Source organism: Telopea speciosissima, chromosome 11 (genome assembly GCF_018873765.1).
Source record: "Telopea speciosissima isolate NSW1024214 ecotype Mountain lineage chromosome 11, Tspe_v1, whole genome shotgun sequence".
Classification (NCBI taxonomy): domain Eukaryota; kingdom Viridiplantae; phylum Streptophyta; class Magnoliopsida; order Proteales; family Proteaceae; genus Telopea; species Telopea speciosissima.
Genome location: NC_057926.1, coordinates 37,053,949 through 37,198,127, shown reverse-complemented (window position 1 = coordinate 37,198,127; position 144,179 = coordinate 37,053,949). Strand labels below are relative to the sequence as shown.

Sequence of the window (144,179 nt, the reverse complement as noted above, 5' to 3'; positions counted from 1 at the left end):
TGGAAATTAAATATTAATGGTAGTTTGATAGGGAACCCAGGCATCAGTGGAGCAAGGGCTTATTTCATGATTATCTTGGAGCTGCCCATCACTTTTTTTTTTTAATTAATTTGGATCAATGCACAAATTATGAAGCTGAGTTTTCATTTTGATGTATGGTCTGATAAGGCAAAGGAATTAAGTTTACAATTACTCTGGATCGAAAGTGATGTGACAACAGTAGTGTTGGCTATTTAATCCAAATCAATTCCATGGTTTATGAAGCAGTCAGTAGTGGTGGAGTCTTCAACATTATCTTTCAACCTTGGTTTGGGCGATAACGTACTCATTGTTACCGTGAGGTGAATCCCATTGGAGATTACTTTGCAAAGGAAACTGTGAAGTGTGGTTATTCAACTGAGTTGATAGACTTTCCCTCTCATATTAAAGATGAATTACCAAATGATGTTTTGAGTAGGCTAAAGTTTCATTTTTTTTTTTAGGTGATTTGGGTTTCCTGCTGATGACTTTGCCAAAGGTGGAATTTCATTTTTCACTCTTTATTCTTTGTATCCTTCTGGGTATGCCTAGACGTTAATTTGTACATCTTCTTTTTTATTCTTAATATAATTCTTGGATCTCTTAGCAAAATAAATTAAAGAAAAGACAAAGCGAAAAACAAACAAAAGCCACCTACGTACACTAGTGAAGGGACAAACCCCAATCAACCCAAAAAATATCCATCAAACATATGATACATCAAAATTCAAATTGGTGGGGGTGGGGGGGGGGGGGGGGGGGGGGTGGAACAGCTCACAAAAGAGAGGATACAACAAAACCTAGAGGAAGTATCTCTCTCTTTCTTACTAGGGACAAATGATTTGTTGTGTCTAGATTAGAGAGGATATGGATATACACATATTCCAATTTGACAATAAAAAAAGGGAAGTAGATCTTTGTCCGGGAGTGTGGCCTACGCCAGCACTCCCATTTGTCTATCTCTCTCCTCCTCAAAATAAGGGGGCAGGGGTGTCTTTTCATATGGAGAGGAGAGAGATAGACGCATGGGAGTGCTGGCATAGGCCACACTCCTGGGCAAAGAACCTCCTCCCATAAAACAAAGGGTTTTTTAGGTGATCATTCAATTAGCTCAGTAATTAAGATATGGCCGGACTGGGTCCATACCTCTTCCCCACGATAGCTAGCTTATGTATAAGGTGGTATTTGAAATCAGTGGTCCTTTACAACAATTATAAATTTTCTATCTAAGAGGTAGACCTTTTGTAATTGCTCACCACATGGCAGAATTAATAGAACAATGAAATGGTTTTTTTTTTTCAATATCTATATTTGTACATATGCATAGGGAGTGTGGCCTACGCCAGCACTCCCATTTGTCTATCTCTCTCCTTCTCAAAATAAGGGGGCAGAGGTGTCTTTTCATATGGAGAGGAGAGAGATAGACGCATGGGAGTGCTGGCATAGGCCACACTCCTGGGCAAAGAACTTCCTCCCATAAAAAAAAGGGTTTTTTAGGTGATCATTCAATTAGCTTAGTAATTAAGATATGGCCGGACTGGGTCCATACCTCTTCCCCACAATAGCTAGCTTATGTATAAGGTGGTATTTGAAATCGGTGGTCCTTTACAACAATTATAAATTTTCTATCTAAGAGGTAGACCTTTTGTAATTGCTCACCACATGGCAGAATTAATAGAACAATGAAATGGTTTTTTTTTTCAATATCTATATTTGAACATATGCATAGGCATAGGTGTTTGTGTATATGTCGGCAACTATTGGGTAGAGGGACTCACATGTATATAATTAAGGGGACAAAATGTCTCAAGGGTAACTGATGTGAGACTATTCTCTGAACAATATGTAGGCATAGGCATTCACCAGTTATAGTCATTAGAAATCCTTATTGATTCGAGGCTCTTCAGTTGGCGCAATTTCATGGGCCACTTCAGTCTTTTGCTACTTGTGAGAGCTTGTGGATATGGCTGGCAAGGCTAAGACAAGCCAATAATCTACAACTAAAGGAGGGAAGGGGAGAGAGGGGTGTCTTTTTGTCACAGTATGCAATCTAGGAGAATCGATCCCTTGACCTACTAGGGGGAATGCACTCAACTAGCATGCCTATTTGGATAATCTATGTTTTTTGGTTATATTTAAATTCTTCTTGTTGCTCTTTTTGGGGGGAGGGGGAAGAGAAGGTGCAAGTCACTAAGGGTTTTTTTTTTTTTTTTTTTTTGATGAGAAAGAAAGATTTGTAGTAGCTAAAAGACTATGAAGTACAAGAGTTTATACAACAAGGGGTATGGGGAGCAGAAGCATAAAAACATTTAAACCAGTTAACAAAAGGTAGATCAGGGTTTAGCTTAAAGGATATGTCAACAATTTTAGCAGATATCTTCAGAAAATAGTCTATCACTTCGAGAGGCCACGGAGAAAGGAATGGAGTTGGAAGAAGTCCTGGTAACAATTCATGTGAGCACCAAACTTCTTTTAGCTTCACACCTCTAAGGGCAGCAAAGTCAAGGGCGATGAGGATTCCAGTGAGCTCAGGCTCCAAAAAATGGTGATTTTTACTTCGACCAACAGTCAGAAAAAGAAGTTTTCCATCAACCAAAAAACCAAATACCCAGCTAGGGTTACCTAGGGCTTTTGAATCAAATCCTGTGAATAACAAAACAGGAAAATTTAAAGTAGGTAAATCAAGACGAGTCAAAGAAGCAGTGTTAGTAACTTCCAATAATTCCAAACGAGCTAGGGATAGTATATTAGAATTAAGAGGGGGTGGGGTAATCTTTAAATCCGTCAACCACTGGTTTATTCTACGAAGAATTTGCCCAGGGTTGGGAGTCACTGAATTAAACATAACATTGTTCCGAGCCTGTCAAATAACATAACAGGTAATAATAAAAACTGAAAAAAAAAAACCAAATTAAAGAAGGCTTGTCAAGCTGTCAGTCCAGCAAAGCAGAGATGCAGAAATGTCTGAGAGAAGGAAATGAAAAGAATTCAATCCTCAGACCCAAAGGACCAGCTACCTAGATGTGCTTAACCTAGTCACAAGAAAGGAAGATATGCCAGAGGGTCTCATTACAAGTGCCACAGAGAGCACAAGTGAGATCGACCTGAGTCCATTTCGAAATAAGATCCTTAATCGGAATTCCTACATGTAATACACGCCAGAAAAAAAGTTTAAACTTAGGAAGAATTTTAGTTTCCAACAAAATTTCCACCAAGCAATAGAAGAAAAATCACTGAAAGAATTGGTAGAAATATAGGAGGACGTCAGTTTGGTTTTAAAACGACCATTCCTAGCAAACGTGCACCACCAAGAGTCGGGGGACTCGGAGCACCGAACAAGCATTATTTTATGATCTTATATACTACTACAAACTGAAGTGATCAAGATTAATCAATATTCTTAGGTATCTAATATATGATCACAAGACAAAAACTTTACCAGCCAAACGCTCAAACACGGTTGAAGAATAATATAGATGAAAATTCCTGCTAGTCAAAATGGAATGTTAAACTTAATGTACCAACAACCCATTTGCGATATTTTTTTAAAATATAAAAGAACATTATTCAAAAAAAGATTTCTATTCCTTTTTCTCTTAAGTCAATAAGAAATGTGTTGGGAATTTATGCAGAAGACAAGGCAGAAGTAATAATCTTGTATCAGATGTTAGTAGCCCGATATAAAGACTTATAATAGGTACTTGGACACCCTCGATCTCCTTAACTGATAGCTTTTAAGGATGAGTTCCACGCCCTAACAAAATGTTAATATTTAAGTTGTTTTGCAACGAAATTTAGGGGAAGTGTTTCTTATGGGGGAACGTGGCAATCATTTCGTGGGCGGCACACTCCCCCACAAGAAACATTTCCCCAAAATTTTATTAACTACCTAGCTATCACGTCTGAAAATAGAATTTTACATTATAAAATTTGCCTTAATCTTGTTCTGTCCCATTTACCTGAGACAAAGATTAACCATCCAACAATTTTGGTTCTTTTTTAGTTTAAATTTAAAACCGCTATATAGTCAAAAGCATTGCATCTTGTCCATTACAATTAGGTAGACCTCAAATTGGAAAAATTATGAACTGATCAACGACCAACTTGTTGGTCTGGTCGGTTGACTGTTAAGAATTTTTGGGATTAGGTATTCTAAATGGGATTAGATTAATTACCCCATTGTCAATGAAGCTTATCAATTTATCTCCCTTATTCATATAACTATAAGTACAGTTTGGTCAATCAGCTGGAATTTCATTTTGTATGAGAGCTTGTTTAGGGTCAAAGAGTGAAGAGAATTTCTATTTTGAACTTTCCAAACGATCTGATGAGACCCATTAAACATAATTAAGGGTGTTAAACGGTTTGGTTCAAGTGTAAACTATTCGATTGATTTGATATAATTTTTTTAAGTAAAACCGAAACCGACTCACATGTTTTTTTTTTTTTTTTATTTTATGAAAGAAAAGTTTATTGAAAATTAATCTAAAAGGGATACATAGTGTGGAGGAGATTAAAATATTCCCCTGAGAAGGAGTTTATTCGTAAAAGGTTTGCTAGGTGGTGCGGTAGTGATGCGATAAATCTATCTATTTTAATAATACAAGTCGAATTAAGTTTCTGAAACAGAGAGTTGATATAAAAAATAAATCCAAAATTTTCCCATGGCCAAGGTTGCTGAAGATGGATAGTCCACCATGTTTTGTGAGTCTGTCCAAACTTCAATCGCTACTCCTTGTCTTCCTACACAAACCAACCCACATGTTGAAACCAAAATCATTTATAAAAAGTTTCAGTTTAAATATTTTATAAGTTTTTTTTCTAAATTCAAACGGCTACTTTCCATTACATGCTTTTTGATTTTTTATTAAAATTGATGAATGAATTGAATTCTTATCTGTTTTTTTTAAGTAATTATTTATTTGTATCATTACATATTTATTAATTATTTATTGTTACCATTAACATATAATTGTATGTATTATCTAGTACTAATATTAGTTTCGGGTTGAACAATTTACTAAACAATCTCAATTTTAAAACAAAAATCAAACTATTTATTAAATGATTTCACAATGTCGATATAAATGGTTAGGTTCAATTTCAATAAACAATTTCTGTTTGATTTTGACACCCTTAATTAAACCTACATTCACACTAATTGTTAATCCATCATTAATAGATATCAAAACCAACCGAATCTGTCCGGTTGAAATACCAAATTAACCCATAAACTTATTAGAAAAGTACAAGTTGGGTTGCATATTGACCCATAAATTATTTTTGTTCTTATTTCAATTAAAAAAATGGTGGCACTTCACATTGTTTGATTTCCCTTCAATTTTTTTATGTGATTGACCTGTGCTTGCTTAGAAGGGAAAAATTACATTTGGTCAATCCTTCTTGGTAAGCCATTCATGGGCTATGATCCGTAGGGCCCTTTAGAGAATCTCTACTGCTGAAGCCTTGACTTTGTCCAGACAAAACTCTATATCATATATACCAACCATTAAATATTTAACTATGACCTACTTAATTATTTTCCTCTTCTTAAAAGGGAAATTAATAATAGGAGAAAAGGGTTTTTTTTTAATAATTCTTAGAAGAGAGGTGACCTCAGCTCAGATCAATTAATGGAACAATAATAATGCAGGAGAATCTTTATATTCAACTAATTAAACTATTGGATTCTAGAGAAATAGGCAGATCTCATTAACTTTATACTAGTTAAATTTTCTTTCTAGATGAAACATTTAATATTCTAAATATGGGAATAACATTAAATGTCGTTTCTCTACAAAGAATGGATGCCCTAGGCTATGTTTGGTATTTATTCTTGGAATGCATTCTAGGTAAATTTTGCATTCTCAAGCGATAAAAATAACTATTTTTATCATCCTAATTTACAAGACTTAAATGCTTAATTTGAAATAAAACTAAGATTAAATAGACTAAAGCAAGCTGAGTTAAGTCTAACCAAAGTTTGGCAGCTAGAAATCAAGTTAATATTGACATAGGTAGTCAAAGACTCAAAGCTAGGCCTGTAAACGGATCAGATTCGGCTCGGATTCGGATATTTTTTGATCGAATACGAATACCTCTAAACGGATTCAGATGAATTCGGATGTGGATCGAATTCAGGTTTTCAGCCATCCGTTTACACCTCTGCCTTGTGTACCTTCCTCCCCCTAGTGGATACAATTCACTCTCAATCCATAGTTTTAGATCATGATTCTTTTTTCCTCATATTCTAGAACCTGTTGAATCTTCAAAAGACCCAAAGATCATTATTTACTTAATTTTTTATAATTAAGTATTCGGATTCGGATTTTTATCCGGATATCTCTAAACGAATATGGATGCCCCTAAACAGATACGGATATGGATTGAATTCGAATTTTCGATTACCCATTTACAGTCCTACTCAAAGCTGAGTTGATCTTGATAATTAAAACAGTGAGGTGGGCTTAGTGGAGGCAGAGCCCAACCCAAAGTTTGGTTTTTCCAAGTCAAACTGTCGGTAACCCCTCAACTTGAGGAAAAGTCAATTCTGAAATCTACCAAACAAGACCTATTCAATTCAATATAGACTTTGAGGGTTTCATGTGATTGCTTTAATGGATTGAAAATCATTTCTTTTATTTTTCCTAAAATATCTTCAATATTAAAATACATAGAGTTTTCCATCAGCCATGGTGAATGAGAATTGCGGGTTTCAAACCGCGTGGGGGAAGGTATCAAGAGGATATTTATGGACTTATATTAAAATCCTATAAGGGTTTGTGAAACCTAACATTGTGGTGTAAACTTTCATCGTGCATTGGAGGAAAACTTTGTCATATTAAATATGATAGTTTTAATGATCAAAATGCACTTTATGAACTTAAATTAAATGGAGACAATGAAAATTATTTTGACGTTAACCATATTGTATATCACGTCGGTCAATCCAAACCATTAGATGAAAAGAATTAATCGTCAAATTTAGGTCACCTACCTAAATCATATGGTGTACCATGCATGGAGATTTTTCCTCATTTTTCAACCATCAAATATCTTTTAAAAAAATATTTAGGTATTTTTGAGACTCAAACTTGGTTCTAATCAACAATTTTTCCAAGGAGTATTAGAATGCTAGCTTCGGAGCCTAAGCTTCTTGAGTCAAAAGCTTCTAATTATATAATTTTGTGCCTAGTTGCTAGATATTTTTTTTTATTTTTTTGGGTCCAAACCTAGTTGCTATATAAATAAATAGAGAGGGAGAGAGAGAAAAGTATAAAATAAAAAACAAGTTGCATTAAAGAAAATAAGAAAACAGTACATGGATCCACAATTAAAAACTACAAGTTGCAATAGAGAAAAGAAAATGGATAAGTTATGGTGGGGACATGTCCAAGTAATAATATGAAAATGGAGGTAGCTTGCTTGTTCCCTACTTCAATGGGAGGAAAAGGAGGATCTATCCACCTCATTCCAGGCTTCTCCAGCTATGCTTACACTTTTGCTCTTTCTTTTTGTGTTTCCCAACCTCTTTTCCATGTCTAAAGTTGCCGTATTTGTCTATTTCCATTCAATGAGAATATAAGAGAAGAGAGAGAATGAAAAAGAAGTAAACAAAGCTTTACATATGGGCCTACCATGATACTTCTTAAAAATCAAACTAGTTTACAGTACCACCAATTATTATCCACAAGCTTTCCTCTAAGCATCAACTCTTTTTGTCATTCTTTCAAACAATTTCTTCATCTTTTCCTCACAAAACCCTGAAGCCATAAATCTTAGGATAAAGTTTTTCTCCACTCAGACGACGATGGTTCATCCACACCATCTTAGGGTTCACAAACCCCTCTGAAGGTTTTAGTATATTCTAAAATACTCTCCTGATACCTATTCCTGCACTCTCTCGTCCCTCGATGAATGAGATTCCATTCACCATGAATGAAGGAAAACTCAGAATATACTGTGTTTCTTATAGAATGGTTGATGATGATGGTTTGATGCAAATCAACAGTTTGGAATATTCCCATTAAAGAGAAAGAAGAATATATAGTCAATTGGGTAATGCTTAAATTAAGTCACATGAACCTACAAGACTAATAGAGGTGATGGGTGGTCAAAGCATTTCCCGTTGTGAATTGGGTCAAGAGTAATACTAGCCATTAGAAAAAGGGTTTTGCTTTGGATATGGATAAGACTTCTTCTAAGGTAGAAAGATATGAGAAGAAATACTAGCTAGTGATCATCAACTTTACCTGCTCAAATTTTTAAGGACAATAATTATTTAGTATAATAATAAAGAAAATAATAATAATAATAATAATAATAATAATATTTGTAAATTTTAAATTTGTTTTAATGTAGATTTTATTTAGTAGAATAATAATGAAATATAACAATAAAAAAATTTAAACTAGACAAAGCCTTATCCTAAGTCCCAACCACTTGGGAACTAGGATTATATTGGCTTTTGATTGTCCAGTCAAAATAGTTTTTATTTCTATTTTTTTTTTTCCCATGATCAATAAGGTTGATTAGTTGTTTTATTTAAATACTGTAGAGTTCCATATATAGCTATCTTTTTTGGCAATCTATAATGATTCCAGCAAGGATACAGGTGGGCATACATCAAAGATCAATGGTAGAGTTAAATTTGGCTATTTAACTGAATTAAAGTTTACATCGAAATTGTAAAATTGTTTAATAAATAGTTCGATTTTGGTTTCAAAATTGAGATTGTTTAGTTAAATAATTTGCTTCTGTTTAAATCGATGGTAAATCGTTCAAAACGGTTAATATAAAAATAGTAAATTATGTCATTCAACTGTTTGAATTTGAATTTAAAATTTTGAATTCCAGCCGTGCTTGAGCTTTGAATAAAAAATTAATTAATCGTTTGAACATTGAATTACAACATTTTGAACTTCGAAAAAATAAAATAAAAGAGATATTATGATTAGAATAAACAATTACGTTAAGAATAAACAATTCCCACTTAAAATTAAAAAAAAATTCAAATCTTTTAAATAAAAGTAAAAACATAAACAACTATACCCTGATAATTATTATAATACAACATATATATAACAATAAACATTTCAATTCAACATTAAGTATACATCTATTTCTATAAAAAAAATTTAAAAAGGGAAAAATCTGTTTGAATAAAAAATTACAAGAAACCTAATAAAATTGTTTAAACCGAATCCATTAAATAAACGGCTCTGGTTTCACTTTTGAAATAATTTTAGTTTCGGTTTTTACCCCTAAGCGCATTGAACTGAACCGTTTAATCAAAATCGGACCATTTAACACCCTTAGGCATGCATGCCTAGCAAGGTCATGGACTAATTAATAGTTGTGTTTAGTATGTTTCAAAATACCCTCTCGATACCCATTCCCAACCCTTAGTGAATGGGAATCCCATTCACCGTGGGTGGAGGGAAACTCGGTCCTTTGATGTTTATCAGATACCAACAAACATATGAATGGCAATTCTCAGGTCGATGGATCTTCTCAGTTAATGGAAGATCTCTTATATGTAAAATACAACGAACCTATTTCTAATTGTTTTGTGATTGATAAAGCATGTACAAGCTTAGTTAGGTCATAGATAAAGAAATGGGTTCTACTCTTGATTTTCACCCACTAGCCAAATTAATAAACGGTGCTGGACCTTAGAACTAATGGGCCAGTTTTTACTGCCTTAGACGAAGCCCAGATGAGCCTAACTCACTTAAAGCCTATCTAATTGTATTTGCATATTTTTATTCTATTTAAAAGAGTCTTTATAGAAGACAGCTTCTTGCTTAGTTGATTGATGCCTTGCTTGAGGGAGGTCATGGTACAACTCTCTTATCTTCACCTTGTGTCAACCCCCTCTTCCCCCCCCCCCTCCTAGAACCATTGAATGGAAAGATGATTTCTTTGCATTAATTTGTCAAATTTCAGGCCCAAATTCAATTGGATAGGATAGCCCATCCATCATGTATTTAATTGTAACATTTTTCCAATTTCAATTTGTGGTCAAAAGAATCATCATCCAAGCATTAGTGTGTTTTTAGGGCAAAGCTGTATGGCCCTTGCATAAGCTTGGGAGCCAATGAGAGTGCACGTAGTGGCATTGACGAGGTGGGATTTTTTTTCATTTCAAGGGGTGGGGTGATCATGTCGAGCAGTCCTGTTTATGGGTTCAAGTTACGTGTGTAAGGATCTTTTTCCCTTATTTTAACTTGCTTTTATCAATTTTGATTTTGACACATGGCACGGTTCGTTTGAGGCCAAATTTGCCAAATGAACCAGGGAGGATGGGCCCTACCATGCAGTATAATTTTAGGCCCCAACCAATTTTAAGTAAGTGACCTAACACGAATTTTAGACCAAGTGACAAAGTGGTCACAGGTTCGAGTCTGGAAATAGCCTCTCTACAAAAGTAGAGGAAAGATTGTGTACATTATGACCCTCCCTAGACCCCGCAATGGCGGGAGCCTCGTGCACTAGGGATACCCTTTTGATCTAAACCCCACCCCCCCCAATTATAAATGGGCTACGGCTAGAAATTAACAAAACCAGGTTTGGCCGTTTGGAGTTTGGAATGTAATAAAATAACAAGAGATTTTAATTCCTCAGCTGAAAGATTACTACTACTGGACACTGGTGCTAGATCCACATAACATCTTCTCTCTCTCTCTCTCTCTCCAGCTGGGCTGGGCTGGGCTGGGCTGGGCTGAAGCCATCCTTTCATTCTTTAAATCACGGCCCAAGCCTTGAGAAAGCTCAAGACAGAGTTACAATTATATGCCAAGGCAGAGCCCAGCTTCTGAGCAATACAACAAATCAAGGTCCAACCATGTAAGTGTTGAGGCTTAGATATCTTTTTTTTCTGTAGTTTGTGTTGTGGGCTGCCTCAGAAGGGCCGTTAAATACCCATGGTAATGTTTTGGGTTTACATGGAATAATTTGGGAAATTGTATCTTTTTGTTTTCTCTATAAATTGGTTTCAATGGTAGGGTGGTTATTGCGCTCCCTTATTAGAGGGACTAGGGAACTGGCCAGGCAGGGAATTGGAGGAGATAATTTTCCCCAGGGTGGCCCAGCCCAAGTTACATCTGTACAGGTTATGGCCCTACTAAGTACCATCTATGAGTGTACCACTATACCCCAAGACAGATTCTTTCTATGGTTACGAGCAATATCTGAAAATATGTTGCAGTAGCCGATCATGAAGATGTGTTTGTACCGATGATGTAGGAACTCACAGCAATAATATAATTCTTCTTCTTGAATGAGGAACAGACGGAGTCGAGTTGTATTAGAATGATACCATCCTTAAGGTTTTTAAACGGTCCTAATTGTACAAACTGGGTGGATTATGCGTTTATACCTCCAAGATAAAACAACTCCCTAATTACATAAAGTGCACTCTGAAATGGATTACACCGAGAGACTGAAAGCTATACTCAATAATTCAACAGGGACTTGGACAACAAAAAAAAAGAACAGACTGCAACAAGCAAACGGTACACAGTAGCAAAATACTTGGATGGAAGCAAAAGCACTTTGAGGGAACCAGAACACCTCCAAATAGGCACTTGCAGAGAACAGAAACACTCTCTGGATCACTTTTAGAGAACAGGGTCAGTCACAGTATGTCTTCTTCATTATATTTGAAATTTCATAATGTTTACAGTATATGTAGTTGTGCCTTTACAGATATAGATACATCTATACGTATACATATATCTATACGGATGTGTCTCAACATATGGGTGTATATATGTTGTACTTGAAATTTAAAGTTTGAAATTCAAAATTTCGAATTTCAAGCCAAAATCGACATGTAAAAAAAATATAAATATACTTTGACTCACACACGTACCCGACCCCTACCTGGCTTAGAGTGTGCGGTGGTCATTTTGCGCCGCTCTTTCCATTATGCCTACTACTTTTTAGCCACATGGCTACCAGGTGCTGGCTGAGCATTTGATTGAATGGGGACTCCAATCAAGTTTCTATCTCATCTATATGACCCACCATATATGTTTTTCTCCCATAAGTTTTTAGCATTTTTTTTTTTAGGTGAGGGGGTTTGAAAACGAAATTATCCATTATGCCTACTACTGTTTAACCACGTGGCTGCCGGGTGAATTGGCTGGCTAAGCATTTGATTGAATGGGGACTGCAGTCATATTTCTATCTCATCTATATGGCTCACCATATATGTTTATCTCCCTTAAGTTTATGGCAGTTTTTTTTTTTTTTTGTGGGGGGAGAGATTGAAAATGAAATTATCCATTAAAGTTAGAAGGCAATCAAGTTGAAGTACATCCCAAAGAAAAGAGGGGGGCCATACCCACCAACTTATAAGGATAGGGGAGAAGAGAAGAAATAGCAAAAGAAGCAAAGAGATGGGCAGAGGAGTTTGCAGATCTCAAAACATGCATAACAATTGAAGATTGGGATTCCGAGAGTGAACTCCAAATGTAATGAACAAAAGGTAAAATTTCACGAGGATCAGATACTCGCTTGATGCATTCCACTAGTTCTACACATTCTGATCTCACCATCATGTTTTGGATACCTAACTCCAAAGCCAACTGAAGACCCATTCCCATGTCTGCACATTCAGCAAAAAGAGCAGTTGTTGGATTATCTTTTAAGGCAACACTAGCCAAAAAATTATCATCGATCATCCCGAATAAGAGCACTATGACCAGCAGTTGTACCATCTATAAAAGCATCATCAGAGTTCACATTTGCAAAACCTATGATAGGAGGAGCCCAAAAAGAAGTTCCCACAGAGGGATTAATTGTTGGTGGAAGAGGGGTTGTCAATGGAGATAGTTGTCAGGTCCTGCATTATCGTATTAGTCAAAGATAAAGTTTCATATGGATTACATGAAACACCTTAAAAACTTTTATATTTCTTGTGTGTCATATCTCCCATGAGAGAATTGCATCTCTTAGTCAAACCAGGGACCTCAAACCATGATTTAACTCACTCAACAAAAGAGATGTAAGTCTCAGAGGGGTGAAGACAGAATGAGGATCCAAACCAGGCTAACTTAGCATGGTTACAAGATAGAAGAGCATGAGTAACAAATTCAATAGATTTATTGCAACATGGGCAAGAAGGGTTTGGGAATAGATTTCTCTCAACTAATATGGATTTAACAACTAAAGCATCATGGCAGGCCCTCGAAATAAAGGACTTGATTTTTAGGGAATATCTAAATTCCAAATGGCTTTCCAAGTAGATGGGAAGGGGTTTGATCTGGATGATCGAGGAGGAGGGAAGATGAATTGGAAACACGATAAGTTGTTCTAATTGAAAAACAAAGATCCCTTCCTATTATATATCCAAACAACAATCATTAAAAATAGTGGAACTCAATGAAATTTTTGTCACCTCATCAGAAAAGTCTGATGGAAAGATTGAAGATAAGAGGTCGATTTTCCATTCCCTAGTGATTGGGTCAATAAGATCAACAACAAACTCTAAATTACAGTGGACAGGCTTAGGATGGGAAACTCTAGAATCTTGGGTGAAGGGTGTTAGTGTATATGGTGTTATATTGTCGGTGCTGACATGCTGTCAAGTTTGACTATTTGCGTCGTTTTTTATGATTATTATTTTGTACATGCACTCAATTCTCCTATATATATACTCTATCATATATGAATGAAATTAAGCAGAGTTTCACTAGTTAACATGGTATCAGAGCCATGGTCACTCTTTGTACAGAGTGTGTCCAATCCCTCTTTGCTACCCATCGCCATTGCCATCATCACCACTAACTCGATTTCCGTTACCTCGCATCAGATACATCACTCTCGCTCCTCTGTTTGCACAATCCCTTGTTCCTGATCTTGGTTGTAATCCACCGTTGCACTACCGATTACCCTGCTTACTATCATTGTTCTCCTGCACGTGGTCTCTGTTCTTCACCACAACCTGCCCATTGTCTAATTTGAATTTACAATATTCCAACCACCGTTGTTCTCCTGCACACGGTCTCTTCGACTTGCACCCTGTCGTGCCTTTGCGGCCTACCCTTCCAACCACCTTTGGTTTAAAAAAAAAAAGTCCATATTCTACAAGCTCTACAGCCTCATCTGCTACTCACTTGTCGTTGCCATCATCAGACCTAGAACCTACACTCTCTTCACCCTGTCGCTACCCCTACATGAATCTAATTCTTTGCAGGGTTTTATTTTCTACACCATCATTCCAGGAGCACCATCATCTAGCTTGCTGCAAAGTTGTTGTTGTTGTAGTAGTAACTCCATTATCGCAACTATGTACTTCTCTTACTTCTGCCTGCTCTTGCTTGTGCCCTACAATTCAAGCCTCCGTCTGTCACACTTGAATTTTGACTTCCATCTACACACCTTCCTATCCACCGCAATCCGTACTGACATTAATTGCAGCCCCAACTGCTCATCACTACAGCAACCCATTTTGTCAACAAGGTACAAACCTTGTCTTCTTGATTATTAAACCCATTTTATCAATAAAGCAGCCCCATTTTCCTTCTCTCTCTCAATCACTTTATTCTTTTGTCTTTTACACCATCCTAATTTTCACCATCAGTTATTGCTCCACCCAATTCTCCACTGACTTTCCTCTCTTTCTCATTTTCTTCTTTTGACATTCTCCCACAATTTCTCTTTCTCTTCCTCAGTTTCCTCTTTTGTCTTTCTTCCTTAATTGTACCATCCTACTATTTAAACCATCATTTTCTCCATCAAGCCTTCATTATTCATTCATCCCATCATCCACCAACCATTGGAAATATTGTTTTCCGTTTCTTTATGGCAACTTCATACACTACCTCTCGTCTACCTCAAACTCCAACTGGTCAGGTTGATTGGGACAATGTTCGTTGCAACTATTGTCACTTTCTGGGTCATTGGAAATATCATTGTCCCAACAAAAACCATCATGCACAAGTGCCATTTCATCAACAACGCCAGTTGCCAGCTCCACGACGTCCAATAGCACGTGTCATGCCTGCTCTCGGATCCCAACCTATTCCTTCATCTGGCAATTTCTTGGCAATCGATGTTTAAGAGCTTCTTAGCCTGGCCTTGTCCAACCTTGGAACCCGTTCTTCTGATAAAACTATGTCTTCTGCTTTAGGTACCGCTTCTTGGTTTATTGATTCTGATGCTTTAAATCACATGACAGTTAATCCTGCTATTTTCTTTGATTATGTTCCCATAACACAGACTCCTTTGATACATACTGCTGATGGCATGGTTTTGAATGTCAGTCATCTTGGCAACATCCATGCCACTGACCACATCTCTATTCCCGTTGTTTATCTTGTTCCTAAATTCTGTATGAATCTCCTCTCTGTTGGTTAATTATGTGATCTTGACTATCAAGTTCTTTTCTCTTCTTCTGGTTGTGTTGTGCAAGATCCGTCAACGAGAACCACAGTGGAAACATACCATAAAGTGGGGCATCGTTTTAAACTTCAAACATTGCATATTCCTCAAACTGTACATCAGGTTGCTGCCACCACCTCTCTATCCTCTTCCTTCTCTCTTTGGCATTATCGTTTGTGTCTTTTTTCACAATCTTGACTTCAATATATTAATTTTATTGGAAAGTTTGGGTCTGTCATTTCTGAAAAACTAAACTGTGTAGGATGTCAACTTGCTAAACATTCATCCTTGTCATTCACTCTTAGTACTACATCTTCTTCTGGCCCTTTGGATGTCACACCCCGGCCCGATTTATAAGAGCCAAGCGTGACTGGATGTGTCTCACATCCAAATAACCCACCAGGATCGTAAGTGCAGTACTCTATTCGCAATCATATCCACAAATACATAATTAAATGCAGTAAAAATAATTAAATACATAAGTAAGGCAGCAATAAAGGAAGACTAAACTGAACAGTGATATGTATATATATATATAGGAGAGCTGTGTTACATTGTTTCATCCAAAGGCAGTAGAGTAAAACAAACAGACTTATTTATATAAACTATACAAAAGTATATAACAAAAAGAAAAGAAGAAGCCTGCTCTAGTAGTCACTCAGGAGAACGCGCAGTCATCGTACGAGCACGAAGCATCGTGTACCACCTTCGAAGGAGCATCAACTCTAGGAGCCAAAGGAGAATCCTGCATAGAGGAGATTCCCACAGGAGCAGCAACAAGATCCTCAGAAAAATATAAGGATCCACGGGGGTGAGCTTCACTGAGCCCAGTAAAGAAATGCATGCAAACAAACACAATAATTAATGATGCATGTTCTAATTTAGCATGCTCCTAACATGGATGCTAAGTCTTATGAGGTATAAGTATTACTGTGATAGATGTTAATCTTGGTCCCGAAAACACATACATTGGTCACCCAAGCGAAACCATTCTACCACGGTGAGGACCCACCAGTTCGGCATGTCACCAGGCAGCCCAACCAGCTAGACCCCTAAAGACCAACCCTACTGTTTATTCTCACAGCGGAATACACACGCTAACATGGGACAGTGAATGGTACCCCGGCATACCCTTCAGCTGTACCACGGGTTGTCCAACACCTCTTCCCCTGTTGGTAAGGGACGTAGTACTGGGTGATGATATACAACCTAGCCCAGTGCAATCTATTCATGATAGCAAATGTATGGATAGCTGAATTATAAAAGTACAGTACTTCACCATCAATAAATTCACAGTAACAATAAATATCAATGCAATACAAAATGCCAATACAACCTACTTCACATAGAGTCTAACGCAAAGAAAATAAAGCTAATAAACTATATGATCAGTATAGTATTGATGATGCATGATATGACACACTTAACAAGTAGCAATTAAGATAACAAACATGCAGAAATTAACTCAAATTCCTTTACCTGAGATAGTAGACTAGTTAGGCAAACAAATTCCAAAGCACCAGGTAAATTAAACAAGGACAGGGTTTAGCAGTCCTAATTAGGCAAAAAACATCATGCATTAGATATAGGAAGAGTCCTAGGTTCAAGTACTAGCATTAGGGTTGTATAATTCCAGCAATCCAAACAACAACAGCAGAAAGACAGCAAGACAGTCCTAGAATAGTAGGAAATAGCTAGAATTAGGGTCTGGAACAGGTCTAGGTCAATACCCAACCATTGGAAGGCAAAATGGGCATAAAAAGGTTGAACCGGATTCAGGCCCAGGCTAAACCGGTCGACCAGTTCAGGGCCTGGTTTTGCATCCGATTCAAATTTTAGAATTTGGGGGTTTGTTCTTCATGCATGGATCTTCACATGCAAAGGGTCAATTTCATGATTTAGGCCCAATTTAAGGTGGGTCAACATAAAATTAATGTTAAATTTTAAAAATCACATTCAATTTGGTGATTTTTAATCAATTGATTTCAATTACCCATTTAGGGTTCAATAGACTATTTAATTGAGCAGGAATTTAAAGGACTGCATACAGCATTTAGGTTGCAGCAGCATCTAAACCAGAAATCTAATCTAATTTGGGGTTAGGGTGTGGAATTTGATCTCTTATATTCACTAAGGTTTAATGGCAGATTTTAACATAAATTTAATTAGAGGTGGAGAATGGAGAAGATGAAGTTGCAGTAGCAAGTTTTCCATGGCTTACCTGAATTCAGCAACAAGAAGAGATAATGGCAGCCTTGCCTTTATGCTCCAAGGTCTCTAATGGAGGTCTCTAAGCTTCCAACTCAAGTCTAAGATGAATCTCCAAGGTATGCTTCTCATTTTCCTTCTTCTTCGTCTCTTTTTCCTCTCTTGGTTTAGATAGAAATGAATGAATAGTATTTTTAAGTCCATTATATATTTAGTGGATTGACTAAGGACTGGTTGATCAATTCAAGTAAAATCAATTTTTAAAACTTATTTCTAAAATTGATTTTAACCAGAATTTGTACTTATTATTCTATTATAACCATAGAATGATGTCGTATGATATCAGGGGTAATCTGAATACTGGTAAATGTCAGAAACAGGATTTTCAACTGGGGATTTGAGTCCCACAAAGATAAATTGACTAAAATACCCCCATTAATCCTAATCGGTCAATACGATACGTTATAAAATACAATAAATCATACTTACAACGGGTTTAATTGATGGAAAGGTTCTACATACTGTCCAGCCAGCAGATCTGACACAGATAACTTAAGTGCGGGGTTCCATTGGGGTCCTCTGACTCCAGAAGAACAAGATGGAAAGATTCCCTGGAATCCTCCATAACCAAGGGCGAGAACCAGAACCTGAAATTACATAGGTTCCAAAAGTTCAAAATTATTATTATTATTTTTTTTACGGGTTTTACATTCCCCCAACCTTATAAGAATTTCATCTTCGAAATTGACGCACCTGGTAATCCGAACAGTTGAGGTTACTTCAACTGCATCATGACTTACACTCTTAAGTCGTCTCTTGTATTGGGTACCGTACGATCTATTGATCAATGGTTTTGTTGATCGGTTTCGGGTCAGACAGTATTTTAAACTAACCAAAGACACTACTCTCATTTCCTAAACTCTCCTATTCTTTTTTTAAACACACAAGAATATACAAGAGGAGGGGTCCTAGAGTATCTAAGGTAACTTGGGATCAATCCATTATTAGGTTCACTCAGCATATCAACAAAGTAAATATCTACATTTAAAATACAAAGAAAATGTTCTCATTCTCGTTATTATTATTGTTATCATTATTTTTGTTCTTATTATTCTTTAGTGTTTGTTTATGTTCTTCTTTTATTTAAATTCTACTCTGTTCATGATATTTTCATATAATTCAATCATTATATTTTTATCAATATTTTTAAGGTTTGGGTTGTAGTGTGAAGTATGTACAATTCTTGCTTATAGGGTTTTCCATTATGAAGACTTTCACTTCTGGTTTTGCAATACCTAACTCAACTATAGGATGAATTGAAATATTGATGGGATCCCTGGTGTTCATTCTCAAACGGAGGGGACATTCGGTGATCCATTACTCCACTCATACTTATTGTTGAGTAAGGTATTGACACATCCTTCAGTCCCAGCTTTTTTCTGTTCTCAATTATTTTTGGCTTTTATTGCATTATATTTTAAGTGAAGGAATTCAATAATTTTAAGAAGAGCTTATTATTCTAATGCCTATAAGGTGTTTGGCATGATGCCTACATTAGTATTCCTAGGTCTTATGAAATCCTCAAATTTTCCTATACCTTTCAATACTTGAATTTTTTTATTTTTTTTTATAAGTTTTCTTATATAAAATTTCTTCTTATCTAGAAAGTTCTCCTTCTAATACTTTGGGTTACTTAAAATTTGATTGGAATTTTAATGGATCCTAGGCCTTAGGTATGCCTAGCCTAATGATATCAATCGTTAATTATTCGCTTCTACACATCTCCTATAGCTTCTTGGGTTACTTATATAAGAGATTCAGTCACCTATTGTGCTGTACTTTCTTTGGTCTAATTTCAATATACTTTCCATGAAATTGGATTAATTCCGTATGGTTTGTATTAGAGATTTTACTGTGTTTTACTTAGCAGTCCCACTTGATCTTTATTAAAGTCTATATATGTTTTTATCTTTTCTAAACCGCTTTGTATTAGTTGTGAGACGATTTTCCATTTGTCTAGTTTTTCTTACCCCTCTTATTCTGTTTATTTAATCTAAGCAATGTAGCATTATTCTTTGTTTCTTTTACTCTCTAATTCTGTCAAGAATTCTCCTAGAAGACTTCTAACACATTCTGGGGTATTCAATCCTAAGATCTACCTTCTTAATCTACAAGTAAGTTATCCAATCTCAAATTTTCTCCTCAAAATTTTTAAATTTTTCATTTTTCTTGATCCTAGGTTGGGTTTCTTTTTTTCTTTTACCTTAGCCTTAGGGTAATGTAAATATTTTCTCTTTTCTTCTACATTTTTTTCAAATCTTTTTCTTTTTCTTTTGCTTATTTACCCTAGGCACTCAATATATAACTTATTATTAAGGTGTAAGGAAACATCACTACATACAATACATTCTTTATACTATTATTAGATAAGCAACTAAATCATACACTACATTCGTTATTAATAATTATAATAACATAAGAATACATATTTTAATGTCATAATGTATTTAGTTTCTTCCTCTATTCACACTTACTACATTAATATATACTTTTAAGATATATATACACATTTATATACAATATGCATGTTTAATCTTACTATATTTTATTTTTATTTTTATTTTATTTTAAGTAATATAATATTATTATTATTATATTTATTTATTATATTTTATTTATTTATTTATATATTTGCATATTATTATAAATATTATTTTAGTTGATATAAATTATATTTATTTAAGTATTTATTAAACAATTTTTGAAACTATTTTTAAGGCTTAAAACCCAATCGAATTTACAGCAGAAATCCAATCGGATTCACTGTCGAGTAGAACCGATTGACCGGTTCGCGCAGCAGTGACCCAATTTAATAAAAACGAAATTTTCCTATAACTTTTACTTCTACTTCTACTTCCTCTTCCTCTTCCTCTTCCTATTCTGTCTTCTACTTTCCTATTCTTTTCTCTAAGTTCTATGACTCTAAAGGGAAGCTACAAAGGGGCATTTCTAAGGCTTGGGAAGACTTCCAAATACAAGATCTTACACTCCTAACCTAATGTAAGTATCCTAACTTCATTTCTTCTCTTTCTTTTACTTCATCTTAGATCTAGGTTAAGTTTTTCCTTGCCATTTCTTAAGTCCTTCAACAAAACAGCAAGTTTTTGTTTATTTTCTTATATTCTTTTTTTTTTGTATTCATCTTATCACAATGTACTTGTCTATTACATGATTTTGTCTTTTTCTTTCTCTTTCATTGTTCCAAATCTGCCTATGTTGGCATTTTTTATGCCAATTTACCAATTTACTGTTAAATCCCTATCTTATTTGCTCTAAAACTAACCTTAGGTTTCTTTTTAGTCTAATGCTACCATCTTACACAAACTTCATCTAATATCATGATATAACTACTAAGATTTTGCCTAAAAGCTTGCATTATTATTGGCCTAAATGCCATATCACATACTGAATTTATTGTTTATATTTCAAATAGGCTTGATGTCCCTACTCTTTCCTAACAGGCTTTTGTTGCCAAAATTTGTAGCATTTAGGAAAAATGACTGCAGCTCAAGGCCGTGGAGGAAGGGAAAGAGGAAGAGAGAGATGTTGTCTTGGCAGACCTTGGTGCATTCCAGGTCCAGGAGAGGTTTAAAAGATTAGGGTGGCTGCCTATGCTACAGCCTGAGAGGCATTGCTACCCTAGGCTGGTCCGACTATTTCTAAGCAATCTCTCCTATAGGTATGAAGGAGAAGAGTTCTATATCAACTCCTATGTGAAGGGCATGCCTATCTCCTTCAACACAGCCCAGTTAGCTAACATTCTGGAGATATCAAATGAAGGAGAGTGGAGGTACTGCACTCCAAGTGCTGATGCTTCTGAGTTCTTAGCTGATGAAGAGCAGGAATGGTTGTATTCAGTCCTGACATATGGGAGGTTTTAAGACAGGATGAAGTCTGAGTTAGATCTGCTTCCTTCAGCCAGGGTGTTATCTAGGATCTGTGGACATAATGTGGTCCAAAAGGGTGGGCATCGCACTGAGTTATCCACCATGCAGATCCTGACCACCCACTGTGTCAACACAGGATTTCAGATTTGCCTTCCATATGCCATCATGCGTACCATTATACATTTACATGACAACCCGGGGCGTGGAAATCTGTTGCTTGGAAAGCTGTTCACCAAGGTATTCCTAGATTTGGGGTGAACCTATTGAATGAGGAGGCCTCGGGAGTGAAGTCTCTGAGCATTAACCGGATTACCCAAGTAAAGATGGGTATAGAGCTTCCACCTATTATTTTTGGAACTTGGTCATCCTGACTGCACCAACATGGGACAGACTACTGATGCTAAGGGTGCTACAGAGAGAGGACATGCAGAGGCACGCAAAGATCCACCTCCTCCTCCTCGACACCCTACATATGGTCATGTGGGTGTTTCTTCCCCATCTATTGCAGCTGTTCCTGTAGATGGTACTCCCTGGGGACAGCTCTTTAGCCGGTTTGAGGGCTTAGAGAGATTCATGAGATAGGGGTTTGATGGCATGAGGAGGGACTTCACTCAGATTAGCAGCCGTGTCCAAACAATGGAGACAGAGTTGGGTCAGTGGAGATCCTTCTTCTTCTTCTTCTGAGACCACCACCACCACCATAGCAGTGATGACTTATGCATCCTAGTCTAGCTTTTACTTTACTTCCTTCAATTGTTCTTTGTTGAACCTTGTACTTTCTTTTCCTTTCTTATCTTGTAAGGAATATGTTCTCCAGTCAGAAGAAAAAGTGTTAACTTATTCAGCCTTAGTTGCTGAAATTTTTTTGTAATTAACAACTTAATATATATGTTTTATTTCTTTTTTTTTTATATTATTTATACAAGTCTCACAATCAATTTTTTTTTTTTTTTTTTTTTTTACTTAGTGTCTTTTAATTAAAATTTTTATTTAACCCTAGATTGGACTCACCTTCAAATCAATGAGTCCAAGAGCTGTCGTATCATTAACTTGACTACGAATAAAAATAGAGCATGATCGCTCTGATACCACTTAAATGTCACACCCCGATCCGATTTATAAGGGCCAAGCGTGACTGGATGTGTCTCACATCCAAATAACCCATCAGGATCGCAAGTGTAGTACTCTATTCACAATCATATCCACAAATACAGAATTAAGTACAGCGAAAGCAATTAAATACATAAGTAAGGCAGCAATAAATGAAGATTAAACTGAACAGTGATATGTATATATAAATATAGGAGAGCTGTGTTACATTGTTTCATCCAACACCACCGTCGAAGGAGCATCAACTCCAGGAGCTAAAGGAGAATCTTGCGTAGAGGAGACTCCCACAGGAGCAGCAACAAGATCCTCAGAAAAATATAAGGATCCACGGGGGTGAGGTCCACTGAGCCCAATAAAGAAATGCATGCAAACAAACACGATAATTCATTATGCATGTTCTAATTTAGCATGCTCCTAACATGGATACTAAGTCTCATGAGGTATAAGTACTACTGTGATAGATGCTAACCTTGGTCCCGAAAACACATACATCGGTCACCCAAGCGAAACCATTCTACCACAGTAAGGACCCACCAGTTCGGCATGTCACCAGGCAGTCCAGCCAGCTAGACCCCCAAAGACCAACCCTACTGTTTATTCCCACAGCGGAGTACACACTCTAACATGGGACAGTGAATGGTACTCTGGCATACCCTTCGACTGTACCACGGGTTGTCCAACAGCTCTTCCCCTGTTGGTAAGGGACGTAGTACTGGGTGATGATATACAACCTAGCCCAGTGCAATCTATTCATGATGGCAAATGTATGGATAGATGAATTATAAAAGTACAGTACTTCACCATCAATAAATTCACAATAACAATAAATATCAATGCAATGCAAGATGCCCATGCAACATACTTCACATGGAGTCTAATGCAAAGAAAATAAAGCTAATAAACTACATGATTAGTATAGTATTGATGATGCATGATATGACATAGTTAACAAATAGCAATTAAGATAACAAACACGCAGAAATTAACTCAAATTTTCTTACCTGAGATAGTAGACTAGTTAGGTAGATAAAATTCCAAAGCACCAGGTAAATTAAACAAGGACAGGGTTTAGCAGTCCTAATTAGGCACAAAACATCATGCATTAGATATAGGAAGAGTCGTAGGTTCAAGTACTAGCATTAGGGTTGTATAATTCCAGCAACCCAGACAACAACAGCAGAAAGACAGCAAAACAGTCCTAGAACAATAGGAAATAGCAAGAATTAGGGTTTGAAACAGGTATAGGTCAGTACCCAACCATTGGAAGGCAAAATGGGCATAAAAAGGTTGAACCAGATTCAGGCCCAGGCTAAACCGGTCGACCGGTTTGGGGCCTGGTTCTGCATCGGAATCAAATTTCAGAATTTGGGGATTTGTTCTTCATGCATGGATCTTCACATGCAAATGGTCAATTTCATGATTTAGGCCCAATTTAAGGTGAGTCAACATAAAATTAGTGTTAAATTTTAAAAATCACATTCAATTTAGGGGTTTTTAATCAATTGGTTTCAATTACCCATTTAGGGTTCAATAGGCTATTTAATTGAGCAGGAATTTAAAGGACTGCATACAGTACTTAGGTTGTAGCAGCATCTAAACCAGAAATCTAGTCTAATTTGGGGTTAGGGTATGGAATTTGGTCTCTTATATTCACTAAGCTTTAATGACATATTTTTAACATAAATTTAATTAGAGGTGGAGAATGGAGAAGATGAAGTTGAAGTAGCAAGTTTTCCATGGCCTACCTAAATTCAGCAACAAGAAGAGATGATGGCAGCCTTGCCTTTATGCTCCAAGGTCTCTAATGGAGGTCTCTAAGCTTCCAACTCAAGTCTAAGATGAATCTCCAAGGTATGCTTCTCATTTCCCTTCTTCTTCTTCTCTTTTTCTTCATTCTTTCTTGTTCTCGAAGGCTGGAATGATTCTGGTTCCTCTCTTGGTTTAGGTAGAAATGAATGAATAGTATTTTAAGTCCATTATATATTTAGTGGATTGACTAAGGACTGTTTGGTCAATTCAATTAAAATCAGTTTTAAAACTAATTTCTAAAATTGGTTTTAACTAGAATTTGTACTTATTATTCTATTATAATCATAGAATGATGTTGAATGACATCAGGGGTAATCTGAATACAGGTAAATATCAGGAACAGGATTCCCAACTAGAAATGTGGGTCCCACAGAGGTAAATTGACTAAAATACCCCTATGAACTCTAATTGGTCAGTACGATACGCTATAAAATACAATAAATCATACTTACAAAGGGTTTAATTGATGGAAAGGTTCTACATGCTGTCCAGCCAGCAGATCCAACACAGGTAACTTAAGTGCGGGGTTCCATTAGGGTCCTCTGAATCTAGAAGAACAAGATAGGAAGATTCCCTGGAATCCTCCATAACCAAGGGCAAGAACCAAAACCAGAAATTACACAGGTTCCAAAAGTTTAAAATTATTATTATTATTATTATTTTACGGGTTTCACATTGGATCTCAGGCATTCTGATGTTTGGGGTCCTTCTCTAGAAACAACAATGGGGGGCTCCTGTTACTATGTCATTTTTGTAGATGATTACTTAAGGTACACATGGATATATTTATTGACCTACTGTTCCGAATTTTTGTCTGTCTACAAGCAGTTTGTTTCAATGATTCAAACTTAGTTTTTCAAAAATATTAAACGATTAAATTTAAAGGGGAATATCTCCAAAATGATTTTAATTCATTTAAGGCGGAATATCTCCAAAACGATTTCAGGGATCTACTACTAAGTAATCGCACATTACCTCAACTCTCTTGTCCTAAAACACCCCAAAGCATAAACATAGACACATTATTGAAACTACGCGTGCATTACTCTTGTCATCCGTTGTTCCAAAAAGGTTTTTAGGGGGAAGCTGCACTTACATCAGTTTATGTCATCAACAGAATTCCCTCGTCTATAACTAATGGTCTATCTCCTTTTGAACGACTCTTTGGCATTGCTCCTGACTACTCTGAACTTCGTGTTTTTGGGTCTGCTTGTTTTGTCCTTCTTCCACAACATGAACAAGATAAGCTTTCTGCTAAGAAGTTATGTATTCTCGTCATGTTATGATCTTATTGCTAAGAAGTTATGTATTCTCGTCATGTTATCTTTTAAGAAACTCAACCATTGTACACTCTTCCTAAGTATCGTTCTCATGACTCCTCATCTACTAACGAGCTCATTCACATTTGTCCTGATAAAAGTCCCCCTCACTCATTTGTCTCTACTCCTAATCCTGTTGATCCTAGTCATCATATTCTTGTATCACCCATTGAGCATATTGAAGTCTCACCTAATCCCTCACTAGAGTCGGTCCCCACAGAGAATGCTCAATGACAGACCTCACCTTGGTTCTCACTGAGAATGTTGAGTTCACTTCTGGTTTCTCTCGTCATTATCTAATGTGAACAAGAGAAAAGTCAGTTAAACTTCATGATTTTCATTGCTATTTTTTTGCCATCTCTGCACTTTATGAATCTACATCATTCAGAGAAGCCTCTTCCCACTCCCTATGGCAACAAGACATGTTAGATGAACTAGGTGCCTTGCACAAACAACACACATGGGACCTAGTTCCATTACCGCCTGGCAAAACCATTATTGGAAGCAAATGATTGTACAAAATCAAGACCAGATCTGATGGAACTATTGAAAGGTACAAAGCCAGATTAGTTGCCAAGGGTTACAATCAGGAATATGGTATTGATTATGAAGAAACTTTTGCTCTAGTTGCCCGAATGATTTTTGTTCGATTAGTGATTACCATAGCCTATGTTCGCAATTAGTCTCTTCATCAGATGGATGTTAAAAATGCTTTTCTCAATGATAATATTAAAAAAGAAGTCTACATGAAACCTCCTCCAGGTTATTCTCATCCACCGCATATAGTGTGTCATCTTCGTAGAGCACTTTACGATCTTAAACAAGCTCCATGAGCTTGGTTTGCAAAATTCAGCTACTATTCTCACTCTTGGCTTTTCCGTGAGCTCAAATGATTGTGCACTCTTCATTCGACATACTAGGGCATTATTTTATTATTTTTATATGTGGATGACATGATAATCATTGGTGATGATTATGAGGGTATTCAAACTCTTAAAACCTTTCTTCATCAACAATTCAAGATGAAAGATCTCGATCATCCCAGGTATTTCTTGGGGATTGAAGTTACTTCGACATCAGTTGGTTATGTTTTGTCTCAAGCAAAGTATGCTTGTGATCTCCTCTCCAAAGCTAGACTTTCTAATTGTAAGACTGTTGAGACTCCTCTAGAACTCAATGTCAAACTTCATCCCACTGATGGAGAAACTCTCTCAGATCCTGAACTTTATCACACATTGGTGGGAAACCTAGTCTATCTCACGGTCAATTAACTTGATATCACTTATGTTGTTCATGTGGTTAGTCAATTTATGGTTGCTCCTCGGTCTGTTCATTATGCTGTTGTGCTTCGTATTCTTTGATATATAAAGGGCACCTTATTTCTAGGAGTCCTTCTCTCGGCCTCTTCATCTTTTGAGCTTCGAGCATATTCTGATGCTGATTGGGCTGAGGATGTTATTGATCGTCGATCAACTACAGGTCCTTGTATCCTTTTGGGTGATTCTCTCTTCTCATGGCATAACAAAAATCAACTATTGTGTCACGCTCTAGTAGTGAAGTTGAGTATCTTGCATTTGCTAACACCATATCTAAGATTATTTGGCTACGAAGACTTCTTTGTGACATGGGTATCCCCTCGACTGATCCAACTCCACTTATTGTAACAATAAGAGTGCCATCCAAATAAGTCTCAATGAAGTCTTTCATGGAAGAACAAAGCATATTGAATTGATTGTCATTTTTTGTGTCATCATGTTTGGCAACGTACACTCCATCTGCCACACATCTCCTCTGAATATCAATTTGCTGATATTCTTACCAAAGCTCACACTTATGTGAGTCTTCAATTTATTATATCCAAACTTCAAATGATTTGTCATTCACCATCTTGAGTTTGAGGGGGGTGTTAGTGTATATGGTGTTAGATTATCAGTGCCAACATGCCGTCAAGTTTGACTATTTACGTTGTGTTTTATGATTATTACTTTTGTACATGCACTCAACTCTCTTATACATATACCCTATCATATATGAATGAAATTAAGCAGAGTTTCACAAGTTAACAAAGGGAACCCATGGATCAGGCCATATATTAACCAAAGAGCCATTGCCAACAATCCTTCTAATGCCCTTGAGGAGGATGTCTCTTCCAGCAATGACATTTCTCCAACCATAAGAGGTTTTTCTAGGAAAATGCCAGATAATGGGGGATAGAAATCGAGAAGAGGATTGAAGGAGGTAGAAGAAGAAACCAGAGGGGGAGGGGAGAAATCACACACAAGAAAGGGGAAGAAGAAGATGCAGCAGAAGAAGGGAGCGTCCAAGAAGGGGGCGGGGGGGGAGGGAGAAGCAACAACCACACAGGCTTCAAACACTCAATTCATTCACTCATCTCTTTTTTTTTTTGGTCAAAACCTTACATGATATATAGCTGAAATAAAGAGTCCTGTCAGAAAACTATTACATAGGAAAGAGATAAAATAAAATCAACTTTCTAAAAATAAGCAACTAAAATAGGAAGTAGCCTAAGAATAAACTAGAAACAAAAACAATGCTACTAAAGTAAGCTATTGATCTAAATTTGGATTCGGTTCATCTTGGTCTAGGTTCACAAACAGGTTCGGGTCGATCCATCGAAATTGTCCTACATCAACTCTCCCGATGTTGAGAAAAACTCGACCACGAGTTTTAAAAAGCGAGAGGATCAACATCACTCGATCAACATCCACGATCAATAGTTTGGATGGGGTGAACATACAGATGTAATCGCAAAGACAAGGACGACACTCCTCAAAGTACTTCAAGGGGATGACAAATTCTACGTGCCCAACCTTAATGTCATCGGATGTATTCATAGGACATGTAAGAATGAAGTATTATGAAAATAGCATGCTTTCATACTCTTGGCCCAAATAAATGTAAACAAATTCCAAGCTTGCTTTGACAGAAGCACTAGGTTGAAATGATGGAGATCCCTAAATCTAATCCTCCTTTACTCTTACTCTTGGTCGTTTAATCCCAGCTGACCCAACAAATTCTTTTTTCATCCTTGATTTGACTCCTACAGAATTGTCTTTGGATGCGTTTAGTTTCTTTAGTAATACACTTTCGGAGGAGGAAACAAGACATCAAATGTTTTGGAACAGCTGAAACAACAGATTTGATAAGAACCTCTCTCCCTGCATATGAGAGAATTGCTAGTCCATGATAATGGAGGGCCTCCCACATATGGGAGCTTGTGCTCTGTGAAGCAAGAGGCCATTGAATTTTATCACTTTGGGTTGTGATTTGAGAAATTTAGCAACTGTACAATGTTAGCTCACTGGTTATAAGGGGGATTTCCATTTTATTCATTTTGCTCGAAACAATAGAAATAGTTTAGGGGAGTCGTGGAATAAAAACTATGATTGGAAAGAGTTCGTAGCAGAATAATTATTTTGTTTCATTCTTGATTAAATCTTTTTTGTTGTTGCTAATCAAAAACATTTTTTCTTAAAAAAAGAGGGAAAAGGAATTTCTTTTCCTTCAAATAAGGGTTGGAGTTGGTGAACCTTTAATCCCATTAAAAAGTGAGAGTGAGAAGGAAACAACAGCCAGCATGCACAGGTGCTTTTGGGGGTGGTGGGGGCTTGGTTGCAAGAGAAAGAAATCATAGGGAAAAAAAAAACTGATAGATCATCTCTCACCCCATATAGCAGATATGTTCTTATATTTGAAGTAGTTTACAGACTGATATCTTCTGATCAATTGCAACAGAAACTAGATTTATAATCCTTCCATCCCTTGAGAAAATTGAATTGTAGATCTTCTCTTTTTAATACATATTTCATTTTTCTATTGGGGGGGTTGGGTTGGGGGAGGAGCTACTTATCCCACTTAATTTATACACACACATGCATGTATAGTTCTATGCTAAGTAAAATTATTATTTCTTTCTGACTAAGAACAGAGAAAAATTGCAAACAAAGAATAAAAACAGTCGGTGCAACTATATTTTGAAAGAGTAACAATACTGTTTTATTAGTTTATGATAAAGCACATTCATACTTAAACTGCACAAGAGAGAATCAGAATCATTTTAAGTAGTGAAGCACTGAAACTAGTTACACTTTCCACCAGGACCACCAAATCTGAAACTATTTCGCCAGTACCCTTGCTGGAAGCCATCATTCTTAAGGTCATAGCAATTCTTGTTGTCTTCATGCTCTTTGAGATGAGACTCAACAAGATCCATATCTTGGTAAGCTTTATTGACATATTTCACATTTCGAGCGTAACACGAATGGAGATGATCATCAAATGGGAAGTGACCACTTCCCATTGGAGGGCTTATCCCATCTGCTGAGGCCTGTGTCAATGCTCCCCATACAACAGAATCAGCACCTAAACTCAAATCTGGGAACAAGTTCTTTGGCCAATAACCCACATGTATATTGTCACTTGTTACTACCAACCACCAGTTTCCACTCACCTGATCCTGTCATGGAAAATAAATAGATATATAAATACACTGAAATAACACTAACAAAACAAAATTTCATGTTCTTGTGAAGGCTAATTCCAGTTCCTCTTCATGTTCTAATGCCAGCTCCTGCTATAAATAAGTACTTAAAATTATGGTAAAGAGTCTCTCAAGGGTTCCACTTATCTGCCTCGGTGTAGAGTGCACAATCAGGTATGAAGATGCAACTTTAGGTAGTGAATACATGGTGTAAATAATTCCATTTGGAGAATGCCTTGAAACAGGGGATTAATGGTTAAAATTTAGTTTTTACCTGATAGATACCGATATATATTTCATATATCGGTCCACCATAGACAGAAACAGGTTTTATTGCAGAAGAAGGAGTTAACATTCTGTCAGTTTGTACAAAACCATTGCAAATAGTATTATAACACCCTGTCTTCTGAGAACCATCACCCTGCCCATATAAAAACTTACAATAGTTAGTATGAAGGATTAGTTAATAAAAAACTTTAGAACCAAATAAAAAAACATTTGAAACTTACAGTCCAGTATGTAAATAATCGAGTTTGATTGTCATGATACAAGTCTGGATATACCTGCAAATGATGTTAACAAGAGGTCAACTCTTCTCAAGATGAATTGCTTTTGGTTACAGATTAGACAAGAATTTATTCAAGATTTTATTCAAAATATTTGTTCAGATTATTTCTTCTATATGCATTTAGATAATCTGTATTAGTTTAATGTTACCAAAAGGTAATCCTTAATTGGAAGCTATTGAAAGAATATTGGTTATATGGAAAATGTCTGTAGCCGTAAATAGGCTAAGGAAATAACAGTGAACTCTGTTTCTAATTCTATCAGCTAATATTGAACAATTAATTGTGAGAGGAGTACTGATCTATTAACAGACTAATGTAAAATGGATTTGCTTATGACTTCCTTTTGTGGACTTAATTCTAATGTATTTATCATAATATTAAGAGCACGTACCTCTGGGGAGGGTCATAATGTGCGTAGCCTTACCCCCGCTTCGCAGAGAGGCTGATCATAATATTGCAAATCACAAATGTTCGGAGTTACTGATCCTACATCAAGGATATTTCTCATGGAATAGGATATCCATTACCTAGGAACCATGGCTACCTTGTATTGCCTTTCAATGAATGGAAAAATACATGGAAATATATATATATATATATAGAAGAAAGCTGCCTATGACTACAAGGTAAATAGAACAGGATTCATAAACTAGATTCTTCTCCATAGCTATCTCAAGGGAGTGTGATCTCTACTCTATGCAGAGTAGCTAAATAATTGAATCACTCAAGAGGTGGTTTAGGTAAAGGTGCTGAAGGATATAAAGATATTACAAATAGTAACAAAAAAATGGATTGATTTACTTACCATCCATCCAGCTTGTATCATATTCAGTTTGTCATATGGACCATTTTGTACCCAAATTTGGGCAGTACTGAACTGGCTACCTCGTACAGGTGGATTGTATACATTAATTATTGCAGAAGCTCCATGTACTGGGGCTTTGTCATCTACTTTGAGGCTTACGCGCTGAACAAAAATCAACTCAAGCTATTATTAGTTTGAAGCATTTAAACAGAACAAAAGCAGAGCAGAGAGGTCACAACAGGTTTAACTTACCACAGATAATCCAAAACCAGACAATTTTTTTAAGAACACTTAAAATGAATATAACTGTCAGATAGTGAATCAAATATCACTCACATTTTGTGGTCTAGCTGGGGAAGTAGATTGTTGACTTATACTGGTTTCAAATTCTCTTGACAGAGATTTAGCCCTTATTAGATCTTCTTTTGAAGTCCTGCGAATAGGAACTGTTCCTGGTGGGCATTTGTTTCGCTTCAATTTAATGTGTGCTGATTTGATTGTTGATGATGAAGTTTCATTTGTCACTCTTCTTGGAAAGGAGCTTGGTCTCATCTTTAGAAGAAAAAAAAAAATATACAATTGCACAACAATGTGTTCAGAAAAAAATAATTCATATATGATGGTGGAACTAAAATTGAAAACTCATACCAGGAATACTTATATATCTAAGAGACAAAACAAGAAAAGAATTACAGTTACTGAATCTTAGAAGCTTTCTGCTATTTGATTTTGAGTTTAAAAATAATAGTTTCATTTTTACATATCATATAATTCATCTAATAAAAGTTGGCAAAAGAAAGAATTGAGTACCTGGATCTTATGATTTTTGAGCAAAGGATGATCCAAAGCAGGTTGCTTATGGATATCAACACAATCATGAATATCACCCTCCTCTGTCTGTGAGGACAAAAGAAAGCAATTAATTTGCAAAATTTGTATTCATCGATGAAATAGAAGCCAATTAAGCTAATAAATTTCTAAGATTTATGTAGTTCAATACTAATAGTATACATCTCTCCTTGTCTCTCTCTTCCACACACACACACACACAAAAGTCCAGATTGCAATGGAAAATAATAGACCCATGTGGATGGTCTCCACCTATCTCGGAATGACACTTCAGCCAGGCCAACTTGTTGCTCGATCAGCGCAGCCTTGGATTTGGCCCCATAACCGAGCCCAATATAGGCCCAAAATGATCCGACATTGTCAAATAGATGTGAAATTCTTTGGTTTGACCACTATCAAGTTTTGTAGATCAGCTCAACCGTATGACCTACCATGTATGGGGCCTTCCTTTTCCCTTAATTTTTCAAGGATCCACAATTTAAAATAATTTTCAAAATATCATACCAAGTGGAAAAGTCATGATGGACTAGAATTGACAAACTATATCCTTATGAGAAAGGAAAACCCACATCATCCACGAGGAAGAGTTTCTCACTTTTCTCCTCCACGGGTGAAGAAAAACTTATTCCTTATGAGAAAAGGAAACCCACATCACCAGTGGGGAAAAGATTCTCTCTTATTATCCATGGGTGAAGGAAAACTTATTCCTCATAAGAAAGGAAGAAACCCACCTAGTGAAAGTATAGGAAACAACTAATGATCAATCATACTATTACAAATCAAAATCTCTAACTTTAGAGTGACAATCTTCATCTAAAACATAAGAAACTTAAATTCTAAATTGTTGGATTTGAGGGAAGAATTACACCATACCACAAAGGACTTGACAGCAGGCTTATTGAGAATCTTAAGCTGTCTCTTAATCAATTCCAAATCTTCTTTTTCTTCTGATATACCAATTCCTCTTGCTTTTACTCCATGGCTGTTCAAAATAAAAAGAGATATAGATACTGACAACAGTATGATGATACCTTTCTTCAAAATCAAACCCCCTCTGGTGATGGAATCACCAATGACCACTCCGACTGCCATTATTGATCAATCAAACAAAACCTTATGGTTTTTTTTTTTTGTTTTTTGGGAATTGGAGAGCTTCAATAGAGGGGGGGGGGGGGGGGATAGGGGATGGGGATAGACCCCAAGGTGGTTTGGCTTTCTTCAATCACATGGTGCCTAGTTATACCCAAAGATGTGAAGATCGAGTTACTTTGTTTGGGATGATTTCTTCCCAAAATCCAAACTAGCTAATCTGAGACCAGATCTTCTACATAACTTCTGAGAGAGAGAGAGAGAGAGAGAGAATCTTTAGGAATGGGGTTTTCCATGTTTGCTTCTTAGAATTCTTCAATTTATGTTTTTCTTTTTTCTTTTTTTTTCTGGATTTCTCCACATCTATTCCATTATTTAGTATGTGTTAAAAATAGAGAAGATGGAATTCTGTGGAATCTCGCATACTCTTCAAATGGGTTGTGTTGGCTCTATGTAGTTTTCATCTAAATTTGAAAACCTTTCTATTACAAGTAGATAACTTTAGTCGGTTGTAGATTAGCTACAAGAGGTGGATAATATTTTGAACTAGTCAACAAAGATTTAAAATAGGGAATCTGTCTATCTAATTTCACCTTAAATTACTGATATCATCGCAATTCCAGCCCAAAAGAACTCTGTTCTTTCATTATGAACAAGAAGCTTGAGAATGAATGATACAGGTTCTCTCTCTCTCTCTCTCTCTCCAGGTCATTTCCCTCTACTGGCTTTTATAGAGTATCCCACAGTCCATGATCATGGACTGGGTCATCCTTACCAAGAATTTTATGATGTTTCAAGTATTCAATTAATTAGGAACTGAACAAGTTTATACACATATGGTAAAAATGGGAATGAGGGTTTACGGTGCACCATGCACGATCATGCACAAAACCTCTCTCCTATATTGATCCGATAAGTGCTAGCTATTGATTTCCAACCATGGGTAATTGTTAAAAAATTTCAAAGGGGACTGGAACTTCCCTCTAATCACCTCTCTCTTTCCATTAGACATTGTTTCATCCATTCTCAAAGTAAAGCTCTCATCTATTGTGAAAACTGATGAATTTTTTTGCCCCTGCTCCAAGACTGGACATTTTTCTACAAAAACGGCTGCCCATTGTGTTGCAAGGCTTTAGGCTGCTCAGTCTCCCACTTGCCCCCCCCCCCTCCCCCCTTTTCAATCATCCTTTTAAAACCTAATCTGGAAATTTAGGGTCAACCATAAATTCAAATATTTCCTATGGAAATGTTGGAGTCTGGTGATTGTTCACGTACGTGAGCGTACGTGACGACTCACAGTCGTTCAGAGGAAATATTCTCACAAATTGGATTCCATCTGAATGGCTGTGAGTCGTTCACGTACGCTCACGTCCTCGTCCTCGCTCACAAAATGTTGTCATAATGGCCATCTTACAAAAAGTTATCTTAACAACCTTTTTTTTGGTTGATTCCACATGTTTACTGTGTCAAGAAGCCCATGAATCCATTTGACATTTATTTTTGGAATGTCTTTTTTTTGACTAATTTGGTTTGCTAGCCCTCTTGGTTTGCAAATTACTTTTTAGGGGTGTGTCAACGGGTCAGGCTGGGCCAGGCTTACCCTAAACCCTAACCCAATCCAAGGAGCCTTAAACTAAACTCAAGCCCAGCCTGGCCCTTCCAGGTTCAAGTATACCCTCAACCCAGCCCGACCCAGCCCTTGATTGACCCTGAATATCTTGATCCACTGAGTTTTATAACTAAAAATGCCCAATCACAACCCAGACTATAAAAAATATAGGTAAAATTAAGCAAAGGCTGTACCAAGACTTGAACATGTGAACACTTGGTCATAATAACAAGGGAAAATTTCTTAGATCCACTAGATAAGAACGAAAATTACAAAATAAGTAGGCTTCAAATTAGTTTTACATCCCCTTCTTACCATTTCAAAAAGATTTACTTAATCCACAAAGTTGGTTAGTAGTCATGCCATGCAAAGAAAAAATAAAAACAAACTTTCAAAATTGCCCCAACCTCATTTATCAAAAATAAAAAACTGTTTTAAAAAGTTTGCAAAGTGTCTCTTCCACGTTTCACCCAATGATTTTTGTAAAGATATTCTAAAAAATAATAATATAATAATTGAAATTAAGCTTTCTTTCTTTCTTTTTCTTTTTTTTGGGTAAAAATTAAGTTTTCCTTTTAAGACTAAGTTTCCATCTACCCATAGAGGACAATTCACTTACCATCGTAGGGTTCACAAACCCCTCCTAGGGTTTTAATATATTCCAAAATATCCTTTTGATACCCTTTTTCGCTTGCAGTGAATTGGGATCACATTCACCGTCGTATGGAGACATTGACCACCACACGCCCTTTGGACTTGACGTTAGATTTTTATTTTTTATTTTTTTAATCTCGAATTTTGGTATTCCGTTTTCTTTGTTTTTAATTTCATTCCCTTTGGACTATGACGCTATAAAATATGTTTTCATCTTTTTTGGATAATACCGTGATAGGTATTACCACTTTAAATTTTAAAATCCCCCATCACCATAATTAAGGGTGTCAATCAGGAACCGAAACCGTATACCGAAATCGAAACCGCCCGCGTAAAATCGTACCAAACCGCTCCATTGCAAAAACGGTATGGTATGGTATGGTCAAACGGTATTGACCACGGTACGGTACGATAACGGTTTTTACAGTCATACTGTCGGTATGTACCGAAACTGTACCGTTTACCGAATTTGTACCGTAACCGTACCATTTTGAGATGTAAACATGCAAAAAAGAAACCGTACCATTTTCGTACCGTATGCATACCGTTTTCGTATCGTTTATATACCATTTTCATATACATACTGTTTTCATATACATACCGTTTATAAAATTCGAATTTATATCATTTTTTGTACCGTATATGTATCATTTTCGTACTGTACCAAAACCGTATCATTTACATACCCTACCGAAACCATACCGTAGCGGTACGATTGCGGTATTGAAAATAGGGTTCCTAAACGGTACGGTATGGTATCAGTATTGGGTACCTATTTTTGGTACCGTACCGGTTGACAAGCCTAACCATAATACCGTAATAGGTATTACTACTTCCCATAATCTTCTCGTCCCACTTTATCACAATCTTTTCCTATTTTTGTGAACTTTACGGTTGTTTTCTTCAATGTGGTTTAAACAATTTTTCACTTTTCAATAAATGAAGTTAGGGCAATTTTGGAAGTTTGCTTTTGTTTTGGATGAGTACTAACTAACTTTAGGGATTAAGTAAATCTTTTCAAAATGAAAAGTAGTGGATGTAAAATAAATTTAAAACCTACTTATCTTGTAATTTTAGTTTTTATCTATTAGATCTAAGAAATTATCCCTAATAAGAACCTTAACCATTGCAGCAAGGGATCAATTAATATATTATATAATACAGGGTCGGGCAGGCCCTGCCAGGGTCAAGGCCCCAACCCAGGCCCGGCCCAGCCCTGTCCGGGCTCAGGGCGGGTTAAGGCTAGCCAGGTTTTTTTTTTTACATCCCTATCACTTCTATTTCATCATTTTTTTTCAAATGTTTTTACCTCTCTTCTTCTGGTTTTTTTTTTTTTTTTTTTTTTTTTTTGCTAATGAGAAAATCCTTAAATCTGCTCGAATTTACGGTTCAGGCCCAAGGAAAAACCCCGGTTACACGAAACCTCCCCCGATCCCATGCAACGCTTCACTCATGGGGACTTGAACCTGGGACCCCGCGAAAAATGATGTAAAATATGTTTTTAAAGTTGCCTCTTTTGTTTTGTATTTTATTAGGATAGAAAGGAATCGGGTTTTCAATGAATAGGATATACACCAAACCCACAACAGGTTCTTTACCATATTTACCAACGGATAGCAATCCTTGACCACAGATTACCTCCTACACCCCATGAGGAAACCCAACCTGATCCTATAGATCCCATCCCCAGCTGTTCTGGACCTTCCTGCTGTGCCTTTCTTAATTCAGATTTTCCTAATAATCATTCCATTCCATACTTGTCACTGATGGGACCTGTCATCCCATTTTTATAGATGGTGGTTGGGCTTCTATACTAATATTATATAAAGATTTATTTGCCTATTCTTTTGATTATAAAAATCTAAATTATATAGATAATGCGGAAGGAAAGACAATCGAACAAGAACTACGGACAGCAAGAGAACAAGGCATCAAACACCTAGCCATCTGGACGGATTTAACGAACCTTACCCAATGGTTGAAGATCGAAGGAGAACTTTTGTCTATGGCTTTGGATGCTTTTTATCATCTTCTATACAAAATCACTAATCTTTTTGAGTATTTTGACTCTCTGGTTGTTTATAAGAAAAGTAGGAATGGTATTTGCCAGCTCAAGATTTGGCCAGAACATCTAAGTTAGTTTTCAGGGGACTAGTAACTTTTCTGATCTATGGTGATCTTTTGTAATTAATTTCTTTTGGGGAAGGTATTCCCATACGAGAGATTCTCCCATTAAGTCCATCAAATAAGGTGGGCGGGGATTTTTTCAGATTGAAATTTATGTCAATCTGATGGCATTTAATGCAGGTCGTGCATGAAAAATTTTGCCATTTTTTTTATCTATTAAAAACAAAAAAAAAAAAAAAAAAAAACCATGACAACATAAAATACACATATCTGCTATATGGGGTGAGAGATGATCTATTAGTTCTTTTCTGTGATTTCTTTCTTTTGCAACAAACCCAAAAGCACCCATGCATCTGGGCTACGACTTCTTAACGATCCTTCGGAATCAGCCGTCTTATGCAAGAGACGGAATACAAGACATCGTACCTCCAACAAAATGGATGCACGGATCCTTCCAAACCTTAAATTCTTAAAATATTTGAAATTTAAAACCTGAACCCACAAATTGGATGGGATAATAATCTCCAGGATAAGTAAAGGGGCAAAGCCTTGTTGTGCATTCTTGTGGTACAAAAACCTAACCTACCTAAAGATTCTGGTCTACACACAGACTTCCAACAAATCAAAAACCATTTTGGAGAATTATCAATAGAACCTTTCCAAAAATTAGCATTAATAGAATCCAACTTTTGACAGATTGAATTAGGAAATCGGAAATCAAAACAAGGCATCTAATATATTTGGATAGAGTTTAGAACAGATTAAATCAAAGCAATCCTGCCAACTTGGGACAAAATATGTAATTTCTATCGACTTAATTTAGGCTGTGTTTGGTATGCAAAATCGACCAAGAACGCATCCAAGAATGCATAACAAACACAGCCTTGGTTTGAACTCTATTTACAACAAAATTCCAAGCATCAGATTGACCAGGAGGAAAATAAATAGGACTACTAAATCCAGTATCAATGTTAAAGACCCCAAACATCTTATGCTTTTATTTGAATTATTTATTGTAACCTTGTTCTTGTTTGAAATTTCGATCCACATTTCATTTTTATAATGCTGAGTTCCCTCTCCCCCACCCCCTGCCCCCACAATTATATTGGATCATTAAGGAATCAAATATCCCTACGTAGGGGGGTGTCTACATGCAGCTGTGATTAATCATGTCGTGTGTGTTTCTGGGTTCGTTCTTGAATTTTATTTGAAACCGGAGGGGGAGACGAAGACATTGTTCCATTGCAAATTATAAGTAAAAAATAGCACAAGAAGTGCCCAATTATAACAATACAAAAGAATTTGATAAAAGAAAACACTCATTCAGCCTTCAGTCCATCGCATGTTCTGCCAGATCATTTCCACCCAACAGAGCACTCCCGGAGAAACTCCTACTATACAATTTGCTATATTTGTTAGTCATCCACCTATTTACATCAAAAACAGTCGTGACAGTATGCCTCAGCAGATCCAAAACCTTTGCCAAAGCATGCCGTCCTCTCTGAAATAAGTCACTTCAGCTCACAACGCATTTCCACACATTTCTCGTGCTTGACTAGTATCAGGAACACATCAGCAACTGTTGGGTGTTCTTCATCCTTGTCATCCTGATGTGTCATTCCATCACCACAAAAGCCCCAGTGTCTTGCTTCTTGCTCCCTTTTTTGAAAACACATCTCTTCACAAGGACAAACCACAGCCTCGGTTCGGGATAAGGAACAAGTAATTGCCCCAACTGGACAAAAGGTGCAATTCAACCATGCATCATCATCTATGCAAATATCACCCCTGACTTAATGAACCTCTCAAGCTCTCATCTGGTAGGGTCCATGAGGAAATGTGCCCACCTGAATCCCCACTCAACAACTGCTTCTTATCACTTGTAAGATGTAGGGCAGTAACCGGATACTTGTGGTACTTAAGTACCCTGCAGAGGACCAACCTGTATTCTGGCACTTTACCATTCAGCCCTAGCCCTCCCATTCCGTGGGTAGTCGACTTGCTCTGGGCACTCGTCTCATCAGAGCAATGCACCATATGCCAAACCTTGACAGCCCCACTCTGATGTCCTGTAATGTACCAGTTTGTGTCTCGCCAGTCTGAAAATGCAGCGCTCGTCACACAGAGAATGAAATCAGATGGAAGCTGGGAGGTATTGACCACTGCAAGGCAGTCACAGTTGATGCTCCATACAGCAAGCAAAACTCCGGCTGCTGTCACAATCTCTCCTGACAGGTCATTAACATATATTGCTGAAACTGGTGCAGGGAACTCAGGAAGCTGCTTCACAAAGATCAAGGTGCTGAGGTCCCACAAAATGATACTGCAATCATCTGACCCACTCAGTATCAGCATGTAAGGCTGGCTCACATAAAGGCATGTGATCTTTGCTGTATGAGCACAGAGTGATCGCTCCAAATTTAACCGTCGAAGACTACGGGGTCCATCCTCACTGATTCTCCAAATTGAAACCAAACCATCATCAGCCCCAGTAACAAGAATCCGGCCATCATGACTGACACCTGCACACTGAATCTGATGACCCCCATGAAGACTCTCATGTGTAGAGAGGAGTCTATCTTGATCATAGCTCATAAACCTCAAGCTACAATCTGGGAAACCCCATGCAACGTATTCGGAATATGTTCTGGGCTTAAGCAAGTGATTTGTCCCAGCAAGAAGGATCTTCTCATTGAAAGTGACTATCTGAGTAATTGGAGATGAACTTTTACGGATTTCATGCGAAACAAGATGGTTACAGTACCGAAGTGGATGAGGGGGAACCTTCCTATCGACCCGTCTCTTCACATGAGGTTTGAGAAATAATTGTTTGGGTGTCTGCCCAAAGTGGTTGATCTGCGCCAGTATAGAGGCCTTCATAGCAGGATCTGTAACAGAGTCTATGTCCACACTCCCTTCGTATGTGTAATAATAGAAGACATTCACAGCTTCTTCAGCTCCCTGTGAAATATTTAGGGGTTAGAAATGTAAACTGAAAGGGGAAAAAAAAGGAAAGTAATAACATTATTAGCTACTACAAGATGACCAGACAAAAATGGAAGATGCCAAACACTAAATTAGATGCAGAGGATAAGACCAAGGAGAGAGAGAGAGAGAGAGGGGTAATAACAATGGGCAGAATCCAATGCATGCAGAAAAACATTGTAGCAAATGTGGGGTAAATATCTAACAAGTTGATAGGCTTTATATCAACCGCCTAGGTCTGGAACTTAACCATCCCCAATTACCCAATTGATCATGTAATATTGAGGGTCAAAAAGACAGCAAATAGTTCAGATGAAACATTAGCACAACTGATGGTTAGGGTCAAGCCTAATTCTGAAACAATAACTACACTGGACCCGTAGAAAAGCAGGCCACAACTTTACTTGTGCACTATCCAACTTGGTCTAGAGTTGGTACTTGGTACATGTTGAGTTAGCTAAGAAATTAAAGTACACAAAAGAAGTGTTTCCACAGAATTTATCATATAAATGAATAAGTAAAATTTTTAATCAGATGATGACCCCAAAAGATAAGAATGCCCATACAAACCTTTCCTCTCTGCTTGTATCCAAAGATGAGGTCTATCCAGTGGTGCAGATTTTCTGAAACATAATCTGATTCCAATACTTCACGGTGCTTTCTGATGAATTCCCTGGCACTGCCTTTGGCCCATGGGGGCAACACAACATCACCAACCTAAAATAAAACCAAGTGAGATTTTCAGTTAAATAAGACACAAACTAAGTTCAGCAAGTAACAGTGGCTGAAACTTGAAATAGTGAAGAAATATGAATGGAGAGTAAACAGCAATTGGTTATTGTCACAGGTCAGGCTACCTTCTCTCCTGATTGTTTCTCTCCCAATTCATGATTAAACCGGTTTTCAAGGAACTCTGGCATATAGAAGAATTCTGGAATCAGTTCTTTCACATCCGATGTGTTACCATTCCCAGCTGCACTTGACCATGTGTCTCTTAGATTATTGAAAAGGCGATCTGCATGGTCAAACTGACCACCCTGTAGCTTCTGATTCTCCATACTAAAAGGTGGTAGCCGTACAAGATAGAAGAGAACAATTCCAGCGCTAGAGTAATGTGAACCATAATGAAACTTGGGGATATCTGGGTCATCCCAGCTCTCATATCTGAGATCAAAAAGGAAATGACCAAAAGGAGATCAAATAGTTGCATAGATCTTATCTAGAATGAAAGCATAGAGAGCATGCACCTTGCCTACAAAAATGAAAAGAGAAAAGAAAATAATGCTAAATGTAAAGAACCCAAGGAACAGTGCATGATATGTGACAAGGTTTGGGGGACGATGGAAAAACCTTTTCTTAAATTCATTCTCTCGCTCATCTGTTTGGCATCCCATTGGTTTGTCAAGTTTACGATATGTAGTAGGATCAGACAAGTCAAGGATCTCACTCTCATAGTCTGCCAGAACCCATGGGAACACTGGATACTGGGTGAGGTCACTATATCCACGTCCTGCCAGTGTGTTGAGGTGCATGAGGTATTGGAAATTGCTAATTTCTCCGTTTTGCCACCTCTTTGAGAAAGATTTGGCCATAATATTGAAAAGACGGCTTCCCTCATTCCCTTCCTGTTTTGACAATCCAGAAATAGTTGTGTCCAACCTGTTTACGAAAATGCACATTATGGATTTAATATAATATAAAGTTCCATTCTGAAGCATTGGAAGATACAAATGAAAGCCAACATTTAGTGACATAAACAACCGTGATAAGAACCACAGCTGAAAACATGTCTCAGGACATAAATAGCGGCAATTATCAGCTAAATGGTGATAAAACACAGATGAGAAATTCTACCTAGGTAGTTATACCCTTTTTTCTTTTTTTGATTATATACACTCAAAAGTTTCAGCCACCATTTTCCCTGGTTGTCGATATCGCTTGGTTGGGCTGATTCGCTGGGTTGTTCACAGAAACAGTCAACCACTGGCCTAAGCATTCATAGCTCACAAACTATTTGACTGGTGAACAGATCATCTGGTATGATCAATCAAACCGTTTGATTGGGGGTCATCTAGTCCATAATCAAAATAAAAGCATTTTTTTAAGCATACAGAGAAAAACTTAGTTTGACATCAAGACCTAAAACTTAGCTCGGTGTAGCATTAACCATGGCAGTACAAATATGTTTTGAAAATAGGGAGACATATGGCTATATTTGTTGGAATATGCATCCATCAAAGGATCAAACCCAAATTTATTTTGAATAAATATTTTATTTTAATTTGCATGAATTTATTTAACAGGCTTATAAGTTAGTTCCATGGGTTTTCAACCAAAATCATTCTTGACTAGGGATAAGACCGGACATCCTATTTATATGGTCGTTACATTGTATTTCACTAGAAAAGATGATTTCAGGACATAAATGTAATTACACATTGAGTATTTGTAGAGAAAAGAATCTGGTACAAATCTCACATGTGCCTATAGTATAAAGACGAGAAGCGTACCCGTCACCAGTTTACCCTTTGACCTGAGAGATCCTTATCATTACAGTGTTACGTCACAGGCCTTGGTACACCAAAAGGTTGATGTCTCCCCGACTACATATTGGTGTGTTGGATTCGTGATGATGCGTCATGAACGAAAGAGATGCTCAACATGGAATCCACTACCCTTGATTGAGGAATATCAAGTAAAGAGAATGTTTGAGATCAAAGGGTCCTATGTGCAAATTAAAGGAGTTTAATTATGCACAACAATTATCGGGAAATAATAATAGGTTACTTATTCTTTAATTATGGCATATTTTATTAGATTAAATCATCAACCATAATCAGAAGAGATATGTAATCCCTTTTAAATTCTACGTCTTTCCACTTTAGAAGCAAGACAAAATATGCAAATCCTAGGAATCACCAAAGTAGCAGATATAGTTTCGAAACTGTATATTGTGCAATACTGGAGCCCTAATGGGGCTCCACTATTTAAGGCAAGAGAAGGAGAGAGGCTGGACCAAATTTTCCAGCTTCCTTCCTCCTCCTGTCCGATTGCTCTCTCTCCCCTCTCTCTCCTTCTTTGAATGTTGGGTGTGCTAGGGCTTTGGGATTAGGAATCCCATATTGGTGATAGTTGTGATCGTTTGTTTGGGCCGAATTGAAAATTCAACATGTTGATTGCTTCAATCCCTATCGGTGCGCAAGCGAGGAAGAACTACTATCTGGAGGAGGAACTTCGTTTGCGGTTCCAAGGTAACCTAACGTTTCCTGTTTCAATTCGTTATTGACTTCTCAAATTTGAATGCAAAGATTCTATACCCGATCTGAATCCGTTGCACAATCGGGTCCAATTCCCAACAATATTTGCTTTCCAGTTTTCACTTGGAACACTCCATTGCACCTTTACCATAAACAGTTGTGCCCTATCACCAAATTCCAGAATAACTTTGACCAAAATATTCAATCTGGATCATTTGTGTTAGAGTGTATGTACTAGGGGTACTTTAGTACATGTCTATGTCATGTCTTAGAGTTGTATTTTGTAACTTTTATTATGTTTCTCTTTTACCTCCCTAGGGAGGTCCTTGTAATTTCCTAATTATGGCTTAATGAAGTAAATGGATGTTAGGAGAAGAATCTTCTAACTTTCCACGATTCTCTCCAACTGTCTTCTTCTTCCTCTCTTCTTCCTTCTTCCTCTTCTCCTTGATGCTGTAAACTCTTCATTCATTACTAGAATCAATCAACCATAAATATTAACTTGGTATCAGAGCATCAAGGTCCTCTGGTTTGAGAGTCGGCTAGGGTCTACCTTGTTTCTTCTACCTCTCTTTGGAACCCTTCTTCTCTTTAGGGTTCCATTAGGGGCTGTACCATGTGAAGCAATACATCCCTTTGGAGTTCCATTCTTTGATTCAATATAGAATGGAGGGACTACAGATGTTGATGAAGCAGAGTTGAAGCTCCAGCAGCTGCACCATTTTACAGCCAGCCTCTGCAACTTTTTTTCGTTTCTCCCTCATCTCTCAACCTTTTGGGATGAGGTGTGGTGCATTTGGATCGCCCAGGGGTGTCCTTTCAACCCCTCCAACAGTCGGTTGAAGAGAGAAGCAGCTCGAGGAGTGCTGCTCCAAATATTGCTGCCCAGTTTTTTCCGCCAGTGGGTTTCTTCTCTCTGTTCGATTCTGCCTGTTGGCAGCTTGATTTGCTTTGGGGCTGGGACTTTTTGAGTGCCTTGAGGTCCTCTTTAAGGCTCATAAGGTATTGATTGCTACATGAAGCAGGTTTGAGAGCTCTACTCTGTCATCCACGATACTGCCAGCAGGGTATTTTCTCTTTTTTTTCTGTTGAAGACCTTGTTGAGGATGTGCTGTCTTGTGTGGTTCTGAATTGTTGTGAGTGGCAGATTTGAGTAGTGTTATGGCCTTGGATGATAGGTGCTGCTGTTGTTTGGTTTGTGGAAACATTTAGTTTGTGTTTCTTTTTTTTTTCATCAAGTGTATGCTCTTGGCTTGCCTGTTGCTTGCTGTTCTCCTTGCTGTGGTTGGGTTGAGGTGTCTCCCCATTTATACAAGGCTCTATTTTGCATTCCCCTGAGTTGTTTGGCAGTATGTCTACGGTGTCTGGGGCTGATTCTGAGGTCAGTGGACCAATTCCGGCCAGTGGTGCTCCAATTATGGCCTCCTTTGACAATCCCAACACCCAAATATCCGTTGTGAAATTGGACCATACCAACTACTTGGATTGGTCCCATTCTTTGAAGTTGTCCCTCCGCAGTAGGGGGAAATTGGGATACATTACTGGATCTATCAAGGCTCCTGCTACCACTGATACAGGCTATGTCCAGTGGGAGATTGAGAATTCCACTGTTATGACTTGGCTGATATTCTCCATGAAACCTGAGATAGGTAGGAGGTTTATGAGCAAGGAGACTACGAAGGATATCTAAGACAGTGCCTCCAAGATTTATGATAGAGTTGGTGATGCAACTAAAGTGTATCAAATCCTTTAAAAAATCATTCATATGAAACAAGGCGATAGGAGCATATCTGACTACTACAACACTGTTATCAGTTTGTGGGAGGAGTATGATCACTATAACAATATCCACCTGTCCAATTCTGAGGTGAGGCAATGGTCTACAGGAACCGTGAAAAGGAAAGAGTCCTTATTTTGCTGGGTGGTCTTAACCCAGAATATGAGCCTCTTCGCTTGCAAATCCTAGGGAGATCTCCCTTTCCATCTCTGGATGACGTGTGTAGCTACTTACAGAGTGAGGAAACCAGGAGAACAACTATGGATGTTACACCATCAACAGAGAGATCTGCTCTTGTTTCTAGTTCCCACAGAGACTGGAAAAGTGGGGGAAGAGGCCAAGGGCCAACTCGTGGAGATCACTGTGAGAGGTTCAAATGTGATCACTGTGGCAAGCTTGGACACACCAAGGGCAGGTGTTGGGATCTTCATGGGCAGCCCCCTAGTATGCGTGGTGGTTCCTCTAGTGCCCGTGGAGGCAAGCGTGGAGGGGCTCGGGCTCACTCTGTGACATCCGAGTCTGAGACATCTGGACTCCAGTCTACTCCTGATTCTCTGTCACAGGATGACATTGCCGCCCTCCGCCGGCTCATGTCTCACCTTGGAGGGTCAGCTACTGGTTCTACTTCAGGAGGGTCAGCTACTTCTGCTTCAGCTCTGCAGGTCTCGTCTACTCCTTTTACTGCACCCACCTGGATTATTGACTCTGGCGCCTCTGACCACATGACTGGTATGTCCCAGTACTATGATTCCTACTCCATTTGCTCTGGCTGGGACAAGGTAAAGGTTGCTGATGGTTCCCTTTCTTCTGTCTCTGGTAAGGGTAATGTGCAAGTTACTCCTTCTATTTCCCTTGAGTCTGTCCTTCATGTTCCTGAATTTGCTACTAACCTATTATCAGTGAGTCACCTAACCAAATCCTTACATTGTTATGTTACTTTCTTTCCTTCCTATTGTGTCTTTCAGGATTTGGAGACAAAGAGGGTTATTGGCAGTGGGACTGAGAAAGGAGGACTCTATCTTCTTGAACCACGGTTACCTGCTCAATCTACTGCTGCAGCTTATGTTTGTGGTCGGAGTGACTGTAGTACTTTGGAGTCTGTACTGCTTTGGCATCAGCGTTTGGGTCATCCCTCTTTTGTTGTTATGAGGAGACAGTTACCCCATTTGTTTACTTCTTTTCCTTCATCTTATGTTTTTCAGTGTGAATCTTGTATTTTTGCTAAACACTGTCGCACATCTTATCCTTATCGTGGTAATAGATCTACTGCACCTTTTTCCCTTGTTCATACTGATGTTTTGGGGCCTTCCCCTACTACTTCTTTATCTGAATTTCGTTACTTTGTTTCATTTGTGGATGACTATTCTCGGTCTACTTGGACTGTTTTGTTGAAACAAAAGAGTGATGTTTGTGATGCTTTCAAGGATTTTTATCACCTTATTAGTACTCAGTTTGGTACCCGCATTCAAATTGTTCAGTCTGATAAGGGGGGTGAGTACATGTATGGGGGACTCCAACAGTTCTTTACTAATAATGGCATCCTCCATCAACTAACTTGTGTTGACACCCCACAACAAAATGGGGTGGCTGAACGCAAAAATCGCCATTTGCTAGAGATCACCAGGGGTCTTCTCTTTGGTATGCATGTGCCTAAGACCTTTTGGTCAGATGTACTTCTTACCGCTGCATTTCTTATTAACCGGATGCCAACTCCACTTCTTGGCTCCAAATCTCCACTGGCTCTTCTTTCTCCTGAATCCTCAGTTTTTTCCTTGCCTCCGAGAGTCTTTGGTTGTGTTTGTTATGTTCATGTCAATAAATCAGCCCGTACCAAGCTCGATCCCAAAGCTCTCAAGTGCATCTTCTTGGGCTACTCTGATTCCACCAAAGGGTATAAGAGCTACCATCCTCCTTCCCGAAGGCGACTTGTCTCCAAAGATGTCACCTTCTTTGAGTCTATCCCTTATTTTTCTTCCCCTCAACATTCTGTTCAGGGGGAGAGTACTAGCAGTGAACAAAATACTGATGTCATTCCCTTTCTATCTCCCTTGCCTACCTCCACTTCCCCATTCCTATTTGATATTGGTAAGTACAAAGAAGTGGATGTTGTTGTTTATATTGATGCTAGTAGTGGTAGTGATGCTAGCAGAAAAAAAGAATACAAGGGAATAAGATTTAAAGAAGATGGTGTATTCACAAGAGGTGAATGCTTGTTGAAGGAAAAAGGGAAGCAACCATGGTATAAGCAACCCTGCAGAAACCCTTCTTTGGATCCACATCCTCAGTCTCATCCTCCTCAGTCAAGTAATTCCTCTCCTTCTGAATTAGATCTTTCCATTGCTATGAGAAAGGGGAAGAGAGCCTGTACTAACCCCATAGCCCAGTTTGTTTCCTATGACTCCATTTCTCCTATAGGTATTGTTTTTTCCATTGCCCTTGAGTCTTCTTCTATTCCCAAAAATGTCACAGAAGCCTTATCTGATCCAAAATGGATGCAAGCAATGACTGAGGAAATGGTGGCTCTAGAGAAGAACAATACTTGGACACTAGTTGATCTTCCCAGGGGGAGAACTCCAGTTGGATGCAGATAGGTTTATACAGTCAAGTATAGATCCGATGGTACAGTGGAGAGGTACAAAGCTAGACTGGTTGCAAAAGGGTATAGTCAGGTGTATGGCATTGACTACCAGGAGACTTTTGCCCCCGTAGCCAAGCATAACTCAATCAGGGTTCTTCTTTCGGTGGCAGCCAATAAAGATTGGCCAATGTACCAATTAGATGTGAAGAATGCATTTCTTCATGGAGATTTAGCAAAGGAAGTGTACATGCAACCTCCACCTGGTTTTAAGTGTCCCTCGGCTGAAGGGAAAGTGCGTCTCTTGAAGAAGGCTCTCTATGGCCTCAAGCAGTCTCCTAAGGCCTGGTTTGAGAGATTTAGACAAGCCATCTTAAAGAATGGGTATTATCAAAGCCAAACTGACCACACCTTGTTTATCAAGAGAGGTAATGGTACAGTTACAGCTCTCATTGTCTATGTTGATGACATTGTGGTAACTGGGAATGATGTTGCGGAGATAAATAGCTTGAAGTCTTATTTGGCTAGACAGTTTGAGATCAAAGACCTTGGACTCTTGAAATGCTTCTTGGGTATTGAAGTATCTAGATCAAGAAAAGGAATCAACATCTGCCAGAGGAAATTTGTCTTGGATCTTTTGAAAGAGACAGGCATGATAGGGTGCAAACCGGCAACTTCTCCCATTGACCCGAATCATAAGTTTGGTGATGAATGTGGTTCTTCTCTTATAGATGCAAGCAAGTACCAAAGATTAGTTGGGAAACTCATCTATCTCTCCCTGACTCGACCAGACATCTCTTATGCAGTTGGAGTGGTGAGTCAGTTCATGCATGCCCCCAGGAGTGGACATTTGGATGTGGTGTATCGCACCATTAGATACTTGAAATCCTGTCCGGGAAAAGGCCTTCTATTTGCCAGACATGACCATTTGCAGATTGAAGGCTACACAGATGCTGACTGGGCTGGCTCAGTCTCTGATAGGAGATCTACTTCTAGGTACTGTACCTTTGTGGGTGGTAATCTAGTTACCTAGAGGAGCAAGAAACAACCAGTTGTAGCTAGATCCAGTGCAGAAGCTGAGTTTAGGGCCATGGCTCATGGAGTGTGTGAGCTTATATGGCTAAAAAGACTTCTTCAAGACTTGAGCTTTGAAACTGAAAGGCTAATGAGACTTTATTGTGATAACAAAGCTGCTATAAGCATTGCCCATAATCCGGTTCAGCATGATCGAACCAAACATATTGAGGTTGATCGACACTTCATCAAAGAGAAGCTGGATTCTGGGTGCATTTGTACTCCCTTTGTGAAGACAGGTGATCAAGTAGCAGATATCTTCACCAAGGGTCTCATTCCTAGTCTCTTCAATACCTTATTGTCCAAGCTGGGAATGTATGACATTTATTCTCCAGCTTGAGGGGGAGTGTTAAAGTGTATATACTAGGGGTACTTTAGTACATGTCTATGTCATATGTCTTAGAGTTGTATTTTGTAACTTTTATTATGTTTCTCTTTTACCTCCCTAGGGAGGTCCTTGTAATTTCCTAATTATGGCTTAATGAAGTAAATGGATGTTAGGAGAAGAATCTGCTAACTTTCCAGGATTCTCTCTAACTGTCTTCTTCTTCCTCTCTTCTTCCTTCTTCCTCTTCTCCTTCATGCTGTAAACTCTTCATTCATTACTAGAATCAATCAACCATAAATATTAACTATTTGATGCAACAGGAGGCTATTCCGTCCACTGGCCACCAGTCCAGAACAATTTCAGCTTATTTTGGATAAACTAAGGTTTAAACCAAAAAGTTTTAATGAACAAAAGAATAAACTAAGGTGATGCCCATGGTTTGTTAATGCAATCCGGGATTTGAAAACCCTGATTTGGATCACTTATGGACCCACCCAACCAACAAGACTCCAAGTTTTTAGAAGAAAATAGCAGTTTGGTAAATAACCAGAAATTTTAAGGGGCTGTTAGGTAAACTAAGAGGGCAGGGATACAAAAGGAATTTTATATATATATATATATATGATACAAAAAGGATTTTATATATATATATATATATATATATATATATATTGATCAGGGACAGACTAAGCAATAACACAATTAAAGGATAAACATAGAATTGAAGACGAGGGGGAGGGGGAGGGGGAGGGTGATGCAGAATGATCACCAAATAGGGCTTATTTCTTTAGAAATAGGCCTAGGGTTGGGTTATATCCATGTTGGGCCTTTGTTCCCAAGGGTTTTTTATGTAATAGGCCACTTTAATGAGCCTAAACTAGGGGTACTTAGGTTGCATACGGGATTAGCCCAATACTTAGTTATTTTTATGTTTTTAGATTGAACCGGTTTAGATTTGGTTGCACCCAATTGGTTCAATGGGTCTAATTTAAGTGAAATGTTCCTATTGCCTAATAGGTTCTTATATCCTATTGGCTAGTATGGAATCTTCACTTAAGTTAATTGTTCTAAGTTAGATTCTTTTATTTTTAAGTTAGTAGGGGTAGTTAAGTCATTACACTGTTTTAAGTAATTAATTAGACTTAAACCTCTCCCTTCCACGTTTTTGTGAAGGAGAGGTATTTAATTTGTAGTAGGAATTGGCCTATGGCCTTATTATAAATATAAGAGATCGTGGGAGGCTCCCCCACAATTGAAATTTGAAAAAACCCTGTTTTCTGTCCGGCTGATCGCGCTGCCGTCTCCTTGCTCTTCAAGAGTGTTTGCATCCTCAGTGGGTACATCAAGGTGGAAGGGTGGGTGGAATCCTGCGACTCCTTACGCCGCGACGGCTGGGAGGGTCTCTCTTCGAAGGTGATTTCATCCTTCATCCCTCAATTTACTATCGGTGGAATCCTAAGGTGAGTTGAGATTTAATTTCTGTTTTAGCCTTCCTTCTCCTTCCCCAATCAATTCCTCTTTTATTTTCTGTTTTGATTCATAAAACCCTATTGAAACCCCAAACCCTAGAATCCTGATCTCATACTTCCAGCCATTCAAATCCAAACCTTTTTCCACTCGAACCTCCCTCCCACACATCTGAATATTCGATCTTAACTCCTGGTCCAGATCCCCACCTTAACCCTAATTTCTGTGAATTTCCATTAATCATCAAAACCCTAAATTTCCAGATTCAGTATTTCTGACCATCAAAACCCTCCCCAATTTGGATCGAACTGGCCCCTCCCTATTTAGAAAACTCGACCTTAGTCCCAGCCCCTAGATCCCATTAAAACCCTAATTTTCTGGCTGTTTCTCCCAACTCTAAAACCCGAAAACCTAACCCTAATTCTGCAGAAATTTAAAACCTATCCAAATTCAGATATTTTTATACCATAATGACCCTCTAAACCCGCAGATTAAAACCCTATAAACCCCATTCCCAAATTCCCATCCTAAACCCTAATTTTGCCCTAAAACAGCCCCAAATCAGCCCTAAACAGCAGGCTTGACCAACGCTTGATTCCAATTGGCTCCTAGTAGGATTATCACCTATTCTAGGACTACATTAACTTGGTATCAGAACCATGGCTGAACATGGCAATCCAGTGTTGCCACAACCACTCGACCCTATGGCAGCAATAGCAGAGATGTTTCAGAAATTTACTGCTGACCAGAAGGCGTTGTTTGAAGACTTTAGAGCTACACAGAGGACTATCACTGCAAGGCTGCACCTGATTGAGCAACGACAGGTTACTCCTCATACGGGCATCAACATTCCCCTAGATGAGGACAGATATCAGGTCCAGTCCCAAGTTCACCAACCTCATAGAAGGCATAGGGAAGACAGGGATAGGCACAAGGATTACAAAGAAGACATGTATAGAGAATACAAATTTACATTGCCAAAGGAAATTGAGAGAGAACAAGTTGAAGATAAAGCTGAAGTGGCAGTGAATTGTGATGAAAAGAAAGAGACAGCACCTATAGCTTCAAAGATGGACAGTCGACATGTAGAAGACCCTACTGAAGTGGTCAATGACGAAGAAATCAAAGAAGACAAAGTGGAAACAGCAGAAGATGAAGAGGTGGTTGAGAACACTCCACAGGAAGGCAATGACCTTCAAGATGCTGTTCTTGAAGAGGTGAAGCTTGTGTCTCATGCATTAGATGCGAAGGTTGCTAACGCTGAAGGCTCTATGGACGAAACATTGACAGTTGTTGTTGCTTCAGAAAGCAAACACATAGAGTTTGTTCTGCCACCATGATTCTTCGAAGAGAAAGCTCCACGCCTTGGAGATTTTATCCCCAATGTTCCTGCTTTACCGGAATTCTGTTTGGGGATGGTCAAAGTTGCTGGTCACCTGTTGATTCCCCCTCATCACTACAAAATTCGAGGATGAATTTTTTCAAGTTGGGGAGAGTTGATGCAGAATGATCACCAAATAGGGCTTATTTCTTTAGAAATAGGCCTAGGGTTGGGTTATATCCATGTTGGGCCTTTGTTCCCAAGGGTTTTTTATGTAATAGGCCACTTTAATGAGCCTAAACTAGGGGTACTTAGGTTGCATACGGGATTAGCCCAATACTTAGTTATTTTTATGTTTTTAGATTGAACCGGTTTAGATTTGGTTGCACCCAAATAGTTCAATGGGTCTAATTTAAGTGAAATGTTCCTATTGGCTAATAGGTTCTTATATCTTATTGGCTAGTATGGAATCTTCACTTAAGTTAATTGTTCTAAGTTAGATTCTTTTATTTTTAAGTTAGTAGGGGTAGTTAAGTCATTACACTGTTTTAAGTAATTAATTAGACTTAAACCTCTCCCTTCCACGTTTTTGTGAAGGAGAGGTATTTAATTTGTAGTAGGAATTGGCCTATGGCCTTATTATAAATATAAGAGATCGTGGGAGGCTCCCCCACAATTGAAATTTGAAAAAAAACCCTTTTTTCTGCTGCTGGCTGACTGCTACTGCTGCTGCTCCTTGCTCTTCAAGAGTGTTTGCATCCTTGTGGGTACATCAAGGTGGAACGGTGGGTGGAATCCTACGACTCCTTACGCCGCGACGGCTGGGAGGGTCTCTCTTCGAAGGTGATTTCATCCTTCATCCCTCAATTTACTGTCGGTGGAATCCTAAGGTGGGTTGAGATTTAATTTCTGTTTTAGCCTTCCTTCTCCTTCCCCAATCAATTCCTCTTTTATTTTCTGTTTTGATTCATAAAACCCTATTGAAACCCCAAACCCTAGAATCCTGATCTCATACTTCCAGCCATTCAAATCCAAACCTTTTTCCACTCGAACCTCCCTCCCACACATCTGAATATTCGATCTTAACTCCTGGTCCAGATCCCCACCGTAACCCTAATTTCTGTGAATTTCCATTAATCATCAAAACCCTAAATTTCCAGATTCAGTATTTCTGACCATCAAAACCCTCCCCAATTTGGATCGAACTTGCCCCTCCCTATTTAGAAAACTCGACCTTAGTCCCAGCCCCTAGATCCCATTAAAACCCTAATTTTCTGGCTGTTTCTCCTAACTCTAAAACCCGAAAACCTAACCCTAATTCTGCAGAAATTTAAAACCTATCCAAATTCAGATATTTTTATGCCATAATGACCCTCTAAACCTGCAGATTAAAACCCTATAAACCCCATTCCCAAATTCCCATCCTAAACCCTAATTTTGTCCTAAAACAGCCCCAAATCAGCCCTAAACAGCAGGCTTGACCAACGCTTGATTCCAATTGGCTCCTAGTAGGATTATCACCTATTCTAGGACTACATTAGAGGGTATTTTTGGAAAACAGGGAGATATGGTAACAAATAAAACATAACACCATGGTCATCTTCAATTTTGATACCACAGACAGAACAGAGGGGAAAGCAAAAGCAAACCAATTCCTGATGAGAAACCCTCTCAATACAAACCATTTCAAGGAGAACTTTCAGGTAAAAGATCACAACCCATAACCCTCTGAATCCAACCAATTACAGATCATATAGTGGTTATATGAAAGAAATAAAATCTCTGAAAATCACAGAGGTGGTAGAATAGAGGTCTGTGCTGGTTGCAGGTAAATTTCTCACGGCAGGAAATAGTTTTGGGTACAAGCACCTAGAGTTTGAGATACCCTAAGGTACTATGTTAACCCCCCCCCCCCCAAGATTTGAAGCTGAAAGGACGGCAACTGAGAGAACAACCACCTTTACTGTTGGGCCAGTTCAGCATAAGAACAGGGTAACTCGATGAAGAACAGACAAAGAACAGAGGAAGAAAGAAGAAAGGGACGAGAGGAAGGAAAAGGAAGAAGAAGGAGAAGGGGGCTGAATCTGGAACTAGATGAATCGTACCTGATGGGGAGAATACTGACATGAGGGAGAAGAAGCAAGGAGAGAGGGAAAAGGTCAGACGGCCTGCAATCGCACAACACTCATAACATGTAAGAAACAAAACTCCAACTTCGCTTATTATTCAACTACGCACAGCAGTTACAACCATATATAAAAAGAAAAAGGCTCCTATAGAGTTGAAACTGTATTAAGCTAGGTAACTACCTCAAACAAAGAAACCAATTTCCGACGTAATCCTACTTCCCATAAAAATAAAGATTACAAGATAACCCCAAAGAAACAAATAAATCCCTAAATATCCTACTGGACCCAAAACCCAATTTGGACTCTGCTCATCCCAGTTTAAGCTTACAAACAGGTTCAGGCCGATCCACTGAAAGGCTACTGCATCATTTGTGCACTCTGTGTGAACTATTTTTGAGTCATCAAGCTTATGACGAAATGATTAAGGCCATATGAAAATTGAAATGATGACATAAAATCAACAAAAAACACATTGGGCACTGCCACTTGTTTGTAGGAACCTCAAAGTCATCAATACCTTAGCAGTAGTTACCACAAATTGCATTTATTACAACTGCAAATCAGAAAGAACTCAATTTAGCAGCCCATGCATTTAACAAAAAACTGTCGATCATGAGACACAAACAACAGAATACTTATCCTAATTCCTACAAGCATATTTATTTCAACATAGAGCCCAATATCTTGCTTCAAATATATGCCCAAAAATAATGCATTGCATAATCATGAGATAAATAGAATAAGAAGTAAAACAAGGAATGGTAAGCAATCACACAATGGAAACACTACTGGGAGTTGAAATACATACATGCTATTCCTTGGAAGGTTCATGGCAACCAAATTTTTGAACACTTCCTCTCTCTCTTTTTTGTGGAAAACCAGAAGATCATTACACCCATCCATACTGAATATCTCAACAGCAACAGGACGCAGCTGGTAATCACGTTTCAAAATCTCATGAACACTATCAAGTTTCCACATGCGCCAAGGATGAGGCAGATTGCCACTGGTACACACTTTCTCTTTTCCCCAAGCACCACCATTGTATGCCCACGCCCTAGCCCCAGCCCAAGACCTTTCTGCTGTACTCAACAAAGAAGGTGATTTTGGCTGGAACTCCATACTAACAGTAACATCTTTTTTCACACCCAAAGCCTGATCAATCACAGATAGTCCATCTTCACATTCCTTCTCACATATGCACTCAGAATCATCAATATAGAAATTCTCAATAACATATAGACATAGCTCCCCAATAAGAAAAATACCATCATGCTTATCAAGACCAACAACACGCTCACAATTATATCTGAACCGTATCTTTTCAAGAGGTTCCAGATAAGGTCTAATAAGATATTCACCACTATCAAGCAATTCCTTTTCCAATTTATCCTCTGTAACTTTCATATCATCAATTTTCACTGAAGACTGCCTTGGAGAAGCAAGATCAGATTTCCCATGAATGCTATCAGTTATTGGGATAGAAACAGTACTGGATTTAACACCAAACTCAACAGCAGAGTAAAGACCAGTGTCATTTATATTGCTAGCAAGGTCTTCATTCCACCCAATCCTAGCAGAAGCTTCATCCTCTTCTTTAACATCATCTGTTTCTTTGAAAAGAGACTCACTGTCATCACCACCATTAAAGCATTTCTCTTTGGAACCATGGGATAAAAGATGAAAGAATGAATCAGAATCAGTTTCAGAAGCTTCCAGGCTGTTCTCATTTTTCCCTTTAGACAGCTCAGCTTCCCCCAATTCGAACTGTTCAGTAAGAACATTTTGAATTGTATCAATTTTTAATTTGCAACGCTCAAGCTTTTTGCGCATCCTGTATGGCCCTTCAATGGGACAAAGCTGCAATTCAGGTTCTTCCGAAATGGTAGATTTTCTCATGGGGAATATTCCTCTCTCGTGCACTAGTTGTTGGAGATGGGTTTGCCACTCACTCTCAGCATTGAGAATCCAACCATATTTATCCTGACGAACAGCTCTCAACTCAGTTGCCATTGCATTACGAACCAACTCAAGCGCATAATGACGCTCAGTCACCTGCTCCCAGTGTTTTTGATCAATTTTCAAAGTATTGCGTGATCTTCTTCCCATCTCTCTTTTACGACGACCCTGCATTGCTTTTATCCTCACCCCAGGAAACTTTGTTGATCCAGCGATGTATTGCCCCCACATAATACCAGCACATTGCTCCAACAACTTATTAACCATATGCCCTGAACTTTGAAGCCATTCAAAGAATACAGATGAACTTCCAGTTAACAGTATATCAAAACCACCATGTAGAACATCGAGATGTCGTCCTTGGTTAGGTTTAGATACAAGCAACTCCTCTAATGCAGCACGTCGATGTACCAGCATGTATTTGATAATATCCATGACAATGTTCTGTGCATTTTGTCTTCTGTCTTGCAGAAGAGAGATTAAATTTATACAAAGACAACAATTTAGATCAGTATCTAGGTTGCTAGGACAGAATATAATTTGTTTGTGAGCAACTAATAACTGCAAGACGGTACAGATATCGATTCCAGACTCTTGTGAAGAGCTTGAAGATAAACTCTTCTTTGATTCCATTTGCAAACCTAAGCATGAAAGAAGGTCATCCTCACCAACTGTGGTCAAGAACAACGGGAGGAAACAGTACATGATCATGCGGTTCATATTTTTCAGAAGTGCATGTATATATGCATCAAGCTGCCTGCTTGCTCTAGTTATCGGAAGAAGCCCTTTTCCCGTAGGGGCTGCTTCTTCAATCCTACCATCTTTATTTGCTAATTGTAACATGGATAACAAGAACTCCAGAGTTCGCAGTACGCCACCTGGCTGAGGAAAAGCACCCATATATACACGATCCACTATCATCCAGCACAATGCATCCAAATTCACAGACCACCTATTCTTATCCAGTTTTTTCACATCTTCCTCATCATCACGCAACAGACACCCTTCAAGGAAGTTCATCAATCTACTAAGGCAAAGACCTTGAAAAACTAACACAGTTTCCTCATCAACATACGAAGGAACGGTTTCTAAAATGCTCTCTATGACCTGTGCAGCTTTCACCTGCTCAGTCACAATATCAGCTAGAACTTCTGCCATAAAATCTAAAACAGCAGTAGCTCCAGCAGAACAAGGACCACCACCATAACCAGACTTGTCTATGTCAAGTAAAAGTTTTGGATTTACAGATAAGAATGTGTTTGCAGCAGATGAACCTTGAGAACTGGATTTTAAGTCTTGAGATGTATCATATTCAACCATAGACACAGAAGAACCAATGGATGGAGTAGCAACTACTGGCGATTTTCCTTCTCTATTGCCAGCACTGACAATTGAAGAAGCCAGAGCAATAATTGGGGCTGAAGAGGGTGTGAGTGGGACTTTAGAACTAGATTTTTCAGACAAAATGGGAGAATCAAGTATGCTAAAAGATAGAGAACAAGCTGAATCTGCCGTCCCATTTACATTCCGGGAATAATATTCATTAGTGCTGGAAGTAACTGTAGACATTTGATCAACACTTTCACCATCAAAACCATGTACAGTCTGGCCATCTTCTCGAATGAATTGCGTGCTTGACTCCCTCGGGGATACAGCTGTTTTCCCCTCTGTTTTATCACCAAGCAAATAATTTTCAGGCTCGGGAATCTCCTCAGAACTTGTACTTACCTGTCCTGGTTGAAAGCTTCCAACACTAATGGAAGTTTTCACAGATTGCTCTGGTTCTGGAGGCAAGCTGGAGAATGTATGCTGAGAACTGTGGGTGTCATCGGAATCATTCAAATTCTTCTCTTCTATTCCTAGAGAGAGGTCTTTCACCATCTTCACCGCACAAGCAGCCCTACAAGCACACAAATATACGTTTAGTCCACCATTTGGCCCAACAAAATTAAGGAATCCATAAAACAACTGTAAAGAATTCGTATCACAAACCTTACACAAGAGAAATATAGATTTATACAACTTTCAAGAAATTCTGCCCGTCTACATACAGCAGAGAAAGGAGAGCACATTTTTGCCAGATCAACCATGAATCTCAGGACTGCAGTAGCAGCAGCAGGGGCTGCTGCCTCCCCACCCATTAAACGTGCCGCATAGGTCTTATGCATCAAAGCTTCACCCTGAAGTTCCCCTGCCATGTCTGTTGTTCCTTCTACAAGCTCTGCCACAAGGCTAGCACTCAGCTGTGAATGGTTACCAGCTTCATACGCAAGCATAGCCTGCACACTCAACCTATCAAATGTTGACTTTGACATAGCAATCACAGATTCCAAAAGCTCCACAAACTTCAGTTCTCCATAACTTCCATCACTTGGCATAAGGGCATGGAAGTCTAGCATGCGGACTTCGGGTACTCTTGGATAGACAGGCTTGCCAAATATTAGACAGAAGAGGATGTAATATATTTCTGGGGAATCATAGAAGCTTGGAAGCACACGTGCGAGATTCTGATAACCTCCAATGCTGCGAAATTTAAGTGAAAAGGTAGGAGAAGAAGCAAGACAAACACCAAGAAGAGTCATGATCCACTTCATACTGGTAGGGTGAACAGATTCATCAAGAAAATATGTTATCAACTTGGATGAAACAATCTTTTGCCATGGCTCAAGCAACTCTTCTGAATTTAGGGTCACTTGTAAATCAATAAGCATTTCCAGTAACATATTTCGGACAATAACATGCTTTCCCATTGACTCTCGAACAATTTCATGGTGTGGTGTCAATTTAGGTGGATCAAAAGTCATAATCACAAACCTGACCACATGCTCCAGTTCAGAATCCAAAAGGCCATCCTCCAAAATAATTCCAAGCAATACCGTTAGTTTCTCTAGCACAGGAACTTCCACATCACCCCTCTGCAAGGTCACCAGTAAATGTTGGACAAGGTTCATTCGGCGTAAGACTGTAAGGTTATGACTCCTGTACCAATGCATGGATACAAGACGCTCAAAAAATCCAAGTAGAGAAATTTGAATTGGAACAGGGGCTGTCACCCATAAGGTCCAGTCCAACAGGACATGCTCAACCATATCTGCATTTGAGAGAACAATGCAGTTTGCTGGTTCCGAGGACAAATCAGCATTTTCAAGCTCTGAAATATGACTAAATGAATCTTTTTGCACAGAAAAGTCATCAAGATCTCCATGAGATCCAACTGATGAGAATTCATCAGGAAACTTTGACAAAGTAAAATCCTCATAGTTGGCATCATGAATGGTTCCTGCAGAGGACGGAATTGTACGTGTATCCTGCAACTTCTGTGGTTCAGAAAATGAAGCTTCGCATGCACCAATCTGGAGAAAGATCTCAAGACACTGCATGTCAAACAACGACATTCTACGGTGCAGAAAGAGTGCAAGCAAATGGTACCCTCTGTAGGCTTGCATATCTCGCACATTCTGAGGACTTTGATGAAGTGCACAAGCAAGTAATGTCAGGGACATGTGCAGCATATCCCGGGTTTCAGAAGCTTCAATGAGAGCCAGTACAACAGCCATTCCACCAACAGTACGGATGGTATCCCCAATCACACATTGTCTGCAGATATAAATATCCCCATGAAGTCGACCAAATCGCGGTATACCTGAAAATAAAAACAGATGCTTTAAGAAGGAACAAGACTTTTCGAGTAAAAAGAAATGGAAGTTGAGATTTTACAAACCCCCAATAGGGGACGCAGCAGCTGATAATGGATCAACAAGGTTGAGCAAGGATAGAGTCCCAGATGTTTGAAGAGCTTCTGAAGATGATCCATTAAATGCAAATATAAGCTTCTTCCCAGAGAGCTGTGATGAGAGGTTCCCAAGTCTCTCCAGATCCCAAACAATTCCACTGCCATCTGCCTTAGGATTCCCCTGTTTACTGGTGTTGTCAACCTTTTGTGCATTGGACACTAAAGGTAATTCAGCATCCAATGCATCCAATATTGCCATATTACCCCCACCACAGGCCTGGTTAGGAACAAATTGCAAAAGATCTGTATCTTGGAACAGCCCTCTATATCCTCTACCAAGAATGTACATGAAGCATATACTACCTGAAGTCAGCACCTCCTCAAAAAGATAGCAACAGCAGAGTCTCCAGGATAACTCACAAACTTTCGCACAAGTAGCAGGTGTCCCAATGGTTACCTGCAAAGACTTCCCAAATTGAGATGGTGAATACCCCAGCTTCCCAGTGTGCCTCAGCTTTCCATTAACGTACACATATGCTACACTAGCTTGGAAAAGTCCAGCCAATGCATTGGGCTTACTATGAACAACAGCAACGTGATACCACCTTCCTTCCTCAAGTTCTAACCCAGAAAAAGACAATGAGCTGGAGCTGCTAGTGGCAAGAGTTAGAACACCATCATCCTGAAGGTAAAGTTCTGCATAGAACGCATTTTCATCATCCACTGCACCTACTGAAAACAAACGGAGAACATGAGCCCCAAGTTTCTGTGTGCTAGAGGAATTATGCCTTTTAGAAGGGCCAGTCTTGAACGGTTGATCTGGCTCCTTTGCTTGAGGTTTCAAGAGATTATGATACTGAAACCAGCAGACGAAGGAATAACCAGCAGCTGGGGGCCATGATCTTTCCCCTAAAGATGCTTGAATGGAAGATTGCCCGGCCTTGCTCATATCCATCTCTACAAATGGTGCAAGAGCAACATTTTCTGAAGCTGTATCTTCCGAGTGAATTAATCTCTCCATCATGTCAACAAGAATATGACCTGAATTCATCATTCTCATTTGCAGAATATATCTCACAAGTACACGTAGCTCCAATGATGACAACCTATTCCAAAAAGTGTGATTTCCAGTTACAGGATCTATAGCAACTATAAAGAGATTGTCAAGTACACAATTGATTAGGATAGCCACCATGCCTAATGACACAGTTAGCACTCACAACCTTCCATGTGCGATATGAGTAAGTCTATGTGCTCGAGGGACCACACAATTATCTTACTAGAATATACAGCCCAAAATTAGAAAGGGAAGTGCTATATAGTTTTATTCAAAGTTTCATAAATTATGAAATTTCCACAAGGAAATGAATATAAAAACTATAAAATGGTACCTCTGTGATTTAAGGCATTTGAGCAACCTCCTCACATTTTGGGCTGAAATTTTACCAATGATATGGGTGTGGGGTCCTGTATCCCATGGACCCATCAATTTCCTACCATGTGGCAGGATCTGACATGGTCTGACACATTATAATATTATGTCACAATGCTTTGTGACATTTAGCTTTCCCACCAACTAAAGTAAAATAAACAAAATTAGATACCTGTAAGCACCTAAAACTTGCACGATTTGCAATGCATGGCTAAGTAATGATGATGAGCCTGCAAGAAATGGGCGGATTGTCTCCAATAGAAGTCCCACGCAACCTAAATGCATGCAAATAGAAAATAATAAGAGGATTATTACATTAGAGAAGGATAAAACAGAGTCACAAAATTCTCCATCTCATACCTACAGAAGTCAGTTTTTCCTGATTGAAGGGGCCAGCTTGAGCAAGCTTTTCAATGAAGCTTAGCACTTCTAACTGCACCTTTGGAGTAAAATATAACATCGAGCGGATCAGAATGCTGATGGCACTAGCATTGTTTACACTCTCCTTATAAGAAATAGAAGAACCCGATGAAGCACTAAAAAGAAAAGATACAGATGCAGTTTCAACCGAATCACATGATGGAGCACTCTCTGCTGTTGGCACACTGGATGGTGGAAGTACCATTTCAAGTGCAAGTTCCAGCAGCAACTGGATGACTTGCTTTTCACAATCCACACAAAGTAACCCAGATTCAGACAGAAGATCATAAAATGTCTGAGATGATAAAACCGTATGCAACCTTGTCCTATTGACAGCATTACCACACACTCCAACTGTCATAACCCGTAATAGAAACGTGAAAAGCTTCATCTGAACCAGTAACGAAGATTGACCATCTGTCTGTGCTTCATCACTCTGGAAACTATGAAGTGTGGTAAGTAGAAGAGAAAATCCAGTGGATTCCCCAAAGACCCTTTGAGCCGAATTATTTACTCCCAGGATACGCCATAAGGCTCCAAAAGTGTCACATTTTGCATCACCTTGAAGCTTGTACTGGGTACCCGAAACACCTGTAACCATACCACTCTTTAGAACTTCAACCAGTGAACCTAATTCTTCTGGATGAACCTGGTGAAAATGAAAGACCAATCATCTATCTGTAGAATAAATATGCTCAACAATCAAGATACAGTACAAGTGCATGTGTGTGTGCAAACTTAATGCCAAAGACTGGACACTTAAGATCCATTCCAAAAAAAATTTAAAAATAGAACTCTGAAGTCAATCTTCACAATTTCTATCACATCAATCAATTGGGAATACCCATAAAAGTTCTCTGGAAACACTATCATCCCTCTGAATTTCAAACTTATTTAAGTATAAGCACTGAAACACAAAACAATTTAATTGACCACAAACCTGTGCAACATCTTCAATAATCAAACAGGATAGTGTCCGGAGAACCCCAGGTCGGTGAATATCAGATATCAAAAATGGGAGAATAATGGTGACACCATTAGATGATCGAAATGACGATTGATTGGCTTCGGCTTTCTTCAATAAGGAAACCAAACAGTCCCATGCAACAGCTATCGTACTCTCTGTCTCAAAAAGAGGAAATTTAGCAAAACCAGATTCCATTGGCTTGGCAGAAGAAATTATAGCATCCTTGCTATCCAAGTGTTTCTTGAAGCTGCTTGAACTGGACTTCCTCTCCAGAGCAGTAGGACTCCTATTATGCTCCTCTGAGCCAGAAAGAAACCTGTGTTGCTTCAGGTCATCTATGATAACTTCCAGAACACCAACTTCTCGCAAAACCTTCTTATATTGCTGATCAAATGATAAAAGTTTCACAAAGAAAGAGAGAATGGTATGCTTTAATTCAGATGTTATTGGTTGCTGCAACAAGCAGCAAAGTGAAAGTAATTCTTGTTCAGGAATGCAATTCACAACAGTTACTGCATATTCTAGAATTTTCAAGATTATCTCCTGCAATGATGGAGGAAACTCGGTCATATTCAGGATGAAGAGAGGCATTGTTCGCAACTGCTGGCACAACTTATAGTTCTCAAGATGGCTTGAGAAGATCTTAAACATTCTATTCAATACCTCTGCCCTAAGTTCAGTGCTATCCGCTTTAAGAAAAATATCCTGTAACATTTGAATTGCTTCAAGGTCTTTAATTTTAGCATTTCCTTTTTCCCACATTTCATCAGATGACATCTGAGTTCGAACATGGCCACCAGACTTGCTATTATAAGATTTGGCACCCTTGCCTTCAGCAGATATACTAGGTTCAGATGGACCAGTTTGTGCTAGATTAACAAGCACATCAAGTAGCCTGGCCAGTGCTGGGGAAAGATGCAGTGGTGAAGTAGCCAAACCTTTTCCTGTGGAATCCTGTACTTTGACAGAATCAAATGTCGAGGAACCCTCTGAAGTGGAATTTTCCTCCAAAGCAAATTGGGACTGGATGGACTGAGAACCCTGATTCTTCTGCAAGTTCAACAGTATTAATGCAAATTGAACAAGAAAATGATAGCCATGGGCATTATGAATATCCTCCCTGAGACTGATTCCCCCAGCCTCTACAAAAAAAAATAAAAAAAATTGAGCCCAAGTTAGCAGTAATTCTAACCATACTACTTTCATACATATATAAGAGCAATTCAAATAATTATATGCATTGAGTGTATAAGATAGCAGTGTTTCAGGAAAAAATATAAGATAGTGTAGGCATAGGTAATCATGCAAGGATATGGAATTTGGTACAGATACATGACAATGTTTATCTTTACAACAACAACAACAAACTCAGCCTCATCCTAACTTAATGGAGTCGGCTACATGGATCCTATTGAGAAGTGTACCACGATAGGGGGAGTGTCCCTATTGTGGTTGAGTCCATTATGGTTTCCTTTATTGTTTTATGTCTTTAATTGTTAGGAGTTAGGAGTCAGTTTCCTAGTCTAAGTTAGTTACCTATTTTAGATTAGGTTTAGTTTCCTTTTCCTTTTATGATTGTAATGGTTTTATTATAAATAAGATACTTGAGGGAGGAAGCAACTCAAGACATATGGCTCCTCCCCTTGCAGCTACTCTTCTCCTCTTCTTTCTTCTCTCTTTTCTCCCTTCTATAAGGTTATTGGTTACAGGTCCTTGGTTTTCTACATGGTATCAGAGCAGGCAAGGGTCACGGTATCGAGTCCCCCTGGGAGCAGGCAGGTGTTAAAAAATTATTTATCCACCCGTGTCCCCCTTTGGATAGCCTGCAGTGTTGGAGCTCCTGTATGATGTACATATTGTTTCCTCCCTTTCCTACAAGGTCGGCCTTTTAGAGGTAGTGGTTCTACATGGTATCAGAGCAATGAGGAAGAAGAAGAAGAAGAAGAAAAAAAATTCTGCTGACCGATCATACCAGTTACCGCTGATCGATTAATCATCGTTTGCGGCTATTGTGTCTACTACTGTCGTTTCTTGTGTCTACCACTGTTGTATCGAAGCATCGAAAAACAAGGGGTTCTTCTATCGCCTTGCAATTTCCTTGCCATTTTCTGGGTTTGGTTTTCTTCAAATCTGTTGTGTCTGCTACTAGTTGTTGCCATTTGCTGATCGCTGGAGTTGGTTGTGTGGCGTCTGCTAGTGTTTGCTGTTCTTGGTATCGATTTTCGGAGAAGAAGACATATTGCTGATTCTATTGCTTTTTCGTACATGAAACCATATATGCAACTATTTGCTGATGTTGGCGCTCGGTTGGAGACGAAGGTTTTCGACGGTTCAAGACAACCATCGATTCTCTTGGTTTATTCGATTTGCTGCTGAATCCTTTGTGCAGATGACTTCGATTCATTGGTTTTGCCTCTGTTTTCATTCTTGGTTACCGCCCCACTTGTTTCTTGATTAAAATAAAAATAAAAAAAAGGTGATTTCTTAGTTGGGGAGATGGGGAGACGGTTGTCTTTTTCTTTCTTTAGTTTCCACTAAAATCCATCCACGATTAAAGACACCCTCATAGTTGTGTGGTCCTTTAATTTTTTTCTTCTTCCAGTTTTACCCTTTTGTTTCTTGGAAGACAACTCCAATCATCTTTAACCTTTTCATGTCATCATGTGTCACCATTACCTTATTTGAGTTTCCTCTTTTACCCTTATCATCTTCCTTTATTCAGCTTATATTCTTATATCCATATTTTTTGTTATTACCTAGTCTATCCCCAACTAATAATTTTAATTCCCATTATGTCCCACTGCTTCCTCAATAACCCATAGCCCCCTTGCAAATTCTGGTTTATTACCAGATTGCCAATCCTCCCTTAAATTTGGCCTTGCTTATGCATATATATGGATTTCACTTAAATTACAATTCTACCATTACCTCTTGTTATTCCTATTGTATACTTGGATGGGTCCATCCCGAACGAAATTGGGTATTTTGACCCGGGCTCCACATCAATTGGAGATTGCATGATGTTATTACAGAATTGCCATTGGGTATACGCCATACTATTGCATTTGTGGGCCCAGATCACATCAATTTGTTTTTTGGCAAATTGGTACTTCAATGATATTGAGGTTGGAGTTTGTTTTGAGGGGGAGATTGGAAATTATTGAGATACTGGTCATATACCAAACTGCCATTGCCCTTTTAATTCCAACATTTCTTTAAAATTCTTGAAGTATAGTTGCCCAGGTGGGCCCCGAACTCATGTGGGATTTGTACTTCTTTGAAGGTTGGACCTTGCATTGTGGTTGTTGGCTCCAGTGAGGGGAGGTTAGAAACTGATATATATTGGGATTCTATCTACGGTTGTTATTTGCGGTGCTCTTGTTTATGAAATTTTTTAATAATGCCCGTGCTTTGAGATGTTGATTATTGGCCGTTATTTGTTCACGTGTACTGCTACATGTGAGGGGGAGATTGGAATTGGATATTATTATTTGCATATCTGCTCTGCACAAGTCATCAATTGGAGAGTCTAGAGAGTCTTACCTTTCTCAATTGGAGAGTCTTATCTTTTCAAAAATATTTCGGTGAAGATTTCTCAAGATTTATTTCAGTGAAGATTTTTACTTTACTTTTGAAGGGAAACTCCGAAGTTACTGCCCTCCATTTTTTAAGCATGCTATGGTGTTTTTTGAAGATCAACAGGAAAATTGCACTTTGTGCGATTGAATTGATTCTTACTTTGAAGATCGAGTTCTTTCCTTATATTGAAGATCGCGTCTTCTCTTATTAGCAATCAAGTTCCGCAATTATTGGAGAACATCTGTCATTGTTACCTATTTGCTGTTTTTGGATCGCAGTTGATGTTATCTATCGTCCAGTGCTTGGGCTGATATTTCTATTGATTTTATTGGAGTTTCCTCTGTGCTCACTAAAGTCTACAACTACTATTCAAGACTGGTGTTGAGTTTGATTTTCTATACTTTTTAGTCCAAGCTGGAGCCTTTCTGTTAATATCTGTATACTCCAGCTTGAGGGGGAGTGTTGAGAAGTGTACCACGAAAGGGGGAGTGTCCCTATTGTGGTTGAGTCCATTATGGTTTCCTTTATTATTTTATGTCTTTAATTGTTAGGAGTTAGGAGTCAGTTTCCTAGTCTAAGTTAGTTACCTATTTTAGATTAGGTTTAGTTTCCTTTCCCTTTTATGATTGTAATGGTTTTATTATAAATAAGATACTTGAGGGAGGAAGCAACTCAAGACATACGGCTCCTCCCCTTGCAGCTACTCTTCTCCTCTTCTTTCTTCTCTCTTTCTCCTCTATAAGGTTATTGATTACAGGTCCTTGGTTTCTACAGATCCAAACAAAACAAAGTAGGGAAAACTACTGTCTAAAAAAAAGGGGGGTGAAGAAAAGGGAAGAGGGGGATGGGAAATAAGATGAGAAATGAAAACTTGAAGATGACAAAAGAAAAATAAAAAATGAAAGTAAGAGGAAAGAGGCACAGCCAAGCAACTCATTTTTAATGTTTATCTTTATCATTAAAAATTCATTACTTTCAAACAAGCAATGTAAGAAGATAATTTTGCACTTACCAGGCCTATATGACAACTCCACACATTCAAGTAGTAAGTCCACAATGCCCAAAGTATATGCAGAGTCACCATATTCAGGATTGAAATCCTTGACAGCCATTAAAAGAACTTTTATCTGATCATAACACCAGGAAACTATGAGAAAAGAAATATTTCTTACAGATGAAAAGGATACTGGGTCAAATTATGAGCCATAACCCAGAAACAGATCCATAATAAGGAAGTAACGAACCATTCTTGACAATAAATTCTGAAATATATGCATCCAGGACAAACTAGCCACATTATAACCAGGAAACAACGAAGTCCCCAACAATTTTTTTTAACCAATGGTACATATAATGATATATATATATATAAATAGAGAGAGAGAGAGAGAGAGAGAGAGGAGACATCAAGTTCCCAATCTGGCAAACAATATGAGAAAATCTCCATGACATTGTACACCCATCTTGAACCTACCAATCACAGCTGCCCCAAGTCATCTCAAGTTATTGTAGTTCTCTCTAACCACAAGTTTCAAACCTGTGAAACAAGAGAGTAATTCTCATAGTTGTGGCGTCGCCTAGTCATCCAGACTCTTTCTTGGGTCCAAGGCGATAGCACGCCTTGCAAACACTTCACGAGTTTACATTGATTTATTTTTCAATAAATACGCTTATATTATATCATATACTTTGTTTATTATATGTAGATTTTCTCATATTAGGTCATTACTAGCATAAATATATCATATTGCATTGATATGGCTCTATGTGCATACAACAACCAAAACATTGATATGGCTCTATGTGCATATAACAACAACAAAAACAACTCAGCCTTATCCCAACAAAATGGGGCCAGCTACATAAATCCTTGCCCTCCAATCAGCTCTATTCAAAGTAATACTTGATACAAGGCCTAAGCTATGCATGTCTTTCCTCACCACTTCTCCTAAGGTCATTTTAGGTCTGCCCCTGGCTCTTTTAGTTCCTTTAATCTGAATCAAATTACTCCTCTGCACTGGAGCATCCAAAAGGCTTCCATTGAACATGGTCATGCCACCTCAAACGACTTTCACATAGCTCATCATGTATCGGAGCAACTCCCAAATCAGCTCTAATATGATCATTCCTTACTTTCTCCTTCCTAGTTTTGCCACTTATCCATCTTAGCATCCTCATCTCCGCTACACTGAGTTTATCTATATGATGCTTCTTAATTGCCCAACATTTCGCACCATATATCATAGTCGGTCGAGTTTTAAAGGAACACGTCAATCACACAACACTCTGGACGCACCTCACCACTTCATCCATCCTATTTTAATTCTATGTGAAACATCATTCTTTATTTGTGATCGAGCTCTGACACCTAAAATAACCACTTTGCGGAATCTCCCTCATCAATTTTCACCACCTCATTATTTGTCCTAGTGTAACCAAAGTTACACACCATATACTCTGTCTTCGTTCTACTTATCTTAAAACCTTTTGATTCCAAGGTTGAACACCATAACTCCAACTTGGTGTTCATCCCTGCTTTTGTCTCATCCACGATAACAATATCATCAGCAAAAAGCATACACCAAGGAACCTTATCTTGAATGTCTCTAGTTAAATCATCCGTGATAAGTGCAAACAAGGGCGGGCTTAAAAGTTGGTCCATGAAGTAACCCAATTGAAATTGGGAATTCACTACCTAGACCCCCAATAGTTCTTACACTTGTCACTACACCATCATACATAACTTTAATTATGTCCACATATTTACTTGAAACACTCCTCTTCTCTAGTACTTGCTAGACTAACTCTCTAGGGACTCTATCATAAGCATTTTCGAGGTCAATATAGAACATACAAAGAACTTTCTTGGAATCTCTAAATCTTACCCTGAGGCTCCTATGTAAAGAGCTTTTGTCATGGATCTTCTCCTCCATTCATCAGGCATTTTCCTTGTGCTCATCAGAATCTTATTAAACAGCTTAGTTATCCAAGATAAACCAGAGCTTCCTAAGCTCTTCCGCATTTCTATAGGGACCTCATCTAGGCCTTGTGCCTTGCCTACTTTCATTCTCATTAAACCTTCTTTCACTTCAGACACCTTAATTTTTCATATATATCTATGATATGCGGTGTCTTGATGGATAATGCAGTCTTCCATAACACTATTATTACTCGAAGTGTCTTCATTTAGTAGGCTGCAAAAATACTTTACATCTCTTCTTAATGTCCTCATCCCATATCAGTACTTTACCATCTTCACTTTTAATACATTTAACATGGCCGAGATCTCTACTCATTCTTTCCCTCAATTTAGTTATCTTATAGATAGCTTTAACCCCTTGTTTTGTGCTCAGATTGTTATAAAGATCTTCATATTTCTCCACCCTTGCTTTTCTCACAATCTTCTTAGCTTCATTTCTGATAAATTATACCTTTGTAGATCCTCTACATCCATGGTTCTTTGCCATGTCTTAAAACTAGCTTTCTTAGTTTTAATGGCTGGTTGAACTTCATCATCCCACCACAAAGTCTCTCTAGAGGAATGACGTTCCTTTCGATTCGCCTAGGACATCTTCAATTACTTTCTTACTACAAGTAGTCATCTCATTCCACATCGTATTAGTCTCTTCCTCAAAGTCCCACTTACCTTATTTGACCACTTCACCAGTAAATGATTTCAAAGTATCTCCTTTTAAGTTCCACCACCTTATCCTAGGGCACATAAGCTCACCTTTCTTACGATTTTATGAAGTGAGGCACATATCCATGACCACTAATCTATGTTGTGTGGTTAGGCTCTCCCCTGATATAACCTTATAGTCCTTACATAATATTCCATTGGACCTTCTAGTTAGGAAGAAATCTATTTGGCTACTATGATGCCCACATTTGAAGGTAATTAAATGCTCCTCTCTCTTTTCAAAGTAAGTGTTTAAAATGGAAGCCATAGGAAAATCTAAGACTCAGATCCCCTCCACATTCCTCCCTCAAAAGCATATCCTCCATGTACACCTTTATAGCCTCTACAATTTTTCCCAACATGTCCATTCAAATCACCCCTTATAATAATCTATTCTCTTTTGACTAAAACCTTGCACTAATCAGTCCATGTGTTCCCAAAATTGTAACTTATTACTTTCATCCAATCTTACTTGAGGTGCGTAGGTGCTAATTATATTGACAACCTGTTTCTCCAACACAAGCTTGATTGATATAATCCTATCTCCGGATCTTTGAACATCCACCACATCATTCATTAAATCTTTATCCACTACTGTGGCATTCCATTTTCTATTACTTTATCCCCTGTATACCAAAGTTTAAATCTGTCCAATTCCTTAGCTTTTTTACCCTTCCATCTATTATCTTGAATGCAGGCTATGTTAATCCTTCTTCTCCTCAAGTCCTCATAACATCTATCAATTCTAGACTCTTGCCTGTTACAGATCCAATGTTCCAAGATGCTACTGTAATCCTACACTTTTGGACTAGCTTCCTTACCCGTACTCGTCCATGATGCTAGAACCCTTGCCTATTAGTCACCGCATCTGAGCGCCAACACGGCGCATTGCTTAGAGGGGATGCCCTACCTAATCTTTGCTCACTTTTCACTACACCCAGGTCATAGTGTAGCATGTCGCTTATTCTGTCGGGAAACGCCCTTGTATAATGTTTATAATATAGGGTTGTAGAATCCATGTAAAAGGGTTTGGTTAGGGTATTTTTCAGTGTACGCTGCTGACCTGACGCAGCAACCCTCCTTTATCCGGGCTTGGGACTGACTGCAAAATGCTGGCGGAGTATAAGCATAATTATTAGAAAATTATAATAATTATATTACATATATGTACTACATGCCGAGGGCGCCTAGCCAATGCTTAGGCGAACGCCTTGGGTCGTCTAGTCACCCTGACAACTATGGTAATTCAACCCAAACAGAATAACCTTCAATCAAGGTCCCTAACATAATTGAGATTGTATATTCTGTGGTTTTCCATTTGATTTAGAAGCTGAAATTTCGAGCAAAATATTTTCTCAGTTGCACATAGAAGGGCTACAAAATTTCAGCCAAACTGTACAAATATTTAGACCAAAATCTGCACCATTTCAATCTTCTAAGTGGCCACGGCTGACATTTTTCAAACCATCATATAAAATGCTTGATTTCAATCAAAACATAAACCACTCCAAACAAAATCACACATTTCAGTATCAAGGACCCCATGTCAACCACAATCACCCTAAACACCTAATCTGCTCTCTCTTTCCACCCCACAAAAAAAAAGAGAGAGAGAAAGAAAAAATCTATCTATCAAAAAACAAAAAAAAAAAAAAAAAGCTGCTAGAAAGTATCTCTCTTACTTGATTAAGGTTATTCTACTAGCACAAAAACAAAGATTCAAGGAAGTTTAAAGGAATTCAACCCATCACACCAACCTCTCAAGAGAAAAAACCAACTCAAACAAGGTAAACCTGAATTTATCCAAAGTTAGACGTTAAAACTGATAAAATTAGGTGGGAATGCATGAATACTGACATAAAATTTAGTGCTAATTACTATTACTCCTCTATACTTGCCCTACATATACTCAAACTCCCCTACCCCAAACCTCTTTTCTGATTCCCCCTGAAAAGCAAACTTCCACCTCTCTTTCTCCCCTGTTAAGTTTAAAATTCCTAAATTACTCTAGCCCCTCCCCCCTCCCCTCCCCTCCGGCAACCCCTCCTCCAACACCCTTTGCATCCCCACCTCCACCCCCACAGCCCTGTCTTCGCACCCCACCCTCCCCCCCCAGACGCAACAAGCCCACCCAAAACTATCCCACCAACCACCTGTTCTTGCCCCTGCTAGATACACTGTCAGGGGATGACGCCAAGAGAAAAGCTCCGGAGAGCGAACTATCTTGAAGCGTCTGTCGAGGGTTAGGACAGCCCATGGCGCTGCTGGATGCAGGAGGATCACATTAAAGATGACATGACTACTGCTTAAGGCATAAAAACCAGAGCCTGAGCCCCTTTTAGTCATTTGTATGCATTCATATCCTCCTCTGAATCTTATGAACACTTCCCTCATTATGCATTTGTTCCTCTTATCTTCTATGTTTCTCTCTTCGTCTCTCTTCCTTCATTCTTCACTTTTTTGCTAAAGCTGATAGCAAAGAACCCTAAAACAGTTTTATCCAGCGACATTCTAATACAAAGCATGGGTTGGATGAGAAGCTTCAAAATGAGTGTACCTCTCCAATACTCTTCTCCATGCTCTGTTTTTCACTGTCTTCTTGTCCTCTAACCCATCCATTAATTTAACAGTGTCTTTTTATGTTAAGTTGTTTAGAAATGAGGAAATCAGAAACCTGCAATCCATCCTCCACTGTGGCTGGTATAAGTTCTTGGAGTGAGAAAAATTCAATTTATGTTCTGCAGCAATTCAATCATCAATTTGGATTTGCAGGAGGAATCCTAACTCCTAAAAATAAAAAATATAATATTGAATTGGTATCATAGTTGTCAAGGTGTCACCTTATATTGTATTGGTATCATAGTTGTCTAGGCAACGCCTTGGTGTCTAGGTGCCTTTGTCGAATTGGTCTCCTAGGTGCCTTATTGGTGTTGCCATGCGTCCAGGCCCCCTCTAACGCCTTACGTCGCCTTGAATGCTACAATAACTATGACTGGTATTGCAGACATCCATAATTTGGTGTTGAAATATTCTAAACGACGAGAAATTACAAGATATACGCAAATGCTTTCAATTGGGAATGCTGAAAGCCTGAAACAGTCGCTATTCCAATTGGGTCACTGCATCATAGAAAAGTTGGTCCAGGAAACATGATACCAATTCTACTGGGAGAGGGGAGGGAGATGAGGGCGCGATGAGTTCTAATAAATCAAAGTAAGATTTAATGAACTGAAAAACACCACAGGACAGAACCACAGTGTTAGATGGTAACTGTAGGGCAGAAAATAGAAGATGTAAAAACTCACAAACCAACCAGCCGATGGGGCTAAAAATCTGGTCGAAGGCTGACCTAAATCTGCTGAACTTGTGGCTAAAATATCATCAAGAACCAACGGTTAGATGGTAACTAATGAAGATGGAAAGAAGATAAAAACTTGAAGAAACAGAAATAGTAATTCTCTAAAACATGAATAACTTCCAGTTTCCAGATCTGATGAACCTGCACTTTTGGACAAGTGTAGCCCCAATAGAGAACAATATATAAACTAGTTGGAATCCCAGAAGGAATCTAAGATCACAAGTAGACAGAAACTACTGATGCAAAAACTGAAACCGGAGAAATAGAACTGACAGACCCTGGAGTGAGTAATAGCTTCTTTTCTTTTTTTGGTGCCAGAGTAACAGCTTAATTAAATCACAAAGAATGGAAACAATGGTGATAGAATCAAACCAACAAAAGAAGAGTTTCAGGTTACCTTGACAGTCACCCACCCACGCATACACCACGTAGCTTGCTAAAACTGAAGTAAAGATGGATGACCTGGCTTCATCACCAAGGCCTGCGGAAGGCTTCACCACCTTGGGTTTGCTGCTGAATCACCATCACACAAAGAGAACTCAATAGAGGAATAGCCAAAACAGTGGGGTAGGGTAACCCCACCCCATGCTTGTATTTTCACCTTCAGATGGTTGAATACAAAAAGTAACTCTCCAGGTGTAGGAGAGTACTCGAATTACAAGCAACCCAAAATTATCAACCCTTCACGAAGGGCTAGAATGGAGATCTAATGACTGCTACATTAAAAAAAAAAGAACCAAAATAGCAACTACTAGTAGCTATTGAGTACAACTACGTAGCTATAACAAAAATAGAAATAAGCAAACAGCTACTTCTAGAAGATATTCCAGCAACTTGTCTTCATAATAAGGCCCACATATGACTTCTAGAGCAAGAACCAAAACTGTAGATCATTATAGGGCATGATATAATGTAGAACCAGTCCCCAACTAGACACTTGGGAACTAATTCAACAGCATGGTTCAAGATTTCGCGAAATATCGCCGATATATCGGGATATTTCGGAAATCTTGGCAGTACCGAGACGAAATGGCAAGGCGAAATGGAAAAAGTTCATATTTCGGTGATATTTTGGGATCATTCGGGATATTTCGGGATATTTTGGAATATTTCGGCGATATTTCTTGTGAGTCTTGCACACTTGTGAGTTGTGAACTTGTGACTTTGTGTATTGACTATTGAGTAATGAGTATTGACTATTGAGTATTGAACTATTGACTATTGAACTAATGAGTTATTTTTGTTTCATTACTTTGTTTAAATTTCTTATGTCTTTTAGTACCTAATCAATGTGTATTTAACTATTTACACATCAGGGTCGGCGACCGTATACTGTCAATCAAGGGTGCAAACCCAAAACACCACTTTGAGTTCATTTTTTTTGCAATATGAAGGTTTAAATGTGTTTATGTAGCTTAAATAAGGGTGTACATGAAGTATTAGGCCTTAATATGGCCAAAAACCCACCGAGATGGGAGTGCCGAAATATGGCAGAAAAAATACCATATTTCGGCAATATTTCGGATATTTCGGCCATCTCGACCAGCCCGAGATACTGAGATATCGCGAGATTTTAAACTATGTTCAACAGTAGGATCGTTCAACGCTAACAACAGCACTTAATACCCCCAATTCCCAGCAATATAAATATCAGTAACTCATAACAGTAAATAAGCAATAAAACAGAAAAATACAGAAGGGGGTAGATGGTTTGAGTCTCTCACTCTCACCTCACATACGACTCTCTCCTAAACTGCTTCTCACCCAGTCATTGATAAAAACCAGAATTCAAGCTTCATTAAATCGTGGGAAGGACTCTCAATGGTCCATTACATATACAGTGATAGTTGCTATTACAAGAAAGGAAATAAAGCAAATTAGAAAGTCCCTTACAAGTCAAAATTGGGGCTTGTAAAGGAACAAAACAAAATAACAACTTAGCATCCTAGTCTTTACCTCAAAATCGAAAGTACTAACAAAGGCTACAAAATAAAATTGCAACTAAATAAAATCTAGCTATAAAACAAGAATGGAAACTAAATAAACTAGAAACTAACAAAAAAAAAGTAAGAGGATTGTCCCCAAAAATAGCAACTAAAGACCAAATAAGATTTTTTAGAAGAATCCATCAAGGAAACCACCACTCCAGCAGTCCATATGGGGGCCCACACCACTGTTCACGTGAACAGAACCACATGAACAGTATCATTGTTTACATGAACAGTAACACGCAAACAGCACCACTGTTCACATGAATAGTGATTTTTCCTGAATTCTATTTTGGTCCTTTTCTTCTTCATGCTTTGATCTACATCAATTCTCCCCCCACTTAAAAGAAACTCGACATCGAGTTCTGTAGAATTTAAGGATGAGCTTGGTGTGGTGCACGTCCAGTTTCAGCCCAAAACAGTACTCCGGCAGCTAACGGATGTTTGGAATGTAATCTTCGAGGAGGGGAGCATTCTCTTCGAAAAACTTAGGTGGCATGATGAACTCTATGTGCTCAAATTCTGAATCAATATTAACTATGAATGCCATATCCATACGAGTCCTCAACTTTGGGAACTTGAGATACCTACCCCATCTCTTCAAGGACAACATTATGTCTGTTGATGATTTCGTGTGGACTGTTCCCCACCGCTATCTCATCTAACATCGCTTCAGTTGAGTCTACTTTGATGTCCTCAACATAGACCTTTTCGGGAGGATCTTCTACTTGTTGCTCTTCCATCTTCAAAACTTGAACGGCTGCCACAGTAGCATCCCTTGGGTGTTGAGGGCAGAGCTTGGCTAGGGGGACTAAACGTGGCTTCAAACTTTTGCTCAACTGCAGTCATGCGGTTTAATAAATGTTTCAAGTTCTCTTCAATTGTAAATGTCTTTTGGAAGTAATCTTGTTGAAGGGAGAGCTTTCTTTGGATATGTTCAGCTAGGTATTTGTTCTCCAACTCGTGCTTCATCCCTTCCCAAGTCCTAGGCTCACGTCTTCTAACTTTGAGTCTCTCTTCATGGAATTTCCTCCATTCTCTAACACGACCAATCAATCACAAGTAAACAAATTGAAGCTTCCGCTACTCTTGTCAAGTTCTACCAGTCAAAATATTCCTCCAGAGAATCTAACCAATCAAGGAATAGGCGTGGGTTTGTCTTTCCTGCAAAGTAACTGTTGTACTATGGGTTCAAGGGTATTTTTGTCCTAGGGGTATTTCAGCCCTAGTACCTATTCTAGAATGTTCTCCATATCATTATAAATAAAGTGGGACTGTGAACATAAAGTCACAAGCCATTATTCCTATTCTCAACATGGTATCAGAGCTAGGATCCACATGGGGATCCTAACCCCTAATCACTCTCTCAGCAATATAAATATCAGTAACTCTCACCAGTAAAATAAGCAATAAAACAGAAACATAGAGAAGAAAGGGGTAGCTGGTTTGAGTCTCTCACTCGCACGTCAAGGTCTCTCACCTCACATACGACTCTCTCCTAAATTGCTTCTCACACAGTCATTGGTTAAAACCAGAATTCAAGCTTCATTAAATCGTGGGAAGGACTCTCAATGGTCCATTACATAAACAGTGATAGTTGCTATTACAAGAAAAGAAATAAAGCAAAATAGAAAGTCCCTTACAAGTCAAAATTGGGACTTGTACAGCAAGAAAACAAAATAACAACTTAGCATCCCAGTCTTTACCTCAAAATAGAAAGTACTATCAAAGGCGACAATAAAATTTCAACTAAATAAAATCTAGCTATTAAACAAGAATGGAAACTAAATAAACTAGAGACTAACAAAATAGAAAGTAAGAGGACTGTCCTCAAAAATAGAAACTAGAGACCAAATAAGATCTTTTAGAAGAATCCATCAAGGAAACCACCACTCCAACAGTACATATGGGGGCCCACACCACTGTTCATGTGAACAGTGATTTTTCCTGAATTCCACAATATGGTGGAGGGGAGCCTAAGCACTTAGGTGACAAGGCACCCAAGTATTATTTTTTTATTTCCCCTCTTTTCTAACATTATGTACTATGATACAATATCTGCCTTATATCATCAAAAATCAACATTAAGCCACATCAAATCATCAAAAATCCGGCACCTTCCCAATTAACTTTAAGAAAGTGAGCTGATCACTAGAAAATGAAGGATTAAGGAAGGCACAGGACAGGGTCTGAAGGATGACCTCCCCTCCCTCGTTCTCCCTTCTCTGCCGGACCTTCCGGCAGGCCACCTGATTCCTTCCATCACCTTCTCCTTGTTGTATTGCTTCCCCCCCTCCTGCTCCTGCTTCCCTTCTTCACCCCTCTGCTTCCCAGCCTCTCCCTTGGAGTTCCATCCTCGCTGCTGGATCCTCCCCTCGCTCTGATGGACTGCCCCTTCACTTTGTTCCACCTTCTTCTGTTGGCTCTTCAAAGGTGGTCTTCTGCCCGACTGACCTTCTCTCTACTGAAGCTAAGCTTTGGGAGGATTGCTTAGTAGGTAATTTCTGGGCCCTCGGCCTCCTTTCCATATTGTCAAGCAGTCCCTCTCTAAGCAATGGCGCCCCCAAGGATCTCTGGATACCTTCCTGCTCGACAATGGGTTTTTCATCTTCAAGTTCTCCTCCTTCCTTGACAAGACACGTGCCCTTGAAGGTGGTCCCTGGCTGGTGGGGAAGAGGCCAATTTTCTTGCATCAATGGAACCGCCAAATTCAGCTCAAGCGCTTGGATCTCTCCTCCATTCCACTGTGGACTTCTCTGCCAGGACAGCCCCTCCAATTCTAGTGCTCCGATGGCCTCAGTTTAATTGGCTCTGCCTTGGGTAGGCCTCTGTTTTCTGATGTGCGCACTCGCAGGAAGGACCATCTTGCCTATGCGAGAATTTGCATTGAAGTCTCTGCGGAGAAGCCTCTCCCTGCGTTCATCACTGTCAACGAAGGGGAAGACTACTCCTTCGAGCAGGAGGTGCACTACGACTGGTTGCCTCCGCAATGCCTAGTGTGCAAACCCTTAGGTCATGATTCCCAGCACTACTCTCTGCTCGACAAGCCCTCTGTTGCTGGTGACCCTGCTCCCTGCTGCAACATTAATCCTTCGACTGATGATGGACCTGTCTTATCTGCTGATGTTGCTTTGGATATGCCTGGCCTTGTGCTTAACGGTGAAGGCGAGACGCAAGATCTTCACACGAAGGTTGCTCGTTCCATCTCTCGTGGACGATCAAGATCCAGATTCCGGTACCGGAATCAGCGCTGGAAGAAGAAGAACCTACCGGTAAGATCCTGCTGCCGAGGCTTCCATTCTTGGCTCTGGCACTGGAGCATCTCCTGCTCTTGCTTCAAAGTCGTCAACTGCTACTCTGGGAAGCCCTACTGTCCCTTTGGACTTCGGCTTTTTTGTCTTACCTTTGCCTGCTAATGGCGAAGCCCTCCCTCAGCTTTCTGTTGCTTTATCGATCCCTGTGACACCAACCCCTGCTGACCTGTCTTTGGTGGACCCCCTTTCAGCTGACCCCCATCCTACGTGCGTCCCCTTGGACTCTACCCTGCTTGCTCCTCGACCTGGACCAGGTCCTCTTGGGAAACCATCATTCTCCTCTTTACCCACTCCTGCCTCTGGGTCGGGTTGCCCCTCTTTAACCACTCCTAACTCTGGGTTGGGTCTTTCCTCTTTGCTGGGACCTGGCCCAAACCCATTGAACCCACCATCTTCTCCACTCGGCACCCTTATTTCCCAAGCTCTGCAAGTTCCTCGAGAGATCCTTCCTCCACCTTATACACCTATCAATCTCTCTGGTAGCTCTTACCACCGGCGCCATCATAGTGAAACCAGGTCTCGTGCTGTGCTGACCAAGCTCCTGGAGCCTTCGTTGCCTCTCCACCCTCTGCCCCAATGATCCACGGCACCATCTGGAACACTCGCGGGCTTAACTCTCCCGCGAAGCAGGCTGCTGTTCGTTCACGCATTAGAGCCTCTCGCTCTAGCTTTTGCTGTCTCCTGGAAACGCATATCCAAGAGTCTAACTCTTCCAAAATTCTATCCTCCATTACCCCTGGTTGGTCTCTTCTTTCCAACTATTCCCACCACATCAATGGTCATATCTGGCTCTTATGGGACCCCTCCAGAATTTCCATCTCCCTCTCTTGTTCCTCCTCTCAATTCCTGCACACCAAATTCTCAGACTCCCTGGGGCATTTCTCCTTTTTCTACTCGGTGATTTATGCTGATAATTGTCCTTCTCAAAGGACTTCCCTGTGGGCTGATCTCAGATTCATTGCTAATCAAATCGGGTCTCATCCTTGGGGGCTGGGAGGAGACTTCAATATCATCAGATACAGTCATGAAAAACAGGGGGGTAACCATATTGACTTGGAAGCTATGAATGCTTTTAATGAGTGCATTGAGGATATAGCTGCAAATGACCTCAGATGAACTGGCTTCCCCCTTACCTGGAGCAACAAAAGGGCTGGCAACAGCCGCATTGCCTGCAAGTTAGACAGAGTTCTTGTCAATGAAGAGTGGTTAGCCTCTTTCCCTTCCTCTCAGGCATCATTTGATAACCCGGACATCTAAGATCACTCCCCCATCTCCTTAGCAATCCAACCCTTCACTTCTTTTGGCCCAAAACCCTTCAAATTCTTTAACATGTGGTCCTCTCATCCAATTTTTCTTCCGGTTGTGCAAGAAGCTTGGGAAAGGCCTGTTTTTGCATTCTCCACCCCTCTCATTGCTTTCTCCAAGAGGCTCAAAAATGTCAAGGCTGCTCTCAAAGACTGAAACCTAAACATCTTTGGCAACATTACTCTTCAAGTAAAGGAGTGTAAAGACAGGCTTGGTTCAATTCAAGTTCGGCTGCAGTCTGATTTGCTCAATGATTCCCTTGCTATTGAAGAAAAAGAGGTCTCCATTCAGCTCTCCTCCTTGCTTGCTAGCGAAGAAAGCTTTCTCAAGCAAAAATCGAGAATCAAGTGGTTGGACTTGGGAGATTCTAATTCAGCTTATTTTCATCGGTCTGTGAAAGCTAGGGTTAATGCTAACTCCATTGTTCAGCTCTCTCGCCCGGATGGCGCTATTGCTAATACAGTTAAGGATATCAAAGACTTGGCCGTCCAGCACTTCAAAGGAATTTTCTCTGGGCCTCAAAAGGATCAAGAACCAATCACGAACCACTTGCTCAACAAGTTCATTGCTCCAAAATATTTGGATTCCTTAAGTGCTATCCCCAAAGAAGATGAAATTGTGGAAGCTATCCACTCTGTCAAAGTCAATGGAGCTCCAGGTCTGGATGGCTTTAGTATGGGATTCTTTTTAGCTGCTTGCGACATCATCAAAGATGACCTTATAGCTACAATTGAGAGCTTCTTTCTCAATCCTAATGAAATCAATGGGATCAATCACACTTTCCTCTGTCTCATCCCGAGAAAGGAAGGTGCCATTGCTATGAATGATTTCAGGCCCATTGACCTCTGCAATCTGCTCTACAAGTTCATTGCCAAAATTCTTGCTCGAAGGCTCAAGAGTGTTGTTGATCTCTTGGTTAGTGATAACCAAACGGCTTTCATCCCCGGCAGGAACATCTCTGATAACATCCTTCTGTGTAATGATATTGTCAAAGGCTTTGATTGGAAGAACCATTCTCCGTCGCTTCTCCTGAAGATCGACATCCACAAAGCTTTTGATTCTCTAAGGTGGGACTTCATTGCTCAAGTGATGACTCAGATGGGATTTCCTTTGGCCTTTGTTCACTAGATTAGCTCTTGCATCTCTTCCCCAAAGTTCTCAGTCTTGGTCAATGGCAGCCCAGCAGGGTACTTTGGAGCTACTGTGGAGATTCGGCAAGGCTGCCCCCTTTCCCCTTACTTGTTCACTATTGCCTTGGAAATCCTCTCCAGAGAGATCCAGCTTTGTACTGATCAGCAGCTCATCACTCCTATGCCCAAGTTTAAAGCCCTCAAGCTCACTCACTTGGCATTCGCTGATGACTTGATGATATTCTCCAAGGCCTAGATTGCCTCCTTAGAGTCTATTTCGCTTTGTCTCCAGCACTTCAAAGAGCTCTCGGGTCTCCGTATCAACCCCTCCAAGTCCCTCATCTTCTTTGCTAGAGTTACAGAGATTGACAAAGCTGCCTTTCTAGCCTTATCAGGGTTCCTTGAAGGCTAGCTTCCAGTCACATACTTGGGGATCCCCCTGATTCCGGCAAGGCTTTCTGCCTACCACTGCACTCCCATGTTGGATCTGATCCGGAAGAGACTTCAGCTCTGGAAAAGCAAGCTTCTATCCTATGCATGCAGGTTGGTCCTTATTAAATCAGTTTTGGAAGCTTCTTATATCTACTGGTAGGGTATATATGGCCTTCCTCAAGCTAATATCAAGTCCCTTGAAGCTCTTATCGCTTCCTTTCTTTGGAAGGACTCTGATTCCTAGAGGTTCCTTCATCCCTTAAGTTGGGCTGCTGTGTGTCTTCCCAAGAAGGAAGGAGGGTTAGGCATTAGAAGAATCAAAGATGTGAACACAGCTGGTATCATCAAGCTTATCTGGAAGATTGCTTCGAAGAAAAAAAGCATTTGGGTGGATTGGATTTATTCGGGTCCCCTGCGCCATGACTCCATTTGGACTGCCACTTCCTTATCTGATGCCTCTTGGGTCTAAAGGAAGATTCTTGCTAGCCGTCACTTGGTCCTTCGGGTCATCCGCTCCAACATTGGTGATGGTCGATCTACCTACCTCTAGCTTGACAACTAGCACCCTATGGGAATTCTCCTTCACCGGATTACCCCAAGATCCATTTACTCCTCGGGTCTTCATAGACTTTCTTTGGTTGCTGATATTCTTGATCATAATGGTTGGGCTCCTCCCCTCTCTGGCCCTACCCTTCAATCCCATCTGGAATGAGCCCCACTCTATCACAAGAAGGTCTGCAACAAGAGGTGACTGTGTTTCATGGTCATCAAACAGCTCTTGCTCCTTTTCCTCCAAGGTAGCTTGGAATTTTGTTCAATTGAAAGGCCCTTTAGTTCTTTGGAGTAAGCTTCTTTGGTTCAAGCATCACATTCCTAGACACTGCTTCACAGCCTGGCGAACCTTCAACAACTGTCTTCCAACTCAAGCATTTCTTTTCAGCCGCTAGATCTTAGTTTCCCGTGCTTGCTGCCTATGCTGGAACAATGATGAAGACTTGAACCATCTTATCTTTGAGTGACTGCAGCTGCCATCTAGAAGGGTATTCTCCTCAAATGCTGGCCTGCCCGCAGAAGAATCCTCCCCTTCTCTAAAGAGTGGATTTGGTTTGATATGACCTATGCTGGCTCCTCTATTTGTGATTCGGTTGGGAAGATGGCGTTTTGTGCAACTCTCAACCATATTTGGATGGAGCGCAATTTGAGAAGATGGACCTCCAACTCTCAATCTTACCAGAAGATTTGGGATTCCATTTCCTTTGAAATTAAAGCAAAGTTGTCTTTACTTCTTTAGTCCCTCCCTCTTCTTATCTTGACACCCCTAGGAACAGGACCATTGTTCAATCCTGGGGTCTCTCTAATGTATCTTTGGTTGCTCCGACCTCCTCTAGCTAATGTTTAGGCTGGCTGGTTTTTCCTTTCCCCTTTGGGGCTCTTTGTAATTCTTCTTTCTCCTCTCTTTTGGTAATGAAATTTCTATTCACCCAAAAAAAAAAAGTCATCAAAAATCAACAAAGAACTAGAAGACAGCAGAACTGAAGAAGCAAGCTATTTGAAGTTTGAAACAATCAAAACATACATTTGGTTTATACTGTTCTTAGAAATATGATCTTATCTATAAGTAAATGCTTTTATATTTCAAGAATGTGTTTGTATATACGATAGAGCATGAGAAAAATCCTAAAGTCCAAAAATGTTTTAAGGGAATATTCAAGAATTTGTTTGTTAATACTGCATCATGTCTCTCTCTCTCTCTCTATACCAAGTACAGAAGTTATGCATGGACATACTACTCACTGCAACTATGGGTTATAATTTATAAACATTGATTTAGGTTGCTATGGGTCCACTAAAGAGATGAAAACCTCAAAAAAATGGTGCAGTAGCAATTTTCTAATTTTAATAGTTTAGAACCATTTTGGAAGAGATAAATAGAATCTGGGATGTAAAAGTATTTAAATCAAGGCAGTAGAAGCTTTTCAGCAATGGAATAAATTATAAAAGAAATCAGAACTGGAAGGGTTATGGGCAATTATTCAAAACCCTATCCTCACTTGCAACTTGCAAGTAAGTAAGAAGACTAAGTCTTCCTCAACCTCACGATTTCTCAGCAACGCAAGGGAACCAGATACAATTTTGGGAAGAAAACTCATCCGTACACACTGGAACTTGAGATGGAGGTAGCTAACTCAAGGACCGACCATCACTGGAAATAAATAGAGAGAAAATAATATTTAATAGCTGTAATTGGATCTGGCAAACCCTAGGGTATGGGTCACTTATGGAAGGACAACATGTGCACATAATATCAGGCCAAACTGATGATGGAGGGTGAGTCGACAACGCTCAGTTCAGATTCTGTTTTACTTTTACCATTAATAGTAGAAAACAAAAACTGTAGAAAGAATTAAGTAAGAAGGGAAGGAATAAAAGTGGGAGTAGAAGTGAATCGCACCTAAAACAAGAGAGGAGAACAGAGAGATAACAAGAACCCAAGTATCTAATTTTGTGAGGAACAGCACATAAGGGGGTTTAAAATCAAAAGCCAATAAAATTTTCTCCTAGGAAGAAGTACTCTAAGCAGTCTCATACCATTAGAATATAGCTCTAATAAATTGTAAACAAAATAACTCAACTTGAATTGTAAGACCCAAGTAAAATTGTAAGGTTCGTTAACCAAATCATAAGATCTAAAATCTAAATGATAACATTCATAGTTCAGAAAATGATCCAAAGATAAGATTGGATCATTAGATAATGTATCATATCATATATTGTCAGATTTGAAACACACCCACACACAGAGATAGAGATGAAACAACACACCAGATGATGATTGTGTATATATTTTGCTGTGCTTCCACTGTCATTGCCCAAAAGAAGACCAAGTATCTGCAACAATAAGTGAAGAATAATGATATAAAACATTGAGCACCCGTGCATCTTGCCACTTCAAATTTTATTGTTACTGAACAACTATCTGAATCTTGATGTAATGTAACCACCTGCATGGCATGTCGATGAAGCTGAATCGTATGCAAGGGAACAAGGCCCTGCTTATATCGAGAAAAAACCATCAAAGAACCAGTAGCAACCATCTGAAATAATAAATTAAGTGAATCATCCTCAATTAAACTCTGTGCAGCTGACGGATGGCTCGCCAATGCTTTCATAATATGCACAATACTTCCCTCAACCTGCAAACAAAAGTTCAAACCTTCTCAGTTGGCAAAATGTGTATGTTTATCTTACACTCTTTACCATCTCATGGAAGTCATCAATGACCTATTTCATACAACCGTATTGGTGAGTGGTGACTTCAAAGCGTTTATTCTAGAAAATGTGCAAGTAATTCTATATTATCTTTATGGTTTATGACTTTATGTAATTATAAATTACTTGTAAGGGCCCTAGTATTTAGTATAAGTATTGAAGTGATCTCAACTGACCTATCATACAAATTGTATTGGTGAACTCATCTCCCCTTCTTTATTCAGTCAATTTAGGAATGCCAAATCATGCCAATCGGTTGGGAGGTTCAAGAGTCTTTTTTTAATCCTATTTCTGTTTTCAGCATCATAGAGCAATGTAAAGGCCTAATAGCCTCCCCACAATTTAATTGAATTAATAAATTAGTGGAGGTTGGTTCCACTCCTTTCTCTCTCCTCTCTTCCACCAACAAATTGTGTTTTCCCCCTTTTACCACATCCTGCGTTCTCTCTTCACTGCTTATTTTCTTTCTCTTCCCACCACTAGCAAATCCATCTCTCCAATCTGCATCAACTTGGTATCAGAGGCAAACCTGGATCCTACTCTATTGCTTGCTATCCACCAGCAACTTCAACCAGTGCAGGAGAACTTGCGAAAGGTTGAAATGAATCTCGAAGAGACTCGTCACCATGCAAAGAATTTAACAACCAATTGCTGGTAACATCCGATCATATGAAATCTTCCTTTCAACAAACTGATTTCGGTCATCAGGAAATGGGTGGAAGAGAAAGAAGACGACCACCAATGATGGAGGACGACGTGGCACCACTGAGGCACTGATCATTGAAGATCAACTCGTGGAGAAGCATAAAATTGTACCAATTGATTTTGTGGTTCCAAGGTACATCTTCGACAATAAACTTTTAGTCGCTGATTTCGTACGGTCGTACCATTTGATCGTGGTTTGATCGATGATTTCGTAGGGTCCAGGATGGATGGATGATCATGCGTTGGAGATCCTCTTGTTATACAACAAAACTTGAGGCCGAGTTTTTGCAAACTAGGGGGAAGGATTGGTTTGGTTCATTTGGTTCAACCAATCCTTGCGTTTCAATAATTGGTTCAGATCTGGTTCTTCTATAAACCAGATATCATGGAGCTAGCTTGGAGACTTTTATGTGGTCTGCGGTTCCATAATTCCTGGTTTCAGGAATTTTATCTTCATACAATTTGTGGGGCCCATTTGACTTTGAGGGAGTTTTATTGCTTGTGGTTATAGAATCCTTGAATTTCAGGAATCCTCTCCACCCACAAGTGGTGAGTTAGTTTTTTTTTGGGATTTGCTTCTTTACTATATTATTGATAACAATTTCTAGGTGGATTGGAATAAGAATTACAAATTCTAGATTTATTTTAAGTCAGTTTTTTATTATTTCTTTAGTTTCCTTATTAGTTTCAGGAACTCCATCTCAGCCCATGCAAGAGGAGGTTTCTTTTTTTTAGTTGGGTTAGTTCCTTTATTGATTCAGGCAATTTAGAAATGCCACATCATCTCAATCGATTGGGAGGTTTAGGATTCCTTTTTCTTAATCCTCTAGTAAATTTCTGTTTTCAGCATTATAAATCAATGTAAAGGCCAAATAGCCTCCCCTACACTTTGATTGAATGAATTGGATTAGAAGTAATTAGAATATAGAAATTGAAGTGGAGGTTGATGTCTCTCCTTTCTCTCTCCTCTCTTCCCCCACCCCCCCCCCCCAAAAGAATTGGGTTTTCCCCCTTTTCCCTCATCCTGCGATCTCTCTCTTCTCTCCTTATTTTTCTTTCTCTTCCCACAACCAGCGGATCCATCCCTCCGATCTGCATCAAGGATTCTTTTGTAATTCACTCTAGTTATCAGTAGTTCCTATTATTTTTGTTGATTCCTCTGTAGAAACGACAAGGTTAAGGATGATCAACCTAGTTGAAGAACAGTAACAGTGGGCAAAACTTCCTGCCCATACCACTTCGACTTAAGCAAATGCGTAGATTCAAGGGAGCAACCCAAGCAAATGCTTGATCTCTTCAAAGGCACCTAGAACCCAGCAGTCACCCAGAATTTAGGGACTCAAGTTACACTTCCAGGTTTAATTTCAACTAAGTTTGCCTGAAATAGGAAAAATAAAATAGAGTATAACATCACATGCTGAATCTATTTTAAATTATACTTAGAACATGGAAACAGTCTTAGTTAATAAAAATTACACCAAAGAGCAATTATAAATTAGGAAAACAATTCAATTGTGTTTCAAAAGCTAACATGACTTTTTTTTCATCTGAGGCAAACAACATTATCACTGTTACAATATTAAAACCCTAGAACCAGTACAGGTTCGGAAAAAAAGGAAAACAAGGAGAGAGAAGGGAAGAAGAGAGCTCACGGTTAGAGTAATTAGATCTCTGACGATGACTTGCAACTTTATTTATAAGAAATCAAATATGACAAATTACAATGACACCCCACCATCTATATGTATATATATATTGATATTTACATATAAACCCAAAATATAACAACTGTTGAAATAGACTACTTACCCAATTGGGGTAATTTTTTTTTTTTTGGATGAATAAAAATTTAATTACGAAGAAAAAGAGGGAATATACAAGCCCGAGGGCAGCAAGCCGAAACTAGGGGCTAGTTAGGGCGCAAAATGGATGTAGTGAGGCCCCAGGAGACAACAATGAGCCTGTTCCTTGGGGAATCCTTCACATCACGGAGGGGGAGGGATCTAGCTTTAGATGAAACATCAAAAAAGATGGACTTCCAAATCATGTCGAAAGAGCGGGAGTTGGATGTCCATCTTCTAAGGTTGCGCTCCATCCAAATGTGAGAGATAGTGGCACAAAAGGCAATCTTGCCAACCGAGTCGCAGATCGACTTCCCTCCGAATGTCATGTCGATCCAAATCCATTCCCTACTGAGAGGAAGAGGAGTGCGACGACCGGGCCAATAATGGCGGAGAACACGAGTCCATATGGAGGCAGCAAAGGGGCAAGAAAAGAAAAGGTGATCGACATCTTCAGTCCCATTCCAACAGAGACAGCAGTTGGGAGGGACCTGAATATGTCGATAAATAAGGAAGGCAGCTAGCAAGGGCGCGCCAAGCGGTGAAGCTATGACGAGGTATGTGACCACGGAACCAAACAACTCTATACCAAGGACAAGGGGTCCCTCTGTGTCTAACCAAATCCCAAGCGGAGTGAGAGCTGAATCTGCCCGATTGGGAGGGGAGCCATAAGATGGTGTCACCTCTACCTCGATGCCCTGGGGGGATGGGGGGAAGGGATCTCCAAAGGTCAGCGAGAGGGGGAGGGGAGGTGGGAGGGGACCAAGAGCCTCTGGAGATGATAGCAGCAACATGGGCAAATCTGTCCAATCCGGAGGAGTAGATATCTCTGGGGCTCACAACAGAAGAGAGTACACCAGAAGGGTGCCACTTGTCCAGCCAAAGAAAGGTGGACGTACCATCATCTATTGAGCATGAAATGGCGTCCCTGGCTAAATGTCTCATCTGCAGAATTTTGCGCCAAACCCAGGAGGAGTCAGCCCTTGGACTAACGGTCCAGATGGAATCTCTACGGAGGGGCCCAGCATACAACCAAGAAGTCCAGATGGAGGTTTTGTTGGTGAGGATCTTTCAAATAAGTTCGATGGACCCAACAATGTTGACATCTTTTACTCTCCTTAGCCCCAGGCCTCCTTCAGATTTGGGAACACAGAGGGAGGCCCAGCTCAAAGGATGAAGGAATCTGGCAGAGTCCACACCTTTCCAAAGGAAGGCACACATAATAGATTCAGCCGCCTTGATGGTAGCCTTTGGGAGGCCAAAAACTCCACTCCAATAAATGTAGCAAGACTGGAGCACCGATCTGATAAGCTCGAGGCGACCTGTATAAGATAAAAGCTTGGCTTTCCAAAGCTGCAACCTCTTGCGAAGAAGATCCAAGATGGGGGAGCAATGGTGGGCTGAAAGCCTGGCAGGGATGAGGGGGAGGCCTAGGTAGCGGACAGGGAGGGTGCCAATGGTAAAGCCGGAGAAGGAGGAGAGGGAGGCTTTGGTGGTAATTAGTCCTAGTTATAGTATGTTTTGTCCTTCTTTTAATTTCTTTTTTTTCTGTTTATTCCCTCAGCCGATCTCTATTTTTGGTATTCCTAGTTGGATTAGGAATTCCTAATAGGATTAGGCTGAGGTGGCATTCCTATTCCTACTTTGATTAGTTGTAATTCAGTTTATTACAAATAAAGGGCCTGGATGATCTATTTTGATCATTCAAGCATTCATTCTCAAGGCTGTTTACATGGTATCAGAGCCTCCTCTGATCTAAAGAGCAGCCCCTTGATTTTTTTAGGTTTTCTCTCTCTCTAAACTCTCTCGGCCTCTGGTTTTCTGCATCTCCACCACTCTCGGACTCTCTATCTCACTCAGGGCAGCAACTTTGAGGTGATCCAATGAAGGTTTAGCTGCTGCCCTTAATGACACCTCACTGAAGACTATACAACCTTGGGTGTGATCAGATCTGCTGCAGGTTTCCTCCAACAAATCGAGCTGCTTCTTCTCAAGCTGGATTTCTGTGTTTCTTTGGAGATTGATCCCTGTCTCTGTTGATCTACACCTCCTTTACTTTCAGATTGCAGCTTTGAATCCCACTACATCAGATTCAAACCTGCAATTGATTTGCATTCAGCTTTTCCTAAATTTTTTCAAATTTAGGGTTTCTTTTTCCATCATAAGAAGGTTCTGAATTTTTGAAGACATATTCCCTACCACCTGCAGAGATTCCGATCCTAGTTTGAGCTATTTTTGACGGCTATATTTGTGGGAATCCTAAAACCCATATCTTCTACACTTACATGATGTCTGACATCACTTCAGCTGAATCTGATGGATCTTCTCGACCAGAGTATCTTCCTTTTGCTTCTCCCACCAAACTAGATGGGACAAATTATTTAATGTGGTCCAGATCCACTTACCTTACGATTGCTGGCTGTGGCTACACAAGACACCTTACAGGCACTACTCCTATCCCTACTGAAGAGGGAGCTGCCCAGACTAAATGGTTTTCTACTTACGCCATGGTCATGTCATATCTTATTCATTCTATGCATCCTTCAATTGCACCGGGCTACCTTCTCCTAGACACTGCTGCCCAGATATGGAAGGCTGCCAGAGACACCTATTCACAGGTAGGGAATGATGCTCAGGTTTATGAATTAAGGAAGAAAATCCATGACACCAAGCAGAATGATTTATCCATCCCTCAATACTATGCTGAGCTCCGCAAGTGTTGGCAAGAACTTGATCATTACTCTGATTATCAGCCCACTAATGCCACTGACATTGCTGCCTACAGAAAGCATGTCGATAAAATTAGGGTGTATGATTTTTTGGCTGGCCTTAATGTGGAATACGACCCAATTAGGGTTCAGATTCTGGGCAAAGATCCTTTCCCTACATTAGAACAGTCCTATGCCTTGGTTAATAGTGAAGATCGCCGAAGAGCTGCTATGCTTAACACTACTCTTCCTGATCGATCAGCCTTGCACATTGGGGCTGGTTCTACTCCTTCGGTTGCTGATACTTCTAAATCTGAAAAAACAACAGTTAAATGTGAGCATTGTGGCAAGTTGTGGCACACTAAGGCCACCTGTTGGAAGATACATGGCAAACCAGCCGACTTTGAGGCTAAACATGCTGCTCGACAATCGAAAAACAAAGCTAATCATACTGAGGCTATCACTCCTGCTCCTCCTACTGACACTGGACTATCCAAGGATGAACTTCAGGCTTTCTGTCATATGTTACAGGCTTCCGCTGCTTCTACTACATCAACACCTGCCAGTTCTTCTACTCCTCCAGCTTCACATTTAGCCCACTCAGGTATTTCTTTTGCTGGTCACTGTGCATCGGTAGTCTCCTCTGCCTGGATCATAGACTCCGGTGCCACTGATCATATGACTGGATCCTCCAGCATCTTTACTCGTTACTCTCCTACATCTGGTAAAGATAAAGTGTGGGTGGCTGATGGCTCCCTCTCCTCCATCTCTGGGAAGGGTTCTATCAGTTGTACTCCTACCTTACAGTTATCCTCTGTTTTACATATTCTTAAATTTACCACTAATCTTCTTTCCATCAGTAGTCTTACCCGTGATTTAAATTGTATAGTAACTTTTTTTCCTTCCCACTGTGTGTTTCAGGATCTGGCAACGGGGGTGACGATTGGATGTGGTAAGATGCATGGTGGATTGTACCTGCTTCATAATGGGAGCCCTACTTCACCACCACCTTTGGCTTCTCCCATACATCAAAGCACGTTAGTTTCTTCTGAACTTTAACAATGGCATAATAGACTAGGTCACCCCCTTTAGGAACATTATCTTTTTTATTTCCAGCATTAGCTAAAGAATGTCATAAAGACAATTTTTTTTGTGAGGCCTGTGTTTTGGCTAAACAGCGTCGTTCTACTTACTCTATTTCTAATAAGAGAAGTTCTTCTCCTTTTACTCTTATTCATTCTGATGTTTGGGGGCCTAGCCGGAAACCATCTCTCAAAGGCCATCTTTGGTTTGTTTCTTTCATTGATTGTTATTCTAGGAGTACATGGGTCTATTTAATGCACAACAAAAGTGAAGTTTTTTCTTGTTTTCCAAATTTTCATAAGATGATTCAAACCCAATACACTGCCACTCTCAAGATATTGCGAAGTGACAATAGTAAAGAATACATAGATGGTCAGTTCCAACAATACCTTGCTGCCCATGGTATACTCCATCAAACCAGTTGTGTTGATACCCCAGCCCAAAATGGTGTGGCTGAAAGGAAAAACCGCCAACTCCTTGAGGTGTCTCGGGCTCTTATGTTTGCCCATTCTGTCCCTTCCCAATATTGGGGAGATGCTGTCCTGACTGCTGCCTACCTCATCAATAGGCTCCCTGCCCGAGTCCTTGACTCTGCCACCCCTGCTTTTTTACTGCAGGGTTCTTCCTCCTTTGTCGTCCCACCTAAAATTTTTGGCTGTGTCTGTCATGTTCGTGATACCCGATCTCCGGGCAAGCTCGAGCCCCATGGGGTCCGTTGTATTTTTTTGGGATACTCTCCCTCCCAAAAAGGATATAAGTGTTACCATCCTCCTACACGTCGTACCTTCACCAGTATGGATGTTGTCTTTCATGAAACTCTCTCCTATCATCAATCCACACCTCTTTAGGGGGAGACTTTCAGTGAAGATGTGATGGTTGACCTTCCCATACAAACCCAGACCCGGGTCCAACCACCTATTTATCCCACCCCTCAACCGACTGTTGCTTCCACCCCTCTTCCCTCTGATGGTCCCCCATAGGATTTTCCCCAGGGGGAGAACTTAGGAGATGCTGAAAATCCTATTGGTGACAATTCCCTTCAGGGGGACAGTCCAAATACAAACAGTTCCCGTTCCCATCCACTGTAGCACCAACACCACCACAATTGTCGGCCCTAGAACCAGATCAATCTTCAGGTAACATATCTTCTCCTTCTTCTCCTGATTTACCTATTGCTCACCGTAAAGGTATTCGGGCTTGTACCCGGCACCCCATTTCTCATGTAGTCTCTTATGACTCCCTTTCTCCATCATTTCGTACATTTGTCTCTTCTCTTTCTTCTGTTCGTATTCCCCAAAATTGGCAAGAAGCTTTTACAGATGGAAAGTGGAAAGCAGCAATGATGTAAGAAATGCAAGCCTTAAAAAAGAATGATACATGGGAACTTGTGGTTCTTCCTCCAGGAAAGAAACCAGTTGGATGTAAGTGGGTGTTTGTGGTGAAACAGAAGGTAGATGGCACTGTGGATTGATACAAAGCACGTTTGGTTGCAAAGGGATTTACTGAGACCTATGGGATCGATTATCAAGAGACTTTTGCACCAGTTGCGAAATTAAACACCGTCGGAGTGCTACTTTCTTGTGCAATGAATCTGGGCTGGGAGTTACAACAATTAGATGTGAAGAATGCCTTCCTCCAGGGAGAACTTGACGAGGAAGGGTCATTCCACCTGGTTCCTCTTGTGATAAAACCAGTGGGAAAGTTTATAAATTGAAACGTGCATTATATGGGCTGAAACAGTCCCCCCCGTGCTTGGTTTGGACGATTTCACAAGGCAATAGTCTCTGCGGGTTATAAGCAGAGCAATGCTAATCATACCTTGTTTATCAAGAAAAATGGTGAAAAGGTAACCCTCTTAATAGTTTATGTGGAAGATATTGTGGTGACCGGGAATGACAATCATGAAATCACCCAGTTAAAGACTTACCTTGGGCAAGAATTTGAAATAAAGGATCTGGGAAAACTAAAGTACTTTCTTGGGATAGAAGTTACTCGGTCTTCTAAAGGCATCTTTCTTTCTCAAAGGAAGTACATCCTAGATTTATTGACAGAGACTGAGATGCTAGGGTGTCATCCTTCTGATACACCTATGGATGCTACTACCAGACTTAAAGAAAAGGAGGGAACTCCTGTCGACAGAGGTCGTTATCAAAGATTGGTTGGTAAGCTCATTTATCTGTCTCATACAAGACCTGACATAGCAGTATCTGTGAGTATGGTCAGTCAGTTCATGCATGATCCGCATTCCTCTCACATGGATGCTGTTATCCGGATCCTTCGGTATTTAAAGTCCACACCGGGAAAAGGTATTCTTTTGTCTCCGAATGGTCATCTTCGTGTTGAAGCATATACTGATGCAAATTGGGCTGGTTCCTCTGACAGAAAGTCCATTTCTGGCTATTGCTCATTTGGTGGTGGCAACCTTGTTACGTGGCGTAGTAAAAAGCAGAACGTAGTGGCAAGGTCTAGTGTTGAAGCTGAGTTTCGAGCTATACTGCTATGGCACAAGGTATTTGTGAAATGTTATGGCTCAAAGGTTTATTGCAAGATATTGGTACTCCTGTTCATCTTCCCATGATGTTATATTGCGACAACAAGGCTGCTGTTAGCATTGCTCACAACCTTGTTCAGCATGATCGTACCAAGCATGTGGAGGTTGACAGGCATTTTATTAAAGAAAAGTTGGAAGGCGGGCTGGTGTGTGTTCCTTTTGTACAATCTGCTGACCAGCTGGCTGATGTGTTCACTAAAGGTTTAAGTGGAAAGGTTTTTCATCCTATTCTGGTCAAGTTGGGCATGGTTGATATTTATGCTCCAACTTGAGGGGGAGTGTTGAAATAGGCTACTTACCCGATTGGGGTAATTAATCCTAGTTATAGTATGTTTTGTCCTTCTGTTATTTTCTCTTTTTTTCTGTTTATTCCCTCAGCCGATCTCTATCTTTGGTATTCCTAGTTGGATTAGGAATTCCTAATAGGATTAGGCTGAGGTGGCATTCCTATTCCTACTTTGATTAGTTGTAATTCAGTTTATTATAAATAAAGGGCCTGGATGATCTATTTTGATCATTCAAGCATTCATTCTCAAGGCTGTTTACAACAACCTAATGACACAAATATCCCTGTGTACAGTATAAACAGCACACAAACATGTAATTCTTAACAATTACAACCTAGAAGAATGCGAGACAACAACTAGACAACTTAGGATGCATATCTGCCTGAGTAAAAAAGCAAAATAAAAGAGCATTTGGTAATGTAAAGTTGTAAATGTTCAAAAGAACGAAAGCTACCTCAAGCCGGCGGACTTGTCCTATATCTCCATCATAACCTTTTTCAAATAGCTTTTCTTCTGAGCTGTCAGCTAAGTGTCTTTGATTGGCCTCGTCAGGACTAAGAAAAGCATTGAGAATATGAATGAGGCAGCACAGGATCCCAGAATCAAGGAGAGATTGTTTATCCATTGACTGTTAACAAGACAACGGTACATCAAGTTGGAAAAGCAAGAGAGATAAAGATTATTTATTAAAAGCAAGTTCGTACAATCTTTTCCCTTTGCCTGCTACAGAGTACTGATGTAACTAAGGTCATGCAATGAGATAAATGCAGAACACAGCATTTTTCTTTTTTATTTTTTTGCTAACATCAGCAAAAGATATATTAATATATGAAAAATGTATACAAACAAAGTCTAGGCATACCCAGACCAACAAAATACAAGGAAGACAAGATACTGATCTGAGGATCCACCTACAGTATAGCCATCAGCTGAATCCCCAAAACCCAATTTGACTTAAACCCTCACCTTCGGCATTGCCATCAGCAACGGGAAGTCAATCAAAGTTATGAAAACCAGAAACATGGCCTTCCTTGTATATCCCATAACACCTCAGTCTGAATGAATCCTAGACATGCCTCCCAAGATTCCACCCATCTCTCAGAAGCTGCCTTCTTAGCCAAAATATCTGCCACACAGTTTGCTTCCCTGAATACCTGTGAGATATACCAAGAAGAAGCTTCTAAATAATCCTTCAAAGATCTCCATTGTTTTTGAAAAGACACCAGGATGGATGCCAGCCAAACGCAATGAATTACAACTTCAGAGTCCCATTCAATCCAAAGGAACCCAATATGGTTTACTTTTGGCCAGCTAAAGGCCATCACATAGAGCTGAGAATTCCACCTGGAAATTAGTCTTATGCCCCAAAAAATTGGAAAAACTTCCATGATAGCTACCATATGAATCTTTTAGACTCCCACCTGCCCCTGCCATGCCATGGTTCGAGGTCTCGCCGAGATCTCGGTTTTATCTCATTTTTTTGTGTTACCGAGTCAAAACCACTGGCGAGTTAGGGAAGCAACAAGGTTTTGGTCGATATTTTGCCATCTTGCCGAGATTTCGGTCAGAAATCTTGTATCGATCGAAACTGTTACCATTCACTTGATATAAAAGCCTCAACTCGACAAGACTTGGTCAAAATTTCGACCAGTCTTGTCTGTCTAGGTGGGTTTCGACTGTGAATGCACAACCCCCCCCCCACCCCAAATGCTGGTTTTTTTACCAAAACTTACCAACCAAGCTTGGAACAAGTGGATCTTTAAAAAACTATAAGTTTTACTTGAGTTATAGAAATTTCATTCCTATTGCTTATTTAAGCTGTTTTAGTGAATTATAAGTGTTCTAATACTAAAGATTGCGTGGAATTGGTCATATCAGTAAATTCAGTATATATATACAGCATACACTACCAACCTAGGGTCCTAAGCAAACTACCATTTTGGGTGTGATTTTTAAAAAATTAAGGGTTCCACCATATCTATAGGGCCTAAAATAGGTTGTCCTACAAGTTTAATGACTTAATTAGGTCATATGGCCACCGAAACCAAGGGTCAAAATTTGACATAAAAACTGCACCAACTCACTGAGATCTTGCCGAGTTACCGAGAAAACTCGGGTTTTTGGCTGACTGGAACCAGCCGAGATACCGAGACCACGAACCTTGTGCCATGCCCGGGTTGCCTAAAGTACACCCGTCAATATTCAACTTTATCCATCCCATATTCAGAGCACTCCAAATAACTTCTAAAATAACTGGGGAAGGGGAGAGGGGGAAAATAATATCAAATTTTCTAGAGATTTCCAAATTACCTGCAGATTCAATTCTGCAAGACATTGAGCTGGCGGCTAATTTAACATCTCTTCTGATTTTGTCCAACATGAGGGTAACAGGACTACACCTTCCACCATATCTCCTAAGTTTATGCTCCCACCAAATATGGTAAGGAACCAGCACTAAGATGGCCTTCCAAACCCAATTAAGAGGACCCTCGATTTCCGAATCCACCAATCAAAGAAATCCAACACCTTCCCAGATGAGCACAGCTTCCCAGCGAATCTGTAGTTCTACTGCAGTATGTCTTGGCAGTTGGCACAACTTCCTAGATGAGCACGTCCAGATGGTATTTCTAGAAACGAACCCCTGGTTTATCCACGTGACAAATTAGGTGGAGCTCAAATTTTCTGGAAAAGGTCTACACACTTTCCTTGACTTGTCATAACCTTCAGCCCAAAGTACTGTGTTAAAATCAATACGGCAATTTTTATCAACACTTGGGCAACTAGGAAAAGGGTTTCAGCACATAGTGGGCCATATGATTGAGTTTCTCTTTGAAAGTGACAGATGGCCAATCCATATGGGCCCTTATCTATACAAGTCCAACTACAATTGCCACATAAACCATCCGCTGTTTTAATGGCTGAAAATGCAAGGGGAGAAAACCTGGTGGATACTGGATCATATTGTTGAGATAAGCCACAAACTTTGACTTGTAGGCTACGCAAGGTGAGCTCTATCTATCCAACAGTTGGACTGGCCACATCATCCCTCCACATGACAGGACCATGCCAACCGTCAAGAGATACAATCGAAACATGCTCGTCTAGAGAAACTTCCGCCATGTCTTTTGATTTTTATCTTCAATTCTCGAAAGTGTTTTTCGTTTTCTGGGGGTATTGATTTGAACAAGCAATGGAACAGATATATACCGTACCGTATCAGTGTAAAGAAATGAATTTTAATAAGTGATAAAAACAAGTTAAGAATATAAAGAACACAATATAACCAAAAAAAAACGAGAAGACGGTAATGTAGTACTGAATTTGAAGAATCAAAATAGTACCAATAAACAAGATCTTCATCAAAGAAAAGTGCCGCTTAGGGAGATTATAAATAACACTATCAGATGGATAGATAGGGCTGGAATTCAAATCAAGTTCAATTAAAAAAAAGGGGAATGCTTACTGAAAATCTCAACTCAATCCAAGGGCCAGATCATAAGTTATGAGACACTCCTAGCAGAACTAGGAGAAGGGCATAACAGTATATTAACCTCTCGAAATAGAAATGAGAATATAGGAATAAGATGAACAATTGATTCTGAACAGTGAATATAAAAATCAGTAAGAACAGATCAACAGAAATCAGAATAATCAAATAACTCCAGATCAGATCAGGGAAAACTTCAGGTCGAGTTCTTCCTTTAGGGTTTAGAACAACTCCTTGAAATTTGAGAAGATTCTAATGGTTAGAACTTCCTAATTTTAATTCATGTCAAAAAATCCTTGCGTATAAATCTCAGAATCAGAATTTTAATTGCAGGAAATTAGAACAGTACTTACTTGTCAATGGAAAAGAAGAAGGATGGAATAATAGTATAGAGATAGGGAAACACCCGGGGCTTCACACCACAAGGTGGTTTGGATGGATCAAACACCAACAAGCCTTGATCGAATACAAGGGAATGTTCACCAATGGAGAAGGAGAGCAGCAATAGCCTTTTCATTTATCAAAACTCCTGTACAATGCTGGTCTCCCTTATAGAAGACTCAAACAATAGACTCAACACTAAAAACGAAAGGCCTAACCCAATCTTTAACTAACAAGGTAACCTAAACTGACTAGGAAACTGAAATAATAAGGGAAACTACATTCAAAACATGACTAGACTTATAGAATCCTAATCCAGCCCAACTAAGACAATAACAATTAAATAAACTAATAAAGAAATAAAATCACTTAACTAATTTCGTATGCCTAGCCTCTACCCATAGTATAGGCCCATTAAAGTGGCCCATTACAATGAAATCCTATTGAACTAAGGTCCAACACACATATTACTCAACCCAAGGCTCATTTCTAATAAAATAAGCCTACTTTTATGATTTAACTGCATTAACGGGACATTCAGAATAAGAGAGCAAGTAAAAAAAATATGAAGTTCTATATGTCAACAATTTTCAGAACATCTTTTCTTTTCCATTGGCAACCACCGTAAGGAGCCTTCAGCATAGCAAGCCAATTTTATACCTTACAATTGCAAGCAATGAGAAAAGAAAACATCTGCAATCACATGAACATTCCTCATGATAGGGTCAAAGCACTCATTTACACCACATAAAATAGCCAAAGCCTGTTATACATGATACCACCTTCACAAAATGGATAGGTTTGGTCTCATTCTAAGTTCACATAAGGAGAAAAGATATGCTATTGAAAAACACACTTCTTGCTTGACCTTCACTTGACCTGCCTATATTGAGATCCAGAACAGCCCTAGGGAAATTTAAGGCTTTCTTAGCGTTACCATGATTCCAAACACAGTAAGGTCAAGGGGAATTCAAAAACAATTGTCATTCACAAAAGTCAGAAATATTGAGTAGAGATATGAAAGAAATAAATCAGTAAACAATCTCCTTCAAGTTAAAAAGGTCAATGAATATATACCCCTGATACAAGAACTTCAATCGCATATAACAAATTCGAACCAGGACTGATGCCATCCTGCATAAGAGTATCTATGAATATTAATTCAAAAAACACTTCATTTTCAGAACATCAGAGACAAGTAGGGAAAAGCAAAAACACACCTTCATGATGTCTGAGAAAAACCTCAAGACTTGCACCACATCTAATGATCTTGTCTTGCTACCGATTTTCAACTTCTCAATATCTGTAACAAATGCTCTTCCAACAACAAAGGAGAAAATGTGCGTCTCAACCAACCTGAGAGTTGACAGCAATCAGTTGGTCAACTATACACGCCCACAATAAGCAAGAAAGACAACAATAAAGGTTACAATATGCAAGAAAGACAGCAATAAGACAACCCATGACTAGCACCATTACAACAAGGAAGCTCATTCTAATCTTTTAAAAAAAATGCAAGACAAAAAATTAGGTTAAAATAGAACATTCCATAGTTCGAGAACTCGCAAGATCTCGGCGAGTTTCTCGGTTTTTTGAGAAACCAAGACGAGATGGGATACGCTACAAAATAATACAAGATTTTGGCGAGATCTCGATCTCGGGTCGAGATCTCGGGTTGACCTAAGGAAATGACCCATCTACCATGTATTTACTTTCCTAAATCGATAGAACTCGACATATCTTGGCGAGATCTCGGGTTGAGATCTCGGGTTGATCCATGGAAGTGACCCATCTACTATGTATTTACGTACCGAACTCGACAGAACTCTTATATGCTTGTTGTGGACCACTATATGCAACAATACAGCAACACTATGTCATGGGAAGACTATCTGACACTAGCGGGGACTGAATACTTGATTCAAAGTCATTTTATGTGATGATAGTTGTAACACTGTTAAACAGTTGGATGTATCACTTTAACATTTCTAATTCTTATTTAAGTTGTTTAGCTATTAATTGAATGTTTTGCTTGCTTTCTATTACTAAATTATGTGTAGAATAGGGTATTTTAGTACGTCATCGCCTACCAACCTATGGTCCGAATTGAAACTCATATTTGGACTTTGTTTTTGCAAAATGTGATAATGCCATTGTGTTTAAATGGCCTAAAATAGGCTGACTACCAAGTTTCAGACCCAAACTAGGTCTAAAACCCACCAAGTTGAGGCTTCGAGTTGGAAAAAAAAATGCACCAACTCGGCGAGATCTCGACTCGACTCAGTTTTTCCAAGGGCCAAGTTGGTACCGAGACTCCCCATGTTCCTCTACTATATCCCTTCAATCAGTTCTCCATGTCCCTAACCTTTGTGGGCAAATTTGCTTTCCATTTATCGTCTTACTACTGATCTTAACTGTTCTATTCACTTTTTTCTACTCATTGTGTTTTTCAAGGCATGGTGACGGGGGTAATGATTGAATATGGTAAAGTAAGAGATGGGCTCTACTACCTGGATCCGGAGCTTTCTGCAACATCAATGGCACCACCTCCAATCTCTGCACATACTCTCCACACTGAAAGTGAACTTCACCAACTCCACTAATGGCACCATCGTTTGGGACACCCCTCCTTTCCTATTTGAACCGTTTATTTCCTGCTTTAATAAAACACTGTCCTCTGGGGCAATTTCGTTGTGATGTGGGTGAAATCTCTAAACACACCAATGTTCTTTTTATTACCCCAGTGAAAATAAAAGTACGTTTCCTTTTCTCTTATCCATTCTGACTTGTGGGGACCTTCTCGTATTCTTTCTCGGGGTGGGTATCACTGGTTTATCACTTTTATTGATAATTGTACTCGCTTAACATGGTATATATCCTTCAGCACAAATCTGAAACCTTCTCTTGCTTTAAGTCCTTTCATTATATGATTCGGACCTAGTGTAATTCCCAGATCAGAGCCCTGCATAGTGACAATGGACTAGAATATCAGGACGGTTTGTTCCTTAAATACCTTGATGAACATGGTATTCAGTCCCAGACTTCCTGTGTCCGCACTCCTGAACAAATGGTATTCCCAAATGGAAGAATCCACATCTTCTCAATGTTGTCCTGTCTCTCATATGCACTACCAATGTTCCTAAGTTTTATTGGGGTGATGCAATCCTCACTGCTGCCTTTCTTATAAACAGGGTTCTTCTGCTGTCTTGGATTCCAAGACTTCGGTCAGTCAGCTCCCTAACCCTGCTCTAGCCTCTAGCCACTCATCTCCCTCCTCGAGTGTTTGGATCATAGTTATTAAGGCATCGCCTTGGCGTCCAGGCTCCTTGGTCGCCTTAGGCACCTTGCCGCTCTAAACGCCATGGTCGCCTTCCCGCCTTGATAACTATGGTTTGGATGTGTTTTTTTGCCCACAACTCCTCTCCTAATCGTTCTAAGCTGGACCCTCATGCCTTCCAGTGTATCTTCTTCCTTGGGTACTTCACCTCTCAAAAGGGGTACCAATGCTATCATCCTCCAACTTGTCATTGTGGATCTCACCTTTCATAAGGACATGCCCTTTTACCCGGCATCTCTTCAGGGGAAGAGTCTTGAGGAAGAAATGCCTCCTCCTAAACCTTCTGAAAGTTCACCGCTTGTTATTGATATTATTTTGTTTCAAGGGGAACCAACTCAGGAAGCCACTCCAATCGGGAACAAATAGTTCATTACGTATTCTCAACACAAAAAGAAAGCGAAACTCACCTTACTATGTTCTCCAACGCAGCGGTGCCTCCAAAACCAGTTCTTAAGCATACACAAGGTACTAGTCCTGTTTCCCACAATGATCTTCCTATTGCCCTTTGAAAGAAAGTAAGATCATGCACTCAACATTCTATCTCTAACTTCGTCTCTTATGACTCATCATCTCCCACCTATCTTGCTTTTGTTTCCTTGTTTCTTCTATGCATGTCCCTCAAGGCTGGAAAGAAGTTATATCAAACCCCTAATGGAAAGATGCTATGTTGGAGGAAATGCAGGCCTTAAAGAAGAATGCTACATGGGAGCTTGTACCATGTCCCAAGGGGAAGAAACCAGTTGGGTGCAAATGGGTGTTCCCAGTAAAACAAAATGTTGATGGGACTATTGCCTGGTATAAGGCCAAACTGGTTGTCAAAGAGTTCACTCAGACCTATAGTATTGATTACCAAGAAACTTTTGCTCCAGTTGCTAAAATGAATTTTGTTCGAGCATTGCTATCATGTGTTGCGAAACTTGGATGGAGTTTTCAGCAGTTGGATGTAAAGAATGCTTTCCTGAATGGTGATCTTAAAGAAGAGGTCTATATGGATATCCCTCTTGGTTTTGACTCATATACTACAGTTGGCAAAGTGTGTAGACTTCAAAAATCTCTCTATAGCTTGAAACAATCGCCTCGTGCCTGGTTTGACAGATTTCCAAAGGCTATGGAGAAGTTTGGTTTCAAGCAAAGCAATGCAGATCATACCTTGTTTGTCAAGCACAAAGTAGGCAAGATTACTGTATTCGTTGTTTATATGGATGATATTGCAATCACTGGTGATGATAAGACAGAAATCTTTCTCCTAAAGACTCGATTAGCAGCTGAGTTTGAGACTAAAGATCTAGGACATCTCGAATATTTCTTGGGAATTGAAGTGGTCCGATCCTCCAAAGGAAGTATGTTCTAGATCTTCTCAAAGAAACAGGGATGCTTGGTTGTAAACCTGTTGATTTTCCCATAGAAGTTAACCACCAACTCAGCAGCATAGGAGGTGACTCTGTTGACAAGGAACAATACCAGCGCCTTGTTGGAAGACTTATTTATCTCTCACACCAGGCCTGATATAGCCTATGTTGTGGGTGTCGTCAGCCAGTTTTTGCATGATCCAAAGACTGCTCATCTTGAGGCTGTGTATAGAATCCTCAGTTATTTAAAATCAGCACCAGAGAAAGGTATCTTGTTTTCAAACAATGGGAGCTTAAAGTTAGAATCCTTTATCGATGCTGACTGGGCTGGTTTCATCAATGACCGGTGATCCACCTTTGGGTACTGTATATTTCTTGGAGGAAACCATTTTACTTGGTGAAGCCAAAAACAACAAGTTGTTTCTAAACAATTGGAGCTTAAAGTTAGAATCAGCACCAAGGAAAGGTATCTTATTTTCAAACAATGGGAGCTTAAAGTTAGAATCCTTCACTGATGCTGACTGGGCTAGTTCCATCGATGACCGGTGATCCACCTTTGGGTACTGTACATTCTCGGAGGAAACCTTTTTACTTGGCGAAGCAAAAAACAACAAGTTGTTTCCAGATCCAGTGATGAGGCCGAATACAGGGCAATGGCTAAAGGAGTGTGCGAACTCATGTGGTTAAAAGGTCTTCTCAGTGATCTGAAGTGACTCCAGAAGCACCTGTGAACCTTTACTATGACAATAAAGCTGCAATCAGTATAACTCATAAACCAGTCTAGTACGATTGGACCAAACATGTTGAAATTGACTGGCACTTCATCAAGGAAAAGATTGAGAATGATCTGATATGCACTCCATTTGTTACTACAAAGAACCAGTTGGCAAATGTTTTCACCAAAGGGTTGTAAAGTATTTTCATCCTATTGTCTCCAAGTTGGGCATGTGTGACATATATCATATATGCACCAACTTGAGGGAGAGTGTTGAAGAATTAGACCAACTGGTACCGGTTCTCTATATTAGTTCAATATGTAATGTGTCCAGATACATTGTACCACATGCTAGAATAGGCTGAGTCAGCCATAGCTAGCATGCCATATTTGTTCTCTCCTAAATCATTATAAATAAAGACTTGGCCACTGTCTCTAATACAATCCAGAATCATTCTCTCCTAATTTCTTTTTTTTCTTCTCTATATTTCTTATTTAAAGAATTGAGAACTAGGGTCTTTTCTTTTTTTTTGGACTGATGAAGATAGCACGTTGTTGATCTCTGTTGGAACCCCAATTTACACCTTGTGGTTTCTGCAGTTTGAAGTTGCTGGATAATGTTGCTGAAGTTTTTTTCACCTGAGATTTCAGTTTTCTCCCTTCCCTGCGATCTGAGTGAAGTCTTCTCCATCACAAGGCCTGTCATTGATCAGTACCTGAAGATTCTGTTCTATTGTGGTTGCGGCAATTATTTTATGGGGAAAAGATCCATACACTGCCCATGTGTGGATTCTTTCCCATGCCCCCTCACAAAAAGTAAGGACCCTACACATGTATTTTTTATTTATTTTAATTTTTCTATTCTAAAAATATGGGGGCCACATGGATGATACTTTTTTCAGACCATTAATTGGTGTGGAATTCAGATTCCTTCCCATGCTGGCAGCATGGGAAACCCTACAACAACAACAGCAAACTCAGCCTTATCCCAACTTAATGGGGTCGGCTACCATGGATCCAAACAAAACAAAGTAGGGAAACCCTCTCCCTTATTTTATAATTGGGTTATGTTTTTCTGCTGCTGTTCTCTGCCCTTTTACCTGCGCACAGTTTTATCTGCTGCCCAGCAGAGTTGATTAATGTGATCTGATATATGTTACAGCCGGTTATAAGTTATTTGTTGGTTGAACCGTGGGTCAGAGAGAGGAAATAAAATAATAGAATGGCTTGTATTAATGATAGAAAGGCCCCTCTATTTATAATAAAGGGGAAGTTACAAATAAAGTAAGCTAGGCGATGTGGGACTAAACTCACACAGCCAATATAAACTTAACACATTAAATAACATAAAAAATACCCCAAAAGGACCAGAATACCCCCACACGGTATTCTGGTGTACATTATTCTAACACTCCCCCTCAAGCTGGATTATACAAATACTAAAGAAAAAGTTCCAGCTTGGACTAAAGAAAAAAACTCTCTCCATAACAATGCTAACACTCCCCCTCAAGTTGGCGCATACAAAGTACTAATGCCCAACTTGAATAAAATGGGAAAAAATAAGTTGTAGCAGAATCCAGCTCCAAAATGAATGCAACTCCCAAATAGACCTTCAAGAACTTGAAAAAAATAGACCTTCAAATTTGGACAGACTTGATTAGCAAAAAAGCATCTCTCACCAATCTTTGTCCAATAATGAATCTCTGAATTATAATCTTGAAGATAAGTAACTAGGGTAGCCGGCAAATGAGTCAAGCAGCAGTAAAGATCAAGCAGCGGAAAAAAAACAACCAAACTGTAGGATCTCATATGGGCAGGCAATAACCAAACATCTTCAAAACTTTAAGGCCAACCTCCCCCTTATGACAAACTTTAACCCAATAACAAAGTAGATACCCATTGGCAATGGTGAAACCTCTGACCTTCTATGTTTTGCACCAAGTGTCCCTGCATGTTCTGCTCTCTGCAATGGCTGCAGGTATACTGTATATAATGGCCCCCTCACGTGTAGTGCACGTGGACATAAGAGAGATGATGCAAGAGAAAGGGCAACACACAACATTCCAGAATTTTTCAATGGCTGTCAAGTGCAATGGAAAAAAGAAGAGAATACCATTAACTTCCAAGGTGGTTATGGGGAATGCCAAAGGTATGTTTTGGGAGGTGGTGAAGGAAAAACAGCAGTGGGATAATGAAGTAGGAGTAAATTATGCAACATATAATGTTCCAACCATCTTCCATCAATCAAACAAACACTTTTGATGGAAACCCCTGTAGGGGAGAAACTCCTAACTCCAATATTCAAATCTGAGAAGTATACAGATCTGATTTGAAGTAAGGAAATGCTCTTTTCTTCAAGGCTTGAGCAATCTTCAAACAAGGAGGAACAAGTGTGCAAAAATTCCAATGTATAAAGTCCCACATGCCAAACAGTACTAACGAAGATATCTGGACAGTAATGCATTGAAGAAGCTTCAACAAAAAATTGGATCAGATCTGAATTAGTAACAATGCTACGATTTAAGCTCCAAAGTGAGCAGGATATGAACCAGAAAAGCTCCACATAACTGAATAGGTTCGTAGGTGCAACCAATAACCGTGAAACACACTGTTGTAGTCCCAAATAAGCTGATCTCCAGGGTAGCAGATTCGAGTCTTCCATAACGAAAGAAGTTCGATCTCCAATAATAGGAAACTCAATCACAATCATAGGGCAGCAGTATTCCACATGAAGGCAGAAGAAACACATCAACCAGTCATGCTTACAGAAGCCAATCAAGAACACCAGCCAGGTAGGTAGTGAAGCTCAAAAATAACCAGCAAATATAAGATAACTAACCAGACAAATCTATAGGTAGTTGAAACAGCCAGCCATATAGGAATAAGTAAGAGAAATAGGTTGATAATTGAAGAAACCAAGCCAACAGAATGAGCTGTAATTTTTGCAAAAAAACCTGATGAATGATACTGAAATATGGGCTGAATACTCCTCTGATGTTTATAAAACTCTCCTCAAAAAATCAGCAATAGTGGACTGCCCTAACCCTTAGATCGATTATAGTCATGGTTTTGTAAAAAACCCTAAAAGGGAAGATCGATTGTAGGGAAGGGGGCTTCAACAAAGTGATGATGATTTGTCAAAGGTGATGTCTTCTGGTAATAGATGCTGATCACCACTGTTGGAATGGATCTCCAGTTCGAATAAGCAATCTCCTTGGTAATTGAGACTTGATCTTCACGTGGGAGAAACACCAAAAAATTGCAAAAAAATATACGCAGCAACTATCATATGCAATAGACCTTCTTCAAGCCAGGAATAATTGAAGTAGAATGTCCTTCTTGATGGTAGAAACACCTCCAAAAAACTCCAATAGCAGCAATCAACCCTAACCCTAAAATCGATATGGGTCAAGGTTTTGAAAAAAACCCTGAAAAGAATGATCGATTGGGGTTAGGGGTCTTCAAACACTTGGAAAGAGGCAAATACTGAGGTCGAGTGATCTCTGTAGGTGGAGTAATCATCCCTCAAAAAGGCAGCAAGAACTCAAACCTATAACCCTAATGTCGATTTGAGTTAGGGTTTTAACAGGGAACCTTAAAAGGCAGGATGAGAAGATTTTGCTGTAGGGACAGATCCAACCATCAGATTGTGTTCAAACTGAGGTCGATTAAGGCTTGGATTAGTTGGGAATTATCCCTGAAAAATTAGTTGCATTTGACAAGGGAAGCCCCAAAATCGATTGGAGTCAGGGTTTTGAAAAAAACCCTGACAAGGTGAGACCGATTTGGGGATTGTAGCTGGAAAAACTTAATAAAAGATGGAGAGAAAGAAAAAAAAGGGAAGTTAGGTTTTGGAATAGGCAGAATAGGGCTGGAAAAAGGCTGCATAGGGTGCTCCAAGATTTGAGGATCAGTTTTCATTAGGTAAAAGAGATCTGATCTCCAAAGAAAGGGGGAACTCCAAATCGCAGAAGTAGCTCCAGCAAGGTTCGAGCAGATTTTTTTTAATAAAAAGATAGAAAGGAAAGGGGGGGCAGCAACTAAGTCATCGATATTCTTAGTTTACCTCATTAGTGCTGCCCCTTTATAGGCTGAGAAGAAGAAGAACAGGAGAAGAAGAAGAGAGATCGATGGAGGAGAAGTTGGGAGAAATAGGGTTTTTTTCTTCTCTCTAACCTAGATCAAACCAGCTTTGATACTATGTTGGTTGAACCGTGGGTCAGAGAGAGGAAATAAAATAATAGAATGGCTTGTATTAATGATAGAAAGGCCCCTCTATTTATAATAGAGGGGAAGTTACAAATAAAGTAAGCTAGGCGATGTGGGATTAAACCCACACAGCCAATATAAACTTAACACATTAAATAACATAAAAAATACCCCAAAAGGACCAGAATACCCCCACACGGTATTCTGGTGTACATTATTCTAACATTATTTTATTATTTCATCCCGGTGGGTGACTCTATTACTGGTTATAAGTGATTATTCACTATTACTACACTGCCCTTGGGTGAAGATTCTGTCCTGTATTCACCCAAACAAAAAAAAAGATTTCATCCTGCAACAGCTTTTCTACTTTTTTGTTCAGGTTGCATACTTGCTGATTTCTTGTATAGTTGTATTACATGATGGCTGATCCCAAACCTTCTGTGGACAATGCTAACATCCAGATTACATCTATCAAATTCAATGGAGTATAATTACTTGTTACAGGCCCAGCCGCCCAGGCAGTAAAGGTCTATATCAATGCTAAAGGTAAAATTAGACCCAGCTTCATTTGATCCCAAAGACTATGAGGAGTGATGTGTGAGAACGACACTCTTCATATATGGTTGTGGAACAGTATGGAACCAGCCATTGCAGTGAATGTTATGATCTACACCACTACCTAGGGAGTTTGGGATGACTAGAAAGAAAGCTTCACCCAGAAAAAGAACATGCCTCGTATTTATGATTTGTATGAAAAAAAATTAACTTCTAGCAAAAGAACAAATCTTTGAAGGAGTGCTACAGTGCCTCTGAGGGAATGTGGGAGGAGCTCAATGTTCATCAACCTCTCACTACTCATCTGGAACAGTTGAAGATCCAACAAGCTGAGTTTCAGCTTGCAAAGTTCTTGGCAGGATTAAATTCTGATTTTTCAGCCAGTTAAGAGCCTGCTATTTGCTGGGAAGGTCCCTTCTCTTGTCTTCAGTGCATTGTTTCTCCCTCCAAACCTAAAACCATCCTCTTCTAAGGAAAGTTCTGCTTTTGTTGTTGGCCATGGTCGTGGCTCAAGGGGAGGCCGTGGCCGTGAAGTAGGTGGTCATGGTGGGCAGCAGACAGACCGGCCTTTCAGATAGTGTAGTTTCTGTGGCATGCCTAATTATACAGTTGAGACATGTTGGGATACATGGTAAAGCATAATGGGCTCAACAATTAGCTAATACAGTGGTGTTAGATAGTAATACTGAAAAGGTGTCCTTTGGCGATACTACCCTTGTGCTTCATTTGGAGCTTCTCCATCAGGTTGTGTGTCTCGAGCAAGGTTTAAGATTTCACGATATATCGGTATCTCGGGCCTACCGAGATATCCGAAATATTCCAAAATTTTGCCGAAATATTGCATTTTTTCTGCAATATTTCGGCAGTCCATCTCAGTGGGTTTTTGGCATTGACAGTATACGGTCGCCGACCCTAATGTATAAATAGTTAAATACACATTGATTAGGCAGTCAAAGACATAAAAGAAATTTAAACAAACTAATTAAAACTCATAAGACATAATTCATAAATCATATTCTCAAAAACTCCATAATAGTCAATGACTCAATACTCAATAGCTCAATAGTCAATACTTTAATAGGCAATACACAAAGTCACAAGTTCACAAATCACAATTTACAACTTATAAGAGTGCAAGACTCACAAGTCACAAGTGCTAATAATAATTGTTGTGCCTTCCTGGATCAACCCCACTCATGCTCCGCTAGAGTCAACGTCCATTGCTCTCTGTTTGAAGGACATATGTGGACCACGGTATAGTTTCGGGGAAGAAACGAGTGTAGTCATCCACAACTGTCATGTAAATGGAGTCATCAACATACTGTAGGTAACCTATCCTAGGATATGGGTTAGGGTTACCAATTGGTCCAGCCCGGGAAGAAGATGATCCAGTATGATATGATGTCGGCGGAAGCGGCGTTGGCACTAGCTGCATGTATGGCTGGTGAGGTCGGTAGCTAGGGTATGCAAAGATGTCATCCACAAAAGATGATCCAGTATGTCCTTGGGACTGGGACTGGGAGTCATAGTCCCCTACCCTACTAAACTGCCCATATCCATATCCATATCCACCGTGAGGTTGTGATGTACTATAATTCGATGACAATGGAGTGGTATGTGCGTCAAAAGATGGGGCACGCCAATGCCCCAGTCGATCCTCCCTCCCTATCACCCATACTCAAACCGCTAACAGAGCTGAAAAATGCTTGGAGGATGTGCTTGGATGAGGCTCCAACGTGTTTCCGGCAATAATCCGTCGAAAACGATGAAGAACAATGCTTGGAGAGTGGAAGAAAACCAAAGAGAAGAAGAAATGAGAGCCTCTGCAGGTCTTGGTCGAAATATCGACCGAGACTTGTGAGATTCTGTATTTAAGTCCCAGGGTCACGTGAGCTTTTAGTGACTTTTGTAACATTTCGGTCATAGGCCGAAATATGCCGAAATATCACGAAATTTCATCGAGTTTTGTTACTTTTCCATTTCGCCTATACATTTCGTCTCGGCCCACTCGAAATTCCCGAAATTTTCCGAGATATCGTCGATATATCGCGAAATCTTGTACCATGGTCTCAAGACGACTATAATCAGATACTTAAATGTCTTCAGAATCTTGAATCATCCACAGCTACTCTGGCACACACAAACGCTTCAGCACTTCTTAAACGTCTCCACAGTTTTGAATCATCCACAGATACTCTGGCATGGTACATCAGTACTTCTTGCTACCACATCTCCTACCCATTGGATATTTGATTATGGTACCTCTACTCATATGACTGGTAAGTCAGATTTGTTTTCTTCCTTGTATAAAATTCACAATCTTTCCCCTGTAATTCTTTGTTAATGGATCCTCTACACAAGTAACTGGTCATGGTACAGTTTCACCTACCTCACCCATAACTCCGTCTTCTATCTTTATGTGCCACAATTTTCTTTAAAAGTCTTTATCCGTCAGTCAACCTTTTTTTTTTTGGGTAAGAATCCGTCAGTCAACTTACAAAATATATAAATTGTTCTGTTACTTCCTATCCCTCTTATTGTGTTATTCCGGATCTTCAGAACAAAGAGGACAATTGGTAGAGGGCTTGAGCAGGATGGGTTGTATTATCTTGATTGTGTTGCACTCTCTATTACTGCTAGTCTGCTACTGTTACTGCTACCTCCGGTGGTGTTTCTCCCATTCAGTGGCATTTTCGGTTGGGACATTTATCCTTGTCAAAACTCCAGCATATGGTTCCTAGTTGCAAGTATGTCTCTTGCCTCAAGTGTGAAGCGTGTGAACTCAGGAAGCATCATCGGTCATCCTTTCCTTCTCATAGTATGTCTAGAAGTCCTCCTTATTTTCTTTACCGCATTCAGATATTTGGGTTCCGCACATGTCAAAAATAGGTCATGTTTTCTTATTTTATCGCCTTTGTGGACGATCATTACCATCTGACATGGTTGTTCTTATTGAAAAATCATTAAGAATTTCTTTCTATTTCTAAAGATTTTTATAATGAAATAAAGACTCAGTTTGGTGTTTCTTTTAAAAAAAAAAATTGGTCTGATAATGCACTTGAAGACACTCAACTTGAGATATCTGTTTTTTGTTTTGCTCATGACATGATGCATCAAACAAGCTGTTTTTATACCCTTCAACAAAACGGGGTTGCTGAAAGAGAAAAAAAAAAAAAGACATTTATTGGAAATTGCTCACCCTCTACTGATTCATAAGAATGTTACAAAAAGTTTCTGGTTTGATGCTGTTTTACAGGTTGTTGTTTGATCATCCAGATGCCTATTGTTCTCGATAACCAATCCCTTTATTGTGTTTCCAAATTCTCTGTTTTCTTAGCTGCCTTGGGTGTTTGGCTGCACTTGCTTCATTCACAATCTACAGCCACATGTTAATAAGTTATTCCCAAGCTGTCAAGTGTGTTTTACTTGGTTATTCTAGTACTCAGAAAGGGTATAAACGTTATGATCCTATTACTCAACAGCAGTTTGTCAGTACAGATGTTATGGCGTACCCAATGCACATGGATCCCGCCACTATGGGGTCTGGGGAGGGTCATAATGCACACAGCCTTACCCCTGCTTTCGCAGAGAGGCTGTTTCCAGACTCGAACCCGGCCCTCCCTCCTGTCAATGCAGATGTTATAATTTTTTTAAATACTCCATACTTCTCAGCCACTAGTCATTCTCTTAACACAGATATTGTTAGCTCCCCTCTTATTCTTACTATTAGTGCCTTCGAATGATGTTCCATTCACCACCTCCTCAACACCACTGAAAGTGTATCAACGGTGCAAGAAGGCAACGCAGCCTACTTCGGTTCTTCCTACTTCACAGCCCACCACATGGTTTGATCCTACAGCTTATTCCTGCTTCCTCCTTGTCTCTTGATGACTTACCAGTTGCTCTTCACAGAGGTACCCGCTCTTGCACTCAAAAATCCATGGCCGCTTATCTTATTGAAAACTTTGTTTCTCTATCTTATATTTCATCTCCCTTACATAGATTTGCCCTTTTCTTATTTACTCATTCAATTACGAAAACCCATCGTGAGGCATTGTCTCATCTTGGGTGGGGAAGTGGCTATCAATACAGAAATGGATGCATTGATTTCTCAATAGACATGGACTATGGTAGATTTATATATAGGTAAGGACCTTGTGTGGTGTCGCAGTGTGTACACTATTAAGTACAACCTGGATGGCTCTGTTGGAAGGATAAAATCTCATTTAGTAACGAAGGGCTATACTCAGACCTATGGTGTGGATTACTTTGAGACCTTCCCTGTTGCTCGGCGTAATTCAATTCGTGTGCTCATTTTCTTTAGCTGTGAATTATGATTGGCCACTATATCAGTTGGATATCAAAAATGCTTTTCTTATATGGTAATTTGCACAAGGAGGTGTATATGGAACAACCTACAAGGTATGTTGCTCAGGGGGAGAATGCTCGAAGAGTTAGTTTGTTACAAAAGGTGATTTATGGCCTAAAACAATCATCTAGAGCCCGGTTTGATAGTTCAATTTGATCGTTACTCGGTATGGGTTCTCACAGTGTTATTCAGATCATTCAGTGTTTATTCGTCACCAGGATTCTAGTATGATTGTATTTGTTTTGTACGTCAATGATATTACCATATCTAGGGATGATGTATCTGAGATTACAGCGGTGAAATTTTATTTACAGTAGCATTTTCAAATGAAAGACTTGGGTGCCCTCAGGTATTTTCTTGGTATTGAAGTACTTCGGAGTTAAAAAGGGGGTAAGTCTCTCACAGAGGAAATATGTTTTGGATCTTCTGTTTGAGACTAGTATGCTTGCTTCCAAACCTGTTGATACACCCATGGACCCACACCAGAAGTTTGGGACAATTGATGACGAGGAGCTTGATGATAAGCACCAGTACAGGAGATTAGTAGGGAAACTCATTTACCTTACCGTTACTAGACTAGATATATCATTTGTTGATGGGCTCATTAGTCAATTTTATGGTCACCTATGAAGGCTCACTGGGAGGCAGCTTGTCGAATATTAAAGTATCTTAAAGGTGCTCCAAGAAAGGGGCTCATTTACTGGCTTAAACCAGCATATTGATGTGGTTGGGTACTCTGATGCAGACTGGGCTGGTGTTGACAGTGATAGGAGGTTTACCACAAGTTACGGTACTTTAAAATCTAGTCACATGGAGAAGCAAAAAAGCAAAGGACTGTGACCAGGTCCAATGCTAAGGCTGAGTATAGAGCCATGGCTCACACAGCAATCGAGTTAATGTGATTGAAATCATTGCTTCAAGAGTTGGGATTTCCGGTTACAAAATCTATGAAACTGTTTTGTGATAATAAAGCTGCTATCTATATTGCCATCAACCCACTGTTTCACGAGAGGGCCACACATTGAAGTTTTTTTTTTTTTTTTGTATGAGTTTTCAAGACATTAAAAGTTGATTGTCACTTTGTGAGGGATGTTGTAATGAGGAAGTTGATTAACGCTCCATTCATTTTTCCTCCAAAGCAATTGGTGATATGTTTACTAAGCCTATGTATTTAGTCCCGCTTTCAGGAAAAGTCGTTCCAAGCTAGGCATGGATAATCTATATGCTCTGGCTTGAGGGGAAGTGAGTGTTAAGAGTACCGCAGGGGTGTTCTTGTCTTATCGTGGTTTTATTTTCTTGATTTTAGTATACCGCAAGGACATAGGGGTATACTTGTCCTCGCGGCTTTGTAATTGGTTAAACCTATTATATAATATGTGAGGGGACTGTCGATAGGGATATTCTATTCTTCTCTCTATTGGCGCTCTATACTTCCCCTTCTCTCTATCTCTTCTCTAGTTTTCTTCTCTCTTCTTCTTGTTTTTCTTTTCCTTGTTTTCTATTGTAGGTACTGTTTTCTATTGTCTGATTATGATACAGTTTTCTTACAGCCTAATCAGTGACATGCAAAGTTCATATTATCATGTTTTTCTTCTTCTTTTAAATTCATTAAGGAGCATAAGAGTCCCAAGCAAGAAAGGCTACATGTAAAGGCCCATAAAAGAGCTGTAGTACAAATCACTCTGTACTGGAAGAGCTAACTACCCAAAGAGAAAATCAATTAGCATGTATCTCCATTGTGCTCATAGTTGTCATGGCGCCAAGATGATGACCCACGCACTCATCACCTAGGGGAGCCTAGGTATAGCATAGAAAGAGGGATTAACACATAAGATAACAAGTGTTTCTCCTTCAGTTTTGAATATACCTGAGGGGTTACGTTTACAGCCAAGCACTCCATTTTTCATGTTCAAAGTATGAAGGGCCTGTGTAAAAACAATACTTTTCTCTTTCATCTTTAAATTTATAATAAACATATTATGGAGAAAATAAACCATATTTAAGGCTTAAAATTCACCACACAGTCTTCATATTCTTCAAGTTCATAATGCCAGATGATACTTGATAGAGAAAGAACTCCCCTTGCTCCACCCCACTGTTCTTCTCTTTCTCTTCCTGTGCCCCCCTCCCCTTTTCTCACCTTTATCCCCTGGGTTTCTGGGAACCTTCACAATTTGGCGACTGGTCATCTTGAGCCTCAAGAGCCGCCTTGTCACTCAGGCACCTCCTATGCGATGCCTTGACAGCTATGATTCTACTCATTTCTCTAAGTAAGGTTTTCGTGCATATAGAGAGGGAGGGAATGTATCGGAATACTTTTAACGAGTGATCCTAAAAGCTTTGAAATGTACAAGACCAATATAGAACAATGAGTTCAAAAACAAAAGGAATAAAAGGGACTGAACAAACATAATTAAATAATCATATGGTACACAATCCTGCCTTTTTCAACCCTTAACGATGGATGTATACACAGTTACACATACATATTTGTGTACATACACGCATTTATGTATTTATGCATGCATGTACATATGCATGTATGTACGTATGATGGCAGAAGGTAAAACTGCTCCACAACAAGGATCACTTTTCCAGATATAGTGGTGTATGAAACAAGGAGTCTGAAGCAAGGGAAGAATCATTTACATACATGCTAACTAGTTGAGCTACATTAAAATGCTGCTTCACTAGTCTACAGAAAACATCTACAGCCATGTCCAAGGCCGTTTCTTTCTCCTGCAAGGAAGATTGACAAGTCATTAGCACACATAATGTTTTTAAAAAGTCATAACAGCAGCAAAAGGTTGTTAACAATCAATATAGAAAAAACCTTTTCAGAGCTGGACGAGCGGAACTCTTCCCAAAATCTCTTGAAGTCCAACTCCAATTCATGTTTGTCTCTGCTTCCATGAAAACATCAAACAGTAGACAACATAAGGAATCTATAATGAGCATTTAAGCAAATGACTCCAACACAAAATTAAGTCTATGGTTTAACTCTTGCATGGTAAGAAAGAAAGTGATAAATAACAGAAGGTACAGCCAATAAATTCATAAGAATTTTACAAACAACTAAAACATGTCAGAACCATTGAATTCATAAAAACGAGATACTAAGGGTGTGTAGGGCAACGTTCTAAAAAAACACAGTTACTGGTGTTTTTATATTTTTTGGAATACATTTGGAACACAACACGTATGTGACGTCTGGTCTACTTTTTTACCTTTTCGGAATGAACCAGTAAAAAAAACACATTTATTGGTCATTGGAGAAACAGATTTAAAGTGGATGTTAACAAACAGAAACAGAAAAAGGCAAAAAAAAACACCCAACATATAAATATATAACCACCACCTCTTCCTCCACCACTGCCGCCACCATGAGGTAGTTGTAAAAGGTGGATTTAGTTACTGTTAAGGATTGACTAGACAGCTCATATGCCTAGGTTCGATGTATGTGTGTCTAGGTTCAATGTATGTTAGGAGGATAAGAGTGCTGACTCATTCCTTACCTATCATACTTTTTCTGTGACCCCTTTTATCTCGATAAATAATGGCCTCTGTCAATCTAGACAAGCCAAACTATTCTTCTCAACTTGGTATCAAAGCCCAATACTATGGGTATTTTTTCAACTTTATCTCGCTGCCAATCACAAGAAGTCAGCCCTCCATAAAAGAGGCTTCGGCCTCCCATGGCCTCTACCTAAAGGCATGCCCGCCTTCACTTACTAGCTGACCAGCTAACCATGCAATGGCTCCGGCCAGCAGGCCCACACCAACCACCACTAGGGCTCCCGCCCTTCTGTGATCGGTGACCAGCACCATCGCCGGCCCCACCAAGGCCTCTGCTCTCTTGTGGTCAACCCTAGGTCATCACCAGGTCCCTGCCAGGGCTCCAAGCCTTCTTGTGATTGTCACCAGGGTCCGTCGGCCCCTGTGATCTCTGCCAGGTCTCACCGAGACCCGCCAGGGCTTCCTGCCCCTCTTTCGGACTCCACCAGGGCCCTGCTGTCTCGCTCAAGCCCTCTCAGGCCCTGCTGCCTCTCCGCCTCACTGGGACTTACTGAAGTCCATGACAGGGCTGTTGCTCCTTTTTAGGTTGCTACCAACCTTCCTCCAGGCACCGATAAGGTCTTCTACCTTGCTAGGCCTCATCTAGGCCTTCTCATCCTCTCTTATTGAGTCTACACACCACCACTGATCACTACCAAGGCCATTTAAGGTCTTCTACCTTGCTGCCTCATTTATTACTAGGATTTTTACTTCATAGCTGCCATCCTTGGCCTATGCTTCTTCTCCAGTGAGTGATTTCTTTCCTGGGTTCCGTTTCTCTATGGCGGAAAGTACTACAACCTCCACAGGGGAAGTCGAGGGTGGTGTAGAGGGTCGTCTTGGAACCCATGGCCATAACCCTACTCTTCAGGTAGGACCTACTATGTTAAATGGGACAAATTATCTCACTTTGTCTCGGGCTTGCCTTCTTACTATCCGTGGTAATAATTTTTTGGGATACTTAAATGGTGACATTCCCAAACCTACAGAATCTACGGCAGCTAATACGTTGTTGGCTAATGATGCCCTCATCAAGTCCTTCTTATTGAACTCCATGGACTCTACCATTAGCCCCAGTTTTGTTCTATTAAATTCTGCCAAGGAACTTTGGGAAGTCGTGAAACAGACATCTGCACAATCCAACAACTATGCACAGATATATAAACTGAGACAACAAGTTCATGAAAGAACTTAGAAGGAACTGTCTACCAGCTTACTATTTCACCCTCAATACTTTATGGCAATAGTTGGACTTCTCTCACCCTATTTCCATGGTTTGTACTACTGATGTTGGTACGTTTCAGAAGGAGCCTGAGATGTAAAGGGTATACAACCTTCTGACAAGACTGAACCCGGAATATGACCAGATCCGTGACCAGGTTCTCAGTCGTGATAAATTTCCCACCTTGCTTGAGGCTTACAATTTGGTTCAACATGAGGAACGTCACCGCTCTGTTATGCTGCCCACTCTTGCTCCTCGTTCAGCACCAGTTACTACTCCTCAGACAGATCTTCGCACCACTACTAAACCAGTTGCTGCTGTCAAAGAACCGGTTAAGTGTGATTACTGTGGTCATCCCCGTCACACTCGGGAAACTTGTTGGAAGCTTCATGAACGCACTAAAGGAGGGGGCTCCGGGGGTAAACAGGCCTCTCCTTTCTCTTCTGAACAGATGATGGCTCTCTCGCATATGATGATCCAGCTTAGTATTGCATCTCCTACTATGGCTTCTTCCACTACACCTACTTCTCACTTGGCTCAATCAGGTATATTTCATGTTTCCTATCCTTCTAGTTCTTCTTGGATTTTTTATTCTGGGGCTTCTGACATATGACTAGCTCCTCGGACATGCTTCGCACTTATCTTCCTTGTTATGGGAAGGATAAGGTCCAAGTTGCTAATGGGTCCATATCTGCCATCTCTGGTAAAGGTTCAGTATCCTGTTCGCCTTCCATTTCTTTGTCTTCAGTTCTTCAGGTCCCTAACCTTTGCGTAAATTTGCTTTACATTACCGCCTTACTGTTGATCTTAACTATTGTGTTCACTTCTATTCTACACATTGCGTCTTTCAGGATCTGGCAAATGGAAGCAATGATTGGATATGGTAGGGTGCATGAGGACTGAACTACTTTTATCCCGATGTCAGTATCTCATCACCTGTTTCTGCTTACACCAGCCACAATGACAGTGCTCTTCATCAGCTCCATCAGTGGCATTACCGACTTGGTAATCCTTCCTTTCATGTTTTACGTCATTTTTTTTTTTAAAACCCGAATATTACCTGGGACCCGGGCAGCCCCTAGAATATTATTAAAATCAATCAATGAATAAAGAATACAAGGGGGGGACGCACCACCTTACCCCAACCCAAAGGAACAGATACTCTCAACTCAACTCTGGACCCGACCCATACAAAATTAAAAAACTATTTCCTCAGAACTGGCAAACCAGCCTTGTCCTCTCTAAGAATATGCTGCAGATCACCAGGCAGCCAGCTGCCAATGTGGTAACTGATAGAGGATCCTGTATCACAGGCCAGGTTGGCCATCCAATCAGCCGCCCTGTTACTCTCTTTGTAAGCAAAGGTGACCAGCGCCCGAGTAGAACTAACTAAGGCCATGACCTCCTGGGAACAATACCAACCCCTCCAGAGATTACATCTCTTTTGACTAATCATTTTGACAATGGAAGCAGAGTCTGAATTAACCACAACATCTGAATGACCCAAATCATGGCACAACTTCAAGCCATCTCTCAGAGCTCTCATCTCGGTCAATGAGTTGGTGCAATCACCATAGAAATGAGAGAAGGCAGCCAACACAACACCTTCCTTATCCCTGACTACCCCTCCACCCCCTCCAACACCAAGATTGCCTCTACATGCACCATCCACATTAAGCTTCACCGAGAAAAAAGGTGGGCACCAATAAACAGGAAGAGGACTTTTCAATCGGGCAGGAGCAGCTGAAAGACCCAAAACCTGCAGAATTAAACCATCTCTAGGGGAAGATGATCGCCTGATCCGGGGTGGGTACGTAAGGCTTCTCACCCAGCGCTTAACGCATTCAATAATAGCACAAGAAGCCCGCCTGCTTTCCCCATGTCTTTTGTTGTTCCTTTCCTTCCATAACTACCAAACAATCAAGGAAGGTAAAAGCCCTATAACATAGGCACAAAGACTGCCACAACCCACCGACCCATGCCACAGAGAAATACGACCTCTGACGTCCTGTGAAGGCAGCAAATCAATATCAAAGACACACGAAAAGAACCTCCAATCCTTCGCCGCAGTGCCTCCACCAATCAAGGAATGGTCAGTGGTTTCCCTCTTAGGCCTCTCGCAACAGTTGCACTTAGAAGCCAGAGGAATGCCTACAGACATTAAAGACTCATCTGTGGGGATTTTCCCATTAAGCAGCTGCCAAGTGAAAAATGTTATCTTTGTAGGCAAAGACTGGTCCCAAATCCACCTAGCGTAGGTGACCTCTGGCGACCTGCCCCGTACTTCATTCCAGGCCGAATTTGCTGTGAAACCACCATCGCTAGTGATAGTCCATACCAACACATTATCCTTATCTAAGAAAGTAAAATTTCCTTGAAGGATACGTTGCCTCACCCCAACCGAATCAATCCGATTCAACAAGTCATTCTTCCAAGTGCCATCCTCATTAACTGCATCCTTAACACGCAAAACGGTATCAACCTGAAGTGTGTTGTCCACATAATCTAGCAAAGGATCAACCCCCACCCAGTTATCGAGCCAAGAAAGGACATTTCCAACACCAATTAACCACCGTGACTTATCCAACATGAAATCTTTAAAAGCCAAAGCACTTCTCCAAGATTTCAATTCAAGCCCACCCGACCCTGCCAAAGTAATATGATTACCTTTAAAGACTTTAGCCTTGAAGAAAGCACTCCAAAGCAAGTAATCAGCAAGGATTCTCCATAAACCTTTGAGACTTAGAGACAGGCCGAAATCCTCCAACAGTCTAATCCCTAAGTCCCCTTCTTCAATCGGCCTACAAACCTTCTACCAACTGACCCAGTGCCTTCGCCTTCCCCACTCCGAGCTCCCCCAGAGAAAATCAGCAACGATGCCATAGATCCTCCTGAAGACAGCCTTGGGCGGCTCTAAAGTTGTAAGGACATGGATTGGAATAGAGGCAAGGACGTGTTTTCGCAAGGTCACACACCTACCAGCAGATAAGAGCTTTCCTTTCCAGCCAGCCACCTTGTTTCTTATCCTTCCAACCAGATCATCAAAGAAACAAACTTTAAGCCTTCCTGCATAGAGAGGGTCACCCAAATAAGTTATCGGAAGCTCCTTTCTCGCAAACCCTGTGACGGTCCCCACCATTCGAGCCTTAGCCACTAAAAAAATTTTCTCCAGCACGTAACAACTCTTTTGTTTATTCACCAGTTGTCCTGAAAAACTTTCATACCTGCTTATAAAGCCCAGGTTTTGCTTTAACGAGCACTTTAAGCCTCTGGTAAATATAATGGTGTCCTTTGCAAACAGACAATGGGAGACTCCAGGACACCCTCTTGGAAGCATGTAATAAGAAGCCCACCCCTCTGCGAACAGATTTTTAATCCCCCTGCTAAGCACCTCTCCCGCCAAAATGAAAAGGGCTGGCGATAAGGGATGACCTTGTCTCAAAACCCTGGTAGACTTGAAGTAACCCGAACCATAGCCTCCCAGAACTATAGAAAACCAACAATTCTCTACAGTCTTCCTGATTAAACCAATAAAACATTATAATGTGGACTAGTTAACTTGCGACATCTATGAACTTGCTAAGCACACCAGGTCTAACTTTCCCAATAATAATAAAAGAATTCTTCCTTTTTCTATTATTCATTCGGACTTATGGGAATCATCTAAAACTATTTCTAGGGGAGGGTTTCGTTGGTTTATTACCTTTATTGACAATTGTACTCGGTTGACTTGGGCGTATCTTCTCCAGTCTAAGTTTGAGGCCTTCTCTTGCTCTTCTCTTGCTTCCAATCTTAGACCTAATTCCAGGCTCAATTCAGATTTTGCAAAGTGATAAGCGGACTGAGTACATTGATGGTGCATTCCTTCGGTACCTTGATGCCCATGGTATATTATTCCAAACATCATGTGTTCATACTCCCAAACAAAATGGTTACCCGAATGGAAAAACAAACATCTCCTTGAGGTAACCCATTCCTTGCTGTTTACAACCCATGTCCCCAAATTTTATTGGGGTGATGCCATCCTGGCTGCATAGTTGTCACGGCGTCATGGCGATCCAAGTCGGTGGAGGGGTGTTTGATCGATATATCGACACGTCGCCCGCCATGGCAATCATATCGACCATGGTAGAATTGTAATTAACTCCAAAGTTGAATGGCAAAGTTGAATGGCAAACTAGTAGATAAATCAAGATTTATAAGAGCAATGACAGAATTGTAATTAAATCCAAAGTTGAATGGCAAAGTTGAATGGCAAACTAGTAGATAAATCAAGATTTATCAGAGAGATGGCAGAATTGTAATTAATCTGAAGTTGTAAAGGAGTGGCAGAACTGTAATTTAATGGAGTTAAAGAGAAAACTGAATGGGTTAAACAGAATAGCAATAGAGAATATAAGGGGTTTTATATAAATAATATAAGTTGTCCTTACTTGCAATTTTAAAGACTTAATGTCTTCTTCAACCTTGCAATAACACGATAGAAAGAGAGGTAGAGAAGCGGTGAACTGGAGTAGTTCCAGCAGAGGAAACTCCTCCTTATGAAGACAACTCTCCCGGCAATTTCTGGAACAAAATCGCAGCACCAAGGTCTACCGATCCCAACGAGAAATAGCCCCAAAATTCTACTGGCCACCGAATGGTGAGATCTGAAATCAGATCTGGTGGATGTCTTAGCTGCAGGTTACTAAACCAAGGCTAAAATAGGAGATTTAGGGAAGCAGGGAGTGGGTCTAAGGTTGACGAAGAAACAAAAAAATAAAGAAGAAGAAATCGAAGAGGGAAAGAGAGACAGGACACCATGCATAGGTCGATATGCATAGACCTCCAGCGCCAGGACGCCATGGCGACGCCATGACAACTATGCCTGGTTGCTGCCTTCCTTACCAATCAGGTTCCCTCCAGTGTTTTGGACTTCAAACCTCTAGTAAGTCTTCTTCCTAACCCCGCCCTTGCTTCTCTTCTTCCTCCCAACGTCTTTGGTTGTGTGTTTAGCTCATAATTCCTATCCTACTTGTTCCATGTTGGACCCACGGGCCCTCCGTTGTATCTTCCAAGGGTTCTCTACCTCTCAAAAAAGTTATAACTGTTACCATCCTCCCTCCCGCCTCTTACTAGTTACCATGGGTGTTACTTTCTATGAAGATGACGCTTCAAGGGGTTAATGTTGAGGAAGAGCTTCCTTCTCTAGTCATTGATACCGTTCGGCTTCAGAGGGAGACAGGCATTGAGGATACCACTGCAAAAAGGGATCTAATTACTTACTCCCGAAGACAAAAGCAGTAGCCCATCACAAATCCATCATGTCCACCAGCTCTCCCGGATCCAAATCCAGCTCCTTCGTTGATCTTGGATCTTGCTCCTCCATCTCAGACCTCAAATTATCCTTCTTCGTCTAACGATGCCCCTATTGCTCTTAGAAAAGTGGTTCGAACATGTACTAAACACCCTATCTCTAGATTTGTCTCTTATGCATCATTGTCTCCTTCCTACCATGCCTTTGTTTTTTCTTTGTCCTTTATGTATATTGCACATGATTGGAAAGAAACTATCATAAATCTCAAGTGGAAAAATGCTATGGTGGAAGAAATTCAAGCCTTGAAGAAGAATGAAACCTGGGAGCTTGTTCCTCATCCTAAGGGAAAGAAGACAGTAGGTTGTAAGTGGGTACTCACTTTTTAACAAATGGCCAATGGAACAGTGGACAGATACAAAGCAAGACTGGTCGCCAAAGGTTTCACCCAGATCTATAGGGTTGACTACCAGGAAATATTTTCCCTTGTTGCAAAGACGAACTCTGTTCGGGATCTATTGTCTTGTGCTGCAAATCTTAGCTAGAATCTCGAACAACTTGATGTGAAGAATGCCTTCCTCAATGGTAATCTAGAGGAAGAGGTATACATGGCTGTTCCCCCAAGTTTTTCTTCACCATCCACAGCTAGCAAGGTGTGTCGACTTCGAAAGTCTCTTTATGGCCTTAAACAATCACCTGAGCTTGGTTTGGTAGATTTCAGAAGGCTATACAAAAGTTTGGCAACAAACAGAGCCACGTTGATCATTCCTTGTTTGTCAAATGCAAGAATGGGAAAGTGACTGCCCTCATTGTCTATGTTGATGATATAGTGATAACAGGGAATGATGATGCAGAGATCTCATTATTGAAGAATCAGCTGACCACAGAGTTTGAAACTAAAGACTTGGGACCTCTTAGATATTTTCAAGAGATCAAAGTAGCCCGTTCAGATAAGGCCATAAGGGTATCAGCATTTGCCAAAGAAATTATGTCCTAGATCTACTCAGTGAGAGAGAGATGCTGGGATGTAAGCCTATAGAGTCTCCAATTGAGGTGAATCACCACATCAGCTGTAATGGCTGAACCGGTGGAAAAAGATAGATATCAGCATCTTGTTGGCATGTTGATATACCTCTCCCATACTAGGCCGGACATTGCTTATGTTGTGGGTGTTGTGAGTCGCTTCTTTCATGCTCCTCAAGCCAACCACCTCGAAGTTGTGTACCGGATACTGCAGTACTTGAAATCAGCTCCAAGCAAGGTTTTTCTTTTCTCCAACAACAATAATTTGAAGTTGGATTGCTCCACTGATGCTGATTGGGCTGGTTCAATTGATGATCAGCCATCCACTTCAGGATATTGCACATTTCTTGGACGTAATTTGGTTACTTAGCGATGAAAGAAGTAATCAGTATTCAGTAGTATCCAGACCCAGTGCTGAGGCAGAATATAGAACTATGGCACAAGGTATCTATGAGCTCAACTGGCTTAAGGAGCTACTTAAAGATCTAGGGATAACATCAAAAGAACCAATGCGACTCTACTATGATAATAAGGCCGCGATCAGCATAGCCCACAACCCAGTCCAGCATGATCAGACCAAGCATATTGAGATTGGCAGACACTTCATCAACTAGAAATTAGAACAAGGCTCAATTTGCATACCTTTCGTCACCTCAGAAAATCAGCTTGTTGAAGTATTCACCAAGAGTTTGACCTCTTAAGGCATTTCATCCAGTTGTTTTCAAGTTGGAAATGAAGGATATCTACGCACCAACTTGAGGGGGAGTGTTAAGGACTGACTAGACAGATATGTCTAGGTACAATGTATGTGTGTCTAGGTTTAACGTATGCTAGGAGGATAAAAGTGCTGACGCATTCCTTACCTGTCATACATTTTATGTAATCCCTTTTATCTCTATAAATAAAGCATGGCCTCTGTCAATCTAGACAAGCCAAACTATTCTTCTCAACTTTCTTCTTCTCAATTGTTACATGTCCCATTTAGGTAACTACATGATGGTTAGAGTTACAACAGGATAGGTATAAGAGGGTTGATGCAAATCCATCACCAAACTGGGCTTGTTTGCCTAGGAATAAGTCTAGGGTTGGGTTATTTATATGTTGGGCCTTAGGTCCACTTTTATAGATTTAAAACATGGGTAGTTGGGTACTAAGACTGCATACGGGATTTCCTTTATTAGGAGTTAGTTTCTTATACTAAGTGTATTTTTAAGTTGTTTTGGGTTAGTTCAATTAAACCGGTTCAATGTGGTTCAATTAAGTTGCAAGTAATTGTTATCAAGTGTTTTAGTTGGGCTGGATTAGGATTCTACAAGTATAGTCCTGTTTTGAGCTTGTTTCCTTTATTAATTCACTTTCCTAGTCAATTTAGGTTACCTTATCAGTTAAGGATTGGATTAGGCATTTCCTTTTAGTGTAGGAATCTATTATTGAGTCTTCTATATAAGTTTGTAAGGGAGACCAGCATTGTAAACGAATTTAGTAAAGAAATTGCTTTTCCTTGCCTTTTTCATGTTTGAAGATCTCTTGAGTTTGATCAAGGAACCCCTTCTGTGCGATCAAGGTAGATTAGTGTTTGATCCAATCAAAACCACCTTGCGGTGTGAAACCCAGGTGTTATTTTATGTTGTTCTTATTATTCCATCATCTTCTTCATCCATTAACAAGTAAGTATTCTTCTATTTCCGGCAACTAGAATCCTGTTTCTAGAAGATTATGTGCTACATGTATTTTGAGATTAAGCAATCCAACCGTTAGAATCTTCTCAACTTTTGACCTAAATACCTAATGTTTCATACCCTTCCCCATGAACTTGATTTGAATTTCAGCATATTTTGACCTGCTGATTTCGAATTATTAGAGTTTTTCCTATTCTGCCCCTACCCCCTAGCAACTTTTTTTAAGCATCATCGAGTTAATGTTTTCATGATCTACATGTTATTGTTTCTGAACCTATATACAGAATTGAGTATCAAGTTCAGACCTAGTTTCTGAATTCAGTTTTGTATTTGGAAATTACCATTATACCCCTAACAGTTACTGTTTGTTTTCTCCCTTGATATACTGATTTCAAATCAGGGTTTAGTCATTATTTTACATCTGGTTTCAGTATCAATTGACTCCTCTATTTTCCTATTCTTGTTTGCCAAATAATTATCCAATTACCCTTGTCCTAGATCTGCTAGGATTGCCCCATTATCTGAATTATTCTTTGATTTAAGGATCTTCTGTATTGACTACTATTTTGAGGCTTTCAAATATAGTACCACATTAAGTGGTAACAGGGCATGGCAGAGAATCATCCATCAAGACATCCAAATGCACCTGATCTGATGGCTAGTATGTTGTAGATGTTCAAACAATTATCTGCAAAGAACAGAAGTCTGAATGAGAGGTTGAATGAAAGTCACAGGAGCATGAAGGAGAGGTTGACAGTAGTAGAGAATCGGATTATTGCACCCACACATGATACTCATATTCCACCTAAGGATGAGACTAGGAATCTGGCACATTCTACACCTCATGTTCATAACCGGAGATTCATAAGAAGAGGTCCACAGAGAGTTCCTCCAGTAAAGTTGACCTTTGAAGAGCATGTATGGAGCTATTTTAATGTTGACCAGCCCACACTCAACCGTCACACTGGTGATTCACAGAGGGTCAAGCTTGAGCTCAAGAATTACACTAGTAAGCATGACCCCCAGGTGTTTTATGATTGGTTGGCAGTGCTGGAAGATTATTTTGATTGGTTTGAGCAATCTGAGACAAGGAAGATGAAACTAGCTCGCACTAAGCTAGTTGGTTCAGCACGTAATGTGGTCAATTACCGAGATTGTTTTGAGAAAGCCTTTCATGTAGAGGTGTTAGTAGCACAAACAAGAAGAAGGTTTGGATACCAAGCTGAGGAGCATGAGAAAAAATTTTAGCACCTAAATCTATTACTACAATCCCCTACACGTGCCACATTTCCTACACGTTATGACAAAGGAAAGGCACCTATGACCAGCGGTAATAAGGTTCAGTGTTATCATTGTCAAGAAATTGGACACTATGCCAATGCTTGTCCAAACCATTGTTAGCAAAAACACGTTTAAAACTCCACGTTCCCATTTTTTACCATTTTAAACACGTTTTGCCGTATGCTTCTCAAACATACGGAAAAAAAGGCATTCGGCAAGCATTCCCATTTTAAACGCGTTTAAAACACATTTCCGTTTTTTAAGACCTTGGACTTAAGTGACCATATCTCTCTCTCCCAATCTCTGATCGGCTTGATTCTTTCACCAATGTAAAGATGACTCAAAAGGCTACATTTTTCATGATATCACCTTCAAGTCAATGCATGGATACCAAAATTAGAAGCATGTATTTCAATAAAAATTTCTTAATTTATATGAGAAAATTGCCCTTTTTTTGGTTCCCTTTTTTTGAAATATAAACGTTTAAAACTCCTACCGTCCGTTTTCGGTTTTTTATCGTTCTCTATTTTTTTGACCGTTTTATTTGACCGTCCGTTTGTAAGTTTTTATAGTTTAAAACCCGTACCATAATACTCTGTTTTTTTGCCGTTCCCATTTTGCTAACTATGGTCCAAACCACCAGGAAGTAAACGTTGTTACTAAAATTGAAGAATCTGATGATGATTGTCCTAATTTATATCCGTACCCACTTGACGACGAGGATTTTAATGCAGATAACTATGATAAGGCCGATGCAAATGATGATGGGTCTTGTGGCATTCATGCGGTTAGTTATGTCTTTGTGGCTGAAACCATGGAAGATTCCACTGAAGAGGTCTACATTGAAGAGATCAGAGTAGACAAGTCTGAAGTTGTTGAAGATGTGGTAGTGGTTGAGACTACTCCACAACAAGTCTTCGAGTTTCATGATTTTGTTCTTGAAGAGGCAGAGCTTGTGCCCCAAATCCTCGATGAGAAGGTTACCAACGTTCAGGACTCTATGCATATGACGTTCACTATTGATTTTGATTCAGACGTCGATCACGTAGAGTTTGTTATGCCATCATGGATCTTTGCAGAGAAAGCTCCACGCTTTGACGACGACATTCCTAAAGTTTACAAGAAACCAGAATTCTGTTTCAAAATGGTCAAGTCTGCAACTCGCACGTTATTTCCCCCGCCTTACTGCAAAACTCGAGGTCGAGTTTTTCTTAGGAAGAGTAGTTAATGCATATTCATCATCAAACCGGGCTTGTTTACAAAGGAATAGTCTAGAGTTGGATTGTATACATGTTAGGCCTTTGGTCAATATGGTTTTCAAGGTAATAGGCCACTTTTAGGGGCCTAAAACATGGGTAGTAAGATTGCATACAGGATTTCCTTTATTAGGACTTAGTCTCCTATACTTAGTTTATTTTTAAGTTGTTTTGGGTTAGTTAAATTGAACCGGATCTATGTGATTCAATTTAAGTTGCAAGTAATTGTTATTAAGCGTTTTTTTTTTTTTTGGTATATAAGTATATTACCGAACCCCAGGGGGAGCAGGGAAAAGAGAGGGGAGAGGGGGAAAAAATGGGGGGGGAGGCGACCAAACCAGCCTACGCAGAGGATGAAGGCCACAAAAAGGCAATATCAAGGCCCCAAGAAATCAAAATATGCATGTTCCTAGGGGTGTCTGTAGAATGCCTCTGACGGATTCAGCTGAGCTTGGAAGACACATCGGAAGAGATGGCTTTCCAAATCACATCGAAAGATCTAGAGTTGGAAGTCCATCTCCAGAGGTTCCTTTCCATCCAGATATGGTGAATAGCAGCGCCAAAAACAAGCTTCCCAATAGTGCCACAAATGGAGTTTCCAGGAAAAGTCTTGAGCAACCAGAGCCATTCACGGTCGAATATCCAGGTCCTTCTGCTACGCGGCCAGATCGAGGACAGGGCCTTTTTCCAAATGGTAGAGGTGAAAGGGTAGTCAAAGAAAAGGTGATGAATATCTTCACGGCCTATCCAACAAAGGTTACAAGAGGGGGGGGGGCGGGGGTATTGCGATGAATGAGGAAGGCTTGGGTAGGTAGGCAAAGTCTGAGGGCTCTCCAAATAGTGAGGCTATGGCGAGGGATATGGCCTTTGAACCAGACTAAGTTGTGCCAGGGGACAGAGGGGCTAGGGTCTCTGGAGAGGTTCGAGGCTGAAGAGGAGGTGAAGATACCATTGGGGGAGGAGAGCCAGGTAACCTTATCCGCACAAGAGGAGGGGGAGGGCAGCAAAGAGAGGAGGGTTGCCCAGATTGTGTTTTAGTTGGGCAGGATTATGATTCTTTAAGTCTAGTCATGTTTGGAGTTTGTTTCCTTTATTATTTCACTTTTCTAGTCAATTTAGGTTACCTTATTAGTTAAGGATTAGGTTATACCTTTCCTTTTAGTGTAGGATCTATTTTTTAGTCCCCTATATAATTTTGTAAGGGAGGCCAGCATTGTACACAAATTTAGTAAAGAAAATGCAGCTTTTGCTTGCCTCTTCATGTTTGATCAAGATCCCTTGTGTATGATCAAGGCACCCCTTGTGCGCAATCAAGGTAGGTTGGTGTTTGATCCGATCGAACCACTTTGCGGTGTCAATCCCATGTGTTATTTTCTGTTGTTCTTATTATTCCGGCATCTTCTTCATCCATTAGCAAGTAAGTATTTTTCTATTTTCCTGCAACTAGAATCCTTGTTTTTAGAAGACTATATGCTACATGTTTTCCAACCATTAAAATCTTTTCAACTTTTGACATAATGTTCATATCCTAATCAATGAATTCGATTTTGAATTTCAGCATATTTTGACCTACTGATTTCGAATTATTAGAGTTTTTCCTATTCTGCCCGTAACCCCTCCTAACACTGTTTGAAGCATCATCAAGTTAATGTTTTCATGGTCTACATGTTATTTGTTTCTAAACCTATATGCAGAATCGAGTATCAAGTTCAGATTTAATTTCTGAATTAGTAAAATTACCATTATAACCCTATCAATTACTGTTTGTTTTCTCCATTGATATACTGATTTCTAATCTGTGTTTTTAGTCATTTTTTACATCTGATTTGAGTATCAATTGATTCCTCTATTTTTCCTGTTCTTTATTTCTGAATAATTACTTAACTACCCTTCTCCTAGATCTGCTAGGATTGCCCCTTAATCTGAATTATTCTTTGATGTATAGGCCCTGTCTATTGGCTACTGTTTTGAGTCTTTCAAATTCAGTACTACATTAAGGGCTCTTGCTTTGGTTTTGTTCTATGCTGTGAGACTTGGGAGAGACACAAAGGCCAGAAGGCAATCCTCTTAATGTTGGCCATTGACGAATACTGTGAATGTCACCGGAGAATGCCGGAGTTGGATTGTAGGTAGGTGATCCTCCTCTATTATGTTAATCCAGCTGCCATTGTTAATGATGCTAACACAAGAATGAAACTCAATCCAGCAGACTCTAGCGAACTATCTCAAGTCTCAAGATCACAACTTTCGCAATGCCGCCACGTAATGCACTTTGGCTAAGCTCTAAAGAGTCCCATTCTATTTTTTTTTTTTTTCCTAAATCAATTCTTTAACAAGGAACTATAGCAAAAGAAGCTGTAGGATTAAGAACCAAAATCATATTTCTTATTCAGTTATTACATTCTCTCCTAACACTAAATAAATGCCAGTCTAAAATTTGTACTTAAAACAGCTACAAATTCCAAAAGATTTTTTCATCACATAACGTACCAAAAAGAAAATCCACCTTTCCTGCTTCAATTTTTAGTAAAATCTATGTCCGCGACGTTCTAACATATTAAATTACGTTCTCATTGCTCATCTTAAACGCCGAAATACTTCGACGTTCAAAAAATACCCCGAAAAGCAGAAAAAGCAATTGAAAACGTATATTACCAAGAAAAATTACATCTTTGCATGGACAAAAAGAAAATGTGCATTAAAAAATAAGAAGAAGAACCTTGAAGGAGACGAGGTAAAGTCACTTCTCGGCGACGCAAAAGCTTCTGCCGTGGAGGCAGAGGGTGAAGACGACGATGCAGTAAGATTTTTTAATCCGACCTTCTCCTTTAAGTCCTTAAGCAATGAAGCCCATTTCATTGTTTTCCGAGACGACTGAAACATGTGAGAATGTCATCTGAAGAAGCTCCTCCTCCGGAGATCCATCTCCACTTGAAAAAAAAAAACCCTAGATCAGGCCCTCCTTGCACGATCTAGAAGGATCTCAAAAGCTCAAAATCTCACTCTGATATCTCTGAATCGACAAAAAAAATTCCATAAATACTTCAAAATAAATGTTTTAACAATTAAGTCGACAAACAGATTGTTCGATTGAACTGATCGAGACTGGCACCTCGATCTGATTGTTCGTTCTCTAAAATTTGTTTGCTCTGTTTGTTTTCCTCTTTTTTTTTATTTTGCAATATAAAACGCGATTTCCGTTGTGATTTGAGAAAGCAAAAGGCTAAGAATAGTAACTGTGGGTCGGCTCTCGCCTGACTTGCCCCCTCGAACGTTACTTCTATATCAACTCTTCACAGTTCAGACCTCACCTGCCACGTCAGCGTGGGATCCACTTATCATGGATATCCCGCGTGGCGTTACGTGATGGAACACTAGACGTGTGAACCTCTTTCTCATATCATATGCTTTTTTTGATGAAGTCTCATATCATATGCTCAGGGTCTCACCGGTTCTCATGTCCCTTGTCTTCTCCCCGACGGAATTTTTTTTTTTTTTTTGTTTTTTTAGTTTTTTATTAATTATTTAGAATTAAATCATTAAGATAATACTATAATCCTAGGAGGGGTTCGTGAACCCTAGGATTGTGGATAAACCATCCTCCATGAGCAGAGAAAAACTTTGTCCATACTATTATAAATTTTATTTGGAAAAAAGTTTTTTGTCCAGGAGGGTGGCCTACCCCAGCACTCCCATGAGTTTATCTCTCTCCTCCCCATGTGAAAAGACACCTCTGCCCCTTTGTTTTAAGGATGAGAGAGATAGACACATGGAAGTGCTGGCGTAGGCCACACTCCCGGACAGAGAACTGCTTCCCATTTTATTTATATAAAGTATAAAGGATGCCAGTGCGGCGTACGCTATGCGACCTAGTGGCAAATTCAAAAGATTTTGAATATGAGGAGAGACATTGACACATAAATCAATCATTATATCATCATAATTTTTGTCTTCTATATTTTTTTTTTCTTTTCTTAGCTTCCAAACATAGTCTTAGTTTTTTTGTCTTTTTTTTTCTTCCAAATCTTCCTTTAGTTTATTACTTATTTGAATTGTTGATTCGTGGACGTTTCATTAAAATGCTAACTAACTCACTTTAAGCAATCTCCAATATTATATCGGGTGTGTGAGTGTGGTGTGTGATGTGTATATTTGTCATTCCACGGTCCTAAAAGTCGGTTAACCTTTTGGGATTGATGTATGGTTTGTGCGATTACACTTTAATCCCAAAAAAAAAAAACTATTCATGAATTTATTTATTTTTTTGGTTAGAAAACTATTCAAGAATTATATACAATAACTAATCATCAATCTAGAATCAAACACAGTTTGGCTTAACCAATTGGTGTAGCAAATTAATGGTAGCTATTTTCCTTCCCTAAGCAAGAAAATGATAGCGATCCTAGAGAAACAAAACGGATAAAAGCAATTAGTGGGATAAATTATTCAATTTCAAAACAAAAACATAGGATTTCGATCGTTATCTAAAACTTCACATATGCAAAGCCACCACGCGATCTTAGGCCTTTAGCAATGAATCCAATATACATGTACAACTTTGCATTCCTTTAAAATCAAGCTTCTCCACGATCAACTGAGTTTTCTCAAAATCCTGAACACACACTCAAACTAGTTCTCTCTATTACGCCCTGTTAATTTTGTTAGGAGTTCGCAGTGTATCTAGATATTGTGCAACCTTTGCACACAGGGTTTATGAGTTTTCTTTCCTGAATCGAAAATGTTTCAGGTTTAGAATAATGATTGCACCATACTCCTTTTCTTTTTCCTTCTGCACTTTTGCTACTTTCTCTATATTTTTTGACCGAGAAATGGTAGTAGTATGGGTTGAAAAGTTCATAAAAGCATATGATCTACTGGAATTCCTCTCTCCGAGATAGAATATCAGACTTGGGTTTAGAGAAATTAGGAATCTGTGAAAAGCAAGGCAAATAAGGAACCGTATGCCAGTGTGGTTTACACATACCTAATGTTTGCCATGATTCAATTGTTTGGTTTAATTTGGGTTAAGATATGGGTCCTATTGCAGCTTCCATTGGTGCCTACTGCCTAGTAAGTCTATCACACAAAAGTTTCAAAGACAGAAATTATTGGATATATTCAACATTGTTCATTAATTTTAGAATATCAAGAATGATTTAGGATTTGTCCATAAGAGATTTTCTTTTTGTTTACCAAAAAAAATTGTTTTTTGGAGAAAAATTTCATGTGGGGGAGTGTATTGCCTATAGTTAGACAAACAGGGGTGAAATGACCGCCTCAACCCTATGAAAGGTGGAAATTCTGCCCCTAGAATACTTTCGCGCATTCTTACGTAGGGCCACACTCTCTTTCCATTTTCTTTTATAATGAATATATTGATAAACTAAGCAAATTAAATTTACACACACACAATCTGTGTGTCTAATTTTAAAGTTGGTTGACATGGAGGTGTCATATGCTTCATCTAAAATTAAGAAACAAAAAAATTATCTACTCCTCAATCACCTCTTAAGTCTTAACTAGCTATGAAAATAATTAGTAGGGCGTTTTGAGGTTGCCCTAGAAGTGAAGGTATTGTGTAAGGCCAATCTCCTTAGAATTATTAAATGACTATTACATTATTTGCCACATAATTGGATCAGGATCATCTCCAGGGAGCAGGGAACGACTAGGGCCCTACCAACCGTTGGGCTGTGTCGCACACATCCCTAGGCATGCGTCGAGCTGGGTGCGACACAGTTCAACCACTGGATGCCCCCTGGCAGCACCCTGGGCGCACGCCTCCCTGGAGACGAGCTAAGACGAGCTAAATTCCATATAATTGGTGTAACAAGATTAATATAATCAAACATTTATTTTCTCATTATAATGGGTATTATCTGAAAACCAAATGTTTTAACTCTTAAATATTAAGAGGGTTAAAGGATTTTGAAACGTATGACAACAATAAAATTGCAATAATGATTAAGAAATCTTTAGTATAAAGTGCTAATTATGTTATTTTTGATAATCTCTTGGCATCAAAGGTCATTCATTTGGTAAATTTTTTACAGTACTTTTATTTTATTCCCTCAATAAAATTGGGGATAATTTACTTGGATGATCAAAATGTCCTTTGGCCCAAAGACATTAGTATCGTTAATAAGTTAATGAGAGAGGAATTTAGAGAAAGCGCCGAGAGAGACAAGCGGGAAAATAAAGTCGGAGAGGAGAGAAAGTCGGGAGACCATTAGCCAATTTCATAGGAAAGAGATGATTAATTGTGAGTTTTGCTTCCATGGTTGACAATGTATAGTTGTGATTATTATTTATTTCTAGTAGATTTCTTTTCTTTTCTTTTCTTTTCTTTTCCTTTCTTTTTGGATAAAGGAGTTGTGTATTATAAGAATGAAAGAATAAGATTACATTCTGAAGTAAGTCTTCCCTGTGGTAGCATTCCTTACATGTTTGGAGAGACCATCAGGGAGGTTAGCAACACATAGATCCACTTCCTAACAAGAACTTAGATAACTAGTAAGAAAATCAGCACAGGTATTAACTTCGCAAAACTGGTGCATAGAAACACAACTCTAGAAAGACGCCCGAAGTTCATGAATCTCAGTAACAACACCAAGAGTTGTCCAGGGGGTTTGAAATAGCCCCCTAATAGACTGGATGGCCACGAGAGAGTCCGATCTAATCTGCACATGGGCTAGCCCGAGGGATCGGGCTTTGGCGAGGCCACACTTGATGGCAGCAAGCTCAAGCAAGACAATATTGGTTTCCTTAGAACCTCCGGCGATCGCGAAGAGGACCTTGCCTGAGGCATCCCTTCCAATGGTGCCATACCCACCCTTGTCTTCTTGCACAGAGCCATCACAGCTAATTGCAACCCACCCCTCAGGAGGCGCAACCCACTTTAGAGCTCTAGGTGCACCCGAAGTATAAGGAACCTGAATTTTCCAACGGCAGAAGAAGTCCCTATTTTCAGCAGTGTCCTGAACTCGAATTTGAGTGTCTCCATACCTGGCCCAGGTATCCGAGATGATGCATTGGAGAATTCTCTCAGCAGGGGTGATAGAGTTGGAGAAGACCCTGGAGTTCCATTCATTCCATATCCTGTAGACTGCTGCAACGAAACTGAAGCATTTGACGTACGACGATAAGGTATTCCCTTTGAAGTGGGCAACGAGCCAATCAATCTCAAGCTCCTAGGCATCAAAAACGTCACGATCGTAACCATTCATAGCCAAAACACCTTTCCAAATCAAGGCAGAGAAGGGGCACAGGAAAAACAAGTGATCTAACGTCTCCGACGTAGCCTAGCAGAAGGGGCAGTTAAGGTCCCCCCACAACACCCCAATGAGCCATCCGGACACGAGTAGAAAGCCTGCGACGCAGGGCCAACCAGGTGATGAAGGAGAAACAGTGTTGAGCAGTAAGGAACCAGACTAAGGCGTGCCAAGCCACAGGGTTGCCACGACTCCGGATGGCTTCCCAAGCTGTTTTGAGCGTGAACAGATCTGTCGTAGAGGGCTTCCACACCGGCCGATCAGACACGAATCGAGGGAAGACTCTATTCGTCGATCCCGCAGATCCTTGCAACTCTGTATGAAAGTAGGACGTGGCAACGTTTTTGGTGGTCTTTTTGCCGTTGGTCAAAGCTCCACTCGTCGATCCAACAGACCCATGTCGATCCGACAAATCTGTTTGAAAGTAGGCTGTGACAGCATATTGGTATGTGTGGGCAGCTTGGACTTAGTTTTTTTGGCACATATGGGATCCCCTCATTTGGCACGCATGTGCATGTGCTTAATCCTAGCTGTGTCTACAGCTTTTTTTCTAGGGAAATTGTTGTGATCAATCCCCTAGCTTGGATGACCAATTCAATGGCATGTGAGACCGGGTCAATTTTCACTCTTTGGTTTTGGATAGTATATTTCCATACATTGCGTTTATCATGTTTTCTATCTATTTTATGTATTTTGATTTCCTTTACTTGGCATTGAGCGCGCATGAATGAATAGCCCTCTTTCTATCCAAAAAAAAACAAACAAACTAACAAACAAACACCAAGAAATTGTTTTCTTTTCTTTTCTATTCATTGCTATCCAACCAAACACAACCTAAGGGATGGGGATGAGAGTTTGTTAAGGGAAAATTTCTACCTATATCCTATACATGTTATACATGTTTGCCCTGTGATATTTTGTCATGAAGTAATGTAATTTGATTAAATAGACTAATTCGATTTTTTTATTTTTTTTAAAATAAATTTAAAACTTGTACAAGAATATATAATATTACAATTCACATGGATAAAGCCATTAAACATGAGACCAATGCAGATTAATTTATATGCCAGCGATTAGCTACCCATTGCTACTAAAAACAAAAACAAAAAACAAAAAAAAAACTTAAAAGTGCCCAATGCATGGCATGGATCTTGTTAGTATGAAGGGGTTCTCAGTTTAACATCTATGGATCCATGCATTAAAAATAAAAAATTATGATAGTGGCCGGGGTTGTACCATGGGTATACTAGCAGGTATCTTATAAAAAAACAAAAAAAGGGTATACCAGCAGGTGCAGATCATCTACGAAAAAACTCATGAAAATCAACACAGTCTTTTATCAAAAAAAAAAAACAAACAGCACAGCCCATGTGAACAGTTCAGATTTAAGGTATATGTGTATTTTTTTTTTTTTTGGAAAAGAAAGTATTTATTACTCAAAGAGAATAGAAAGTCTGTACATCATAAAAAAAAAGGGGGGGATAGAGGTTCTATTAGTAATAGTAAAGAGAGCTAAAGAGCGTACAACTTTAAACCAAAGATTGTTTTTATGCCTTATATTTACATTTGAAAAGTTGGAAGTTAGTTCAGCAAGATCAAGATAGGAGGGGAGGAGATTCCCGGGAATACACATATCTCCTCGGAGAACAAGATTCTAAAAAGCTCAGCCTTCATTTTACTGGTTGAACAAGAAAATCCTACAGATGTTAAAACACTCTGACCATCAAGCAAAAAGTAATAAGCCCATCCTGTTAGTCCTATGGAAGGTTCAAAAAGACCATACATATTGAATTGTCAAGTTAAAGATCATGTGCATCCAGGCAGTCGGGCTGCATGTGCAGCGCCAGGCTCAAGGCGGTGTGCTTTGACCGCCTTACCCCTGCTCGGGCAAGGCGCTTGGGTAGGGGTAAGGCGGTCAAAGTGTGCCGCCTTGAGTCTGGCGTTGCACATGCGCCGGGCTGCTCAGATGCACAGGAGCCAGGTCCACACTTAAGAGGATAAAATAAAGACATCACTGCCCATGTTTTTATGGTTGGATTCTTAAGTGTGGTGCACTAGACAGTACACTGTACTTGAGAGAATGAAAATCCATGTTGTAAGCGCATTTTCCATGTCAACAATTCATCCCAAGACTTTAGGAATGTGTATTATTTCTGTATTCTTGTGGTCATAATTAGGTTATGGGAGAAAGAATGGAACCAGTCGCGTGAGACATGCAGCCAGGGCGCGCAAAATGACCGCCGCACCTCTGGTCATTTTCATGGTTCTAGGGGGGAATGTGGAGTTCATTTCGTGCACCCTTGTGTCAGTGCAAGGGTGGCTTGCGTTGCACGACCAAGTGGTGTTCTCTTTCCCTACACTAAGAGAGAAAGGACCGGAATTTGAGCCTAGCGGCACTTAAAACTCAAGAGACTTTGAGACCCAAACCTCGCGATTAATTAGGGCGTATTGGACGGGATCAGAAAGTTTAATTTGCCTAAATCATCAATAAACTGACCTCAAATTCAACATTTTCTCAAAATAAGGTCTCAGGATTCAATATGACAGATTCATGCCAAAGAGAGCAAAGATCAGGTAGGATTAAGGGTGTCAATTCGGTACGAAATGGGGTATTCGGTTCAGATCTGGTTCGGTTCCAAGCAATGGCAGTGGGATCCAGATCCGGACCAAGTCCCAAATCGATTCTAGAATTGAATACTTTAATTGTCTGGTCAATTCGGTTTGGATCTGGTTACAATTCGATTCTTATATTCGGTTCTTATATGGTTACTACATCCAGTTACTATGTCCAAAAAAAAAACTCACGGGGGAAGAGAGAGAGAGAGAGAAATAGACCATTACTTCTATACCTTCAATACACAGGTTGCAACCTTTGCTTGCCTTGGAATAACGCAGTAAGCCAATGGAGGAGAGGAAACTACCTTTGACCTTCACTGTGTTCGTTCAAGATTCATGAGCACAAAAGAAACTTAGAGAGAGATTAACTCCAACTTGCATGGAGGTTGAAATTGCAAGGTTGTTGAAGATGGAGAGTTGACTATGAAGCTGTTGCAACTCTGCTAGAGACAGAGACTATGAAGCTGTTGCAACATTGGAGACAGAGAAGATGAAGCGGTACAGAGAAAGAGGTAAAGAATTGAAGAGTTACAGAAGAAGTCGTGATCGTGAAGAAACTCCTATTTAGAAAGACATAAGGACTAAGGAGTAAGTGAGTCTAAGACTTTAAGGCACTAAAGGTTAATCAAGAACTTAGAGTCTTAAACCACTAAAACTCTTAACCTAATAACTATTAGGGTTTTAAGTTAACTTTTAAGGTGGTATCCAGTTCGGATTCGGTTAGATCCGCCAGTTTAGTGGGTAGATTCGGATCCGAACCGAATTGAATTATAAAGACATTTTCAGATCTAGGACTTAACCATATTAAATTTGGTCCAGATCGATTCAGGTTATTCGGTCAAGATCCGAATTCAGTATTTGGTTCTTGGTTACTCATTGACACCCTTAGGTAGGATCAAATCGAATAAGCACAACCTTTTTCCCATCTCTAGCATCGAGTTATAATTATTTGATTTCATCGATTTGCCAAGATTAAAATCCTCTATGGTGCTCAAATCTACATCCAACGGTGCCGAACTTGATTGATCCATTTTTCATTTTTTTTTTTTTAAGCTCGGCACCATTCGGTTTAGCATCTATTAGGTGCCGAGCTCTGACGCCCACACTGCAATGGCGAGGATTTTTTTCGATCAACATCATAACAACTTTGTCAAAAAAAAAAAAACATTATTACAACTGTTGAATCTCATCCTTGTGATCTCTCTCTTTTTTTTTTTTTTTAATAATACTTGTGATCTACTCCACCATCTTATTGGGAATAGAAACACAATCTCTTGTTAGTCCGTCTTCTTTGCGGCACTTCCAACGCTATTCCTTGGAGGATCTCCTCCATCTTGAATGATTATTTCACGATGGTCCACTTATTTGAGGACATTAGGTTCAACCATGTGCATAGGGAAGTGAATGCTGTGGCAGACTCCCTTGCTTCGCAGGCTGCTTCCTCCCCGTCCTCGCAATTATGGATTTCTTCCCCATCCCCGTTTATTTCCCATCTTTTGTATGCCGACTCTATTGGAACATTGTTCCTTCGTCAATAAATTTAGTTTTTATCAACAACAAAAAAAAAACACAGTAAAGTGCACACCTCTTATGCAATTTTGAGAGCATAATTAAAGACTCCAACGTAGCCATGTAGGTATACCTAAGTAACTTAACCCAGGTCCAACCGTCCAAACACGTAAAGCCAGTGAATATGAATCGAGATAGTCTCCATCAGGGGTCACAGAGGTCATTAAATAAAACGTCTTGCCCATGGAAAACCTTTTAAATTTTCCAATTTGGATTAGAGCCCCGGGCCTGTAGGTTCTGTGCTCTCCCGTCAATCGTGATTCGTGAGTTGATTAGATATGGTTTCACACTTCTTTTCTTAATTTTAAGAAAGAAAGTGGGGAGATTAATATTTCTTGATAGCTCCCACCACCTTTTTAAAACCACCACCCCCCCCAAAAAAAATGCCACCACCCCAGGAAAGTTTCATACTTGTGGTCCCCACCCATTTTGTTGAAAACGTGAAGAGCTTGAGACTCGAGAGGACGCGGCACAAAGGGCATGGATATGGAGGGCACATCAACGTTTGGCTTTTTCTTTTTATTTTTTAACAAAAACAAAAAACACTTTTGCCTTTTTGAAATCTTCCCAGGATTGATTAACAATTCTCCTCTCAAAAATTATTTTTGATTCATAAAAATTTTCTTAAATTTATTCATGAGAATAATTGTGGGGAGTAGATTTGCATTTGATAATCTAATAAAAAGAAAGAAAAAGTGTTTTCTAAACATAAGGGAAAAAAACAAGATGGACTGGATGGTGTTTGACTGGCACTCCTCTATATTTATTAAAGTGTTATTTGTATATGTATAATTATAAAAAAAATGTCATTACATTTTATATAGCATCACTAGACCAATAATAGTGGGTATAATTATGAAAATACCATTGTAACATCTCACTTATTTAATTATCATAGTTAACAAATTGACTTACCATATATCGCATTACTGGACTAAGAATTCTGGTAATAATTAAGAAAAATAAATCATGAAATTACATAATGAGGTGACAATATTATCTATAACTTTAGTTTTAATTTGAAAATACATCATAAATTCACATGACATGTGAATAATAATGCATGTTAAATAAGAACCCACATGGATAAGAAGATTATGTAACAAGAAACAACATAAATCATAGGGATATCTATAATAATTGGATGAGTCATCACATGGGGATGTCCATGGATGTCGTGGTCTCTACATGTAATCAATGCTCATACTTATCAACCCAAATAAATAACCACGCATGATCCTCTCATATTGGACCTGTATACAAAAATGAACACCAAAATTAGTGACCTGAATGTGGAACTACCAAAATCTGGGTGATGCTAGTACCTCCGATAATTGCCCGATTAACTCGTAACTCGGTTTAGTCTCTGTAATCAACTCTGGTCGTCTATGGGGAATAAACACTCCCTTGAGGCTTTATATTTTCAAGTTGTAATCCAATGGTATTATGGAATAAGAAGTGGACTTGATAACTTATGCTTGTAACAGTATAGCCCAAGCACAAATGAAACACAAATTACAAACGTAAGTTCGTATATCAGAAAAATTACAACCCAAAACATTGCAAATTTGAAAAATTACAACCCAATACCCTAATTTTGCAACCCAGAACCTTAATTTCACAGATTCAAACAATAAAAAAGAGAAAGAGAGATTGTGCTTTTGCAGATCTTGGGAGAGGTTTGTTGGTGACATCTGAACTTGCAATTAGAGGATGGGCTTACAGATACTACACTTTGCAAAGGAGCTTATAATCAAGGTTTGGAGGGAGGGAGGAAAGAAAGGAGAAGAGCTTTGCAATCGGGGGAGGGGCTTGCAGGTAGCAGAGAGAGATGAGCGTTAGGGAGAAAAGAGAGGAGAGGGACGATCTAATCGAGGGTTGCAGTGGTACTTGCATCTAGTATTGCAAGAGATGGTGGTGTTGTGAAAGAGGATAGGGACTAGAGAGTCGAGGATGAGGGAGTCAGGAATGAGGGGAAAAAAGGTCATGAGCATTTCTATAAAAGTGTTCACGGACAGTAAAAACATGATTTTTTTGCTTTTTCAAATGTGCTCACTGGGCACTTTTTGAACTAGAACTACTCTTTGTGACAAGAAAAAAGACCGGCGTGCCAAACGCAATTTTGCTTTATCTGGATGAGTAAGAAATCAATGAAATCACTTCCGAAGAGTATTACCAAATGTAGTCTTCAAGACCCAGCAACAATTATTTTTTCTCTTTTTCTATCTTTCCCTTTTGGGGCTTAGTCTAGGATTTTACGCGGTTTGATTTTTGACACTAATTCAATGATGATGTCACCATCCTGAGGTAGCATTTTGTATCGTTAGTTTGGAATCAGAAAATTTCATATCTTTTTTTTTTTTGTTACAAGAAAATTTCCATATATATCCCCCTCTTGTTGGTGTGTGTTATACCCAAATATAACTATCCAATTAGATCGTGCCACGTAAATAGGGGGTCACAACCCCATAATGAGCAAAGACTGCCGGATCACTTCCTTGAACTATTCCAATATGGAACCTACTAAAAACGGCATAACACACCACGTTGGCATGAATTAATCTTTCCTTATGCCAATCTACTCCTTTAACAGAACTATTAGAAAAGCGCCCCACAGTCCCTATGAATCAGGGGTCACACTCCTATAAGGATTCTGCTAGTGGTTCTCTTACCAAAAATGAAACTTGTCATGTTGGGACTCTCTCCTATATTGCCTCAATCGGCCACGAACTCTATATATACTCAGGTATAACCACATACACACTATTTGAATTACTCTCAAGTCTTGCTTAGAGAGACCTGACTTAGGCATCTGAGAATCCCCCGCTGGTACAAACTAGCTCTCTGGTGTCTTCTCTACTCTTCTATGCAGGCTAAGGCGCAGGAGGATGACTTGTGGAGATTTTTTGACTTAATAGTGTGCGTGGTTTTATTTCGACACTAATTAAATGGTTGAAGTGCAACACTTCATATGATGATATGAAGTAAAATCATTGAATTGTGAACTTGAGGAACAAGAATCTAGTTGGTTTTGGGAGGATGCAGTTTGCCCCCATTCAACTCATTGATCATATAACCATAGTTGTTGATTGTTTCATTTTTTTAGTGAGTTAAGCTACTTGTTTACGGTCCACCTAAAACCTAGTTGTGTCACATCTAAGGGTTATGTGACAGCTCTGCATATGAATAATTTTTTTTAAAGTTTTGTAGTCTTAATTAGGAAAAAGATCAAATTGGCATTTTATATGAATTAAAATATATTATTCCAAATATTAGAGGGTTATGTCTTTTCCTTATAGACAACTAATTACCAATGTGTGAATTGAAAAATATGTTTGATTGGTCAATAAACATGTTTTGTGGGAAAAGACTTGGTGTTATGGTCTATTTAGTCGGTGTCTTTTTGTTTACAACGGTTGAAACTTTTTGGTGGTTTTTATTTTTTTAATTTTTGGGCCATTGGATGAAATCTATAAATCACCTTTTTATACTAACCAATTTAGGAATCTTTAAGCCTACATTGACAAGAAATGGAGACACATTCATAGAATCGTTTCGTACCTCTTAGCATGGGCATCTTAGTGAGAAGAGAATAAGTATAAACTGTTTAACTATACAAGTTTCATCCGTTAGACTTCAAAAGTAGCTTTGATAATGGGCCTGATTATGGGTTTTATTTGTACTTTGGCCATGGGTTAGACCTGACTCTTTAATTAACAACTCATTTGTTAAAAAAATTATGAACCATGGATTTGAGATTTCATAAAAGGATCAAAGGATAGAGGTATGATTTTTTTTTTTATCTCAGTGTTTGAGTCAAGTTCAACAGAATTTTGGGATTTTATTGATGTTATTGACAAATAAATACAAATGACCAAATTGGTTAGCCTTGCCGGTTGTCTCACACAGACAAGTGGCATTGTATAATGCATTTTGGTCAGATACATAGTCCATCGGTATTTGTTCATATAATAATATACATATTTATTAAGTTGTATGTTGACATAAGTTGAATGACATGCTATGTTTGATATGCAAGTAAAGTCGTATGCATGCCAATTAGAATGGAAGTGTGGGATTATAGTTTTCTCACAAATGATTCATATTATAATGACTTATATGTATGAATGTGGGAAACCCAAGATGTGAGGGTTATTTTGAAAATGCATATATATGTTGACTCTCTTTTAAAAATTAGTAAAGTCAAATAGAATGGTAAATCTTTACTTGGAAATAGAATCTAACATATAGGCTTAGATTTTTTGTTTATGTTAGTGTTTGGAACATTACCTTGGTTCAAAGGTGGCATGTACAAAAAATGTTTCGGTTGATGATTCTTTTTTTTCCC

The 144,179-nt window shown here is 39.4% G+C and overlaps 2 protein-coding genes across 2 annotated transcripts; both read right to left on the bottom strand.

Annotated features, from left to right (window-relative positions):
• Window positions 1-29,900: 29,900 nt before the first annotated feature.
• Window positions 29,901-39,680, bottom strand: LOC122645052. The gene is made up of 8 exons (XM_043838403.1): window positions 39,520-39,680; window positions 33,399-33,507; window positions 32,487-32,573; window positions 32,013-32,228; window positions 31,677-31,859; window positions 30,812-30,865; window positions 30,577-30,723; window positions 29,901-30,278 (listed from the first exon to the last, which is right to left on the bottom strand). The coding sequence occupies exons 1-8, from the start codon at window positions 39,678-39,680 to the stop codon at window positions 29,901-29,903; spliced, it is 1,335 nt and encodes a 444-aa protein (XP_043694338.1).
• LOC122646706 (protein SPIRRIG-like) lies at window positions 39,262-131,386 on the bottom strand. The gene is made up of 19 exons (XM_043840307.1): window positions 131,092-131,386; window positions 115,897-115,966; window positions 115,717-115,802; window positions 99,747-99,882; window positions 99,604-99,660; window positions 95,113-95,286; window positions 85,216-85,407; window positions 85,037-85,102; window positions 68,020-68,134; window positions 63,402-64,570; window positions 62,402-63,110; window positions 62,214-62,316; window positions 60,598-61,715; window positions 58,869-60,519; window positions 55,726-58,776; window positions 42,340-42,648; window positions 41,847-42,153; window positions 41,560-41,706; window positions 39,262-40,965 (listed from the first exon to the last, which is right to left on the bottom strand). Exons 1-19 carry the CDS (start codon window positions 131,253-131,255, stop codon window positions 39,787-39,789), a joined length of 10,803 nt encoding a protein of 3,600 aa, XP_043696242.1. The 5' UTR covers window positions 131,256-131,386; the 3' UTR covers window positions 39,262-39,786.
• Between the last annotated feature and the right edge of the window lie 12,793 nt (window positions 131,387-144,179).

Bases quoted from the DNA above. Each gene is read 5' to 3' on its own strand.
- LOC122645052 (XM_043838403.1), bottom strand. From the start codon at position 39,680: ATGTGTTTTCAAAAAAGGGAGCAAGAAGCAAGACACTGGGGCTTTTGT. The intron at 32,574-33,398 runs GTATGGTGTAAT...TTGTCCTCACAG, and splicing joins CTGCTGTCAAGTCCTTTGTG to ACAGAGGAGGGTGATATTCA. The intron at 31,860-32,012 runs GTGAGTGATATT...AACTAATAATAG, and splicing joins CCCCAGCTAGACCACAAAAT to CTTGAGTTGATTTTTGTTCA.
- LOC122646706 (XM_043840307.1), bottom strand. From the start codon at position 131,255: ATGTTTCAGTCGTCTCGGAAAACAATGAAATGGGCTTCATTGCTTAAG. The intron at 115,803-115,896 runs GTTTTTTCTATA...TCTTCCTTGCAG, and splicing joins GCTCGTCCAGCTCTGAAAAG to GAGAAAGAAACGGCCTTGGA. The intron at 40,966-41,559 runs GTTTGTATGGGC...AATATTTCACAG, and splicing joins GATACAAGCAGAGAGGAAAG to GGAGCTGAAGAAGCTGTGAA.